We start from the raw sequence: 111,094 nt of genomic DNA, 5'->3' as shown, positions 1-111,094 counted from the left end.
GGGTGCCTGGGCCAATTTATGACACCTACAAGGCGAGATTGCACTGTAGACACTTCAGAAGGCAAGTGGCTGAGTCATGGACCAGCTCCACAGTTTGGCTTCATTTTTTGATTGTTTTAAAAGGCAAAACATTGCTTTATTATTTAGCAATCATACTTATGTGGCCTTGTAATGTATTATTACTCTTCTGGGCCACTTTTGGTGACTTATAGCTCAGAGTTGTGCTACAAATATTTGTCAAGCATTTTTACACAATTTTAACAATCCATTATTTTCATATAATGTTATTATGTTCCCTGGCCAGTTTGCTTACTACAACTTGCTAGTACCAGGTTGGACCCATTTTGCCTCCTGAACTGCTTTAAATCTTTATGGCACTGATTCAACAAGGTGCTGGAAACATTCCTCAGAGATTCTGGTTCCTGTTGACGTGATAGCATCACACAGTTGCAGATTTCTTAGTTGTACATCCATGATGGGAATCTCCCAATTACACCACATCCCACAATTTCTCTGTTAAAGTGAAATCTCTTGACTGTGGAAGTCAGGTAAGTACAATACAACTCAGTGCCATGTTCAAGAAACCAGTTTGAGATGCTGTAAGAAGCCAACAGAATAATAATGGATTGCATTTATATAGCGCTTTTCAAGGCACCCAAAGCACTTTACAATTCATTCACATACTGGTGGAGGGAAGCTACAGTTGTAGCCTGGGGCAGACTGACAGAAGCGATATCGCGCCATCGGCCCCTCTGGCCAACACCAGTAGGCGGTAGGGTAAAGTGTCTTGCCCAAGGACCCAACGACCAGGACAGAGAGCCCAGGGATCGAACCGGCGACCTTCCGGTTACAGATGCGCTTCCCAACCCCCTGAGCCACAGTCGCCCGTGGGTAGATGGGTATGGAGATAGTTGGCAACAATACTGTTTAAACAATGCTCAGTTGGTACTGAGGGGCCCCAAGTGTGCCAAAAATGTCACCCACATCGTTACATCACCATGAGCCTGAACTGTTGATACAAGAAAGCACAAATCCACACTTGCATGCTGTTTGTGCCAAATTCTGACTGTGCTATCTGAGTTGCACTGGAAAAATCAAGACTCGGTTTATAACTTCATAATGTGTATTTATTAGCATGCTATTATACTTATTTGTTGTTTATGTCTAGCATGTTTGTGGTTACTGCTGGAATTTCTGAAATTCTCTCTGGGGATGAGTAAAGTATGGATCTATCTATCTGTTTCCTACTGTTAGCTGACAGGAGTGGCACCCAGTGTGGTCTTCTGCTGCTGTAGCCTTAAGGTTCAATGTACTGTGCATTCAGAGATACTCTTCTGCATACTTGGTTGTTATCTGAGTTACTGTTGGCTTCCTATCAGCTCGATGCAGTCCGACCATTTTCCTCTTACCTCTGACATCCACAAGGCATTTTCACCCTAAGGACTGCCACTCACTCGATATTTTCTCTTTTCTGGATCATTTTCTGTAAACGCTAGAGATTGTTATCCCAGCAGATAAGCCTGTCTGTCACCAACAGCCACGCCACATTCAAAGTCATTTGTATCACGTTTCTTACCCATTCTCATACTCAGTTTGAACTTCAGCAGATGGAAAATGAAGTAGCGAACATGTGATTGGCTGATTAGATATTTGCATAATGAGCAGTTGAACAGGTGTAACTAGTGAACTGGCCAGCGGGTGTGTATGTTAGCTATTGTCAATTGATATTTTATATTTATTGTACATGGATCAAATATATACACAAACACATAAACACAGGTGGTTTATGCATTATTAGTTTTACAGTCCAGTTCATTACTGCCTACAGTGGGCCATTCAGATCACTTTTATAAATAAGAGCACAGTATGTGTTGAATTGAAATTGAAAGTTCCACAAAAAAAGGGTGCTGGTCTAGCTTGCTGGGTTGAGCAGGTGATTCATATGCTGCAAGGCTATTGCAGAGGCCTGGGTTTGAATCCGCCCTGAAGCCATTTACTTTGTGTCTTCCCCCTGCTGTCTCCAAGGTTTCCTGTCATCTCCAAAACAAAAACATGTTAAGAATTAGTAACATTAACTGTATATCACTTTGCTGCTGCCAGGTACATAATACATTACATGTCTGTGGCGCTTATTTGACTGTCTGCCACTGTAATTACCAGCAACTCCACTCGAAACTGAAAATGCTAGTCACGTATTAGTAAGCAATAGACATTTACCAGTTCGTGCAATGATACAGGCCATTAACCTTAGCTGCATTTATGACCTCTAGATATATGAAGTTGAGCTTAATCACAAACACACACAAAAAAATATGACTCAATCGATTCTGATGACATGTGCAGTTTAATGTAACATATATGAGGATAGGTTTGCATTTAAGCCTAATGCAATAGTATCTCAGTCTACACTGATTCTGATTATTCCTGTAAGTCAATTAAATTTAGCCCAATGAGAAATTTCAAACTGTCATTAAATAATCTAAAAATAATGCTGCTTTACTATTATTATTAGTAAATCCTGAAATGTATTAATTGCAGTGACTCTTCAAAGGTATAGGCAGTAATCAGAAGCACCCCTCCAGTCTGACTGAACAAAAGCAGTGAAATTAAGACCAGACCAGGCTGTGGACAAGGCTTAATCCACAGCAGACTCTCCCCTCAGCTTGAATAAAGCTTTGCAGCACAGCTCTCCACTATGTCTGCTTGCTCTGGTAACAAGCCTCTTCTGTGACTGGGGAAGAAAAAAAAACATAAGTAAGGGAAAGGTAGGGATAACCTCGCTCCCTTCCTCTTCAAATAGAGGCATGCTGAGCTTCATTGGAAACGGTGGTGGTAGAGGGGCACTGGGGAGCATTCGAGCCCCTCTCCCCTTCAATCCTTAGTTTTTAACCAGCCTGTTCTACGAGTCAGTGTGCACGCAAGGCAAGCCAAAATAGGTAATGAGGAATGTCAGCCTAGAAACAGAAAATCACCTCTACCAAGACCAAACTGTTCCAGAGGACTGGCTTGCATTCCACAGCAACTCTGAGTGATTTATTGCATCTCACCCCTCCCCAAAAAAAGTCTCCCAAAAAGACATCTAGCTACACAGCTGGTTAATGCCAACTGGTTGTGACTTGTGATGAGTAATGACATCCCTTTGAGTCAGTAGCTTTGTTCTGCCGTGTCTGGATGATGGATCATTCTTTTAAACTTGTTCTCAAGATGTGCAGATTATCCGTTTCATAACAATCATTTTTTCTAAAGAGAGGCGAGAACTATAAGAAGTAATTTCTCCCTCCGTTAGGTCCGTGGTGTTATCACGTTTCTGCGAAGCACGAGTCGAAGCAGTAGTTGTCCACTTTTCACTGTGCTCATCAACAGTAGATCCAGGGTCCATACAAACCCAATTAAGAATCAATTTGAGCCAGTGTCAGACAGTCTGGCGCCTGGAGAGGGGTAAATGCTTTTAATATGAACATTTTATCGTTGTCTCACAGTTCTTCCATCGTCTAACAGTCTGGCATGTGTAAAGTATCTGTCATGAAGCCTTATGCTTGAATCCTACCACAGTAGTACGTCCACAGAACTCAACACATGGCATGCACATGAAAGGAAAGGTAGAAAAACTGATATGTGAAACAATCCTGTTTGAAAGGCATAAATCATAGAATTTGCCAGAAGCCGTGATTGGCGTATTTATTCTGCCTGCTGTTCAGACTCAATTTACTTTCAAGACGAATGCCATGGCGTGAAATGCATTCTTGAATTATGTCAAACATGTTTGACTTGGGTCCAGATTGATACGGTCGCCATGACATCCTAGCTGCTCTTATCTGGCAAAAAACCCCTAAGTAAATCCCTCCTCTGCTTCCTCCCACTTCACATCTATCACAGCTCAACCATCAGTGAGACTAATAGAGTTGATTATTTATAGAAAATGCATATTTTAGCTCTTTGCTCTGTTGGAACCTTTAATGTAATTATGATGATAGTAGAATCAGGACAAGCTGCAGAAAAATACAGCAAGGTGCTGCCGAACAACCGTATTCGGTACTCAATGTGTTAAAGCCGACTGGTGCCATTTATAGAGGAGCTACGAAATTAGTTTATGCCAGGCAGCACACCATACATGTAGTTTCAATCTTTTTGTAGCACTTCAGATAACAACAAGAGCAGGCAATGAGAACAAGATGCCTGAAACCTGTACCACAACAGTCTCTTTAGGGCATCTCACTCCGTGCTGACCTGTGGCTGTGAAATGCTGTGATTATCACTTTAGTCAGTGCTGCACAGAAAGGAGCTGTGCAGAGATGATGGCCTCTAAGAGATGAGTGGTAGTCAAAGAAGCATGTTGTTTTCTTGTATTCACTTGAGCATGAAGGTAATTTTCACACGAAGCTTCCCAAAGGCAGGGTTGGTTTTCATGCAGTTATTGATTGACCAATTAGGATCGCTTATTGACTAGATCCATACAATTTGGTACAAAAGCTAATGAGATATTTTACCCACTGTGATACATTTCTATTTCTAATATGGTGTTTACTGACATATTTTTGATGAATCTGTCTTGATAAGTATCTACTGAAAACATGCTTTTGATACCCAATGGTCAAGATAACTAGTTCTCCAGTTGTTGGTAGACTTTAACTAAAACACTAAACATTGTGGTTTTGGGGTCCATATTCAAAACTAAGTAGAAAGAATTACTGCAGTGTGAGGAAGAACCATTTATAGGAATGTAAAAGCATGAAAGCAAAAATGTAAGCCATCTCACTAAACACACACTTGGGAGAGCCCTTCGATCATCAAGTAAAGGTCTCTACACTAGACCGAAAATAAATTGTAAATCAAATTATGGTGCATTCAGTTGTTATTGTCCCACTCTCAGAAATTCTCTTCCAAATGATGTAAGCTTTTCTACAACATCATTTTCTTTTAAAAGTAGAGTAAAAACTTACTTTTGTGTGGGCATTCAACAACTTTAAATTTATATCTTTTCCACAGCAGTCTTTTTGTTGCATTCATGCTGTATCATTTAAATGGTTATTGTGTGCAGCTGAGTGGGTAGAACCGCTCGTATAATCTTGTTTTTAGTTATCCGGATGGTCAGACATATTGTAAATTTATGACACAGATGATATCTCCCAGATGGTGAGGGGATATGTACACATGCCAACCAACTGGATGGGTGCAAAAGTTCTAACAGTTTTGATTCTTCCTATAAAACTTAATTTATTACAGAATTTAAGACTGAGTTTATGAAGTCTGTTAAAAAAAGCCTAGATCAATCAACATTCATTTATTAACAATAAGTTAGATATGTTTTAGATATTTCTGCTATATCTGTCCTGGTGCAGATATAGTCCTTTTAAAAGTACAAAATAATCTTTGGACATATTAAAATATCAGTTATATTTCTGTCTTGGTACTGTTTGATGTGAACTCTGGTTTTAGTTAAAGTTAATCACCAAATTCTTTTAAATAGAACAAAGGATTATGCTGGTTTGCATTTTTTTTTCCTTTGGCAGTTAATAGTCACCCCTCCCCCCTTAAAAAATAATGATAATTTATGGTGTTCCCCAAGGAACAGTTGTAGGGCCTTTACTTTTTTTATTTTATGTATTTTATCCCCAGATAGTGCTATCAGGGGGTTTCTTTTCACAGCTATACGGGTCCAGCTGATGCTTCTTTTAGATGTAGTTTAGAGATCTGTGGCTGTACCCCCATAAAACCTTTTACAAGTCTACCAGGATTTCTCTAAGTGACACAGAGAGACTAACGTATGCTTTTATTTCTCGAAGGCGAGCATTTTGTAAAGCTATCCTATCTGGTCTACCCCCAAAATGCTATAAATCAGTTGCAATAGATTTAGAACTGTGCCGCACAGGTGCTGACAGGGATCACAAGGAGAGAACATACTGCACCGGTTTTAAAGTCTTTACATTAGTTGCCTGTCAGTTTCCGTATTGATTTTAAAGTTGTGTTACTTTAAAGAACTTTCAGGTTTCACATCAGCCTACATGTCTGACATACCATGGACCAGGATGGTCTCTCAGGGCTTCTAGAAGCAGTGTTTTAGTTGTTCCAAAGCTCAGGACAGAAACTTTTGTTTTAGTTTTTATGCTGTGAGCTGGTGGGACAGACAGACTAATATATTATGAAGATTTTTTAAAATATTGTTTTATACCAAATTTATTCATTTTTATTCATATTGTAGCACCTCTCACTGATATTATTGTGTTTATTTTATAAGTTTTATTACTTTATTACCTGCAAAGCACTCTGAGATGTACTAACCAGTATAACAAATACTTTACTAATAAAGCCACTGATTTAAATCCACTAATGCAATCTACTGAGTTAATTATAAAACTAGGTCTACACTGTTTGTTTGTGTCTGTTTTCATTTGGCAATGAACTGCTCCAAATATATAACACAACACAACACAACACAACACAACACTTGCTAATTTAGGCTATTTATCTGCTGTCAGTTCAAGGTTAGCACTAGAGCTAATCACAGAGATATAATGTGTGAACAGCATAAAGACAAAATAGAGTGAGGTATCCTTTAGCATCGTGTATGCTATACTACAAAACACCTCCCATTTAATGCTGCTGAAGTCTAGTGGTGAACACACATAAACTATTCATATATTATCAGAGATGGGATGTAATTTAGCACAAATGCATTGTTGCTGTACTTAAGTAGAATTTTCAGGTATCTACTTGGAGTATTTATTTTTCTTACAACGATTTACTTTTCCTGCCTACTCTTGACATTTTCAAAACCTGTTTGTTACTTTATGTTGAAGACATTTGAGGAACGTTTTAACTTCCACTGCAAGCCTTCAAATATCAAAGCTATTTGGTCCTAAATGGAGGGAACAATAACAGAAGAGACAATCCTGTTGGTGTATCCATCACCTAAGATTAAAGAGGCAAAACATATAGTTTATGCATCATCTTTACTCAGGGGTTAGATTGGGCCAGAACGATCTAGAGTTGCATTTTTGGTGCAGATGTTTGTGGTTGCAGTACTTCAACATCTAGCTAATGCCACAGAAGGAGCTAAAGGGAGTAAAGTGTTTTTTTACGTGTCGGGTAATTTTAAATGCAACATTTCTATCAGCTCAACAAATATCAGCAAGCCCACAAAATGTTTGTGTGCAGTTTGATGCACAGTGTGTCTGCTAGCTTAAGGTACAGCCTCTGTATTTCCCAGGGCGAGAAAAGAGTGAGCGATAACTTCACTCAGAGATGGAGAAAGATGTAAGAAAAACAGGACAGGAGAGGAAGAAGAGAGGTTAGATTTAAAGCTAAGGACTGCTCGGTGACATTTGATAAACTGGAATTTTAAACCTTGTAATGGCTTCATTTTTAAAATCTTACACCGGATCTGTATATGATGTGAAGTTATGTTTTTCCATGTCGTGAAACATCCTGCAAACCAAACTAATGTTTCTGCTATCATCCTGTTATTGCAGTACTGGTGTTCATGGCCAGTTAGGTCACATCAAGTGTAGCAGAGATCAATTTGAATTTAAGCTAATGATGGTTAAATTCATTCACTGAAATCAATCTTACATACTGTGTAGTATAAAGACAGAATAAGCAGTATACTGTCAGTGTTGGGGATGGAAATCAGCCAAGATGACATCAGCTTAAATCTTCCCACTTTACCCCTGACTATACTTTATGTTTAGGTGTGGAGGCAAAGTAGTTTTATTCCCATGTCTTTATATTATTTTATTATGATATTAACAAAAGGTTCAGTCATCTTTGCGGAAAAAAAGCTGGTGGAAATGTCAACGTGGAAAACAAACTGAGATATACTGACTGTGTTATTCAAAGGCTGCATGAAAATGCTCAGCAGTTTAGTGCAGGATAAACAGTTTAGATTGCTGTATTGTGTTGAATTTACAGTAAAGCACTGCAATGGACTGGTGCACAGCGGTTGTGGTGTTTATCATCAGAACTACTTTTACTCTTGTATTTTGGGTACATTTCAGAGTCTGTACTTTTTCAGTTTACTGACTTATTTGAGTAAAGAAGTCAAATCATTGCTTTTTTAACACAGGTGTCAGTGCTTCTACTTAAGCAAAGCACGTCTGTACCTTTGCCACCTCTGTGTATTATTGCCCTTCTTGTGCAGAATTAACCAACAATCCAATATTTGTAGCCACGTGCATTCATTTTGTTGGACAAAAGGCTAATTTGAAGTTGTGTTTATACTAAGAAAAATTCAGAAGTTGTTATTTTTGCCGTCTTTGGACCTGCAAGAAAGCCTAGCAGGAGAGTCAGAGTTAGTACACGGTCGTATGAGGATCAGCCAAGTTTAATCAGCCAAGTGAAAACACCTGTGTAGGGCTTATTAAAATGACATGGTGTTCAGATTTATTCCATGCTGCAGCTTTTCAGAAAGGCTTATAAAAGCTTCACATTTTTTGAGAAATAAATTGCGGATGCTAATTGAACCGAAGCTAGCATGGAAAGAGGTGGATGTTGCCTCAAAGTCCCACCTCACTTCAAGGCTAGCTGTGTTCCTCCCGCTTCTATTCCACTTTGCATTTTTGCATAATGGGTTTATTGCAACCAATTTTCCCTGTGAGCTGCTTTGCAAATTATTGACTTCCAACAAGCCGTGAGTGGATAATATCTTCCTGTTTGGTGGATTTATTATTTATTGCGTCTCTGTTTGTGTCAGGGTAACCGTATGGCATGTGTCTGTGCTTCAGGTACCAAAAATAGAGGCAGTCCCAGAACAGCAGCTTGAGTGACAGGATTCCTTTCAGTGGCACGCAAAGATGTCCCATTTCCCTATTCCCTAAAAAGTCAGCAAAGATATCTCAAAAATGTGTTACTGTATTGCTATTTAAATGATACAACAGCAGAATAAACTGCCTCTATTTGGGGCTAGTTATTTGAAATATATTTTTAGTGCTACGTAGTTTCCTCAGCAGCTCAAATGTGTGAAAAAAGTAACTCATCTTAAATCTGCTACTGTTGTATGGAATCATTAGATTCTATAAATCTTTTCTTTTTCTCTTCCTGTCCTTTTTCCCCCCCTCCTCTCTGCCTTTTCACGCTGGAACAATGAGCATCTGTTTCCATTTTTCAGCGTTTTAGTCTCTATGTGAAAGAACTCGCTGCACAACAGAGCAACAACACATACAGCTACACATAAGATAAACATTCACCATTGGAAACTAAATTAAAACAAATGTTCCCGAGTACTTTACCAAGTGCTTAAAAATGCTTGACTATAGATTGAGATGCCTTTTTCAGATAACCTTGTTTTTTGGGCTGGGACACAGTGATATTTTTGGAGCAAATCGCCCAGTTGGAAGGCAGTGACTCCGGTGCATTACGTTTATTTGTTCGGGGTTTTTCCCCATATAAGAGCATTTTTACAGGCTTCCTAAGGACAGAGGAAAGGCAAAGTGTTACGAGCCAAAAAGATCTAGAGAGGAGACAAGTCTGGATCCATGTTGCTTGTCAGATTTTATCTATTGTAGAGAGCTGAATCTGCTTTCTATGCTTGATCTAACTTCTGTCAGTGGAGTCTGCAGCTGACACAAGTCTCACGGGAAACAACTGAGGACTATATAGTTTCACTGTGGTTCTACCAAGAATACAACATGGTTCTGAAACTCAGAGCTTCCTGTAAAGCACCTTTGAAGTATATATCTAAATGAAGGAATCAATGAGTGAGTGTCGCTCTATTTTATGATTCACAATATGCAGCTGCCTGTGTGCTTTTTACTAATTGTTTTAGTTGACGTTTTTATGCGAGCTGAGTTGTTTGCACATTTCCTTTGTCAAGTTCAAGCCTAGTTGTTACTAAAAAATATAAGCTGTACCCAATAAATAGTAATTTCACTAGCATATCAATACTTATTAAAACTATTTTTGTTTAATTTAAACATTTTTGCTTACTAAATAGTCAGAAAGTGCACACATTTCTGTCAAATAAGGTAACACAGCCTCTACTGTGTGTGAATCAAACATACTTACTGTTGTAAATCCCCGCAGGTGCATTCAGCCAGTAAAGGGCAGGTATACAAGTAGGTCATTAAACTATTAATTTACTTCCTAATTTATGTTTAGTTAAAATTTTTACTAAACATAAATTAGGAAGGCTTCCTCCCCCAAACCAAGAACATGCATGATAGCCTATGCAACCTGTCTAAAGTCGGGCTTTTACCCAAAGTATATGAAGTATATGTATATTTTTATTTTAGTCAGAAGAGCTATGCTCATAAGGGGAAGTCACCAGAAAGTCATGAGGTCTGCAGATTTGGTTGAATATGATGGAAACTACCACAAAGAAAATGAAGCAGCAGTATATTCTGAGAAATTGCTGCAGTAATTTTTCATTCTCACACAGGGAGAGAAATATGGTGGTGAAGTGACACAGTATATGTAGGTCATGAAACCTGCTAAAATTGTTAGATGTTGCCAATCTATGGTTACATCCAAACTGAAACCCTCAAACTGCTGAAATAACAGTGAAATAAAAGTGAATAGAGGGATATATACGTATATATATGAGACCTAAAGAACAGAGTTCACCTTCCTTTTATCCGTATCGCATTTACTTAGAAATAAAGTTTGGCCTGTGCAACAATCCAAAACATGCTCAGTTTATTATAATGTTATTTTTAAGTTTGATTTAAAAGTTTCACACTACTTAGTACATTTAGTTTTACATGTTTTTCACCACCCAGTTATAAAGTAATATCCCTCTCAATTACAGATGCACCTTTAGAATATAAGCTCTCCCACAACATGTCTTTGTCCTGTCTTCCTCCCCTCACCAGATGGCTGCTCCTCCCTGAGGCTGTTTCTTCCTGTTAAAAGGGAGTTTTTCCTTCCCACTGTCACCAAAGAGCTTGCTCATATTGGGGGGCTCAGCTGATTTTTGGGTGTTTCTCAATGTAAAGTGTCATGACTTGGCGCTGTATAAATAAAATTGAATCAAACTGAAATGAATTGGTATCACCCTTACTCTGCCATCTCATTCAAATATCCAAAACTTTGAGCCGGAAAACAGTGGTATGTGAGTTTTTTTGTTTACAGTCGAGGGTGGGTTTCTAGTTACTCTAAATTGAATCATTACCCCATAACAACTTAAAAACGCGTGCTGTAATTCTCCATGGAGGCAAAGGTTTATCACCTTACTTGTCCTTAATTTTGGAAATTACATATTTGCGGTGAATGCTTTCGTTTGGATGCTCTTAAAAATGTTTCCTTGGAATCAGGTGACATAGTTTTCAGATATTTGAAACTAGCTGCTTGGAATCAAAGTAAACTGGATGCACAATCTAAATAATGGATTTAGGAATACACTGTGCAAACTGCAGTCCTGGTCCTCAGTGTGAATTAAGACATTGTCTTGTCATGAATGTAGTAGAGTTCAGTTGTGGTTGAGCTCCTTCCATCACGAAACTGCCATTATAAGGATCGTGATAATTCCCATCGTTTTTCATGCTGCCCTGTGATTACAGAACTATAGAAAGCTGGTTTGTCCAATAAGCTCGGAAATTAATGCTGAAAAGAATTTCTCCTTGATGCGGAAGAACAGAGAGTGTTTATGTCTGCGTGGAACAAGAGCTTTTAACAAATCCTGAAGAAAATCCTCCAAAAGTCAGTTAAGATCCTTTGATTTTTCCTCTTTTTTTCAATAAATAGCTTTTCCCTTTTCAAGGTTTGAGATCGCCTTTGAATTTGTGGCTTTTGATCTTAATGAGTAAAACCATCTAATAATGACTCGAGACATATTTACCACAGCCTTCGCCACAGCATTCCCAGCTACTCTCTTATTTACCGCATGAATGTTTGCTGAAACACCCCACATTATTGCATGAGGTTTTTCACCATAATGTGAATGGCACTTTTGGAGAGGGAACACACAGAATGCATGAGAGGACGAAATCAAAGAAAAGATGTCGAGGTGGAAGGACTTGAATTCTTAAAATGTGCCTCTCTGTGAGGTCGCTGTGGTTGAAAAGCCACAGAAAAGTCTACCACTGGAAGGGAAAAAAAGTGTAATTATCACTCTTATAATCTAAAATAACATCTAAAAATTGAATTCACCGGAAATGGATTTGAAGTTGTTTTATAATGCGTGCGAGACGTTGTTTCCTTTAATTTTAAAGTAAAGAAATCAGCAATGCAGGTACAGTTTTAAAGCTGATTAGTTGCAGCTAAACAACAAATAAAATGCATACACACAACATAACCACAAAGCTGAAGTACGGTATGTGTACTGATCAAAGTAAACCATGCCTGTGCTTGTTTGTTGATTAAGCTGTATTGAAGAGGGAAGCAGTAACCTAGCAATCATGAGCGATCCTGTAATGTGCACAGAGTATGCCTGGATGGTAGTAATTCTCTCCTTTGCTAATTAACAGCAAATGAGCAAGCAAGAGCTATAGTGAAAAGTAGCTAAGCTATGGTAAAAAGTCAGCAGCCTATACAGGAAAGAAAAAAAAGAGTACATTGTTTTTGCTTTAATTTTAGCCTGGCTTAAACCGAACATTCATAAAGACCTGTAATTTACAGCATGGACACTGCTCTGATCTCTCACTGTGAAATGTATTTACACCCTTTAGATGAGTCAGCAGCAAAACTGAGACTTGCTTCTTTTTTTTTTACTCCTTTTGTTTTATAACTTAGGGCTTTGATTGCACATTGAATACGGGCAAGAATGACAGGCTCCAGCGAAAAAGCAAAGCCAAGCGTTTTCTGACAACTTCATCAGTCCTCGAAGACAAAAAAAAAACGTGGGGAGGAAAAAAAACAGAGACCAGGGCCGGCTGTGTGTATTTACATATATACTGCGTTGACCACAATGAATAAAACACCAGCGAGCCAAGCTCTCCTGGGTCAGTTCAGATGAAATAGAGAGTTTACACTTGCAGTAGTAGGCCATACATAAACATTGTTTCTCTAAATAAAAATATGGGCCAGTAGATCAGCATCATTACATCTGCTTTCCTTTACTCTGCTTTTCTTTATTATGTAAAACTATGCCTCGGAAAACATGCGATCTCTGCACTAATCCTCTCGCTTTACACCTGGTGAATTTGACCCAAATTCACATTTCCCCTGTGCGACCAGGGGACTGTTTTTTTCTTTTTTTTATTGAAGCCACGTGTAACAGAGACCACTGACCCGGCTATGTACTTTGGCTCAAGAGAAGACGAGATGAGAAGAGATATTTCGGATATTAATGCATCCAAACTTGGCAATCAAGCGTTTGGTATATATTCTCATGCAAAAAAAAAAAAGTCCCCCGGTTGATTCTGCAGCACTGAGGTAGCTCTTTTATTACAATTCTGCAAAGTAAGTCTCTAAAAATAGGAGGAGTGGTGGGGAAGAATGAAAGCTCCTACGAGCGGTATAACATCATGTTCAAAAGAAAGCCGCATGTGGCTGAACTTTAGAAACCTGAGGAAAATGTTACCATAAACCTGCCTCCAGCTGGGCAGATCATTTTCTTCCAGTGCATCGATTGTTGAGAAATGACAACAACACAAGCTTCGCATGATATTTAGAGGGGAAAATGACAGAGCTCAGACAGCATATCAAAAAAATTGCATGTTGTCTAAGCAGAAGGATTGCTGTTCAGAGGCACCTCTGCTCGTATCGAGGACACAGCTGGTAGTACAGCACAGGTAGATATTACACGTCTCGTGAACCATTAGTGCACCGCGTTGCTTTGGCTTATCATGGGTGTAATGCTTCGTAATGATAGCCTTAGTGCGATGACTGAATAAATCAGAACATTATGAAATCCATTTATATCTCCTTTTTTTGGTAGTTCCTGACAAAAATATGTAGCCTGCAGCAGGCATATCCAGAGCAGTCAACAAATCATGACTTCATAATTGGGGATCTGCTGTGCACAAACTCGCTGTTGTCCAGTTTGTCATTAAGATTATATCATATTTGTCGGCAAATGGCAATTTAATGCTAATGTTTTGCAGCTTACAGTAAAATCCTAATGGGCTTTCAGCTTTGAAGTGTAATTTCATCGACAAAGCCGAATCATTTCCAGTCAACTCAGTTATAGTTTCATGTTTTTTGGGGGTTGCCAAGTCAGTTACAATTCGAGTCCCCGCTCGCGACCGTAAAATCAGGATTCAATTTGCCCCCTTCTCCATTGTGACCAAGAGAGAAAGTATAGTGTGCTTTAAAAATGAAGGCAGAATCAATGCAGTAGAAAATGTCTGCGTCGTACATCATTCTTAGCCAAGTCTCAGTGGAACAGTGACAATACATTACACATTATATATTCATCTTCCTCGAGACAGTGCCTATTAACTCCATGCCTTCTTTCTGGAGGACTTGAGCGAGGGCTTTCACTGCACTTGCATGACAAGATCTTAGCACCCTGATGTTTTTCTCTCCTGTTGCAATAGAGTATTACAACAGGGATAGCATGTAGTAATGTGTTTTAGAAGCCTCATGTGAAAACTGGAATTTAGAGCACATGTGCTTTTTGAACAAACAAACGATTTAAATCTATTTTTTTTATGATTGCATCATTAGTGCAATTACTCTCAGTCTACAAGGACCGTAACCATATATAGCCTACTTTCAGCTTCATTCAAGCCAACCAGTTTGTAAGCCATACTATTGTATTCTTGAAATCTGAGTCTATTCATTTGATTCGCTCTTGGCAGCATTGTTTTCCATTCAGTTGTGTATACAGCATAAAAAAATAAGTAAACAAACTCTCGACTCTTTCTTGGGTTTTTGTAATGTCTTACACTCTAAACCAAATTTGTGGTTGTTGCTGTTACTGTCAAGGGGCAGTCGTTATTTGATTATGTGCTGTACAGAGATGAATGGAAATCAAACAAAAATCAAACAAACATCCACGTTCTTTTCCAATTTCGGGTTGTGGGTGGCAGGAGCCTTAACCCCGCTGCCATAGGCTGAGAGGTGAGGTACACGCTGGGCAGGTTGCCAAGGTATCACAGTACAAGATAATGTGCAGTTAACACTGTTTTCAAAAGTGTGAAATAAACATGATTTGTATTTGTGGAAAACAACACACCAGTATGGACTTTTGCATTTCTACTTTTGAAGCTAGTGTAAAGTCAAAGTGGAGAAAAGTTTTCAGAGGAATTTCTGCAGCCCTGTGAAAAACTAAGGAGCGTCCATGATTTGGTAGCTTGTAGAACCACCTTTAACAGCAATAACTTGAACTAATCGCTGGAATATTTTGCCATAAAGAGGAGGAGTTCATGGTTGACTCGGTGACTGCCAGGTGCCCAGGTACTATGGCTGCAAAACGAGTCAAAATCATCACGCCTCCTCCACCGTGCTTCACAGCTGGTATGAGGTGTTCGTGCTGATATGCTGCGTTTGGGTTTCGCCAAACGCAGTGCTGTGTATTATGATCTCATCTCATCTGTCCAAAGTACATTGTTCCAGAGGTCTTGCGGTTTGTTCAGATACAACTTTTCAAACTAAGCCATGCCACAATGTTCTTTTTAGAGACAAGAGGCTTTCTGTTGGCAACCCTTTCAAACAAGTCATGCTTTTTCAGTCGTTTTCTGACTGTACTGTCATGAACTTTAACATTTAACATGCTGAGTTGTAGCTCTTGTTTTTCTTTTTGCAGTTTCTCTGATCGCACATTCTGACCCAGAGGTGAATTTGCTGGGACATCCACTCCTGGGAAGACTGTGGCATTGTGTTAACACACTAGTCCTGCAGATTCCCAAAACTTCTGTTTTTATAGATGTGCGCACACTTACTGATGATCTGTTCATCAACTGAATTTGATTAGCAGTACCCAAATGCTACTAACCCTCTTAATTCCCAGTCAAGCAGTAAGGGCAAACTTAGGACTTCATAGAGTCCTTTCTTTTTCTCATGACTGTTTACACACAGATCAGCCACAACATTAAAGCGGGGAAGGAGATTCAATTAAAACGGTAATGTAATAACTCTGATCATTTCATTACAAAGCAATGTTCTGCTAGGTTCTTGCATTTATGTGCCTGTTACTTTTACGTGCACTTAACATTCATGCAGCCAGTGGCAGTCCCAGAAGGCTGCAGCCTCATCTAAACTGTGATTTAGACTCGCAGGAAATCTACATCGTAACTTATGACGTAACTGGAAACCTCTTTTAACCCCACGCCGTAACCTTCCACTCCATTCAGTCGTTGTGGGCTGTGTCAACCTGACGTGTCGTTACATTTCCCTGGAGGTGCACGTCAGGTTACGTGGAAGGTTACGGCGTAGATTTAAAAGGGGTTTCTGGTTACGTCGTAAGTTACGACATAGATTTCCAAATCAGACCTGAGATTACGTTATGCCCATCCACACCATAAAAACCCGCTTAGGACATGACAAAGAGCTTCACCCCGATCTCAACTGGATTTTGCATCTGTGAGATGCAACAGAACACACCCAATCCATAGTGACCCCACCCTACAAACCACAACATGCAAGGACCCAGGTGCCCCACGCCACAGGACACCAGCGATCTTACATCAATACTCTAAAGATTATTGACGTAAGACCTCTGGTGTTTTGGCCCAGCAGAGGGCCTGCTGTGTATGAGCATATGCCTAAATGCTCCATATGATACGTATTAAAGATACGCATATATTACATTTGAAGTGTGAAACTTGGGAAACCTTTGTCACATAAAACAAGCTGCATGAGTTCAGAGCAGAATTTACCATGTGACATTTCGTAATGGACTCTAAATGAAATTAAATGTATTTGAATATGTCCCTGAAGATGTTATCATTAGCAGCATTACTCTATTATCTGAGGTTTCAAATGAGCATCTTATTTCTGTGTCGACAAGATTAAAGGGAGGAACTGTACGCTGCAGTTTCTTTCCACGAACATATGGATGGATATTGAATGTTTGTGCAACATCTGCTCTGAGGTAGTGACTGAACATCACTGTATACACTGGTATTTTTTGCTGGATTTTTTTCTTCTTCCATGATGCAAACTGGTCATATTTGAGCACATTGTGCTTATTTAGTAGATGCACTCTGTCCCTGCTTAATTAGATATCATGGTTAAATGAGTTAGCTCCAGAAACTGGTTTGTGGTAGTTTACTAGTCTACACTTGAGTATGATAGCTAAAAGAGGAGTGAAGAAGTACAGAAACTGATTTTTACCCTTCAACTGTGAAAGCATTAACTCGAGAACAAGGGGACATAGGTTTCTCAAATTGATACCACAGGTGTAGCTACTAAAAATCTTGGCCAAGTTCAAATATCAGTGAACTTGAGCTCAAGGTAGAGTAAGTTTTCTGAAAATCTTGGGAATGCGGTGACTTGAGAACAAGGCGACCTAGGATTTTGAAATCAATACCATAGGTGTGTCTGCTAGGAGACTGAGGGGTAACATTGGTGGTAAGTGGCCAGTATTTTTCTCTTTTTGACTGCTTCTATTTAAAGGTTTCTTATTCTGCATTTTTTTTTTTCAGTCTTTGGCCTCATTCAGTTAGAACAATTCTTGCTCCGGCCTCATTATCCTGTGTTGTTGTGCTGTTTTTATTAATACTAATGATCCAGGTGAAAACTATTGCCCACAATACTGAAATTCTAATAGGATTAAAAATAGTATCGTATTTATATGCCTGGAATAAGGTGGATTTTGGTAATGAATGGTCTTGCACTTTTCTTTTCCTTTTTTGCTTCCTTTCTCCTGATTACACCGGGGAATGCTGATTAAAATATTGCGCTTCGTGGATTGTTAAAAAGTCCACCTTCACAAGCCGGAGCGAAAACAGCAGAACACGCTCGCGCTTTAACGCATGCATAAAATCTGAACACCCGGGAGATAAATGTTTAATATTAGCCTTAATGCGCGCGGTCATAATTGGCATTAGGATCCTAATCCGCGCGCTCCCTGGCGATCCGCTCCAGGTTTTGCGTGCTGTCCTCAACAGCCAGCTGCTGCAGAGCAGGGGACCGGTGCGCCGTTTCTCCTCGCCTTGTTTGCCTCCAGTCCGGCTGTAGCTCTGACTGTCTGCACGGCGTGTGGATGAGGCGCAGAGGGAACAACCGAGGGAACGCACTGAAAACCAGCCTGAAGAAGTCCTATTAGCCCCCTCCGTGCTTTATCTGCGAACCCGACCGCTGGAGACTTTAAGAAAGACTTATCAGTGCGGGAGCAGAGCTCGGAGTTTGATTTTTTTAAACGAGACTGGGGCGCATCTCCGTCTCCTTGAAGTGATCCCTTTTTTATGCAGTCTATCCGTAGCGCTCCCGTCGGAAGGAGCCTGGGTGCATGCACAAGAGGAGGAGGAGGAGGAGGCGGGGGAGTAACGATCATTACTTTTGAACAGACCCTTCGCCATGGAGCTATTCGTCCGGTCCCGGGCGCGTTGGCTGGAAGAAGAATAGATACCTGGCACGGGAAACCCCACCTTTCTCTTCCACTGTGAGGAAAGTGGAGCATGCAGCCGAACCCCAGCCGTCTTTGTGCGACCCGCTGTTTAGTTTCTGGGGGCCTCTTCTGAAAAAGAAAAGAAGGGAGAGACGGAGAAGAAGAAGAAGAAGAAGAAGGGGGCTCCTGGTGTTGATCTGAGATTCACACTCCGCGCCGGGATCCGTATTTTGGCACGGCGTATACCCTCTGTAAGTAGCCTTTAAAAGCGGATGTTTTGAGTCTTTCAGGGGAAATGCTGGGTTATGTCTCGCTGAATCAATACCATTTATTTACACTCCCAGGATAGGATAAGGCAAATGTCAGAAAACGGGCCCACGGGCTCCTCCGGCAGTTTAAAACTGTGGTGATGGGATCAATATAAAGCCCAGAGTATAGGCGACGTTATTTTTAAGTGGCTTTCGCATCCAGACTTTTAATTAATGTGAAGTTGCTTAGTTACTGAGATATAGATATATTTCCATGTAATTTACCTTAAATGCCCACTGAGAGGTGCTTTTTAAAAAAACGATTATTCTATGACAGTTCTTGTGTTTTCACATTACAAATTGGATTTTTTTTTAATTAAGATGCACACATGACAAGAAAATCTCTTAGCATGAAGCTGAAGCCTGTTTTTTTTTTGTAAGGAAAAACAAACAGAAATTGATTTATATTTATAGGATATTTAGGAGTGATAATCAAAAAAAAGAGAGCTCACACAAACATCTCCACCCAGTCCAGGACACCAGGAGCTAAGTAGTTGGATGTCAGTTACTGTCTCCATTTACTTCTCCATTTTGCGGCTATAAAATAAGATCATTTCACAGGGCATGTATAATTCACAGACCAGAGTCAGCCATGTGTGATGATGGGACACACTCACAAACACACTCACACTCTCTGTCTCTCACGTACACACACACGCGCGCACACACACACACACACAGTTTTTACAGGCAGAAGGCACCATATCCCAACCTCACGTGAAGCTTTTAGAGATAGGGAGGAACAGACTAAAGCAAGAAGCCAGAGGAGAGCATGACTGTGCTGGGCAGACGTGGGAAGGTTAAATAACGTTTACACATAATCCATACTGTCTATACCAGATCAGGATGGTGGTGCAACATTATATAAGCTAAGTTGGGGAAACTGAAAGCTTCCCTTTCATATGCTTATATAACAGCTTCATGCAGAAAAGTATGGATGAGCTGGCCTTAAAAGAAACCTGACAAAATTCACAATTCAGTCGCGAACTAAAAAGGGGGGAAAAAAAGGCAAAAACTGCAGCATTATATAAGCTATATGCACAGTGTGACTAATTGTCTCGCCACCAGACAAATCCAGGCATATTTTGGGGCTGTGGCGGATAAGTTTTTTTGTGTCGTGTCGGTCAAAGACAAAAAAAAAAGTCTCCCCCGGCTGGGATGATGCTCAGAGCGTCTGGTTAATACTGACGTACCCATCAGTGATTGCTGAAGATGAAAAGGTCACTTCCTCCCCTGCCGATAGGAGGCTTTACTGTTGAATATAGATGTTGCGCTTTAAAAAAAAATGCCTGTATTTCAATTCGGGGGGGTGGGGGGTAGGTCTGTGTCTTGAAACAAGTGCTTGGACAGTGAATGGTAGGAATTCAAGGAGAAGGAGGGGAAGGGAGGAGGAGGAGGGGGACAAATGGTCTGTTGCCTCCCTCTACCCTGTTTCTACCTCCACTCCATCTCTCGCCCACCCCAGACATGCTGGTTTAGTCCATTTGTCTTGTGTTTTCTTGGGAGGAAGTGCCATCTCATCTCACATTGCGCAAATGGTTTCAGTGCATGCTAGTGTGAATTCTAGCGGGTTTTTGTAACTGCCAATTTCCATATCAAAGTGTCTGCATTTCAATAGGGAGAACTTGAGCTACCAGCCCCCTTCCTCTAAGCAGTTTTGTTCTGATAGAGAATTGCTGCTGCTGCTGTTGCTGGTGGAAGCTACTGACAGGATTGCTGGACACTGCAGTTGGTCATGGTTTATGTGTGTGTGCGGGAGGCAAGTGTTTGTCTTGGAAACAGATTTAGTGTGGATTGGGAGAATTTGCTGGCCGTAAGCTTAACACCAAAAGCCGCGTATTTAGCGGAAATTCTGGACGCCGTTCAGAGACGTGGTCATGTTAAAAAAGATTTTGCCTGTTAAAACATTTTCGCTCAGTATTTCTCGGGGCGAGCGTAGACCAGTAACAAAGATCTGTGTTTCAATCTCTTTAGGAGAATGGGACACCATCAGAGCAATCATGGCGATTGGGGGAAAAAAGAAAAGAACTGAAGTTGCTGAAAATATGTTTACTCGCTTTTAACTGGCGTTTTGGTCACCGCGGCCTGCATCTAAAAAGGCTCCAAAATCAATTTGCTTTCAGTCGCTTTCTGACAAAATAAATGGTTTAATTCCAAAACCGAGCGAGCGTAGATGTAATGACACGGAGCATTCAAGCTTTGTGTACGACTCTCGAGAACCTAGCGGTGTTGTTTTTCTTGTCACAGAGATAATATTTATTTCCAATTCTGTGCAGCTGTTGTTTGTCAGAGAAGGAATGCGGCAAGACGCTGTTTATTTTGATGGATTCGTCTTTTTTTCTCCCCCCCTTTCCCTTCTCCTCCCTTTGTGTGGGGATACGTGGCCTAATGTTCACAGCAATTTTAGGCAGGTTAAGTAGATGAAAATAAACACTCGCACGTTTGCACTGCGTACAAGGAGAGACACGCAAAAAAAGCCATTTCTTTGCTTTGTGCGTGCCCTTACTTTGAAAATAGGATCAGCATAGGTTAATAGTGAAAGAAAGTGCAGCGTGTGAGATGTTATTACACAGAGACAGGGAATGGAAATGCCATTGGAAGCGCGGTAGGGGTCGGTGGCCCCTTCGTGGTCATCCTGCTCCTGGGTAATAACATGAGCCAACCGCTTCCCAACCTTCAAGAGGAGAGACCTCGCTGCTTCCTCTCCCTCCTATGTTTGGACAAAATATGATCACAAAACTTGTGAAAGAGGCGAGAGTAGGAGGCCGCTGTTCCGTGTTGAACCAAAGAGCAGGATAGAGAAGGCTGAGGAGGTGGGGGGGCGGAGGTGGATAAAGCAGGACTTCACCTGCCATCTTCACTCACGACGGGCGGGTTTGACAGCTGTCTTGTTCAGTTCCTCTGACTGGCTCGCTGCGAAAAAGTTGGACAAACAAATGGACAGGAAGAAGGTCTGAGAGGGGCGGCAGGTGGGATTATATTCATCTTAGTAGAGAAGCACACTTTAGATGCTTTTCTCATGAATGGTTGAATTCTCCTTCCCTGTTAAGACTGACTTACTCCTGTGTTGTCTACAATGGCTTCTGACAAAGCTCAGAGAGCAGGGCTGCCTTCATTGTGTATGTGTAGGAGGACAGGGCAGCAGCAACCGTGGTGAGTTTGGTGAGTCAGGAAAGAAACAAGAGTGGGGAAGAAACCATGCTGCGGTGTGCTGAGCCGAGCCCGGTTCTTCAAATTATTAAAAAGCTGCTGAAGAGGAGAAGTACATGCATTCTGCTCTGTTGATGTTGCTATCAGTGGAGGGATTTGGCATCAGTGCTCCTTCTAAGATGGATTTTGTCCTGGCTGAGTGTTGCTGCAAAATGGTCTCAGGTCTGGAGAGTAGTGTCTGAATCTTAGGGGCTGACACCAAACCTGATATTTACCGGTGATGCTCACATCGAAGCGGCACTCTTGCCTGTTAGCCAGAAGGAGGGAGGAAAATGCACAACAGAGGAGTGTGGGCTTAAAAAGAAGAAAGCAAAGGGCATTTTGTTTATTTAACAAAGTGCTCCGGGGTGAGTTTCTCGCTCGCTGCAGAATCCTATCATAGGCATTTTGTGGCTCGCCTCAAAAATAAAGAGACAGATGACTGGAACGAATGATTATGTGTTAGGGTAGTTAACCCGATGGATAGATATATGGTCTCGCTCCTTTTCGCCGAGATCTGAGGGAGAAAAATTCTCTCCCATACTACCACCTCCTGCGTTTAAAATGACAGTTAACTTTCCCCCACTGGTTTAAAAATGGATGTTTAATGATCAACAGAGGCTTGGCGCTTAGGTCTAGTAGTCACGCTGGCTCTAGATGCGCTCACCGCGGAGAAAGCTACCTCCTCTGCGTTGTTAGGGGACTCTGCTCAAACAGAGACCGGTTCTTGAGTGATGGATCGTCAGAGGTCTCTTTGGGGTGTGTGTTAACCCTTTGGAGTGTGCAGATCTGGCCCAGTCGGGGAGCCGTCAGCGGCATGTGATGGATGTGTCCCAGGTCTTTAAGCTCCATATATCAGAAGATTAGCACTGACCTGTGAGCTGTCTGGGCCGCCCTCAGAGCTTCTTCTCCAACACTGGCTGGCATTAGCATATTAGGACACTGCTCTGTCTCAGGGGGATACGAAGATAGGGTTCTTTATTTGGTTCTGCCACAGTATAGGTCACAGGAAGTGTGCAGATTAAAGGCTGAAGGCTTTGTGTTGGTATTAGGTGTATCTGACAGGTCATCTGTCTTGAGCCGAGGAAGCGCTTCTCTCTTCTTCAAATTCCTAAATAGTATCATATAATTATCCCAGAAATTGAAGCTGAGGCCATGCTTCACTGCAGAAAGATCTCCTTGTTCATCCTTCATGGTATTCATGAATCACATAAAAATGGAAATGAGTCGGCTGATGTGGGGTAACATCGTTATTTCTCAAAGAGATCGGACCAGGTATACACCCACACCCATGTTTTATTTTCCAAATGAGTAATCGTCATGGCCTCCGCGCGTGATGGACAGCACGAATTCTGCTATTAAGTGCTTTCGCACAAACATCACAGAAGCATTTGCTTCCCGAGAAGCTACTTAGTGAATTACAAGGCTAAATTGAACATAATATTGGGGTTCTTTCACTTCCTTCAATTTTGCTGCACATTCTTTCAAATGATCATAAAAACGCTTCCACAGTTAGTGCTCTCATGCAGTGCATTTTCTGTCCAACGCTTAAATGTCACCTCCCACGGTATTGCTGGCATTTGTTCTTGTTGTGTCTTTATGTACAGAAAGAATACTTTAAATGCCAATTTTTCAAGGAGCTGTTTTGCTACATTGGGGGACAAAAAGAAAAGAAAAATAAGACGAGAGAGGCACGGGATCACCTGTAGTGTGCCGGCTCTTTGTCTGCCATGTCTAATGGCTATTTGATGCCTACTTGGTGTCACTCGGTGTCTTGTGATGAAGCCAATGTATTTTCAAGGTGAGGAGATATTGTCAAAGCCCTTGAACGTTCCTCGGGCTTTGATTGGCAGGCGTTGTCACAGAAGATGAGGAGTGGTGGGAGTCGCACAGCAAAGAGAATCTATTACCTAGGATTGCGAGGCGTGCTTTCACAATGTGTCAGTGCAGTCAGCCATCTTGCTCTCTCCGTGTCAGGAACAGTCCCCTCATCGGCGCAATGAGGGAGCAGCTTTCAAGTTTAATTTTACTGGTTACCATAAGTGATGTTATTGATGTTTTTCTTCTTACTCGGGTTTCATAGCATGATGAATTAGCTTGTGAAACCAAAAACATTTAGGCGTTCATCATCGTCAGTGTGTAATCTATTTTGTGATTGCTGGCAGTCAATATTAAAAAAGAGAAAGAAAGAACGAAGGAAAAAGAAATGCAACTGGCATTCTGGCAAAAAAAGAGAGAAGAAGAGCAATATAAAACTCAAAATTCAGCTGAGCCCTTTCTTGCTGATTTCCGACATTTCAAAAGCCTCCTTAATACACACTGAGAGGGGCTGCAGGCTCTCAGAGTTGCAGTGAGAGAAGGAAGCCTGTTGTTGATCAGCCAAGCAAATCAGATCTTGATATTTGAAGAGTGGAGTTGTGATTGCTAATCACTCCACTGCTGAGTTTTAATTAGGAGACTCATAAGCATTCTGTCATTTCTCAGCAGAGCATAGTCAAGCATCAGATGTACTTAAGAGAACAAATAATTAGTTGTCTTAGTAGTTAGGGCTACCAAACAAGCACGTGCACGGGTTTTGTTTTAGTTTTTAATTTTATTTTTTTTGGGGGGGTGGTATGGATTAATTAGTATTTTATACTATGTACTTGCATTGATTAAAAATATTACTGCTAACTGTGCTTAATGCGAGCCCGTGTGCTTTTCACATCTTAAATCATATCTTGATCTCATTAAAGGATAAACTGGGGTTGTTTTGAGCCGAGCAGCAGCCGTGCGTGGACACTGTGCATGTGCTTATCACCAAAGGAAGCTTTAAACTATTTTCTTGGGGTTATTGCTATAGATTGGACTGAGCTTATTTTGAATGGGTAGGTTTCTGTCCTGTGCTCCTAAGACCTTTGTTAGGACATTTTAATTACAGCAGAGCTGGATGTAATTGATCTAGGCTTAGAGGGATTTCACTGTCAATGAGAATGAGCCTGGGCGTTAATACAGCCGAGCAAACGCTTCCACCTCTGTGCCACACTAACACACTCACACACACACACACACACACACACGGTGGAGACAAGAGGAGATATGCGGTGGCTGTCCTTTATTTCAGAGAGACCTCTGTGTTTTCCGTGTAACGGTTAAATCAACCTTGCGGGACTGGCTTACATGATAGTGCAGACGAGTGTACCTCTGCCTTTACTTGAACATATCTGTTGCCCACATTGTTGGCACCTGGAGTGCTCTCTTACGGAGCACTTTCTTCACTGGTTCCATGTTGTCACCCACAACCTTGAAATTTTTATAAGGCTGTTAGATAATGCTTCCCGATGAGGGTGAATTATTGATGGTCTTGTTCGTATGAGTGGGACGGGGCAGGCTTTTAACTCTCTGAGCTGCTGGGTCTCTTATCCGGTAACTAAGGGACACCGCACAAACACCCAAAGGAATGATGTACTGGAGGAGGGAGAAAAAAGAAAAGAAAAACGGAGGCAGGGGGCTGAAAATAAAATAAAAGAAGCATGCATCCTTTACGCTACTGTTGGGCTAAGCCACAGCACAAGGGAAACTTGGCAGCAGAGAAAAGCGTTGCATCGACTGAAGCCTTTTCTTTGTTTTTTTTGAAGCATTGAAAAGTGGTGTGGTGGCCGTGTATTGTGCTTATATTTGTTGATTTTTTTTTTCTTTGCAAGGATACACAGAAGTCTGCCTCTTGCGTTTTTTTTTTCTTTTTTGCAGAAACACATGCTTCAAGTTTAGTACATGTGTCAACACAGGATGTGATGTCAGGAGAGAAAAATGGTTCGGATTGCGATCGGACAAATAAAGTTTGTAACCCGGGTAAAGCTGCAGAAACGAGTTGATTAATTGATTAGGCGGTCAAATAAAAAGTGATAACTGATTGATTGTCCCAGAGAAGTAAAAACACAAAGCATTCTTTGGTTTCTGGCTGGATGTTTTTGGCTTTTCTCTCGCTTGTAATCAGAGATAATTTGATGTGTTTTGGGCTTTGGACTTTTGATTGGACAAATCAGGCAATAAGATGTCACACAGATGGATAAATGAATAACATAGATGGGATAATATATAAAATGAAGATAATGATCAGTTCTTTAACGGATCTGGGGTGGTTTTAGCAGGCTCTTACCAAATGTGAAGTCCTTGTGTCCTCTCACAGTTTCAAATTTGATAAATGTGGCTATAAACGCTCAAGGTTTCGGTACATATCTGCTCCAAGGCAGTGTAAACAGTATTTATGAATGCTCTTGGAGGCAGAAACCACACAGCCTTGAGTCTTAATTTGTTTTTTGGTGAAAGTGAGGTCTGAGCTGTTCATTTGACCCTGAATGGCAAACTGTGTAACCTGCTGCACACACAGAGCTCTTCTCTGTGTCTGTCTCTATTGAAAACGTAGCTGCATTCTAGTAAAATCAGTCCTCAGCCATTAATTGTACACCCGCACAACCTGACAGCTGTCCTGATTCTTATAGCTCGCACTTTCATCATTGTCCCAATTCATTCTCTCTCCTCTCGTCTGGGCCTCGTGTTTGCATTACAATGGGGCGAGCAGGACGAACTGGTGGAAATACCGGTAAAGCGTATAATTTCGCAAGCAGAAATCAGCAGCGTTGTGCTTGAAGCTACATTTTGGATTTTATTCTAGCGTCTGCATTTTTCAGCCACAAAAAAATCTTACGTTCGGCCTTTAAAAGCAGCCTGTCTTTTGTCAAATTGTCGCAGGTTTGGTGCATTTAAGGCAAGAAATCTGCCTGATGTCATATTCTGAGTTTAGAGACGCACCCAGCTGTTTAGAGGCTCTGCGTTAGTCTATTTCGATGTGTTGGAGGTCATGTTGCATTCATTCGTCAACCTGCAGTGGTCCATCTCCACAATGAAAATTTAAAGTAGTTTACAGCTCAATCAGCGATAGTCGCTCTTGAATAATAACCCCGAGACTGTCTCAGCGAAGACAGGAACAGCACAAGAAAGCAATTATGTACAAAGAAAACGAGAAAAACAAGTCCAACCAGCTTCCATTTCCCACTGGAAATGCTGTAGATTGATGCCTGTGAGTTGGTTTCCAAAGGAACAGACAGAGGGGGTGGACAAATTAATAGAAACCAATACTGAGAAAATAAAAAAAAAAAGGATTTGTGAAGAAAACAAGCACAAAAACCATCCAGGCCTGCACGTATGTGCATATTAAGTCCATGGCTCATTTCCAGCTCAATACAGCCAAGTTGTGAATGTGGGCAATATGGCTAAAAGATATTAGCTTGAGCATGGGTGAAATACTGAATCTCTGCAGAAGGATTTCTCTAATCGGTGCTTTAATTCAGAGGAATCAGTCTTCAATAAATGATGGTAGATTTGAACAGACAAAGTCGGGATTACTAGGAGTTTGAAATTATCATTATTATTATTTCTTTTAAACAAAATTGATTAAAATTCAGATCTTGAGTCAGAAGAATATTCGGCTCCAAAACTGTCCCTTTGGGACATGCCGGGTGTCTGTGAACTTAATCATATTTTCTGGCTTCTCTCAAACACTGCCACAACTAACATGCCATCAATCATACCCAATTTTCTCTTTTGCTCTTTTTTCAATTAAAGTCTAACTAAATTTCAGTTGCTTCTCTGATGAATGGCGCTTAGCTGAATATACAGTAATGAGTCAGCTTCAAAAGAGACTAAGCACCACATTTGAACATGAAAGTAGCAGGTCTGAGCAGTCATTACTTGAATTAGCAGGTACTGGGCACAGAAAAGAAAATTAATGGAAAATCCTCACGGTCCAAGTTCAACACTGTGCCAGGTATTGTTCATAACTGTTATGGTTGTGTAGCGACAATGCATCGTTTTCAACGTCTTTCCCGATTTTTGAAAAAAGACAACTAAAAACGATTAAAAAAAATAAGAAGCCAAACCATGGTGAAGCAATTTAAACGCAAGAAACATGGGTCAAAGCAATCCAATAATCAAAAATTTCATATCACAGCGGCTCAAACGACTGCATGAAAAACAAAAGTGGGCTCTTGTGCTCAGAAATCCCTTCAATTTGCCGAGCGTTGAGCATCTTTTAGATTATAGTGTTGGTTTCACAGCCTGCAACTTCACTGTTTTGGTCCACTCTCCGTGCTCTCATAGTGTCATTTACGGCAGCAGCAGGCAGTTGTTTTTCACCAAAAAAAGCTTTAGAAACCCTACGCACACTACCTGCCCATCAACAAACCACAGACAGACAAATTTAGCAACTAGCCAATAATGGAGCATTTAGCAGCTTAAGAGCCAGATATTTCCCTCGGGAGTTTTGGAGACCACGGCAGAGCTAAAAGAGAGGGGTGTATTGGCCAGAAATGCGACTCCAAATGAATGATAATGCCGGGCTCTAACTGCTGGATGTGTAATTAGGCAGTTGTTTGCTAACAGATTGAATAAAAACACTTGGTCATCATATGTCAGTGTTTTGTTTACAGCTCCGTCTGCGGGCCCTAATCCTCAAGTCGGACTAAAAAAAAGAGATAGCAAACTTTTAATAAAAAGTGCCGTGGATGGAAAAAAAATAATATTGTGTGGTACTGAGGTTAAACAGGCTCCTATCAGATGTGAACGAAAGCACAAAAATAGAGATATTTACTAGTAAACACCTTAAAAGTCTAAACCGTAAGTTCGCATGTCGCACACCATGATTCGAACAGGCAAACATTCACAAATCGCTTTCATCCAGCGCTCAGCCATAAACCTGCACTTAGCTACTTGGCACCGAAACGCAGACAAAATAAAACTGTGTTAAATGTTTTTCTTGAAATCTAATGAGTTTACCTGCAGAGAAAACCCGTATGTGTCTGCTGTCGACTGTTAAACATGGCGGTGGGTCCGTAATAGCATTGGCAGCCGTCTCGTGGGACTCATTAGGTCTGACGATTACTCCGCACAGTGGTGTAATGGCCAAGGTGTATGAGGCAATTTTACAGGACTACTGTTGCTGCTCCCCGTGTTGCGGCGGTTTTATGAATTAAATCAAATTCCTGGTATGGTTTCCCCTGTCACCGGATATAAACTTCCTTTAACATCATGGAAAACCCTGTAGAGAAGAGTGTGGAGTCAGTTTCCACCTGCCTCCATTCTCACCCAGTCAGAGGCTTTACTCCTATAATTATACACGTTCACGCTATAGTCTTAATATTTTCTCATATCAGCACATTTTTTATGTCTCCAGTCACTGATCTTCAGTTATATAAGAGACGTCCTTAAGGGTTATTTACTATTCCATGTGGTGCTTGATTTGCATTATGTGAGTGCGCACTGGAAAGTAGGTCAGTATATCAGTAATATTAAATATCAGCGCAATTGTTTGACAGTTTTGGGTTGTTCGCATTCATTATTGCAAGCTGGTTCTAATTGAAATAACAAAATGAGCTTTTATGTGTAAAGAGTTTTGCCTGATATAGTTCAGAATACCTAAAGTTTTTCTCTTTTTTTTAATCAATCAGATTATTTTAGGGTTTAATTAGTACATTAGTAGCGTCCGTTAATTTAATATAATTTTCTTACTACATTATTGTTTCTTTAAATGTTTCAGGTGTGTTGTTTTGCTGGATCTCGGGTATAAAAAAGCACAATTAAGTGATTATAAAACACCTGCTGTTAATGCTCTGCCAGCTGACTCATTGCCTTAGATTATTATTTTTATATTTATTTCTTGTCATAGTGTGATATACACTGAGTTGCCATTTTTTGTATTTTTACCTAAAATGGATGCAGCTAAAAGCACGTTTCTGTTATAACCCCCCTCCACCCACTTCATAAAGGTTGTAATACTTTTTGTGGAAAAGGGGTTTAGTGAGTGTGTAATAGTATCAGAAAAAATATATATGTATGTTTATTGGACTTTGTTTCCAGAAATTTCAGAAAACAGCAATTGTGTAGGTGTTTGTTGGAATAGGAGTAGGAAGGCTTCACAATATCTGCGAATGAAATGGCAATTTTATTCACACAGTACACTTCAATATGTTACGCTTAACATAAAAGATAAAAAAATAAAAACCTGTGTGGCTCTACTGTGCCTTAAGGTAATAAAAAACAGCAAAAAAGACTTTACAAAGAAATAAAATACAAGTTACCATACTCACACACACACAAAGTTATTAAGTGCAAGCCTTTGAGAATAAAAAAGGTTTTGAGTCTGTTTTTGAATGTAGACATAGTTGTAGAGTTCAAAGGTCACTTTTAAAACTGTAAACAATAACCAAAAGGAGCAAAATACTTCTTGTTTCTTAGAAAAGTTTAACTCTCTTCACACAAATGCAGACTTTTACTTTGGCGTTTTATATAATAACTTCTTGAAGAAATATATATATATATATATATATATAATGTCCCAGCTCAGTTATTACATTGAATAAGGCGCTTTAGAGAATTTGCTTCTGGAGTGAATCACAGAAAGTTGATATTTTTTCTGTCCTGACAATGAAACCGATTATTATTTCATTTTTTATTTTGCATTTTAACTCAAGCATTATAGAAAAGAAAAAGAAGCGGTTTTCAAACACAAGTAGCGAAAACACCACCAGCTTTTTGTGACTGTGACATATGCATTTCCTGATTTTAAACTTAACTTACCTTGATTTGTGATTAAAAATCTGCCTATCATGAATTTATATACGCAAACAAAAACTCAAAGATGATCTCAAAAAATCAATGCGTATGCGTGAATGTCACTGACTTCTAGGACCCTGATCTAATAGAGACCTCACAGACGTCCCACAGCAGGGAAACACACCATGTGCTGAACAAACACAGATTATGCAAAACAGACTGAATTTTTCACAAAAAAAGCCCTTTAAATGCACTTTAAATTGGACAAACATGGATCGCGATGAGGCCGCAAGGATAGATACATCACAGTATGTGTAGTGAGCCATGAAGATCTCGTTGTGGCAAAGCAGGAACTGCATTAAATTGTTCCCAGTCGAGAGAATCCATATAACTTTAAATAGCTTCTAAAATCTGTAGGAAAATGCAGCGAGCATGAAGTGTAAACCAAGATGTCAGGAGAGACATAACAGCCTGTTTGAGTGATGTACAGTGTCATGTCCTTGTGTTAAAAATAAGATCCGGCTCTGTGAGGAACATTAATGTAGCAGCTCTGTGGGTGAAACACAGCGAGGGAGGGACTGCACCACTGGCAGATTAGAGGAAACTTTAATCAATGTTAAATGAGGTTTAATCCAAAGTTAACTTTTTATTCGGTAATAATTAAACTAAGTAATGAACTAATGCGACTTTGCCAGATGACAAAGTAGACATATAATCAATAATCATGATTCCTTTCATTAAAAAAAAAAGAAAAGGCGAAACCGTTTCCCTTTTGTAGTCTTTCCTTTGATTTAATTGCAAAAATGATTCCTTTGCTTTTGACAGTCCAGCTGAGAAAACCCGAGTGAGATGAAGAGAATACCTTTGCCCTGACTTTTACTTGTCAGGCTACACCCCTGCTCTCTGATTGGTAGTCCTGGCAGGACAGGATGTACTAGTAGAGGCTAGAAAAAAAAATATTGTGAACTCTGCTCTTTTATTTTACTCTAAATAGTCTCTTAAAAAGGTGCCAAAACTGATCGGCATCAAAAACCAGAAGGAAGCATACGTTTGGTCAATAGCAACTTACTATTATTAAAAATGTTTAATAATATATATAAAAATTAATATAGAAATGCTTATATCTATATCTATATAATCTTTACTTGGCCAAACAAGTAGTGCTGGCGTTTCCATATAACCAGTAATTTGCAATAAAGGAACATGTTACTCATTAGATGTATTTAAATATCTAAATGAACCTAAATGTGTCATCTCACTTAATAAAAAAAGCATATCAGTGCCAGAGAATTTGTTTTAAAGCTTCTTTTACTGTGTATCTACTACTGGGGTGTCAAATATAAGGTTCAGGGGCCAGAATCATCCTGGGAAAGATTCAAATCTGGCCCACTGGAAAGCTTTGGAAAATGTGAGGAGTGCATAGATTTTGAACTGTTTTCATAGGTTTTGCAGATTTTCCTGTTGATAAAGACTCCACAGTATTCCCGTTCATATTGTGCCAAAGTAGTAATAAACAATGAAATGACAGAAAAAAATCTTGTTTTTCTAGTTTTACTTTAGTGGATTCACAGTTAAAATATTACACATAAATGCTGGGCACTAAGCTGCCCTCCATTTATAACAGCAAAAGGCTACCAGAACTTTTTCTGTCTCTTTACATATTTATCATGTAAAAACACTGAGACATACTGTTAAAATTGCAGCTTCTTTTTCTTATATTAAAATATCTCACGGATTAAATGTTCACTTAAATGTCTTTACCCTGACAGAAAGGGCAGATTCACTGGTCCGGCCCACTTAAGATCAAAGTGGGCTGTATGTTGCACATGGTATAAAATGGGTTTCACATCTCTGATCTACTACGTGCCTCCCTCTGCATGAATTGTGGAAAAGTGCCATTTAAAACGGAGCATGTCTGTATATTTCAGCCCCATCTGAATCTTGCCGTGTCGGTAGCTTGTGTGGCTTTTAGTGGTTTGACCTAAAAGTGGCGAGTAGAAATAAACTCTTGATAGCACCTTAAGCCGGTCCTATATCCGAAATGACAACCCTCAGATAGGTTGCAAAATAGCGTGCCTCTCCCCTCGGGCTGTTCTGGCCCAGACCCCAAAGCTGAGATCACTCTGGGCCACATGTAGGATTTCTTCTCCTTTCTCGTTGTTTAAACAAGTTGTTGTCAGCGGTGGAAATTAATGCTGGATTATTTCGATTTGATGGCAACACATGAATGAAGTTTTGCAAAGCTGGAGGCTGATTGCGCCGTCTCTCCTCGCCTGCATGTTGTTCATTAACGTCACAGATGTTGTGTGTTAGCGGTTAACATCCTACTAAAACCTAATGCAGTCTGAATGGAGCTACAGTGTGTAAAAATTTAACATCGAGTCGGCGCGCAACCCCCCCTTCGAAAAGGTGTGAACATCAACATATCACCCAGTGGAAACGTGCTGAAAGTGAATGAATCTGTTGTGAATGCGCTGCTCGTGCATAGTAAGGTTAGGTTGAAGGGTGGAGGGGTGGGGGGATGATATTGCCAGGCCAATCGCGTTTTCCCTCATAAAAAATGCAGCTTTAATGTTGTATGAGGTGTGTGGGTGTGTTTGTGTGTGGATAAAGAGCGAACGGGTTGGGGGGGCGGAGTGCTAGCATTATGCGTGGAGGAGGTGAGAAGTGAGGCCTTCAGTAAATTTATGAAGAGACTGATTGAAAGGAGAAACCGCTCTTTTCCATGTCAGTGTCAAGCTGCTCTCTGCTCCTCTCCGGTGACCCTACTGCTCAACCAACTGCTCTGAGGTCAGCTTATTCATTTCAGTGCCAAGCAGGAACAGCTACGGCGCTCAGTAGTAGCCTGTAGCCAGATATGAGTGAATAAAACTGACACCTCGGTCATTTTCTCCCTTTGTTTTTCTTTGATCTCTTCAAATACGTGTGGTATAATGTAGCTTTTACAGATCCGGGGTCAACTGGGGGAATCGGGGAGCGTCACAGCAGTGATGTGTGCCGACTTTAGAGTAAAGTGCTGAAGTGATGGCTCATTAAAGCCGTTTTCTTGGCAGAAAATGAATCTCCCAACAATTTTGATAATATATTAGTTGTTTAAATCGGTTATCAAGCAGAATGCTGAATATGCACTGCCGTAGCTTCTCAAACATGAAGATTAATTAAGAAGAAAGAAGCAAGAGAAGCGCTCGCTGTCTCAAATGAATCTTTCAAAGCCATATTTTCCTAAAAAATTACATTGTGGAAACACACAGTCCCCCCGAAGACCCAAACAAACCATGCAATATACATGCAGACTGGAGCAAAACATCATTTTCTGTTACTCCTGCAACTCGCAGCCTTTTTTTTCTTTTGATACTCCAAACAAATTCATCAAAAACCGGTGAAATTGTTTGATCGAGATATTGTTTCTTCATTCTAGAAACACAGAACTAATCTTAAATCTACTCAGGACATTTGGAAGTCCTCACTCTTCTTTGTGTGTACAGCTTCACATCACTCACTGCCTTTTTTTGTGCTTGTTTCAATATCGTCACCGTTAGACTCAACTGGAAGCTTTTTTTTTTTTATCGGTGACATTTCATAAGCTGTGGTAAAAATAATTGTTAGGTGTTAATTTGATCGTTGACAGACAAAGCAGACCGGGGATGGTAATTATTTTAGGCAGCTGTCATTATTTGTTGACAGGTGATTTCAACTACCGGCGTCAACAGAAGATTCCACTTTTTCCCCTTTATCCAAGTGTCTGCTCCCCCGCACGGCTCTTTTTGAAAGCTACACACCATCCTCTCTTCATTTTGCTTGACACTAACCTGGTTGTTCAGCCCGGGTCTTCTTTGTTCTCTTCACTTTGCTAAGCTTCTTTGCTCACCCCTCTCTGTTTCACCATGTCCATTTGCCCGCTGGCACTCTATCTTATCTACTGGCTCGATCATTTGGCCAAGAGCCGCTGAACACACCAACTGTTGTGCTCTCTCAATAAAATAGTAAAGCTTTGCACCTTTCAGGTTTTCTTTTTGTGTGTTTGTGTATATGTGTGTGTTTGCGCTTTTTGAGCTGCACCGAAGACCATTTCTACTTAAAAGCATGCTATCCACAAAGGTCTCTTTTTAATCTGGAGCCATTTATCCCAAAAGGAAAACAAGACAGAAAGTGGAGCTGCCTTCAATTGCAGCTTTGCATATTTACATGTTACAGGAACTCGTTTTTGACCTCGTCATCTGCAAACCATCTTTAAAAAAAAAAAAAATTACCTGTTGACATATGAATTATTTATGGGCACTGAGCCTGTTGTAATTATGAGGGAATAAGTAGCACGTGCAGCCTAATGGGAACTCATGCAAAGACATATTTTCACAAAAAATTAGCGTGTGAAAACACACTCATTTGCCAAAACATTCAAGCAAACTTCCCAACATCCGTGCGTCACGAAGCAAAGCAACCTGCCCCTCTATCGTTTCCTTTTCTCCGCTTTTAGGGATAAAAAAATTAACTCCAAAAATTTGCTGTTACGTCTGGGCGAATCGTCAAAAATCTTATCTGTTTAGCCAAAACAAGATGACGAAAACCCGCAAACGTCAACATTTGAGCCACATCTGGAACCAGCGCTTTAACGATTAAGAGATCATCCGAATATTTTGCTACTATTTACTGCTGCGGCTCCATGTTTACTAATATACGGAAGCATATTTAAGTAATTAAACTGCTCTTACGCTTTTCTACGTCCGACTCCCCGAACAGCATTCACCGAAAACACTTAAAAGAACAAACATTTGTAAAGCTGGAAACTGTAAGTTCTTGTTGTGCTTACAGAACGGCTTCTTTTTTGAAGACAAAAAAAAGGAAGATTCGGCTCTATTTGAGATATCTGTCTTTAATTGTTTCCCCGTGTGAGGCTGTAAACCCCCCTGTTTACTGCCTGTTAATCCTAACAGTGCTTTATCTTATCAGCAGTGTTGATAAAGCACGCTCTGCAGACTGCGCCCGGTGTCACCGCGTCTCTATTTCTGGCAGTTGACGGCAACTTCCCTACATCACTGGTGGAGCCAAGGAAATGACATCATGTCCCTGCAGGGGTTGAAAGCGCAGCACTGACAGGACTGTCATGACAAAAGAGTTCCTTGGGAACATCAGGGCGCACCGAGGACAGAAAAAAAAACGAGTGTCTGGAGGCTCTGTTTTCTTAGTTCCTGTAGTTCGCATCTCCCACTTCTAGCTCATCAACAATTTTCTGATGTTTCAAATTCTCCTCTCACATGTCTTTTTCTTTTTTTTCCTTTTCTCTTTTTTGTCCTGAATGTAGGGCAAAGGGGCGGGCCAGAAAGTTCTTCAAATTAGTAGTTATTCAAAGAGTGGAAGACGGATCATTGTGTTGGCAAGATCCAGCTCTACAGGGCCGCGGCTCTATTTCACTTGTAGGTTTTGAGCTTACACTTGGAGTTGCGCATTAGTTTTGTTCCGCTCGTACTTGATATGTATGTATGCGCTCTTTATCTCTCTCTTCTCGGCGCTGACAATTGAAAATAAATTAACATTCCTGGGCTTTATTTTTGTCTTCGCTAAGCCTGTGGAGAAAACTTGGAGGCAAACCCAGGAGGTCAGGCCATACTCACAGCCTGTCAATCCTCCTCGGTGACCCCACCGCCCCTTTCTTTCTCCCCCTTCCATTCTTCTCCTCCTCTCCTCTTCCCTCTCCCATCTATTTAGTCCCTCCTGGCTTAGAAACTCCCAAACTCCCCCTCTTCTCCCACTCTCTTTCACTGGACGCCTCTCCAGCTTGAGTGAAGCAGATACAAGCTTTGTCAAAGGAGCCTCACATTCATTCAGCTGGCTGTTACACACAGCCTAGTATTTCATGTGAAGACATGTGGGCTGTCTCCTTCCATCCATTTATTTTAATTATGTTTTAATTGCTTGCCATCCTTTTTTAAATGCTTGCTTATTATTTCTATCAGGCTGATGTGAAAAATTTGCTGTGGACTGTGATTTTCTCCATTATCCTAACTGATGATAGATTTCTCTCCCTGGGTCTCCACACTGTGTGTGTGTAAGAGACAAAAGAAAAACAGATGTCGTGAATGTTTGCATAGCATTTTTCATTTCATTGGTGAAGTTTTTTGTCTCGTTTCCAGAAAGATATACTGTTAATAGAGGACGGGGAGGGAGAGAGGGGGGGGGAAAAAACCTCAGGGAATAGATTTCCTTGTATTTTTGTAGGAAGAAGAGCTTAAAAACGCAGATGAAAATTAATAACTTTTGTGTCATTTGTCTCCTGGTGTATATTATAGATTTGAGCTCATTAGATTTAGTGTAGGTGGTGACAGTTAGTCATAACTGTGTTCCCTTTTTTTTTTTTTTTTTTTTTTTAACATATCGGCCTCTGTGGAGCATGATTATCATTATGCAGAAATCACTGGCCGAGTAACAAGTAACCTCAATTCCCCGGCTTCGAGGTGGGGGGTGGGTGTACATAATTCCTCGGCACGATCTCCGAGGGGTTAACGATGCCTCACTTACCTCTTAAAATCATTTTCTGCTCGAGATCATCTTAGCCCCCCACCCTCCCCCTTAGACAAACGTCAACCTCCTCCCCCCCGCATCCCCTGATGTGAAATTATGATACGTCTGTCAGCGCTTGTGTAAAGCATCTCAGTGTTAATCGCCTAATCCCTTTATCTCAAGTCCGGACCGATTCAGTGCAGAAATCCCACCAAACAAAACTGTGTTTTTAGGAAGATGAGCATGGCTGTGTCCTGCATCAGTTTAAGGGAGAAAGGAGACATGTTACTCAGCAGGGCGACGGCTGATCGGGAGAAAGAACCCCAGGGTGTTGAGGGCGAGCGCTCATCCGCGAGGCCTGGCGGGCTCTCGCCCCCTGGTGTCTGGAGGGGCTGAGTGGCTCAGCAGGCCCAGCGGGCCAGAGGGGCAGGGGGGTGCCCCTCCTTTCCACCCCCAACAGTTTGCAATCTCCTCCTGTCAACCACCATTATGGTTACCCCGTGGCCCCCAGAACTCATATTTGTGGATGATAAATTGCTGTGGAAGACGTCACGTGCTCTGCCCGGTATTGGAGCTGGTGGAAGATCCGAGATTATGAGAAGCCTGAGTAGACGTGGTGTGAGCTCTCCCATGCAGGAGAGCGAGTCCCCTCCACTTTGCCCTTATCTGATCTGGTTTGGCTCCATTGGCAGGTAAACAACTGGAAGACAAATAAAACCACAATCCCACGAAGCCACCCAACTTTAACTGATAAATTATAAGCTAGCCGAGTGAGTGTGTGTGCGAGTTTCCTTGGCGCACACTGTGCAGCACAACTGCTCGGCCAGGGTGACCTCAAATTAAAATAAATACGCTCCGGCTCCAACAGGCTAGGTGGAGGCTTTTTTGTTAAACTGTTATCCCTCCACCAGGCTTTGGACACGTATAGAACGAATCTAATAGTGGCTTAAATTATTGCTCAGTATGCTAATGTGAAAGCTTTCCATGTTTTGTGGGTTTTCGTGTTGCCAAAAATATCCAGGCGCATTAGTGAGGCCCAGAGAGCGATCAGAGCTGACTGCTCTGCTGCTCAAATTTAGGTTCATTATAAAATAATCAGGGCGGTTGACGGGTGGCTCTGAAGGAGCGGCGTTGAGAAGCAGGAAGCATTCGCTCTCCTTTGCATAGCGACGGCTGCGAAGTTTGTGTGGATATGTGTGCATGTAGTGGGGAGATGCTTAGATGGCAACCGCCAAGAAATAAACAAGATCTTCCTGCATGCTTGTGTAGGTGTGTGGAAGTTTCTGTGTGTGCGTGTCCACGTCCTTTGCTGTACGTTTGTTAGAGTCGTGCATGAATGAGTCCATATGAGTTTCTGTGTGTGTATGTGCGTAATTTCACATATGACACAACACACCCCTCCTCGGTGTTTGACTTTGGTAAGCAGCTTATCTGTCTGCCGTGTTAGTCTGTCTCAGGCTCTAACCTTTCGCTGCTTTTGCAGACAAAGGCCCGTTTTTGCCACCCCTCGATAAGGAAGGAGACAAAAGTAGCTCTTAAAGCAGCTGTGTCTCTAATGGCGTCCTGCGCGAGCGTGTTGCCGGAGTGACAAGCTTTCTCCCGCAGGGATCCTGGGAGTAAATGGGGAAGGTGGAACGGGGACGAGTGGGAGAATGAGGCAGTGTAAACATTTAGTCGTAACATGCCGCCGCGTGCTAAATAAGCGCAGAGCATCAGGCGCGCTATCCGCTTTCATGCCGCTGCTCTCGAAACCGTTTTGAGAACAAAGTTTGAATATTTCTGTGAAACTTGAAATCAGAGAAATGCTCTGTTTGCTCAATCAAACAGCAGTCAGGATCTTCTCTTTTTTTCCTCCTGTGGTGTTTAGATATTTGCTTGACTGCGTTTAACAAGCAACTCACACATGAACTGTTGTAGGATGCAGATTGTAGAAATTACTCCAATTAAACCAGCGAAGCGCCAATGATCTCATAGATCTCACAAATTTCCTCCATTTTTATGCAATCTTCCTCTCTTTTTTCTCCCCTTTTTTTTTCCAGATGAAAAAAATGATTGGCGAGGCTTCTCCAAGAACTACTGATCGTTGACGTTGCTTCAGCCTTCAGCTCTCCCTCCGCACCTCGCCGAACCGGCACTATTAGCCATCAGGCTCCTGGATCGTTTGCATACAGCAACACAATGGCTTCTGCACTGCGGAGGTGTCCGGTGTTTCACTGCCTCCTGCTCCTTCTCTTTTGCTTTCACTGTTCACAAGGTGAGTTACCATGGAGTTGCACGGCAGAAAGTAGCGTTAATGTGCTGCTAGTCAACCTTTCAAGAAGCCACTTATTATTCAGCTTATGAATGTGTTGAATTTATTAGCACACATTGTTGTTGCCACACTAGAGAAGTGGAGAGCTGTTATGTAGCAAGGTTGCCGAGTTCTTCTTCAGTGGTTTTACCCTTGAAGTTTGAAAAAGGTGTTTCAAACACCTCGTATGGAACTCACTGAATATTCTTGGCAGCGCACGGACACTTTGACTGACACATTTCTTCACTTCCACAGTAACTCAAATGGTGTGTCCTTCCCCCAAAGCCTCATAACTACACCTTTTCTGCCGGATGAGCTGTGTAACAGATTATTTGAGTGTACTTTGAGGCACTGCAGCCGCAGAGAATTGATGCATTTTTTATTTGCACCTTAATCAGATTGTTCTGAGCAGCCGGTGTACGTGGAACCATCAAAAGCGGGGCACTCGATTCTGTGCCAGAGCGAGGAACTGGGAAGGAATGTGTCAGTGTTTTTAATTGTCTGCAGTGACATGTTTTTTGGTTACTTCCCTCACTTTTGATTAGTACATTTGGCTGTAATTACAAGTATTGTCACAAAACACTCCCATCAGTTCCATGCCCATCAAAACCACTGATGTTGGTATGTCTGCTTAATGATGATCATTATATTTTTTTTTCCCCCCGTTTCAGTCCCATTGTAACGGGAAACAAAGTAAGCCAAAATCGCATGCTTGTGTGCCAAGCATTGATTACACATAGATGCTGAAGCACATTATTTTGGGGGTTCCTTTTGAATTTGGATCTTGCATTTTTCTCCCCCTCTCTCTTGCTGTTTTGTTCTGTGATAGATGCACCCTACACTTTTATGTTATTCCTGGTTGTGGTGTACAGTTTTTTTAACAAAGGTAGCAGTGCAGTGTAGTATAGAGCAGGCTACCTCTGCAGTCTTTTTTTCTTTTTCTCTTTGTAGATTAGCAATTTTAGATAATATGGAAGAGAGTCTTACTGAGGTACTTGAAGAATAGCCCTCTGATTTGGCCTGGCTTAGAAACTGAGCTGAATAGTCCTGTTGAATTTCTTAAAGAGGAATACTGCTTTGGTATGCAGAAAGTGCGGGTTTTGGGTTTCAGTTGATGTGAGGGCTCTCAGGCCTAAGAATGCATATTTGCCCATCCGTCAATAAAGGAATGTGTGCGTGCGTGCGTGTGTGTGTAGGTTCATCTGAAAACAATATCTGATTCTATCCACATGCCAGTCACCTTCAGCCAGTGCAGCCCGGAGGGTTTTGCATCCCAGGGCTTATGATCTGCGTTTCCCTGAGAGTTCCTGCAAGCAAAACTCCACTTGATAATTACCTCCTGTCCCTCGCCAGGAGAGGGTATAATCAGGTTATGATTTTCACCCAAAACATTCCCCTTGCTTTGAAACGCTCGATGACATACCTGAGAAGAGAGTGATTTTTTTCACTCTACTGGTATTGACTTTCTCAGCCAGCGGGGAAGAAAGAACACCAGTTGAGCTCGTGTTCGGGCAGACTCGTGCAGAATCAAATGGAATTGACAGCATTTTTTTTTAAAGTGGCATTCACTTAGAGTTATATACGGCATATTTCTTTATTATAGTAATGTATAAAATGACAGTGTGGGGGGGGGGGGACTAGGGAGTTGTTTCCTGAATCTGCAGCTCTGCACAGCTTTATAAAGTTTTATTGCATGTTTCAGCTTATTTGTTTAGCTGCCTGTAATTTAACCCTGTAAAAAGCCTATGAACTATGAAATAATTACCAGAAAATGCTATTTTTTAAAAAACCGGACTGTTTATTGAACCTGCTGACATATCAGTTTGCATATATGAGTTTTCATTTGCATCATTTTTGCTACACCTGCCTTTTTGTGCTATTTAGTGCTCGCATTGTGTTTATCTTAAACAAAACCAGATGAGGGCATTAGGGTTAAAAAAGACACAGATGATGGTGATTTGGGTTATAGGGTTAAATGTTAACTGCTCTAATAAAAGAGGCCAAAAAGAATGCTGATAAAAAGCAATAGGAACCACTTATTCACCACCCAGACAGCAAACACACAGAGTTACCAGAACCAAAAAACTAAAACAAGGCTAAATATTGGATCTTACCTCCCATAGACGATGAGGTGAAGAGGCAGACGGGAAGGTGCTGGCTTTTATCCACACGTCACTTCCTGTGAATCTCTTATGTGTTTGTGTGTGTGTGAAGGCAGTTGTTTACTCCAACACTAATGAGAAAAACTTCTCTAAGCTGTGGCCGAACTAGTCTTAATGTTTCAAACTCCACACGTTGCCTAACTCACCCTGCATTTCTTCCACGATTATAAAACAGATCTATAAAATGACGCGTCCGCCGGAGTAAACTGGGGCACGCAGGTATCACGTTTGTTTCAGATGTTTCAGACCGCCTAGATTGCAGATATGAAAGAAGACGCCCAGATTCAAAGTGAGCAGCCACGAAGGTGGGGCGAGTGCACAGGTACATACCTGCTGTGCCTGAATGAGAGCAGTTATCTAAGTCTTTAAAGTAAAGAGAGACAGATGTAAGGAGGGATTATGTCATGTAGTCAGTGTCAACACTTTCCGTTGGCTGTTGTGTTTGAATACCAAAGGAGAGCAGACAGCGCAGCCTTCGTATCAAAATATTGCACAAAAGAGGAATGTAAAAAGATTAAGTAGTTTATGTTTGATAACTGTGCCGTATCTGCAGAGACGGAGGATCAGAGCAAAGAGGCAGTGTTTGTTTAGGTCCTAGAAATTGTTCCAGCATGACGAATGTGCGAACGAGAGGCATTAATATGCGGCGTGTTGAATAATCAAGTCGGCGGACTCGAGAGTCGTTTGTAAGGAAACTGCTAAATGGTGCAGTGGATTCGCCCTCCCCGCCAAAAAAAAAAGTTTTTTGCAACGTTATGCTTTTTGGTTTTCAGCCCCCGCTGCTCAGGATCACTCGCTGTTTGCTTCTCACTAAGGGAGATTTTTTTTTTCAAAAGTGTAAAATATTACTTAGTCGAACACACCAGCATGCCTGCGTTTCTCCCCCGAAAAGGTTGTAAAGGTTAATGTTACGTCTCAGCACAACATTTGTCTCAAGCAGCGCCATACATTGTGCTGATGGAAGACCCTCCTTCGTGCCACACTGGTATTTCCAGTCCTGGGGTTGACTGAAAGGGGGAAGCTATTGTGCTGCAACTCCTCTCTGGCCCGGGGCCATACACATCCAGTCTGTCATCCATTGATATGCTTGGCTTGCCATTTTATAATTCATATTGAATGCTGCGGGTCCATGGTAGGGCGATCATGAATTATCAGCTAAACCATGGGAGATTCACAGATGACTGGTCAATCTGTGTGGTGAGAACAAGCACAGAGGAAGGGAAAAAAAATCTGATATATCAGGCTTGCATGGAAATTTTTGGCCAGCTGGAAGCATTTCAAAAAATAAGGCAGGGGTTCATCATTTGAATTGAATGGACTTTGCTTCGTATTGAGAGGCACGCTGACACAAATAAATCGTCCCATTTCTCAGTCGCTCCCTCTCATTTGCTAATACAATTCTTTCCGCATTTTTGCCACAATCTCTGGTGCACGCAGCGTTTCGCTTTTCTGCGGAGCGCCGCGGACATATTTCTGCACGACACCGCATTACAATATACTGTTTTAATAATAACCGAGTACCTGGAAAGTTTTAAATCATAGGAGAACGCGAAATTGAAATAAGCCAGAGTCGCATGAATCTTCGGGATCAGGATTTCGCTCAGAGGAAATGAAATACAATATCGCCCTCGATGGGGTCATCCTAGATTTATTGCAACAGCGATTTCCTGAGTGCATTTTTTTTTTTTTTTTGTTACAGCGAGAAAGCAAGAGATGTTTCCACTTGAGAGCGAGAGCCTCCTTTCCTCCAGGAGAGCGGCTCGTGCTTCACTGTGTGTTTAGACGTGATTGTAAAAGTCAGGCCGATGAACAAACACCTACTTTATGGGGCCGAGAGCTGCACTTTTATGACAGTTTAATTTCAAATGTTAAGCGGGCCTTAAATTTCAATAGCATCTCAGAGCTGTTCACTTCACACCCCTTATGGTAACAAGTTGTATAAACAGCAGACCAGATGCCCACCTCACGTTGTCCTTTCTTAAGTGCCGTCTTCACGTGTATTTTTTCTTCTTTCCTTTTTCGTTTTCTAATTCAAATAATAGATGAGCCCGACTTACAACCACAAAGTACTTTTCCTCTGATTCTAAACTTTTGGATTTGCTCAGTGTAAGTCGCTGCTTCACAGGAGGGTTCAGCTGTCATAACAAAGTAATGCATTTAATCTTGAAAGGAAGCAGAAGGGTTTCAAATAAAATCAAGTCTACACTATAGGAAAGCAGCCGAGTCTCCCCCCCCCCCCTTTCTTTCTTTGTGTGTGAGAAGGTGTTTGCCAACAATATAAATCAGGTTTGGATCTGAGACAAAATTATTTACGGAGACAACAAGAACCTGTCGGATTTTAGTGTTCCCAACACTTCTGAATAGCTGGGAGGCACGTCAGGACTAATTTATTTGAACAAAAAGCTAAACAAACATGCAAAAACAAAAGCGGCTATATAACATTAAACACCAAAGGGAGACTGTGCAAAAGCAACAAAAGCAGGTTGCTGCTATGAATCCCTGCAACTTTTAGTTCTTTTTACACTCCAGCTGTTTTTTTCCCTTTTATTACAGCATACATTTTGGGCACTAATTTGTTAAGGACAGCTTGATGATGGTGACGCGCGGTGCGTGTGGAGAACACGAAGGCCATTTGAACAAAAACCTGGTTGTTGTTAGAGAGCGACAAAGGGAGGGAGGCTACAATTATAATTACCCTGTGTGAAAATTGTTCAAAAATGATGCATTTGCCTCTACCTGTCTTTGTCGCTCCTTATCAGAAATGTCACAACAGCTCAGGTCTCACAGTTTTGTTACTGCCGCTTTACACAGTAAATGGTGGTGTTAAAACTAATGTTGACAGCGGGGAAAGGATGGCAATCAATAAAAGAAATTACAAAGGATTCGGTAAGAACGAGCTTTTCGTGGTTCAGTTGTGCGTTTCGCTGCCTTTGCCGACTTTCAGAAGTGTCCTCTGAATTCGGAGCGATATTTAAATATGACCTGGAAGTGGGTCCGCTGCCACTGGTCTTATTTAATAAATTTTGCATCACTAATGGTCATATATGATGTGAATCAATGTGTTTGATGTGTGTTGGGGTCTCTGTCTCTCGGCGCCTGCAGGCTTACTCTCACTACAGGCCATGAATGCTTCTCTGTTGCATTCACTGTATTAGTAATCTCCTCAGGCTGAGGGTCTGTGCCATAGAGCATGACCGCACATTTTTTTTTGTCTAGGAATTAAATGTCACCTCAGGGTGGGTCACCTGCAAACAAAAGGCCACCAGGCGATTTGCAGGTATAAACAGTCTAAGATAAGGAAGCCCTCTCCTGCCGTGCAGGAAATTGAATAAGTACACTGGAAAAAAAAGGGGAAAAAAAGTCAGAGAAACAGCTAAGCACAAAGAACATTTTTGTTTGCCTTGCTCTATCAGTATTGACCTCCTCCTTGTAGTGTATATCCCTATTGAGTGTGCAAGGCACAATGCCCTCATCGAAGATGAGGTGCAGGAAACTGTCTGTCATCAAGCCTCCCGCCGCACACCCCCCCACAGCAATCTGTGCATCTCTTATCAGTGCTCCTGTTTTCCACTTGCATTCAGCGGTATGCCGGTGGAAGGGAATGGGCAAGGTCATCACGCTCAAGTCAATCAAAGTGGTCAGTGTTGCAGTGATAGCAGGGGGCTATTGCTAAGGAATGTGTTCTTTTTTCATTGACTTTCCTGGTAAATCTGAAAGGCTTCAAAGGCCACAAAGGCTTTCTCTGTTGCCCAGTACAGTATGTATATATAGATCCACGACCCCCAGAATTCTTTTATCAGGAGAAATGGCTGACGATAAAGAGGTTACTGCTCAAAGGCACTGAAGAAAATACTCAGAAAACATCATTTTCTTTCTTGTGTCGAAGTAACAATTTTTTGATAGAACTCAATAAAGCAAAAAGACCTCTAGCCAGAGCGTTATACAACCAAATACCCTAATAGATGCAGAGCCAGCACTTCACATGCCAGCAGATAAGCTAGCTTAAAAATTGCTAGCTTTGCCGCTTTCGTCCAGTGACCCTTGCAGATGGTGATCAATATTATGTCAAAACTGACGTGAAAACAAGAAATACTAAGCCTTTACTAACAAGGAAGGCATCGTTGCCCATAAAATGCTAGCGTTCTGCTATTGCATGCTTGGCGGGTTAAGAATTTTAATGTGGGAGACACACTCCCCTCGGTGGGACACATTTCTGAACAGAAACTTCAAAAGAGTTTAGGAGCGTGCTGATCCCAAATCAGTAGAAAACAAAAGAAGCTGCTTGTGTCTGGTAGCTTGAAATTCTTTGCTATTGCCTCGTTTGATGTGCAGTATCCACATGATGAATGCTGTGGAGTAGCTGCAGAAGCTCAGTGATGCTTACAATAAAAAGAAAGTGGACATTTGCCTTCAGTGTCACATTTTTTGGCATATAGGTCGTAGTATCGCCCGCTTTATTCTGGACCACCCCGCGAGTGGGAGTTCTCCCATGTTCAGAAATTTTCTGGTACTGGTCTGTCAAGGGTATTCATATTACCAGTTTTATTTTGCAAGCACACATGGGTGTGACCAACACATTTTTTGAATTATGATGACTGGATGTGCCAATCCAGCCCTCGTGCAAAATATCCAGTAAGGAATAGGAGCTCTAGCAAGATGAACACTGTTCACTGGAGCTCAGGATGCATGCTGAAGACATTACTGATTTAAAAAGAAATCCCCCATTAATCTAATCCAGCACAGACTGAGCTTTAATTGCATTAAAAATTGTATGTCCGTGTGCACTGACTCTGCACTAAATGAAAAACGCATGTCAAAATAAAAGATGCATGAAAGGGTTTTTCAAAAAAATATATTTTTCTCATGCACCAACAAAAGCCTCAAAAGAATATTGTGCTGGGATGAAACAGAGAAACACAATTTCATGCCAAAACGAGTACTAAAATTGCTCTGCACCACCTCATCTGCATAAACGCAGCCTGAGTTACCACTCCATCCACTTCGCCACAAGTGGGTTTTTTCAGACACACGAAAATACCAAAATGGACTTGTTACAAACAGAAGTGATAGAAGTGCGAATGTGTTAAAGACTACTGCAGGCTGGGAGTCTGCGTGAAGAGTAATTCCGCGTCTCTTATCAGAATTGTCGCTTCATTATCGTCTCAAGGCCCTGATCTCTGTTCCTTGTCATTGTTGTACTCTCTGACTCATTATTCATGTCATCCGTGTTCCAGTTGCAGCTTTTTCTGACACCGTGTCAATGTGACGTCCAGAGTAAGCCTCCTGGGCTGTGCTCGGTACAGGCAGGAGTGAGTGAAGGAAGTAGGGGTTGATTAGGAGGGAGAAATGGGGAGATTCTGCCACAGCAAACAAAAACAGAGACACAAGCATGAGATGGAGACAATCCCACATCCTCCTTCATTTTCTCTTCCCCTGCTTCCCCCCCTCGATCCCCACCCTCAGGGGGGCACCTGACTTACTCCGAGACATTTTCTTGAGTGGAAAATCCAGCTGGGGTTTAAGTGCAGGGGTAAAATATGGGCTTTAAGGGGGAGTTAAGCATCACTCAGGGCAGATCAAACCTGTGAAACTATTCCCTCGCTGCACCAGGGAGACTTGCTTTAACTCACCTCTCTTTCTTTGCGTTTCATCAACTCCCCTGAAGAGATGCAACAATATGTTAGATATTGAACAAGCAATGAACTAATTCTGTCAAAGTGGCACTCTCCCAGGAGCATATAGGATTTTTTTTTCTATCTTCCAAGTCGAGCATCTTTTTCTAAAATGTTTAGCCTTCGTGACAGTTATTTGTATTTCTAAGAAAAGCCTTGTTTTCTCAGTAGACAATACAAGGTGTCGAATTATGCTTTCCTTTAATCTGACTGATGCATCCATGGACCAAATAAAAGAAGACATTCCATTTAGTACCATCTCTCCAGCTGAAAATTCCCTGTCATGACTTGCATTACACGCTGACCTTCTTTGCATTTAGCGGATTATTAGTAATGTAATGATGCCCCCCTCTTCCCGAGCTGCTTGTCTTTGATGTGTGCCCACGGGGTCAGGGTTCATCCTACCAATCGACTGAGGAGCGAACCCTGATTTGCTGAGGCAAATTAAGACAGAGTCATTATAGCCTCCACTTTCTGATTTTTTTTTTTTTTTTTTCCTTCAGTTCTTGCCCCATGAGGGAAATTCTTCATCTGCACTCTTCTGCAGCTGAGCCGGCTGTTCTGAAGAGGCAAAATAATCCACCATGTCGACTCGCATCACTTGTGGCAAAACTGAAACATTTTCTGAGAGTTTTGTAATCCCAGAGAGTGATTTCTGCAACATCAAAATAAAGTAGGCTGTGCATTTCAAGTATTTTGTTTTTGCCAGAAGTTACGTCCTTAAAGGTACAGTCAGTTATTTTTTTCTCTTGAGGTTATTTAACAGAAAAAAAGGATACCGTACCTAAAAATATAAGTATTAATTACAAACTTGTAATTAATGTATTAAAAATACATGGGAGCAAGCGTTGGTCTGTGGAAGGTGCCATGTTTACCCACCATATTTGAATACAGTGGCAAGGAAGGACGTCTCCCTTCTGACTGATCACGTTTTACTCATGTGTCTTAAGACCAACCACATACGCAGCAGGCCAAAGGCGGAGGAGAAAAGAAGTCGTAGGTGTTTGTGTGCCGTAGAGGGACATTTAAACTTATGCCTGCAGTTTCAGACACAATTTAGGATCATACTTATGTTTTACCAAGGGAGAAGGACTTCCCTTCACCAAAGAAGTAAAAATCCTCCTCATCCTCATCACCTCAAGCCTCACCTCCTGGAGTCAGGGCTCCAACGTGCATAAACAGGCTTATTTATTCCTGATATTGTCACTATTTCTTATTGTCAGCAGATTAGACATGCAACCCTCCCACCCATCTCTGCTGACAATGAGCCAGCTAAACCACAACAACAGCCGGCTATAAGCTAACAATCTAGCTAGGGATGTTCTTTCCCCCTGATAAACAGTTTGATTATATTCTTATGTCACATAACAGTTTATTCACTAAACGTCAGAGTCCAATGTTAGATCCACTTCAAGACAGTTTCACTAATGCTGGCTAACAGCAGCTAACAGAGGCTAACAGCAACTAAGAGAGGCTAACAGCAGCAAAAAATGCCAGTGCTTATAAACAGAGAAGTTTTGCATCAATTCAAATCAGTCATTGTGAACTCTGCTGTTGCTCCCTTTTCCTGTTTCAGGGCCAGTTGCATGCTGTTGGATTTATGGAGGACTGCACACAAGCATGTTTGCATGGGTTACGTACCCTTCTGTGCAGACAAATACCAATGCAAACTAACACAAATGCAGTGCCATAAAATAGACTTCATCCAGGGGTTTTCCCACATAGAGAAGTTTAGTAGTGCATTATGTGTCTCTGTTTCTGCTTTGTTTTGCATATAAAGTAATGGTTAACTTGAGAGTGTGTATAAATTGTTCTTACCAAAGCCTGCAGATGTGTACACCGTTGGTCAGTTGGACCAGTTTTGTGTTTAGATTCCTCAAATTCACAGAGGGGGAAGAGGCTTTGAGCCAGATGACTGTTTGGTTGTCTGCAGCTCTCTATTCAATTCAAATGATTTTGACAGACCAGGACAGGCAACTGGTTAAGATGATGGGGTGACCATGTTAGTCTCTACATGTTACAGTCAGTTTTTACAAGCAGGATGATATCAGAAAAAAAGCAAATGGAGAATTATAATATTATTTTATACAATATGTAGCAAATACAGCTTTCTGGCATTGATAAACATCAATAACTGTCTTTGAAAGTCACAACGTGTCATTTCCACATGTTATATATGGATTTAAAAATAGGACTGGTTTATTCGGTGGTCCTTGGTGAGCATGTTGACAGATTTTGTTAGTTTTGAAAAGAGCAAGAAAAATCTATTTATTTAATTTTGTTCAAGTTTAAGTTGGTAAAGATGGGAAGCAAAGATATTAAGGAAGTCTTCTGGTGTGTATGGACCTACATTGCATTGTTTAGACTTCATCGTCTGCATGAGACTGTAAGTGTTTTCTCCATGAAGAAGAAGCTTTGAGGTTTTCTGTTTTATTTGCTGTGGGATCTTGTTTGGCCAAAAGCCACAAAAGCCAGATCCTGACAGCAAGTGTCTCTCCCACACACTCACACACACAAAAGGGTGAGAGGTTGGGTACCCTGGGAAAATCTTGAAAAGTTCTTGCGCAGCTAAATTTAATATACATTTTGTTTTGTGGCTGCCTTCCCTGGTTTGTGCCAGGTCATTTTTAAACATAAGCGGGGTCTTGCTCCGTGTTAAAAGTTCGATGGTGTCATCACCTTTACACGGATCTGCATCTGCATTTCACGATTTTTCGTTATTTCTTTTTAATGAGAATTAAGACCGAGGCGAGAAAAAAACTACTTTTTTCTATTTAAGGTTTTGCTGCTCCAGTTACAGAGGAAATATTACATGGCTGCATCAGGTGTGATATGGATCTAGCGCACTCTAAATGGATCCACCTGAGGAGTTAAGAGGCAGCAGCGGTGTCTGTCACGCTTAGCCTCAGCAAAATGACAAATCCTTCTCCTTAAACCCCCTCAACGAGACATGCACCAACATGGAGCACGTGGTTTTTTTTTCCTCCACCTCCTCCTCCTGATCTTTTTTTCGCCTCAATATAAGAAATAAATTTAAGAGATGAATCAGAGAAAAGACAATGAGCAAGAATGCAAAAAAGAAAAAAAAAAAAGTGGGGATTTTTGAAGGGGGAGCGCTGAATGCGTGTACCACCAAAGAGAAAAGGGATATGACTCAGAGCGCTTCATCTAACCACAAATGGACTCGGTCCTATATTGCCAGTTTCTATTTTAAAATTCTTATATCGGAATCAAGAGTGTCTGATAGCAGTTGTCTGGGAAAGGCGGGCGTGGTTTGTGGTCTTGTCTGACACTGTCTTTAGAAACACTTCCCAGCAAAGGTGGACCAGAGCTGGGACTTAAGTGTCACGGGAAATGGTGCCATATGTCCACGTTGATTTCCCGGTGTTTCGACGCGTTTTGACAGTTGAAATGAAATATGATCTGCCGGTGGCGCAGCGAAGAGTTCTCGGGGTGTTGTCTGTATTTGAAAAGCAGGTGTTACTTTGTAAATCCCAAATCTCCTTTCTCATCTCCCACCTCGCTCCCGGCTTGTCTCTCACATCTGATGGGTGGTCATGTTCTGCATTTGGGAACATTTTAGGCAGCATCGCCGGATGCCTCACAAATTGAGGGATGTGGAAATAAAAAAGACTTTGCGTGCTGCCTTTGGACCGTGCAAGCTCAATTAGACCCAACTTTTGAGTTTGTTAGTTGAGAGGCATGTGCATAGACAGCGAAGGGTACTTGTGTTTTAATTAATACATGAAAGAATTACCGCAGTGGTCTCTTGATTTTTTTATTTTATTTTATAAGCTATTTTTTTTCCCCTCTCCTTGGCCAGCAATCAGAAAGTTCCCCTGAGCAGATTAGAAATACTTCAGTAAAGAACAAAGAAGCTGGGGGAGAAAAAAGAGGCAAAATATTGATGAAGCTTTGTTCCTTAATATTAAGAATTCAAATGAGACTTTAGTATTTTCTCCCCCCCTCCCAGTGAATATCTTTACTCCACTAGAGCAAAACCTGCTCTGCGACCACTCGGATATTGGATTATGGATGCATCTCCCACCGTTGGAGCAAAAGCTTGACTCCGAGATTTGCTCTTTCTTCCAGAGATGTCGCCTACCAGTAGTATGGGGAATGAAACAATATGAAAAGACAAACAATCCTGAAGTACTCCTGCTGTGACCTCTGTGGGGGCACTCTTATTTGACTAAAGGCTACACCCTCCTTTATGCTGTGGAGAAAGCGTCCCTGTCAAACCGAAGCCCAGAACAATGGGGGCCAGCCTCGGGGAAACGGGACCATTTGCATGCAGCTGTTTGCCGTTTCCCGGACCACAAAGGCCAATCAAAGGATCCTTAATGGAGGATGACAAGCGTCAGCCAACGCCTTTGCTCTCTGTCTGTGCCAGCCCTCGCCGCTCTGTCTACCCTCCCAAAGTGGCCCACTTTTTTTTTTTTTTTTCCGGTCAGGCATTCCTTAACTTTTTTTTCTCTCTCTCTGTCCTGATGCTGTGGCCTTTGAAGGGTTAAAGGTTGGTCACGACTGCACTCTTGAGAGGGAACGCTCACAGCAGCAAAGATCACCCCGAACATGTGTGTTACGGTCTGCCGCGTGCAGTTGCCAAATGGCGATACCTCGACACCAAACCTCCATTATCTTTTCGCTTCATCTCCAGGGTTTTAAGAGCCACAGAGTGTAACTCTGTGGATGGTTTTAGATGCACCCATCTGAGCCACAGTGCCACTTCCAATTTCAAGGGTGTTGATAGAAAACAAAATATGTATTATGAGGGGGATTGTCACCAGTGAATTATAGGCTGTCAACTGGAGAAGCCGAAGAAGAAGAAGAAGGAGAAGAAAAAAAAACACCCAGAATGCAACAGATTGAGAAGCAGTCCCAGCCCCTGCTTTGCTCTCTTGAGCTCAGTAGACGGCTTAGCAGGCAGGTCAGGAGGAGGAATCTGAAAAGCTACTTTCCTCTCGCAGTCACTCACTGACCAGAATGCATGATAAGACTTCATGTCAACAAGGCCAGGAATAGAGATCACAGCCAATTATAGCCAAGTCAAAGTGGTTACCATGGCTAAACATAATTCAGCTCTCTCAATAATTTTGCCATTTCAAGTTAATCTGAGGTACGGATACATTTGGAGCAGTCTGTTCTCTGCAGTGTTTGTGTTATGGATTTTTCCTGCAGTTTTCTCGACACCGTTTTTCTTTTTCTTTTTTCTTTTTCCTGCAGCTGGTGCCCTTCTGTCGCAATCTTCAACTGCTGCAAAGTTGAACAGTCAAACAAAGCACAGAACGCGAGATGAAAAGCTTTTCATGCCTCCCTAAGACATTGACATTTGTGCACACAAACAGTCTTCCCCCTCCTCTCCAGAATCTCGCAAAACTTGTTTAAACCGAGAAAATCAACACGAAAGGATACCGACACCCAGAAACCTCTTATTGCCACAAGGTTTTTCCTTCATAGCCGTGTTTAAATCCTAAGATCTTAAGCGAAACCCAATTAAGTCGACCGAAAATATTTTACTTTGAATTCGGCTCTGTTCTTCCTCCTACAGTACAGTAAAAAAAAAAAAAAAATCATTATATGTATTTTAACTTTTTTAGACAGATTTGTCATTACTTGCCCAATTACAAGTTGACAAGACGGTCATTAATGAGGCCGAGACTATCTACAGTTTGGAAAAGAAGCAATTTGTTCTTTAGGCCGCCAGTACGGTCTAGATACTCCCCCTAATTGATGTACTGTTAGCCTATAACCAGAGAAATCTATACAAGCGAGGGAGGAGGATGCCGCCGAGGCACAGGCCTAATCAATCGTTAGGCTTCTGTTGACAACAGCATGCTATCATGCCATAGCGGTCTGATAGATGGGCAGAGTAGTCAGTGGACAACCAGAGAAAGGAGGTTACAAAAGGCAGATGGCGTGTGCGTGCGTGTGTGTGTGTGTGTCCACGAGGGTGTTTCAGCCGAAAGACTCGTCTCCCTGCTTAGAATTTTAAAACCCCATGAAATGCATTCTTTCTGTCTGTCCTCTCTAGCTGCCGTGATAAACCCGTCACTCCTTCCATGAGGAATGGCAGGCGGGCCGATCATTAGTCTTTGCAGCAAAGCCGACGACTTCTCTCTGTGTTTTATCATCCGCCATTCTGGACAGGTTTTCTGAAAGGTTTGGGTAATTGTAGTAGTTATTGGGAAAGATGGAGTGACCCCGCAGCCCTCCACTTATGGCTCGGCTACAATGACGTCTCCTAATGAGGTGATAAACAGTCCAGCTAAGCAGAATCTACTGGCCATTAGATAGATCATGGTATTATAATGAAATGTCTAGTGGCCGAATGCCAGAGAATTTATACCATTAGTTTCATATTTTGCTCTCCTGCTACCGCTTCTAGTGTGTGCAGGAGTTTTTCCTAATGCACAATGACTTTAACATTATATTCTCAACAGTGTGCGTTTCACAGATGTTATTTTTTTGTGTGTGTTTGCTGGTGTGACATGTACAGACTGACATAGAATATCATTATAACCGGGGCCAGGCACAGCGGGCTGGAATGGCTAGCAGACGTGTGTGTTGGGGTTTAAGGGTAGGAATTTCAAGCCCGAATCACTTCAGCTTTGAGCGGTTCAGACAATGCTAATTGCATCAGACCCTGACTGTCAAAAGTGTGAGGATAATTAGAGTGAGGGGGCAATGTGAACCCGGGGTGGTAAGTGTTAGTACATGACAATGCTCAGAAGCCAATGGGAGCATGGAAAAGGTAACAGGCTGAAAGGAGGGCTAATTAGGAGAGAGCAGTGCAGAAAATACAAATGGTAGCTGCCCCCTCAGGGGCCCACCATTGCTGCAAACAACGGCGATTATTGACAGTTCATGCAGCGCTCTGCTTGCACTTCTTAAATGGAACACATTTCCATGTTCTGCTTAGATTTTACCTAATTGTTTTCTCAAAATTGCAGACAGTTACATTTTTTTCTTCCTTTCTCTTCCTTTCTCTTTTTTTGTAGTTCGGATCATTTTAACCCCACATAATGAATCTTTTGCTTTTGCTTTCTCCAGTTTTGTTCCCTCTCTCTTTGTTCATCATCATATCTGTGGCTCCACTCTATTCGTGACACGGCATTTTATTACTTAGGGGAAGAAAAAAAAGTTAGAAAATGAAATGCAGAGAAATAACCTGTCCCAGTGTAATTTGCTGAAAGGAGGCAGAGATTTGAATGAAATAGTTAATATTCCCCTTAAAGCAGAGCTATTTGGCTGTGCTCCATCTATAGATTTTTCCTCCTGTGTGGACTCCAGTCTGTCCCCTGTTCGATCGCCGGCACTGTAAAATGGATTATATTACACTCCTTTCTGCTGGGATTTTGCCCTTTTTTCCCCTTCTTCTTCTTCTTCTTCTTCTTCTTCTTTTCTTTACAGAGCTAGAAAAGCAAAAGAAACAAATGCTGGGGTGGGGGTCTCTAACGACCGTAAAACAAACTATTCTCTGTCCAGTTCAGTTTGGCTCTGCGGTGGATGTTCTCCATAGGTGGAGACCTTCCGGATGCACTGTGGCCTTTGTATTTGCTCAAGAATTTATGAGGTTACCATTGGTCTCCAGTGATTCAAAATTTGATGTCTTAGCCAAAAGGCTTAGACCACAAAGCGATGGAGACATGAATTGTTTCGTCTTTCCCCGGTCCTATATCGCGTGTAATGGCCCTTCTGTTTAAAACTGTGGTAAACATTGGACTGCTGTTGCCTATTTATTTTGCGCCAGCGGATTTTTACTGCATGATGTGTGGTCTTATTGTATCAAGAGCAGTGATCCTTTTAACTCTTTCTTTTTTCCCCCCTGATTTAATGTGCTTCTTCTGTCTCCGTGCGTCTCACCCCTCTGTCAGGGTTCAGCCGAGCGGCCTTGCCTTTTGGGCTGGTCCGGAGGGAACTCTCATGTGAAGGATATGCAATTGATCTCCGCTGCCCGGGGAGTGATGTCATTATGATCGAGACGGCCAACTACGGCCGGACTGACGACAAGATCTGCGATGCTGACCCGTTCCAGATGGAGAACGTCCAATGCTACCTCCCCGACGCCTACAAGATTATATCACAAAGGTAAAAAAACAACAAAAAAAAACTCTGTCATGAAAGGGCGGATCTTATTTCACAAACACAACCAGGAGCTGAGGACTAAAAGTAAGGCTCTCGTTTTTTGGTTTTTTTCCGTTCCCCCCTCTCTCCGCGCCAGACGTTCCCTTGCACAAAAGAACTGTTAAAATTATCGCCCCACTCGTGCAGCCACCTCCATACCGGACAATTAATCGACATCTCACACCTTCTTAAATGTAATTTATTCGTCCATTGACGAGATTATGTAGGTGGCATTTGAAATTTTCGAAAACTGGGGCGCACATTAATTCTTGACAGGCAGGAATTGACATCCGTGCTGCAGAGCTCTTCACACCAGCTGCGCGTTGTTGCCTCTGTTTGAGTCATAATCAGCGTAGCTCAGAGAGACTGCGAGTCACATGAACACCCTCTTAATTCCCTATCTGGAACATTGGGCTTGCTTTGTTCAAACACTTGTAGTGCATTGAAGTGGCTTTGCCTCAGGTAGTGAGCAATGCCCATCATCATGCCTTTTATCCTGGTTACCCTCTCACAGGATGCTGCCTCTCTGTCAAATGACATCACAGCAACACTTTAGCTCCACTGCTGCTTACCCCTAGAGGAGTGTGTATTTTTAAAGGGCACTGGATGAACTATTCATAAATAGTAACCAGCACAGTTCATCTTCTAATGCACTGCTCTGTCTTTAACCTGCCCCCTCCGTGCGCTAGCTTCTGAGCACCATCGCCCACCATCTCAGACCTCTGGGATTTTTCCCTGCTTCGCTCTCTTCTGTATTTACTCCCATGAGGTCCGGCACTGCACAATAGTTTCAGGGATAGATCAAATCCAGCTATCTTATTCTGTCTTTCTAAATTTACAGCACCGCCTCAGTAGGCTCACAGAGTAACATGCGGCTGACGGTGCCCATGCCCCTCGGTTTGACTGCAACCTGCCACACTGTGCGCCACATCTGTTGACAAGTCAGAGTCTCACTCGCCGAAGCTGCACTTCAAACTTATCTCAATTGAAGATTCCCTGGAGGCAGTGTGCGAGCGAAGGCTTTGAGAAGAGTCTGCACCACAAGCCCTTAACCAGAATTATTCTAATGATTCAGATCAGAGGAAATGGGCTCCTGACCGTAATTAAAGTTGATGTGATAACCGGGGATGTTAAAGCAGTCACAAAGCTTTGGCAGACACTGATCAGCCCTCCTTCAGTCTGCAGGAAACCAGAACAAGAACAACTAAGACAACATTGACACAGACTGCCCTGCCAGAATCATCAAGATTAACAAAAGGCAATAGCTCCACAGACATAAACAAACATATTAAACAAGATTGGGGAGACAGAAACAGTGGGGAGCCTGCTGCACAGAGTGGCAGTTTTTGCCGGTTTGGAAATTGCGATAGAAAGTATTCATCAACCGCCTGTTTTTCCACAACAACAACAACAAAAAAACCAACTAACAGGAATCAAATGGCTTGATTTTCAGCATCTACATCAAAGTGTTTTGTCAAGTGAAATGTTTTGTTGTTCACGCAAAGAAAAAAAAAAGTGTCTGGATGAAAGATGCATGAAGGAACTGATGGAACCTCAGGTTTGTAGGTCACTTTAATAGTCAGGTGATCATCCCCTCAGAGATGTACTGTAAATGGACGGTATGTCTGACCTTTCTCTGTGTCTGCTCTTCTCCCTCCACCTCTCAGTTTTCCACCAGCACAAGTGCAAAAAGATCATCTAAATACGCCCGTTTTGCTGACTTCCATTACCTTATTTCAGCGGCCGCCCATTCCGTGACCTGTTACAAAATGCCCGAATAAAACTTTTACCAGATCAAAGGTGCAGCGTTTTCATAGAAAGCAAGCAAGACTTCAAGGACTTCACTTTCATTAGATTGTGCTCGGTGCAATAAAGATTGCATGCAGTGATTTCAGCTGCAGTTTAAAACAGAGGAAGACTGTCAGGATGCTTAGCAACAACACATCTGCTGTTCTCCAGAGCACGAGGACTAAAACTTAAAGCTGAGTAAATGCCACAGTGGGTTCATTAGTATTTATATCCTTTACTTGAAGGTGCACCGATCGATATTTTGTAGTTACAATGACTCAAGCGATAATGTGCAATGTGAAGGGTTTTCTCTTGTAACGATGAACCCTTCAGAGCATCGGCCCCCAACTCTCCGGTTATCCCTCGGTTCATCTTTTAACTCCTGGCTTTGGTTTCCTGGACTGCATCAGACTGACTGCACGTCTCTGTCTGTAACCACAGGCTGTATATAAATGATGGAAGTAGCCACCATGATAGTGAAGTCCCATTATGAGGCTTTGAAATGAGCACCTTGGCCATCTTGATGTTCTTAGACCGGATCTGGATCTGACAGAGAAATCGACCATCCATTTATCTATTCATCCATTTTCTTGACCACTTATCCAATTCAGGGTCACGGCAGAGCTGCAGCCTATCCCAGCTACAGGGTACACCCTGGACAGTCCATCATGGCCTCATTAAGAGAGTGTTTTTACTGCGGTCATAAATCAAGCGAGCAGCGGGGTCATTTCAGTACAGTTTGACCTCTTTTTGCAACCAGGAATCACCCAGTACTGACCAGCCATTATTCAAAATGCAAGTTTAAGACATTTACACGACAGCTACACTTTAGAAAGTACTAAGGCGCTTCCATTTTTTATATACAGTCTGCATCTCCAACAAACGGCTCAGTGAAACACACAAGTCCTCAGCTGGAGACCCATATAATTATAGCTGCAGGTAACAGAGACCAAAACAGCGCTTAAAGGACACCAAATGATCTCTAATGTTTCAGCGCTTTGTGTAGATAGGCAGGCGTTTCTGTATTTTTCTACCCTTATTTGACCAAAAAGGGGGAAAAAAACAAAAGGTTTGACTTCAAGTGGCACCCACGCTACTGCTTTTAAGAGGGGATCGCTTTTCATTTTGAAACTCCTGCTTGTGTTTGGGTAATAAGTAGGTAGATTTTCTTACTTACTGACCCAGAAATAATGTCCACTGATTGCTGCTTTTGAGCTCTCTTAAGACCAGGAGTGCTCACCAAAAAGTGAATGCCAGCCCAAGGTTTACTCGTCTTTTACTGTTTTGCTTTGTTTTCTTAAAATCACTTTGCATTCTCTGCCTCCTCTGACAGCTGCACTCCTGTTTCCTTTGCCAGGTAGGGTTTCCAGCATCCGCTAATTCAGCTACCTGGGGAAAGTTCCTGATATTTGTGGAAAAACAAAAAGTGCTGTCCTCTTTCTGTTTTGGTTGTGCAGTCGAGCCTTTATTTCCTCTGGAAGATTTTGTACCACGTGGCAGACAGGACTCATCAAAGTGACTGTGCACGTAATGATAAGTTGTAATGATAAGCCCAACGCATGCAAGCATTGAAAATAAATGACTCACTGAAAAATGCTGACTTTCAAGGAATATGTTACTCTGCTGTGAATGTTTTTAGTGAATTGATATTGGTTACTCATCTATAGGCAACACTTAAATACACTAGTTTTATCTCTTTCATATACTCTTGTAAATCCCTGACAACACAATGTGCATTTTTTATGTATAAATGTTAATATGCACAGTATAGCAGCTACAGTATAACTGTCAGCTGACCAAGTGCCAGAGCGTTTTCCTCTGAAAATAAGTACAAGCACAAAATGAATTACACAAGCAATTTACAAATACCTGCAAACATAATTACTTGATTAAATATACCCTCTATCACCCGGGCTGTCGTCGGTCCGACTCATAAACTCATAACGTAGAAGTAAATCAAATATGTTGGGGTGCATTTTAATCAAGTGTGTTGTTCTTATCTGCCGTCAGTCAGTTCACATTTTGATGCAGTGACCCTTCTCCTTTGCAGCAGCTCTCTTGAGCATTCACTGCAGTGAAGCCACAAAAGCACCTCTCCTAAGTGCAGCTGGCAGCGTTAGTGTCAGTGATGTTCAAACCGTGGCTGATGATGCCGATGCTATTTGTTAACTCCTTAATGGGAGCCCCCACCCCCACACCGTATAACGCTTACAATCCATTAGTTTGAAGAAAATGGCTCTTTTTGTTAAGATGCATGCTCTGTCTCTTAATGCACACACATTTACCTTTACGTTCATTAATTCGACGAGAGCCAAAAAGTGCACTGTCATGGTTTCGTGTGGTTGCCGTGCAGCACGACTCCCATTTGCAGTGACAGGAAGCTTCTCGAATGACTAATGGTTCTTTGTCCGGTCTTCAAATGTACGTCCAACTTGAATTTGTGCTTCAGACCTTCTGAAAAATTTATCTGAGGCTTGCAAATTGCTTAATGTCCTATTTTGGTGCCATTTTCTTTCTTTCTTTCTTGCTGTCTTTCTTTTTTCTGGCTCGCCTCTGTCACTGGTGACATTCTCAATCCCTCCATCTCAACAGAGCTTGATTGAAGTGGAGCCAATTTCAGCCTATGCAGTATTTAAACAAACTCAGTCCACTGCTGTTCTTTTCCTTCCCCACCTCCCCTCCTGTTCTTCTGATTTACTCGAACTTTTTCAGCACCCAGAAACATCTGCTAACATGCACGCATGCCGTCTCTGCAATCCGCACGTCAGACTCTGACTTAGGGACACCATTTCACACTGCAAGGCCTCTCATCGAAATGACACTCTCGTGCCATGCAGAGGAGCTGCTGTTGCACTAGAGGCCCAGCCATTCATGTCCACTGCATGTCACCGCCACCTGTCGCGTGTGTCTTAATGAATGTCTTCTCTTTCAATAGCAGTACGAAGACTAATTCCTAACATGCCTTTAGCAGCTCTTTCGCTCTGTCGTTCATCACATCATGCTCATTTACTCTTCCTTAATGTTTTCATTCCTCTCTCTCTCTCTGTTTGCAAAGGCTTAAACTTGAGTGCATTTGTGACAGCTCCGGCTGGGATTTGATCAATTACAGTGTAGCTGTAACGATGAACTTTCTCCCCCCTCCCCCCCCGGCCTCATCTTTGTTATTAATGTTGTCTTTGAGGAGTGCTCTTGCTGTGGGTAGTCATGATGAAATCTCTGGTCAATCTTTTTTTCTTCTTTAGGTGCAACAACCGTACGCAGTGTGTGGTTGTCACTGGCTCTGATGTCTTTCCCGATCCATGCCCTGGCACCTACAAGTACTTAGAGGTCCAGTATGAGTGTGTTCCATATAGTAAGTACCGCTATCCAAATCTCATACTGAAATCTTACTGTGTGCAATTGAAAATGGTGTGATGTAACCGCTGTGTCTCATCATTTGCAAGTATTTTGCAGTTTGCCCTTACGGACGGTGCTCCTGCTGATGTATTTGAAACGGGATTGTAGCATTAATGACGCTAAGTTATGCTGAAATATGAAGTGTTTTAGTCATTTAAAGGTCCAGTTCACCCCAATAATGAAAAAAAATCGAAATTACATTTAATGGAATCCACCCATGCAGGTCGTTTTAGAAGTTTAAATCGCCTTATTTGACATCCGTTTGACCCTAATTCTGGCTCTGGTTCCAAATAACTGGATTAATTAAAGGCTTCTTTTTTTTTTTAACTGACCATCCTGCCTTGGTTTTATTTGGGAAACATTCAAGAAGCTTTATTCCTGTTTTCACTTGACCCTGCCTGATAAAATAGCAACTATCACTGCTGGCAGTTTGGTTAATGTTAAGTTTGCAAGAGCAAAAACGTCTTTTAAGAGGTTGAGGTCCGCCACGCGTTCTCTGACAGGGTCAAACAAAATGTTACGCGCAACGCACAAAAAGCTGATTTGAGTCTGGATTCGGATCCATATATAAAGCCCCATCCCTGTCTGCAGCGGTGATGTATTTGTGCAGCACGCGGGACTGAAAAGTCGTAATTAAAGTATTTCAATAGCAAAATCTCTTTCAGGAGCGGTATTGCTGCTTGTCTGGATAAACCGCAGCGCTTACTGTCAAGAGTTATCACTGGAACTACTTTCCACTGAACAAACAGCCCTAGTAAAAGGTTTTTTTCCCCCCTTTTGTAAAACTGTCTCTTTTGTATTTGGCTTCTAGCAGAAATTTCAGCAGTTTTCATGAGCAAAACAAAACACACACAAAATTTTTTTTAGAAAAACCCCCCCAAACTATCTGCATGAGGCGATACCATTAGGAGTGTGGAAAAAAAATATGTTTACTCGTAATTTCGTTGAGCTGACCTTCCACCGGCCTTAACTTCAGATTTATTGTCTTTCGCTGAGATGTTACAAATAATTGGGTACACTGGGTTTTTTTTTTTGGGTTTTTTTGCATTCATACAGTGTGTTCAGTCATTTAATTTGAGAACACGTTGAATAAGAGGCAGATTAAAAAGTAAAATGAATGTGCATCTGCTCTCAGATTAAACCAGAACTCATGTATTCAGCTGTGAAGTGTCTCTAGTATTCCATTATGAAAGTGGCTTAATTAAATCGCTTGAGAGTTGGTTGGTTTGTTTCTGGTGTCTAGTTTGACTAAATCTACCTTAAAAGAGTGTTATAGACTAGTTTATAAAAAGTTAGTCCAGGCTTCATCCCTGCCTGAGAAAGTCCTTCGTATTTAAATTGATGAAATGTAAACATATTCAGAAATATTCACTCGTTTTTTTCTTCTTCTTTCAAACAGACCTCCCTTTCACCTCCTGTCTAATCCCCCTGACTAACCTCTTTGCTCTCGATTTTTTTCTCTCCTTCCTTTCAACGTTCGATCTCTCACATATTGTCTCCAGCCTCTCCCCCCCCACCCCCCCCACCCCATTCCTCTGCCCCAGTATATGCAGCTTCGACAGCCCACTAAAGAAACTCCATATTAGGCCGAATATCCATCAGTCATCTCATGTACTGTTGCTCTCTGGCTCATTTGAGAGTTTGGTCTGTAACATTAGCACCGTGTCATGTTTTACGTGTGTGGGCGAGCAAGTTTGGAAGCGAGTTTTGATTTGTGTTTATAAAGTTTGAACAAATTCCACCCGCAGTCAATACAAGCCAAAAATAATTACTGTGCTGTTTCTCTAAGAATGTTATCCATCTAAATATGAGCAGAACTTTGAGATTTCTATTCTCCTGCCACTTAGGGGGAAGCATTTTTAGAGGGATTCGCTCTGCTTTTGCAGTGGCCAGTGCATTATTTTGTTGGCAGACAAAGACGGCGAAAGCGAAACGTTTAATGCGCTGGAAAAAACTGCACGTAGCTTGTCTCTGGTCATATAACTTGTCTGTTTTTATATCCTAGGGACGAGAGGCCGTTTTCACTAACAAACATCCTTGTTTTCTTTCCCTTCTCCAGCTCTTCCTCCCTAAGCAGCCCTGCAGTTCATCTCATGGTCATTCCCTCAGACTAATTCTTCTCTTTGTACCTGGTAGTTGACTCATGATAACCTTTCTCTCCCTTTTTTGCACTCTTTTTTTGCTTTCTTTTCCAATGCCTGAAATAGAAGTGGAGCAAAAAGGTAAATGAGTGGTCTGGTCCTTCCCTCCCCCTCTTTTGGCTCCTTGTTCTGTGGTGTTGAGTACAGCTCCCCCCTTCACGTCTTCCCCCCCTCCTCTCCTGATTGCCTCTCCTGTCAAATGCTAAACCCATAGGAGGATTGTTTGCACCCACGGAGTCCAAATGGACAAAATTTCAAATGACATCCGCGGTCATTAAACGTAGTTTTTCCTGACAGTGTGACAGAAATCACCAACTGTCCGGTGTTGATTTGTTCCAGAGACATTTGCGTAGCGCTCTGTTAACCCCTGAAGAATCACTAGTTGTGTGTATATATTCTTATTTGGCTCAGTCGTAGTTTGCTTGGCCCAACTTCTGCTGCACCCATAGCACGTGATGTGAAATAGCAGTGATGGCTGAGTGAGATTGGCACAGACTGAACAAAAAGTTTGAAAAAACGGCAATCCACTGTGTTCCCTTTGTTTTTTGCTTTTTTAAAATCCAGAACCAATTAATTTAAAAGCATCTAAACGGGAACCTTGCCATGGCCTCCCTCACCCATCAGTGGTTACTCTGTCTTTTTGCCACAGAAGTAGTGAAAATCCTTTACCACTGTTGCCTCCCCCTCCCCTCCAACCTCCACTTTCATTTTTTACCTTCTGCTTTGCTGCCGCCACCACCACCATTAACAACCTGTTGTTCACTCCTATCGAAAGACGTGAAGCCCGTTACCCCTTATCATTTCGGTTTATGACCTCAGTCATGTGAGTATGCATGTGCAGTGTGTCCATATACCCAGCTGTTCGTGTGCCATTTGACATCACAACAGACTGGTATATTTCGAAACAAAGTTCCAATCGAAACACTGTGAACCCTACTTCCTATTTCCATTTCCCACGTCTTTCGTTTGCAGGATTTTTCCTTTTTCTTTGTGTTCTCATTTTCGTTTTGTTTTGTCCCCGTTAGGATGTAGCAGCAGACCCCTGAGATGCAAGTTCTCTCAACCACACGTTTCTCATTGTGAACAATCACTGTTGATACATGCATTTCTTTTCTTTTCTTTTTTTCCCTGCTCATTAGCGGTAGTACAAAAGCACTAGTTTAAAGATTCCTCCAAATTCACAGTCCCTGATCTTTTTTGTCCTGCACTCGAGTCACACAGCAGCGAGAATGATGCCTGTCAAATAATACTGTTTTTTTTTTTCAACAGTTTATAAATTCTTGCCTTATTTTGTTTCACTCTCTTCTCTGTCACTAGTTTTCATTTGTCCCGGGACTCTGAAGAGTATCGGCGCCGCCACCTTCCTGTTTGAAGGCGAGCAGCAGGCCGGCTCGTGGTGCAAAGACCCGCTGCAGGCCGGAGACAAAATTTTCTTCATGCCTTGGACGCCATACCGCACTGATACCCTCATCGAATACGCCTCGCTGGAGGATTTAAAAAATGGTCGCCAGACGACCACCTATAAACTGCCGCATCGTGTCGACGGGACGGGCTTCGTCGCTTATGACGGTGCCATCTTCTTTAACAAGGAGCGCACGCGCAACATCGTCAAGTTTGACCTGCGCACGCGCATCAAAAGCGGCGAGGCCATCGTTAACAATGCCAACTACCACGACACCTCTCCCTACCGCTGGGGTGGCAAGACCGACATTGACCTCGCAGTAGACGAGCGGGGCTTATGGGTAATCTACGCCACAGAGCAGAACAATGGCCGCATAGTGGTGAGCCAGCTCAACCCGTACACGCTCCGCTTCGAAGCCACCTGGGAGACAGCTTACGACAAACGCTCTGCCTCCAACGCCTTCATGGTATGCGGCGTGCTGCACGTAGTACGCTCCACCTATGAGGAGAACGAGAGCGAGGCGAGCCGGAGCCAAATCGATTACATCTACAACACCAAGCTGAGCCAGGGCGAGTACACAGACATCCTGTTCCCCAACCAGTACCAGTACATCACCGCTGTGGATTACAACCCCAGGGACAACCAGCTGTACGTGTGGAATAACTTTTACATCCTGCGCTACGACCTGGATTTCGGGCCGCCGGATCCCGCTGAAGGTGAGAGCTGCTCCATTGTTGTTTAGTCTTTGTCTAATTCTTCTATTGTTTGGCTGCAGCGTGGGATGTCACAGATGGCTGCCTTTTAATTTTGGATGCAAGTCAGGTGTGATATATAAAAAATAAAAAAGAGAGTGTTGCGTTAGTCTTGGGGAAAGGGCTCATTTGCAGACAGAAATTACACATTCACCTTGGAATGAGGGATAGCTCCCAGTGGGGGTTGCATCGCAACCAAAAAAAAAACCCCCAGCTCCTTTATTACCATGAGGCAAGCCGAGGCACTCCTTCCAGCTGAAGTTTGGACCCTATCAAATTCTTTAATCTCAGGCCTTATCCAGAACCATTATGAACACGGCCCTCCTGAACTCGCCTCTAATGCTGGGAATATGCTCGAGAGGTATTGTGCACAGTACGACACAGGTTATCCTCTCCCCCTTTACCTCGGGTATTCAAGTTGTTGCCATGGTTACCTCATCAACTTCACAGAGGCCATTTTTGCAACAGATCAGAAGATAATCGCTACCCTATTGTGGGATAATATTTTTAAAATCGCCAGACTGAGGTGTGCGAGACTTATGTACCACTCGGTGGATCACGAGCAGGAGAGTGGCTGGAAAGCGATTACGCCGAACAATCTCGTCTTGGGGGCTGTGGGGTGGGGAGGTGGGGGGGCTTAAATTAATCTGTGAAGTGCTGAGAGGCGACATACGTGTCACCACACAGCGGCCTTACATCAAGCTGATAATGGGTTTAATTACCTGACTGCTGCCATCTTATCCCATAAAGCTCGGCTTCTCTAAGTCTTCTGTATGAAGTGTGGAAAACAAGAATCTTGACCTGACTCGACGATACGTTAGAGGCTCAGGTTGCCCTCAGGCAGCGGTCCGGATTAGGTTATGATTTTTTAACTTCTGGATATTCGGGAGGGGCTACGCGCAGCGGTGGGGGAAATCTGATTCTTGACCTGAGCTGCTGAAAAGTGGCGAGGGGGGTAGGGTGGGGGCGGTTTGCCGCTGACGTCTCAATGGAGGCTGTGTGCTCCTGAACTCTGGCCTCTTGTCAACACGTCTGTTTGTTTTCCCGCTGTTCCCTGGAATCTCCCCCGGCATGATAACTCGACACCCAAGGGAGGCTCCGGGTTTGTGTCTGAGCCGCGGAACAACCAAAGCCTCAATTAAGAGTATGTTCGAGAAGATATGAAAAATACTCCCAACTTTAATGAGTTCGTCATGCATGCAAACTGCCTGCTCAACTCCTCACATCCTGATGTATGTAAATGTAATTAACAACTGAATTATCATAATTACCCTCCTTGTCTCAAAAGGAGTCTTGGGGAGAGGAGGAAAGTGGCCATCACAGAGCATTTTCAATGAAGGGCCTAATGTGCTCCCTCAGCTACTGCAATGGCTCGGTAAACATAAATGCCACTGAAGCCTGGTGTTGCCACTTGCTGCAGCAACAGTGCATTTAATCAAGAAACCCCAAAGAACATAGCTGTTGATTTCACTCATTATTCGAAGTGCGGGCTTCCTGCCACTGTTCCGTTATTGGGATCCAATCAGAAATGTGTCTTTGCAGCAGAACTTGTCACTGTGGTTCATTAAGTGCGCCTTATGAGAACATTATGAAATGTTGCGAGCTCGAGTAGGAGAGAGGAGGCATCTGTAGATGCCAAGGCCAGCAGCAGCAACAGCAGCAGCATGCCAGATCCCGTGAATGGCACTTGAAAATAATTGGTTCTTGTTTATTAGGTTTTTTTCAGATTTACACCTTTAACTTCTTTACTGTGTAGCTATTAGGATTTATTGCTGCCCATGATATGCCGTTGAATTAAACAACCTATTCTGCAGGGTAATCTAATGGTGCTGAAATAATGTCTCTCTCTCTCTGAAACTGAGGGGCACTTGAGGCGTAAAGGAAATTAATTGTGCCCATTAAGATTCATCGACCACAGAGTGAAGTTACCTCGAACACCAAACCCAATGTATCTCTCTCCTTTTTAGAGCTCGTGTAATACAATGAACGTCGGTGTCCTTTTCTGTCAGAAGCATCAACCTTGGCCGTAGTGCTCATCCTACAGAGGCGCTGAAACGCTAGCAGGATTAGGGGTTTATATTAAGGTTTTTTGGGGTTTTTTTTTAGCAAAGTGATCAAAGCAGAAAATAATTGACCTTAGCAACTTGTCTATATTTTCTTTACCTTGTGTAGTGTTGGTAACAGTGCAGGTTTCTTAATTCGGGCCCCGGGTTGAGGTGATTAGCTCGGATCATTCCCCAAATCGATCGCTCTCGCCTATTGCTCTAAATAATTTGCGCAAGTTTAGAGGAAACCTCTATGCTCTGCTAATGCGTTGAGAACACAAAAAGCTCTGGTCAATATTTGGAGAGTCTACCTTCTCAGAGGTCGACCTCTTAAAAAACGAACAAACCAAAAAGAAGGCGTTTGCCAATAAAACAATAAAAAGCCCATCTAAGTGCCCGTAGTTACAGAACCAAGAGGGACAGTGGTAATGTATTCTCTGTGATGTGCAGAGACATTAGCTGATTTCAGTCCGAGCAGCTCAGAAGCCAATCAAAAGGACCAGTAATTGCAGAAAGCTTTTCAGGCTAACAAGGAGAGAAAACAGAAAATTAATTTGTCTTTTAGGTAGCATCGATTTGAGGTCTTAAAGACAAGAGGCATAAAATTATTGGCTTTATCCGAAACACTTAGCTCCTTGGAATAGCATGGTAGCAGTGAGCAATAAGTGGGCTCTCTGCTAAATTACAAAACAATTATTATCATATCCTGCATGCGGCGCATATCTGTCGGCTAAATCCAGCTGTGCGCCATGCTGCACTTTGGTTTGCTTTCATATCTCAGAACGACGCCTCCAGGTGTGCCTTCAAGACGGAGGACATTTATAGATGTGTCATGCACTAAGCCTGTGTTCCACCCTCTGATGCATGATGTTTGGCAACAGAAATAGGGGCTCCAGAGAATGAGTCGGGGATTTGGAACAGCTCTAATTGTTCTGCTTGGTGGATTATGGCAGGAAAACTTTTTTCAGTGGACCTTATAGGCCTATATGACAGAGGGTTTTGGGGTGTTTTGCTCAGAGTGTATTTCTGTCTGCACATATATCTTCCTGTCTGCATGCATGTGTCTTTATTGTGAGCCGCACTGCCATCCTTCTGACTCAGACTGTCAGGTTGTGACTGTGCTATGTCGGCTGCTCCACGGTATTCAGTTTCAGGCCTCATAAATTACCCCACACAGACATAGGATATGTCGGGCAGAGCCTTTTTCTGTCTGCTGCTCTTTAAAGAATAAGTGTCAATAAAGCAGTCAGCCCTGCAACAATTTCATAATAACTCGAGTTTTTGTACTTTTAGGAGGAATAATGACATGTACTTTGGCATCGGATCAGAAAGTACACATGGATTGTTTTGCGGTTTTTTGTACCCTGCATGCCAAGCTCAAGTCACGTAAGCTTGAATCAGGCAGAACAGCATTAGTGCATATAAACAGCCTAATGTAAAATTCATGACTTCTGGGATTTGTTTCTGTCATTAATTACCAGCAGTGGCTTTAGGTAAAGAGGCAAAAAACCAACTGTAGCTTCTGCGTGGCTCTTTTCCTCTCCCTCGCTGTCGAGTCAGGCCAATCAAACCACACATGGATACACGAGGACCCCCACATGGAGTCACGGTGGGCTAAGCTACCCAGCTGCTGGTTGCAGTCTTATTTTTACCCATCAGACTGTACATTATTTACCGTGCACCCTTCTTCCATTTATTACAAATCTATCAACTCGTATAGCTCCAAAAAGGAATCCTGGTAATGCAAGGATGATTTCTAACCGATGGCAATGATTTCCTTTCAGCTGTGAGGGTCTGTTTGTTCGTCTACTGTGAGGATTAGCCTTGTAAGTGATTCAGCTTCAAAACTGAAAGCAATTAAAACAGCTTGATTTGACTGCAGCTGTCATTGCTTTTCCCTTAATAGCAAGTATTAGGCAGCTTATGATGCATTTATTCTGGTGTCTATCTGGACAGGTACATAGTTTTTACTGCTCTCGCTCGATGTGTGTAATTTGATATGGAAAAAAAACACCCCACGCTGTTTTAGTACAGCCGTGTCAGCTATAAAAGCAAGGACAAACAGAGTGTCTAGACCTCTGATCGTCTGATTATGGTTTAATATTTTTTGTCATCTTCCTCTCGGATACGTAAATGACTCTGGGGGGCTATAAAGTGATAAAACTAATTCTGTTCCATCTCCAGTGTCTTGATGGATGATCTTGCATAATGGTTTTCCTTCCTTTTAGCTCTGTTTTAATTTACACACTCTGTTTTGACACTGGTGACAGTCATTTTTCAAGCATTCAATCTCAAACTCTTCCATTATTTACAAGAGGTATTATTCACCATATGTCAACAGTATGCCTTTGGTGTCAGATTGCCCATAAAGAGTGACTTCGCTGCCTCTCGAGAGAAATGCTAGCTAATTGGTGCAGCCCTCTCTTGGTTGAGTGCTATCAGAGGACACAGGGCTCTTACTGGAGGGGAATTTGCTCTTTGCAATCAAAGGAAAATTGTAGCGCGCATGGTGCACAGACATCAAAATAACCCCTCAGATGCATCGACATCTGATAAGCACATTACTGGATGTACTACTGAATAGATATTTGATGTTCTTGGTGTTATTCTAAGTCACATTGTGATATGAAACCCAAGACATGATGACTATAAGCATCTACAAAGATGGTATCATGTCTTTGATTAGAATAAAAATCGCTCTTGACATCTGAGTACCACTCCTAATTACAGTGTTGCGAGTCCATGATTCTCCCTGACAGTCTCTTACAAGAGACAATGACCATCTAATAGTAAATGATGTATATGATCTAATAGTATGAAACATATTTAGGGATGCCGGCTGCTATAGAGCTGTCAAAATTTGCACCTTTTGCCTGGATAATCATTTGAAAATGCACATGAACATAAAAGAATATGGCGACCCACAAACTCTGCATCCTTTTTTATGATTTCTCAACTCTAAAGATGTGCTGGTCGTCTCTTTTTTTAATAATCTTGGGTATTTTTCTTTTATATTAGGGAAGTTATAAGCAATTTAATTACTAATGAAAACAATCAAGTTACAGCTCTGTGTTGGAATACTGAACTTTATTGGTATGCGAGGGTTTTGACTCATATATTTGAAATGGCATTGTGTGATGAGTCATATAATCAATTAAGTGATTAACAGAAATAAGTCTGAAGCAATTACTATTAAATATTCATGATTAAATAACTATTTTTATTGAATTTTTACACATTTAAATCTCAGCTTGTCTGCTTCAGACTGTGTTGGAGCTAATTGATTGTGTTTGATTTGTTACAAATTCTGATTGGCATTCATTTTAAAAAAGTTATGCTAAAATATGCTAAAAATGCTCAAATAAAATAGTATTAAATAAATAATTGGCCTGTTTTGGTTCACAATGTGAATACGTAAAAGGATTGGAGCCATCAGTTTGAATACATAACATTTAATCACATCTTAAAGCTTCACCATTGCTTAAAATAATCGTTGACAGATTAATTCAGAACCTATTTTTTTCTCCTAACCTCATCATAGTTTTTCTTTTCTTTTTTTTTTTGCTGCAGATCTTAATTGATTAAATCATACAATTGAAAACAAACAACGTTTATGAAGATGGAAAACAAACAGAATATAAATACCGAAAAGCAAACTAAATAGTTCTCAGTACAGGGTAATAAGTTTGGTGTTTTGGTCTCTTGAGTTGGAGAAACAGCGTCTCAGGAGCAGGTTAATCAGGTGAAGCAAGCATGCTGTTACAGCCAGATGCATATTAGAGCTTATATCAGCCTGTGGAAAAGCACAAGTTTGCTCAGGTATGGAGAGGTTTAATATTCTGAAACCTAATTACACTTGCCCTTGTATTGCATTATATGCGTATATTGAATCAACCAAGTCAGCCTATGAATCATTTCACTTCTCCTGAGTCAATAAAAAAATCCTCATCTGCAATATATAATATATTTGAAACACCATTTTTTTGTTTTTTTGTTTTTTTAACTGTAGCGTTGTTTTTTATTATTATCTGATAGCCTCAAAGTTATTTATCTGTAAAGGAATAAATAAAAGTTTTTATTTATTTACGTAAACAAAGTCTTTTTAATGCATCTTCCCAAAAGGTAGAAAAGGGGGGGGGGGGATTTCGATTGCTTTGGTATGGTTTGGCTGTCATTTTTTAACTTATTCTGCACATTGTCCTGTCTTTGGGTGATAACTGAAGGCTTAATCATTAACTGGAAATGATAACTGCACCTTAGCTGATGACTGTGCATGTGCAGGTGTCAAACACACAAGGACCAAATGAGTGTAAGGTAATTACCCAGGGCTGCTGTCTGGAGGAAAGGTCATTGAGAGAATTGTCACAATTCAGGCACAAATGAGTAACACCCCACTCCACCCGCCGTCACACTAATGCTTCTCTCCACTCCCTGCATCACCACATATAACTTATTTAATGTATTTAAATATTTTTTTTGTCCAGTGAAAACGTACATATTCACCTGACTGGCTGATTAAAGTGGAACCAGTCACCATTCTCAGGAAATGGAGAAATGTGTCTGATGATGGACTGTCAGACAGGATGATATTGCATTTTCCCATCAGCTCCCAGGGAAACTGAAGACAACCCTATGGTGCCTTTCACAGCGGCAGACCTCATTTTGGGAATCTGCTTTTATCTCAAAATACAATCAAGTGGTTGTGGGCAGAAATGTATGATCATTCATGCAGGAGACAAGTAGCCCAGTATATACACGTAGACTTGTGCACATACACACAATGTGTTTTCCTTTTATTCTTATTGGCTATTCATACTGTATAAAATTTATAGATTTCCCATTTCTGCTCCCATTTCCCAGTTATCTCCAGGCTCTGTGCAGCAGATATCCATCTGTGTGCACACAGTGGTTTTAAGCAGAGACACACCTGACTAATCGAGCAAACACAAGCACACTTGCACACGTGCACGTGCACATTCACGCAAAGATTTGCTTCGCAGGGTAGGCGTGGACTGAATACAGTGGAATCGCATTATTGCTGATGTATGGTTTTTGCCCAGAGCAGTGCAATTCTCCTTCCGCACACCAGCTTTATCTGAGTGAAAGAGAGATGAACAAGGCAGAAAAAAGGTAAAATGCAGACAGGCTTTGTCTTCATTGTTGACATTTAATCAGCCCAAGGTACTGACTCTGCTGGGAAGAAATAACTGCTATGTCAAAGGATGCCTGACCGCCATTGCCTTTTTGTTGTTGTTATTTATGGGCTTAAGTAAAGTATAAAATAGTAAGTGATACTGTTATGTTTGCATGTTTATCTTGATTTCTTTTAGTAAATGAGCTGGGGGGGGGGGGAGTGGAAATAAAGAGTGAAACCCGCACAATGCTCTTATTTCCAGGAAATATGGGAAGCAGTAACTCTAGTAATACCAACAAACCATGAGGCTCAAAACAGATGCAGTCCCCCCCCACTGCGAGAAACAGCAGGGGTTCAAGGCGAGGATGTTTATGTCTCGAGCTCTAACAGCGTCACTGCTCTCTCCCTCCCTCTCTCTGTCTGTAGTGCCAACCACCGAAGACGCCTCTGTCTCGTCTGCCATGCCTAAGACCACAACAATTACCACCACCACTGCCGTGTCCACTGTGAAGGGGCGCGGTGACACCACAGTGGCAGGAGCAGATCCAAGAGATGGCAGAGATCCGTTTGAGGACAGCCGAGGCTTGAGTACGGCTGAGCCCACTATCCCAGAGCTGCCTCCAACACCCAGACGCTTCTGCGAGGTGACTAGGAGGAGAGCCATTGACTGGCCCCAGACCCACACTGGGACCACTGTGGAGAGGCCCTGCCCCAAGGGGACCAGAGGTATTTCCACCACTTTTCTTGAAACATGAAAATTGAACATTTTGTCTACTGTGTGCCTGCTAGAGGTAGACGTTCTTTCTTTTTTTGTCTGTAAAAGTATTCCACTGAAACTTTTAGCAGCCCTGTGACCATAGGGTTTTAACAGAGGAACAGTCTGACATTTAAAGAAATACTTATTCACCCTCTGAAATGTGGACAAGAAAACTATTACCACTCGTGTGTGTGTGTGTGTGTGTGTGTGTGTGTGTGTGTGTGTGTGTGTGTGTGTGTGTGTGTGTGTTTATATACAGTCCTCATAGGCATGAATGTTGCTGTAATTCTGGGCTTTTAGTTATTTCTTTATACTGTTGTTTTTCCAGGGTGCAGTGACTATACAGCATACATTTTTAACAAGTTTAAAAAACAAAACAAGAAAAGACGGTCCAAAAAGTTTGAATTTATTTTGGATTTTTCTAATCCACACAGGGTCAAATATATACATGCATTTACATTTTTATTTTAATAATTGATGCTTAAAGTTCTACAATATATTTAACTTGACAAAGCCAAGGTCTATTAAGTTCTCGTAAGTGATCATAATTGATTACAACTTCTAGTTTCTCTTTGCCAGCATCAAAAGGATTTGTTTGGCAGCACTAATTGGATTGATCAATATCAGAACACTGGGAAAGAGTTTTAGATTTATATAAGTTTGGAAGGTGTCTTGGAACCAGCTACAGGGAGGCCACAAGCCAGTGTACTGCTGGTTCCAGCTCCAGGCCTGGATAACTGGGGAGAGCCGTGTCAGGAAGGGTACCTGGCGTAAAGTCTTGGCCAACTCAAATATGCAGGACAACTGCAGATTAGAAAACTGCAGGTTCCAAGATCATATGTTCAAACTGTTGTACACAACTATGAGTTATTAGGATGTTTCACCACCTTTGCAAGAGGAAATTGGTTAGGATGTTCAAAAACAAACCAATAACCACAAAGGCTCAAGCCTGCCATGAACTGGAAACTGATGGAACACCGGCGTCACTGTCCACAGTGATGAGTTTTAAATTGCTATGGACCAACCAAGAAAGAAGCCCCAGCTCCAGAATTAACACCTTCAAGCTTGACTAAAATTTGCAGCTGCCCTCACGGACAAGCCAAATGCCTTCTGGAGGGAGGGTGGTGAAGCAAAGCTTGATGGGTGAAACTTGGACACTATTGCGTGTTCGTGCAAAGCAATGATCCCAAACGCACATCAAAGTTGGTTTTGGAATGGATAAAGCGAGCTAACATCAGCTTCTAGAATGACCTTTCGAAAGCCCTGACCTCGGCCCTATTCTGGACTAGACTTTAAGCTGGGTCAGTGCCAGGAAATTAACCAATTTAAATCAACTCTGCCAAGAAGAGTGGTCAAATATTCAACCAGAATTATGCCAGAAACCTGTTAATTGGTTGCATTTTGTTAATGTGCAGCTAGCTAAGGGACAGTTGACCAAATACTAGTGGGGGTATACAGTATGTATATATTTGAGCTTGTGTGCATGATTGTAATCTTGTATGGATTAAAGAAAATCCAAATTAAATGCAACTATCATCTCTTATCTTATCTGAAGAGCTAAGTATAGAGCAAGAGCTAGATGCTTATTAGCCTAGCTTAAACTGGAAACAGTGCTAAGTTTACTAGCCTAAAGATGTCTCGTATTGCCTCTAAAGTTTAATAATCAACATTTTATATTTTGTTTTATTTAAGCCATATACTATTGGTGTTGTGAAAAATGTGTGTTTTCTTCTGTTATGACTTCTTACAAAAATCATTAGGTAATTTTAAGCTAGCTTTTTTTCTGCCTGTCAATTTGTCCAAGTTTAAGCTAAGCTAAGGTAATTGTTTCTAGGCTTTAGGTCTATTTTTACGACATGTCTAAAGATATGGACAGGGTATTAACAATTACATTTTAAAATTAACCATGTCTAACATTCACCATAAAGACAAAAAGATATTTGAACACAAATGGGAAAATATTCACTAAATGGTTAATTAAAACAATGGCACAGCAACAACACACAATATTTTCATATATTAAAATATACATTTCTCTGACAGTTTACAAAAGTTTACAGCTTACAAAAATACTGTTTCTATTGAAACACTAATTCATAAATGTCTATTTTGTGTCTTATTCCAACTGCTTTGAATTGCCTTAATTAGTCCTTACTCTCTAGGAGGTGCCAAATAATTAGTGTCATTAACAATCAGGTATAAACCAAACCTCAGAATGATCACAAATCACAGTTTTAAAAAAACAACGCTCCCAATTAAACATGTTAAAATTGCAGTTACTTATTTAGGTGTTGCTTCCAGCTTGGTTTACTTGTCTTTTTTTTGTTTTGTTCTTTTTGTAAAACTTCACAAAATGGACGTGTCAGTCTAAAAATGTATTATAGCATGATTTGAGCCTTTTTGGCAAAAATAAGATTTCGAAATGTACCTATTTACTGTAATTTTGAAGCCCTTTTCTCCGTGAAAGAAAATCACACAGAAGAAAAAAACAATCTGTACCAGAGCAAAAGTAAATCTAATAAAGACGTTGGACTACTTCCATTAGTTAGCCAGATTAAAAATCCTTCTAGAAATGAAGAAACTTGGCCATTAATTTTGCAGGTGATCATCTGCTGTAATTTCACAAAATCCACCTAAACATCCCGTTGCAAAGATTGGCCACTGAAAAGACTCAAAAGAAAGTGGGAAAGGAGACTTAGAGTCTTAGATTTAGCTTTTACTAGTCAAGCTGCATGTAATCTGGAAGAATCATGTTTTATTTGTACATGCATAGCAATAGGTCTCTAAAATATTTGTTTACGATCAATGACAAACCACTGCGTCCACCTTTTCTTTTTTTCTGTGCATTTTCCCCCAAGCTTTGAAGAACTCTAATAGTCTTTTAGTGTCCTTTCTGCACTTTTTTGTCATACAGACAGTCTACAAAGCTTTTAGGTTTTCAATCATTTAGAAATCTTTGTTCCGGGTGAAGAGTCTGCATGAATGAAGGATAAGCAGGAGAAACTGTATCTGAGCAAAATTCTGGCTCCCCTCCAACTGTTGTTTTTATTCTGTGGTACTGCAGGCATCGCCTCTTTCCTCTGCACCATGGCAGGGACATGGTGCTCCAAAGGGCCAGACCTCAGCAACTGCACCTCCCACTGGGTGACTCAAGTGGCACAAAAGGTAAAAGGAGAATTTGTCGATCACAAAAATATAGCAGCAAACAACCACGTAACATGGCTGCGATCCAACATACGGCGGTAATTTCTGACCTCGTTCCCTAGCTTGGTTTATTTTTCCAGCGCACAACTTTTCAAGTGTACACGAAACTTTCAAGGGTAACTAAAATGCTGTTTGGCAGCAGAAAGAAATGAGCTAAAGCATCAGGAGTAAATGCCAAGAACTGCAGTCTGTTAGTGAGAATCAAAGAGCCACGGTTTCTTTCTGCGGTGACATTTATGCTTTGATGTCATGCAGGTAGAAATGTAATGTAGATGTGCAGATAACAGTTGCTTAGATGCACAGGAATGTAAAACATAGCAAACCCTGAAGAAGAGATTATTGTTTCTCTTGAAAAAAAAAAAACACCTACAGAATGCTGCAGGCTCAGGCAGGGTTTCAGCCTATTGTTGAAAGACATCTTGGCTAATGAACAGCTGTGTGTTTAAAAAAACAAAAACAAAGAAACAGTAGTAAGTGAAAAAGTGTTGGATACGCTCTGTTTTTACGCTAGAAACACAAAAAAATGAAGTGTAATAGAGAAAGTATGCACACTGCATTAAAACTGGGGTATGCGATATGTTTTCAGCATCACTGGACAAAAATCCATAATTACCTTTCAGCATACTCCAGTTTTGAGAGGGAGCTAGACTCATGTTCCTCATCTGTGTGGAGTCTTTGGAGACCTCATCGGGTGAGGAATACTAAGCAGTTACAAATAGAAGTCAGATGCATTGGTGTAATAGGCTTTAAAAAGAAAGAAAAGAGGAAAGTGAAGTCCGAATCCCGTGTTTGGACAAAAGTTAGCAACACTTACAGTTTCTGCTTCTTCCAGAATTTTCGTCATTCAAGTTTTAATGCAACATGTTTTTGCATATTTTTAGAAGCATTCAGTTAACAGTATTTTCCCTCAAAGTAACGCACAGAGATAGAAAAAAACTCCAACAACACATTTTGCATCTTACGCACTGTTGTCAAGTCGAAAACTCACACAACTCCATTACTCTCAGGCGATTATACACACTCCTAGCCTTGCTATGACATATAAAAAGCAGGAGCTTTAGTTATCTGTTCTAAGCTTTGCATATTTGCTCATTAAAAAGTGAAACTAATATGAACAGCGTTTAATTGGCTGAATTGGCTGTATAAGTCCTGATGTTAGATTTTATTAAGATATAATTGCCAGCGATGGTGGGCCTTACAGCTGCAGTGCTTCTGGTCTGTTGACACCGCTGTAGTACTTTTTAGTAAGTGGGGAGATGTTGTAATGTAGCTACAAGATACTTCTGATAGCCCTGAATTATATTTTGGAGGCTGAACGGCTCAAGGATTAATGGTATGTTGGTTTTGCATTAGCTTCCTCTTTGTGAAGTTTAATTGGCGGCGGCACTTCAAAGTCACATTTTGATTGATGTCGTCGTTGCCGCATTTTTGTGCAAAAAATTGATTCGTTTGTGGCAAAAGACACCTGGAAGACTGGTATAGCAGTTTTAAGATACACTTTATATAAAATATGTACACAGTATTGCAGTGGTTCTCTGTTTGGAGAGAGCACTGCTGTGCATTTAATAAGACATAGTTATGTTATAATTTCCCGGGTTAATCATACAGTCACCATGAGTGCATTCCGTCTGCACACAAAGACAAATTCCTTCTAGACTTGCTGTGAATTTTCAGATGTGTGTGAGAAATATTAGTCCAGGTTCATATTGCATGACTCTGATCTGAGCGCTGCATCACTGACACTTCACTGACACCCCCGTGTTTCTCCCCGTGGCTGTTTTTTTTTTTTAGATCCGAAGCGGCGAAAATGCTGCAAATTTAGCCAATGAGCTGGCACGTCACACACAGGGCCCGGTGTTTGCCGGCGACGTCAGCTCCTCGGTGCGCCTGATGGAGCAGCTCGTGGACATCCTCGATGCTCAGCTGCAGGAGCTCAAGCCCAACGAGAAGGACTCAGCTGGACGCAGCTTCAACAAGGTGCTGTGAAAATCCTCCCTGGCCTTTTCCTTTTCTGCCCTCTCGTTAAACGTTGTCCCTGTTTTGCCCCGGTTCTGTGTCAGCATGACTCAGGACATTCATTAGCAAAACACACACACAGATGCACACAAGCCGCTCGGCGCTTTTCTTACATGCACGCATGCATCATCCAAACACACGCGCAGTCTGAGGTGAGGGGGCTAGGGAGGCAGGTCTAACCCTGCGGGGGAAGCTCATTCCTCTAGAGTTCCTTGGTAATTACCAGCGTTGGAAAACACAGGCTCACCTGGCAGCTCCACCTTTAAGGAGCTAATGGCCATGAGCCCCCAACCAGCACAAAGAATAACTCTTCATTGCTGACAAGTGTGGAGGTGCCCCCTCCTGGAGCTCATGCAGGTGCTCAGTGGAAAGAAAGCAGGCCTGAGACAAAACTACATCTCGTAGCTGCTGGCAGTCCCGTGGCGATTTGAGTGACAGTTTTGAAAAATTACATTGTTATTCAGACTTTGGAGCAGTTGCTGTGTAAACAAAGTGATTTTGAACAAAAAAGAAAACAACCAAAAATGACGCCCATTGTTTGCGCCCATGTGTTCAGACAGCTGCACTGCTATTATTTGAAGATAAGAGCTAACAGGTTTCTTACTGCAATGCCAATATTGTTGCGGTGATTGGAACAATTCAAAGGCAACAACAACAACAACATTCAACTTAAAACTACTTGAAAATTGTGACATCCTGTGACAGAGCTGTTGTTTGTACCTGCAGCTCTGCAGCTGCAATGAAACACACTTTCACTCTCGAGCACACCAGGGGTGAATCTGACAGAGAAATACTACCGTGCCTGATTTTAAAGTCACTCTTTAAACAGCCTGCTTGGAATTGTGAATATAATAATTTAGTTATCCTTCCTTTGATCTCGTTGCGCTTCTCCGCCAACAGTCTTCCCCCCCATCTGAGCACTTCCGCCATGTACACATGTATTTGCAAGACCAAGAAATCTCAAAATCAAGATCTTTTTTTTTTTTTTAATTCCTTGCCCTGATTTATAGAATCTGGCTTTCTTATGATTAAAGAAATCAGGTTACTGCAGAAGGCAGACTGAAACCTGTCTGCCAAATGATTTCCATGCCATACTGGAATAAATAGACACCAATGGGTGCCAGTAAAAGAAGAAAAAAAAAAAAGAAGCCTGAACATCTGAGCCTACACACATGGGTTTGAAAGTGTTTAGAAGAAATGTATTGCATACATGATTTGCATTCAGGAAAGCTGAACTGAGAACACCCCCCAACAAAAACAGAACGCGGTGCTTTCAGCTTCACGCAGCTCTTTCCTCCAAATAAACAAGTAAATGGCGGCGTCCACGGGTGCAATCTGGACCACGTTGAAGAAACATTTCTGGTTCCCTGTGTGTGCTTTTTTTTTTTTTTTTTTTTTTAAAGTATGGTTGTAATTTGGACACAAGGAACATTTTTATCTCTTTGTTTCCCAATTCTGATGCAACGATATGTGAGTTTCTCTGGTTTGACTCAATTAGGAAGAGACGGCAACTTATTTAAAGCCAAGAGCCTAACAAAGGGTTTTTAAAGAGAGCTAACGCTGTATTATTTTCTCCATGACAAGAAATACAAATGACCTCATCCCACATTGTTTGTCTTCCGAATGTATTTTAAAGCATCACTAATGGGGAAGCTTCAGAATCTGGTCTCAGCATTTTTTCCTCACTGCTGCTTTGCGTTTCTCGTCTCTCTCCCCTCACTTTGACTTGATCCAAATTTATACTTAGTATTCAAACACAGCTCCCCTGAAAAGCACTTATTACTCTTTGGGTTATAGTTAATAGACCTGTGCCTTTTCTTCTTTTCATTAACTCTGTAATCAGAGATGGGCAGTAACGCGTTACTTGTAACCCGTTACTGTAATCTGATTACTTTTTTCAAGTAACGAGTAATGTAAGGGATTACTATTGCAAAAATGGTAATTAGATTACCGTTACTTTCCCGTAGGAACGCTGCGTTACTGCGTTACTAAAACCGTGATTTTTTGCGAGAATGTCTCATGACAGTGATGTAAGCGAGTGCGACGTTCGTGACAACAGCTGTCTGCAGATCAATAATGGATAATATATCGAGTGCGGGAGAGAGTATGAGCGTGCAGCGTTTAAAGCGTGGAAGTACTGACCTTATTTTGAGTTTGATTCCATAAAAAGTGACAAAAACATTAGTGTCCACTGTTCACTGCGTGGGAAGAAAACTTCTTTTTAAACCCCTAAACTTCCAAGCAAGCACCGAGTGCGCTACGACGTAATGTGAAATTCACAGAGAAACTCGCGGATTCTTCCACTGACCGCTGCGGCACACCTGCACCAGGGTAAACCTTCGCCTAACCCACTCCTGCTTTATAGGTGAAAATAGAGCAACAGGACCGCTAGTCTTTGACTTTATTTATTTTCTGCTGTGTTTTACTTGCATCTATTTGAAAGAGTGAGTGTAAACATCAAATAAAAAATATTTTATTTTATGTGCTGGAATGTGCAGAAAATAGGTTTAAATGTTAAACAAATTTCTTCCAGTCAGAGAATGTTGCATATAATTTAATTTTTGCTTGATGCATAAAGTTAAAAGATTAAAACTAATAAAACAAGTTTTAAAAAGAGACTTTTCCATTTGATTACATTTTGTATGATGGATTATGCAGAAAAAGTAGAATTGGGAAGTAAGAATTAAAAAGTAACTAAGTAAGTAATTAATTACTTTTGAAAATAAGTAATCAGTAAAGTAACGGGATTACTTTTGGGGGGAAGTAATCAGTAATTAGTTACTGATTACTTTTTTCAAGTAACTTGACCAACACTGTCTGTAATTGATGGTAAGTGGCATGACTTAATGCTTCCTGTTTTTTTACCTCCTCTTTCTTCAATCCGTTTCATGCACTTGATCATCTGGTTGTGCGGAAAAGCTTCAAAAAAGGGAGAAGACATGCAGAGCGTACATGAAGGTATAACTGCCAGGCTTTCTGCATTCCTTTTTCACCCCGATCCCTAACGCCTGGCTTGCAGCATGCCGCACTGTCTGTCTTTATGTCTTTGATTGTTTTGTTACAGCGTGTGCCTGCTGATGTGTTTGTACAAAATGCGGCCACTTCCTCAGATTCTGCTGTCTGCTGTCCTGTCATTCTGTCCATCTGAGGATGCCGCCATCCATATTCTTCTTCACTCGTAAATCTTCCCTTCGTTTTTTTTTTTACTTTCTCCTCCTCCTCTGCCTCCGCCACTCTTTTTTTTTTTGCCTCCCTCCATCTCTTCTCTTGTCGGCTCTTTACACGTCGTGTGAATAATTGCCTTCCCACGGTTGTAATTGCACCTCCCTGTCAGGCAGAAGTGTGATCAAAGTGGCAGTGTGCTCAATTTTCACTTGCTTATATTGTACAAATTCTACTGTCGCCATTGCAAATAATAATAATAAAATAAAAAAAACTCTTGGCCCCTTTTTGATTTATCTGTGGGATTAATTTCCAACCCCATCAAATATGTTTGTGTTCCAGTCTGATCTTTGCAGGCTGTCCACCAGACATTTTACTTAGTGGAGTGCAGTACTGTTTATTTTCTCGGGCTTGGGTCTGCTGAAAGACAAGGCCGTGATGTAGACACATGGGAGAAGATGCACGCACTGCATGGTGTTTAGATTTTGTGTTTCTCGGTGGCTCATGGATGGAGGGGAGGGGTACCTTGATACATTTGAGTTGTTGAGTGTTGCATTACCTACAGCAGATTTTAAAAATTCATTTATTCATTCATTTATTTATTTTAAGTTGTGGTAGGGACATAATTGAAGGCAGCATGGCAGTGTCAGTCTGTCAGTGGTGGATTGACACAAATATTCATGGTGCCCAGCGGCCTTATCCCAGACTCTAGCTTTGCCGAAAGTACAATGGTTTGTAAAGATGGGCCTCTCCTTATGCACTTCATCCCATACACCTCCTCCTGCCTGTATTTAGTTTACATTTAGCACTGCAGCTTGAAAGTATGCATTATTATGGTCCGTTCTCCCCATATACTCGGATATCCTGCTTGGAAAGTTAAAGCAGCCACAGCTTCCCAGAGTTAACAATCCAAAATGGCGACAGTGAACATAAACAGTAGTAAAACTTTTAATCAGCACTGCCACTGCTGTGTATTTATGACTTACGGAACAAGCCAGTTGCAGACCAGGCTCTGTCCATGAATCTGCTGCAGCGGTGATTTTAAGCATGAAAAAAGTGTTATATTGTGTTGCTCGTGTTACTTGAATTGCCTGGTTTTTTTTGTTTGTTTTTTCACTTTTTCTGGAATGCGCTAAGTCGTCCCAATTCCTGAAATCTGAGTTCAGAGGTACCTGGAATAGGTTAGCAGAAGATCCTGTGACTGAAACACTGAAGATTGCTGCTGAAGAAAGCTTTTGAATACAAGGAGGATCATTTTTTTTCCTCAGCAGATGTATTTTGCAGGTATAGAGAACAGAGTTATTGAGAAATCATCAAGTCTGTACCTTAGAAAATGTATAGAGATTAGACTTGGGATAAGGCAGGGCTGTAGCTCTGAAGGTAGAGAAGACCATCTACTAAACCAGGGGTGGGCAATCTCAGTCCACGAGGGCCGGTGTCCCTGCAGGTTTTAGATGTGTCCTTGAACCAACACAGCTGATTTAAATGGCTAAATTAGCTCCTCAACATGTCCTGAAGTTCTCCAGAGGCCTGGTAACGAACTAATCATGTGATTCAGGTGTGTTGACCCAAGGTGAGATCTAAAACCTGCAGGGACACCGGCCCTCGTGGACTGAGATTGCCCACCCCTGTACTAAACAGAAACTTTGTGGTTCTGGCTGCTCCAATCTCCTGTCTGCATGCCAAAGTATCCTTGGGCAAGATACTGAACCTCAAGTCGATGCGTTCATTGAAGTATAAATATGTGAGAAAGTTAGATAGAAAGCACCTGAGTGTAGAAAACAGTGCTTGTGTTAATGGGTGAATGAGGCATTGTGTATAAAGCAGTTTGAGGGCTCAAGGAGAGTAGAAAAGCCTTTTATACAATAATTTACTATTTACTTGAGCAACATGCTGTATAAATGCTGGATTTCGAAGCATTTTGCTTATTTCCATTATTGTGTCCCAGACACTTCTGACCATGTTTGGCCCCGTGCAGATTTTTCTTTGGGCCCTTACCACCATGTCGTCTCCTGGGCTGTGCCGATAAACTACTCTGTAAGACACTTTCTGCCGAACAAATTGTTTCACAGTTGACGTCAAGAGGTTTGCAAGCATTTTCCACAAATGACAAGAGGAAGGCCAGGAAATAAAAGCAATATATTGCAGCATCTGTCCAGCTTTATCTAAACACAGTGAATATGTGCATGCTGTGTAATGCCGGGGGGGACTACTTGATAGTGATGTTGACTGGTCCCCTCTACCTTCTGGGCCCTGGGGCATCGAACCAGCTGCACTGTTATAAGTTATGTCTCTGCTTTTTCATTAAATATCTTAAAACCAAATTCTGAGCTCTGTGCACAAGAGTCATGCTAATCAAAGATGAGGAACCTGCAACTAACTCCTAAATATCTAGAACCTAACATTGCCATATTGAGCACATTGGCATCATGGCATTAGCAATTAGCTTAAAGCTAATGTGGCTGTTATTTTATTTTTCAGTGTCACTGATAGTCGTCCATTGCTGTTTAAGTCAGAGCAGCTGAATATTCTGCAGATATGGGCAGCCACAGGGGCTCCCCTGGTGGTTGCACTCTTGTGATTTGTAAATTGACCACCACCCAGGCATGAATTAAATCAGAAGACAGATTCTTTCTGTGCTACACAAATTGGAGACAGACTCCCCCCCCCCCCCCTCTTTTGGATTTCATGGGTCCTTTGAGGATGGCTTACCAGGGGGCGGGAGAAGACCATTTAGTGTCTGTCTGGTTGTAATGGCTCCAACCCCATAATCGCCACTTCTCTCTCTCTCTCGCTCTCTCTCTCTCTCTCTCTCTCACACTCACACACTCACACACACTTAACTCCTGTCATAGTCACAGTTGCCTGCAAGGTTAGGGCCACAGAGATTGATTTTTTGTGCTTGGACCCAAGATATAAAGACATGCTGAGCACTCTGTGTCTGGATACAGCCATCACTGCTGCGGTTAACATCAGCTCAGTGGTTAAAACGTTGCGGTTAATCATATATTGGTGCAGACTTTGGTTGATTCCCTTTCTTGTTATTCCAAGCAAATGGATAATCCTGTCCTTGGTCAATTAGTGTTTTGGATAATCACAGCTGTGACTAATTGGTACAGTGAGCAAGGGCTTGTTTTGGTTAATTACCGTTATTGTGGTGGGTCTTGCTGTGGGTAATGGCACCTATGGTTAAATTGTCACTCTGATTTATCACACCCAGGGCTCCTCTAGATCTGTGTACAAATGTCTGTGTGTTTTTTTCGAGGGGGGTTAAGAAAGTTAATGATGTTGTTTCTTAATTGTACCAGCCAGGAGTCATGAACTTACCCGGCCAGGGTCAAAGGAAACTCTTGTTTTATCAACATATGATACTTGTGTAAGTTTTGTGGAATGTTTTGCTCGCATACTGCTTATCAGAAAGCAGGAAATGAAAGGATTGCCATTTAAAACAAGCAGAAATCCCACCACCCTCCCCTCCCCTCTCTCTGCTGTTTTGACTTGCACTACTATGCCGAACACGGATTTCACGATAATGCCCTCTTTCCTCGAGGAAAATTGTATCCAAGTCATTATGGTCAGATCCTGTTATGGAAATAAGAGTATTGTCCATGGATACGATTGCTTTTTTTTTTTTGGTTTGTTTTTTGAAAAATAGCTGCTTAAAGCAGGAAGTGCAAATGTAGCATTCAATGAAGGGGGAACAAAACCCCAAAACATTTGGTTTGTATTTCTTTTTACCCTCAAGGATGTTTGCATTATCATTCAATAAAGACGCTGGCCCACGAGAGACTTTCCCAGATTCGCTTTATTCTTTTTAAACAGAATATTAAATAATACACACTAAATATTCCATCGTCATTATTATTTTAGCTACCCATGGCTTTCTCTGACCTTCATGTCTTCAGTTGGAATGATTTTGCTTTTGTGATCTTTTTTTAATTATTATTATTATTTGTTTTCCAGTCCCTGCTCTTTGTCATTAAACTCAAGTTATGATTTGGGGTTGGACGGACTGCAAGCTGACAAATTTGTCTTGTCTCCATGGATACAGGCGATTGTGGACACTGTTGACAACCTCTTGAGGCCGGAAGCTCTAAAATCCTGGAAAGACATGAATTCCACGGAACAAACGCACGCCGCCACGATGCTGCTGGATACCCTGGAGGAAGGGGCGTTTGTCCTCGCGGAAAACCTGATTGAGCCCGCCATCGTGAAAGTTCCCGCAGAGAATATCCGTAAGTTCCTCTCCAGTAACTGAGAAAACCACATGTGCACATCCATCATTCACAGTCTGTGATGTTGATGGCTTTTCTTTTCTTTCATTTTTTTCAGTCTCAGGGAGATTGTTTTAAACACAGTGGTAAAAATTGTCTCACATTCGGGCAGCTATTCTTTAAGAAGAGCGTCATTTTGAAAATCGCCACATCTCATCTTGTTTCACTGACGTCATAAGAAAAGATTGGAGTCAAAAAAAAAGAGGAAAAAAGCTAATTTGCCCTCAAAGGCAGACACTTTATTATCAACATGATCTCATTCATATAAGTCAGCTTTGTGCAGTGAACTGTCATATTTCTACTCGTATCTCTTTGTTTCTATGGTTATGGTCCTCCACTTACCCTTTTTGTCTTATACCTCATTGATTTTTAATCTTTTTCCTGCATTGTAAAGTCACCTCATTGAATGGGTGCTGCCAGATGAACTGTCCAGACCTCTTGGGGGGGAAACAAAGAAACCAATTGAATGGCACTGCTCCATTCACATGACACTCTATCTGTTCCCTCTAAGCCTTTCCCATTAATAAGTAGTTAGCCAAACTGATAAGGACTAGTTGCTCTGTCTTTACCAAAAGCATTGATTAACACATTGTGTAATATGTTTCACATTAGCCATTTAATCACCGCATTCAGACAGTTTTTATGAGCTTGTCAAGTGCTTGCTTATCTGCACAATATAGATAATGCTCCAGTGAAGAAACATAACTAAATATGAAGAAACCTCAGAGAACCGCCTACCTGACCTCTCTTAAAAGAGTTGAAAAAAGCTGAAAATGATTGTTGATTCTAATTAGCAGTTTCCTCGAAGCTCAAATGGCATCTCCGGGCGAGTATCAAGGGCAGGGCGAGGGAAAAAAGGGAGAAAGGGAGCTAAAAGGTAGATGGCGGGTGGTAGTGGTGGTGGGGGGAGCAGCTAGAGAACAATTCCTCATCTCCGTCTGTCAGAAGCCATCTATCTGAGGAAGTGAGGCCGTTTCTGATGGGAGGGAGTGTGCTGATACGTGTGTCCTCCTGACCCTTTAATAATTTCACACATCAAAGGGAGCACCACCCGGCAGCTGGCATACCAGAGAGAGGGGCTGCAGGAATTTGGAGGATTTTCAGAGATTTGCTCGTCGAGGCCCAGAGTTATCTGAACCCACAGGGGAAAGAAAAAGTAAAGTAAAAGCTCAATGATATTTTTGATCCTATGAATATTTGACATTCATGCTGCAGTAGGCTGCGTGCTTGAATTTGCTCATCTTCTATCGTTGCCCTTGTTGTTATTTTTTCTTCCGCTCCTGCCTCCAAGGCTTTCACAATGCCAGCCAACAGCTTAGTGACATGGTTTTTTAAGTAAATGACACTCGACGGGGTTTTGCCAATAAGACTGGATTCTGTTACTGGTACAATGAACCTCGAGTCTTTACACATACCCCACTGGGCCTGAGCGATAGAGTTCTATTAAACACCATGTAATGCTTCTCAAATGTTGCCTATGAGTAATACATCTCCCCCTCTCTCAATCTCTCTGTCGCTTTCCCTTTTACCTCGGCCATCTCTCAGTGTTGGAGGTGTGTGTGCTAAGCACCGACGGGCAGGTGCAAGACTTCAGATTTCCACAGACGAGCAAGAGCGGAATGACTCTTCAGCTGTCTTCCAACACGGTGAAAGTCAACAGCAAAAACGGTGAGACAACGTCACCGCAGCAGAAACACCTAGCTGATCAGATGGTTCGATGGTAGTTCATAACCATGTCCTAATTCACATAGTTGTTTTCATTTGGGTAATTAAGTTGGGATAATGCCTTAAAGTGATTTTACGTGCTAAGGCATTCTGAATCGGATTAGTAAGACATTTGTGAAATATGCTCATTGATTTATTTATTTTTTGCCGGGAGTTACAATATGAGTCTCATGCACTGCACTGTATGGGGTAATATAATCAGGAGGTTATTAGCTTAGCTTAGCATAAATCCTGGAACGAATTAGCGATGCTAAAAGGCAATGCTCCTTGGATATGGGTCAACAAAAACAACAGTTGTTTAGGTTTTATGTGTTTGTGCATGTCTATGCTGAAGTATTGCTTGACCTGTTTGTATTGAAAGTTTGTTTTTGTTTTTTTTTAATTATATGTGTTATCTAGGACTGCTGGTTTAGCTTACTGGGCTCATGCAGAGGCCTGGGTTCAAATCTGCCCCAAAGGTTATTTACTGTGTGTCTTTCTGCCAGTTTCTCTGTCTTACTTCTGCTGTCCAATCACAATAAATGCTAAAAGCCAGTGGCCATTTTAGCTATTTGCTATTCATGGATAATTCAGTTTTTGTGGACATAAATGAAATGTTATTGTCCTGAAATTAAAACTGTCGGATGCTTTCATAAGGTGTTAAAGGTGCATAAAGGCTTAAAAACAAAACCTGTTACTCGGTGGTTGCTAGGAAGCATGATAACATCATAATATCTGATATAGATAAAAACCAATGACTACGTAAAAGACTTACGCGGGCCTAAGATGTTCCTGATGATCTTAGGAGGAGTTTGTGAACAAACAAACACACACACAGATCTGAGATTAGTGATCTAATCTCAAGATTTTGATATTGCGGGGAAGGGGGGAAAAAAGTGTAACGATCACTTTTGCAGAAAACAGAACTTTTGCTAAAAATGTTTAAGAAGTTTCTGGTGAGGTGGAATACTAAAGAGGACTTTCACCCAGGAGATTGGGACTCTTGTTCTATGCATAACCATAACTTACTGCCTCATTATTTTTAGTCTTTGTTTGATTTTTGCATTAATGTTGAGGTTTTCAGTTGGAGTATTGTTAGGCTGAAGCAACCAAACTACCTGGTCTAGATAAAGATCATGGTTTTGGTTAAAAAGCCCCAAAGGCAAATGTCTCCCATGTGCACCTGGCTTTTAATCTCTTATCTTTTCCCAGTGACATGGTCGGTTAGTGGCAACAATGGACATTAATTATGATGTTGCTGGAGCAACGCAGCGAAAGCACATCATTTTGCAATGAAGAGTCTTAAGGTTGCCATTAAAAATAGTTTTAAAAACATGTAAAACATGAAGAAAGTGGATCAGATGTTTCATATTTTAAAATTCATCTTAATTATCACTGTAATGAGTAAAGCATAGTGCGCTTTGCAGCAGTTAGACAGATGAGTTGTACACCTCATCTGTCTAACTGGCTCGACATCCTGTGTGTTCATTGGCAGAGGCACCGGTTTTAACAATCTATATATTTTATATAAAATGCAGTGAGCCGTGTTATTTTTCGGGAGTGAATTATTACTGTATGGTAGATAACTGTTAATGCTAATGCTGTACTTCTTATTGTTTGCCATAGGTGTAGCCAAGCTGGTATTTGTACTCTACAAGCACCTGGGTCAGTTCCTCAGCACAGAAAATGCCACATTGCGGGGAATGGGAGACCTGAACAAACACAACCTCTCTCTCACTGTCAACTCCCACATCCTGTCAGCCTCTATTACAAAGGAGTCGAGCCGTGTGTTTGTGGCAGACCCCGTGATCTTCACACTGGAGCACCTGGATGTAAGCCTCCCTCTGAGATTTACCCTGACCACACTATAGAGCCAGGCTGTCAAAAAACAGGATAGACCGCGATACCTTTTACAGTAAAGGAGAAACCGTGTGCCGTTAGTGATGATTAGCAACATTTTGAGCTTTCTCCTTCACAAATAATTGATTACATTTTTTTTTTAAATCGAAAAAAAGGAGAAATAAACACGACTGACGTGCTTCAACAGCGCATATTCATAAATGTTTCATTTTTTTCCCTCTCTGCTTTCGTGTTTTGCAGAAAGAACATTATTACAATCCCAACTGTTCCTTCTGGAATTACTCAGAGAGGAGCATGATGGGATACTGGTCCACTCAGGGTTGTAAACTGCTGGAAACCAATAAGAGCCACACCACTTGCTCGTGCAGTCACTTGACCAACTTTGCCATCCTCATGGCTCATCGGGGAAATGTGGTAAGTGGCCCTCGCCTTGTGGCTCGCTCGAGCTATTTTTCTGTCTCAATTACTCGTTCTTCCGTCTCACTTAAAGATTTGTGCACACGCGGCAAGAACAAGAATGGCATTTCAGTGGAGATAATTAGATTATAGCTGGAGGAGAAGGTAAGGGCAGGGAAGAAAGGGAGAAGTGGAGAAAAGGCAGCAGGGCTGTCACTTTAAAAGTGCGAGTTTGTGTCAGGAAGTGCCATACCATTATCAGAAGTAATTATGTTCTACCTGTGATCCGTGTCTAATATTCCTCTGTGCATATGTCTCAGAGAATCATGGGAAACAACATAACTTCAGCTTTAACTTGTGTCTCCACCCCTCTTGAAGTGGTGTTGGACCCATTTGGTCGCGAAATGCAATTACAATCCAATTACATGATAAATAGCATGTGCAGCGAGGACCTAGCCAGTAATAAATGTAGAGGATAAGTTTGTGGTTTGTCTAATAATACGTCCCAACTCATGAACTCTATGCCTGTCATCTGTCTTAACCTCAACCTTAACCACAGCTTGAAACCAGAGCCCTGAGGCTAGGCTTAGCCCCACCAATTCCCTACACATCACCTCAACTGTAACTCCTGCCCTCAATAAAATTACAAATATCACAGGAGGAATTGGCTCACTTTGAGGCCACCATGTCCTTGAGTGATATTTTTTTATGGTCGTGTCTGCTATTTTCACTTTTGCCAGGTGGCCGTCTTGAAATGCGCTCAGTTTTGGACCTCCTGAAACGCAGCGTGATTCAACCGCAAAGCGAGAACGCGGATGCCACATGTTCACAGCTCTTTTTGTGGCATTTTTCTGTTGATGTCACTTTCTGCAACACTTTCTAGTGAAACTTCATGAGCTCTAATGAGATTAAAGGATAGTTGCGTCGTTTTAATCAGTCAAGTTGTCATATGAATACCAAAACATGTTGTGGTGGCTCTAATCATTAATATCAGCAAGGTGATGCGACTTTCCCAGTAATAAGCGAGGATTAAACACTCCAGAGATTTCGATTCAGTGACAACATACAGCGTGCATGTGTGTCCCCATTAGGCCGGCACAGCTTCACTCATTACGTGCTCAAATGCTGCCCATTATAATGAGAGGTGCAAAGTTTAAAGTCAGTCCGTGCTTTCTCTATTTCTCTGCAGAGGGACGGGAGCGTGCACGAGGTTCTCCTTACTGTCATCACCAGGATGGGCATTGCTGTGTCTCTGGTCTGCCTGGCCATCAGCCTCTTCACCTTCTGCTTCTTCAGAGGTCTGCAGAGTGACCGCAACACCATTCACAAAAACCTGTGCCTCAACCTGTTCATCGGCGAGCTTCTCTTTCTTGTGGGCATCAACATGACAGAACCAAAGGTACTGTGGAATTGACTCTGCAGAAGGTTTTAATTTCACACTACTGATTAATAGTCTCATCTGCTGTAATTAACCTTTTGTACGCCTGAATTTTCCCTTCAGTTTTCCTTTGAAGTGGCAAACCAAAAAAAAAAAAATCCACATTAGATTAAAATATCATATTTCTATTAGGAGTCTGCCAGTGGTAGAATTTAATGCAGATATTAAAAGCAGGAGTGCGCCTTTTATGGCAGCAACATATTTATTTGTAATCAAATATTCTTCCTGTAATTTAATCACAGATGTCTGAAATTATTTATGTTTTTATTGAGGTTTTGCAAACATGTGACTGCTAACAATGGGATGTTAACTTTTGCAACACTTTGGACGTGTGACAATCATGGTGACAGTGTCCCCCAGTTTCACTGGCCTAGAGGACAATCCGGGGCCATCTGGCAAACACCGAGTGTGAGGCAAAAATGTGTATTAGCAACTTATTGGCGAGTGGTTAATGGACGCTGCTGACAGTCACTGGGAAAGTCGGTTGCTAAAGATCCAGTTACACAGGGCTGGAGGCTGGTTAATGACCCGCCCCCGGCTGTGAGGAAACTGGTTGTTGAAACTTTGCCTTCCTTTGCGTCGAGAGCAAAACTAACACAAGAGGTTAAAGGGTTTAAACCAAAAAATTTAAATATAAAAGCTTTTGGGTAAATAAAAGGCTTTGTTTAGGAATTATTTAACCATTTTATTATTTTAAGGTTTAGGTTTTGGAACATAACTCTTCATATCATTTTAAGAGGATGTAAAAATTTAGTCTGCTGTAAGATTTCTCTAGAAAATTCAATTTAAACCAAGTTTGCAGCTGAAAAATCTGCTTTCATGAGTGAGGAGCGGTTTTTAATAGAGCAGTTTGACTTGGCTAACTGCAGTTGGCCTGCAGATTTACACTGAATCAGGTCCACAGTCAGATACAGCTTAATCTGTCTCTCTCACACTCACCTATCTCAGAAGTATTTAGATTTATTTAACTTTTTTTTTTCCTGTTTCGTTTACTGGCTCAATAGGGGAAAAATAAGAAACTGGTTGCTTGAGAAAAAAGGTTATTTCTCTCCTGGTCGGTGATTGCTCTGGTCTCACATTGCTGCGGTTGCCTGTAGTTTTCATGGGAGATGCCATCTTGTCTGCAAACACTCATTAACTAAAAGCTGAACGGCGGTGAGACTTGGAAGAAGCTCGACACAAACTTGAAATGGAGAACGTTTGCCTTCAAAGCAAAAGTTATGCCTCAGCTAACACAAGGAGATTTTTGGTGCAGCATCCTCTTTGTGATCGATTTCACCTGACAGCCAGCAACCACACATTTTTCACAACCGCTCTTGAGCAATGTGCACGTGACATCATGCGAGAAACCTCAAGGGATACTTAGAGATCTGTGGAATCTGTTACATTTATAGGAGGAAGATGCAGATTTTTAAATTCTAATAAAGTGTGAAAAATGAGCATTTGAACTATTTGATCGATAGAAAAATGAAAGTACCTCCAAACATCTGATTCTGATATTTATGAAGCTGATTTGTTGCTAGATATTTCTTTTATATAAAAAGACTAAAAGACATCTTTACTCGCTGAATATGTAGCTTCTTAATTTCAAACTTTGACAGAAATGTGTATCTCAAAACATGTTAAAAAGCTTAATCTTTGCATCAATTAACATCCATCTAAAAGATAAAGGTAATAATTATCAATCATTGCTATGCTTTTAGCTCTGGTTTGGTCTCCACTGACTCCCAGTGAAAGTGTTATTACGCTGCTAAAAGCGTCACTTCATCATTTATTATTAGTGTGCAGCATGTATTTGGCCTTACTAAGGCACATTTCTGATCCCACAAATCACAACAATAAAGCTGTGGACTAAAAAACAAACATTTTCAGCTAAAAGATGCAGAAATCTGCTAGCATACATCTGCAATCATCTAGTCCTGTCTTAATAAAAATAAATAACTAGACTGAATTCAAACCATTCTTCTAAACCTTAAGCACAAACATACAGATTTGTGTTAAATACTATAGACAAGTCACTGTTGGTAATAATGAAAAAGGGAAAAAAAATTTTTATTTATTTATTTATCTATTATTTTCAGTACAGCAAAAGGGTGTGTGGAAAGTGCTGGCAAAAGCACAAGGTAAGGTCACCATCAGGAGCTTCCGCAGGTTTAGCAGGGTAAGGTCGACCAGGTCAGCAGTGTTGTTTTGTAGTATTAAATTACACATTTATTATGGTTGCTTTGATTGGTATTATGACACTCTGAATTCCTCTCAGACCCGACAGCAGAAAGCTGACCGCATGAATAAACCTTTCCAAAGCAGCAGGGAGGGGAGTGTGTTCATCCAAGGCGCAGGGTTTAGTAAAATTAGCTCTTTCACTGTCCTTTTACCTCTGCATGTAACGTCTGCTTGTATTTTCTCATCAGCTGGTCTGCTCCATCATCGCTGGAGTTCTCCACTTCTGCTTCCTGGCCGCGTTCGTGTGGATGTGTTTGGAGGGCGTGCAGCTGTACCTCATGCTGGTCGAGGTGTTTGAGAGCGAGTTTTCACGCAGGAAGTATTACTACATGTCTGGGTACCTCATCCCAGCCGTGGTGGTGGGCATCTCAGCGGCCATTGACTACAGAAGCTACGGCACTCAGCGGGCGTAAGTGTGGGATCTTTGCAGAGGCTTTCTTCCCGGGATAAATATCACAAGCTTTAGTCCTCCCTTCTCCCCACTGCGACACACCCACACAGCATGTACTGTATGTGCTAATGATAGTAATATCACAAAGAGTAGTCCACCTCTGGCCCCCTGGCAAATTTACAGCCTGTCATTGCTAAAAGAAGAGGCTGTGAGCAAAGCAGCTGCATTAATGAATGTGCTGGCTAGCTGCACTCGCTCGCTGGGTTTTTAGTCTTGTGGATGTGGATAATTGCCGCCCATGTCAGTTAAAAGTTTATGCACTCCTCTGCTGGTCTTCATCCAAGCAGCAAGCTTTATGATTTGTAAGACGGCGAGTCCTCTCTAATTTATGGAATTTAAGTAAACCGCCTTTTTCAAACTCTATTTTCCATTCTGTTTCCCGGTGATAAACGCGGGCCGAGGTGCAATTCATTCTTAAACTGTCTACATTACAATGTTTACTGTTCTTACATACACACAGACATCCCACATTTGTAGACATTTGCAGACTGTGAAGTCATGAGTCCAGTAACCACTGGCTTTTACACTGCAGCTTCTCATGGCACGAGGCCAGCACTCCCTTAAGGTCGGGTTTTCTTCCTTGCGGTCAAAGGAGTTTCTATTCTGTTGCTGCGGCCTATCATGCAGCCGGCTCTGCTGGGCTCCGATCAATGAGAAGCAACTTTGTTTTCACAAAGAGACGATTTAATGAACTGAACACCACCTTTTGCACCCTATAGATGCTGGTTAAGAGTCGACAACCATTTCATCTGGAGCTTCATCGGACCTGTAACCTTCATAATTGTGGTAAGTTGTAAATTTGTGCACGCCTGTGATAACTTTTTGTTCTTTGAAAGAAAAGCTCGGAGAATAGTTTATAGATTTCTCTCTCTCCGTCTGTGCTGGCAGCCTCTTAGCTCTGCTTTCTCAGATCAATTTGCATGAAAGGAAAGTGGTCCCATTATAGCTGACACGAGGACATCAGTGTCCACTCAGCTATGAAATCCTCTGAAATCAGAATTGGTGAGCGGCAACAACTTGAAGCTGTTTGGTCCTTGCTGTACATCTAGAGAATACTCCCCTGCTGCAATCAGGAGGAGAAATCGTTTCAGGCATGAAGGTCATTTGCTCAGTGGGAAAACAAGGGTGATGGTGGCGGGGGGTGGGGATGGGGTGGTGAACATGGAAGTAATGAGTGGGTGGGCCAGACAACTATTACCACAGCTCATAGCCCTGCTGAGGATTATGACACATCCCCAGCCAATCCTAGAGCGCGGACATCTCCATCTTCACCTTTTAATATTTCATGCACGGCGCTGGGTGTTCGCCATGCGCATAGACACATGAACAAAGTGTGCGCATGCACGCATTCAGCATGACCTAAGCAGACCCAGCATGCTTATCCATATAGGCGCATATAGTAACACACATGTAAATCTGTCCATAGGCTGTAAATGCACGCCAGACCTCGTGTAGGCAGCCCCTGTTATATGCACTTTATTTGGCAGGGAAGTACAAATTTTAGATGGCACATGCAGTTCGCCTCATCTTTCTGCAGAGTGCCCCCTTTACTCCATTCCTCGCTGTCTGTCCGTCTGACTGTCTCATCGTATCTGTGTCACCACTTACAGCTGTGTTAAATGCATCTCCAGCCTCTCGACTCAAGCAGACGTAAATCGGCCCCTGTGGCTGGGAGACAAAACGCGGCATTACTCTAAGCTGTGATCTAAAAGCCTCTTTCTGTCTTTTTAGCCACTCCTTTTTCTTCCATGTTTCTCCCCGCCGCTGTTGTTGGTTTCCATCTGCGTTCCACTCACAGCCTCTTTGTTTCCATTTAGGACCCTGCTTTTGTTGCCGTCTGTGTCTCGGGATGCGTTCACGCGGGATAATGACGGGGAACTTGCCGCTGATTTGTGAATGAGAATTGAAACTGAAATATTTGATAGACTGGAGAGCACTACATCTCGATCATTAGGGGTCCGTTTTATGCCAACTCGTGCCTTTTATTACCCGCCGTGCACGCTCGATTGGGTGCACTTGAAAAATGCACGCCCGGAGCAGGTTTTTGAGGGTAGAAGTTTTTCATGTGATAAGACTCCGGATCCATTTTTTCTTTTTTGTTTTTCGTTGAATATTAACAGAAGTACATTTCAAAGGTTGAATGTGGTATCGTGCCAAATTGAAGTGCATCTCCTCCCTTTCCCTTTGTGGCTACAGGGCCTGCAGTGCTTAGAGAGAGAGAGATAGAGACATCCTGAAAGCATCGAAACCTTTCTGGATGTATGGCTTGAATCACTTAAATGTTTTTTTCCTGGCCTCGGTGAAGCTTGTTTTTAAAACATGACATTCAAACTCTATACTTTCCCCTCTAGATATAACTTTTTTTCTCTCTCCCGGCACTCTTGCCCGCACTATATTAGATCTGTTTCATCAGATATACGTCCCTTATATTGTGGATTTGTACTCTGTGTTTGGAATCAGCTGTAATGACAAACATGAGGGAGAAATTTCGAATGTGGCCGATGTTGAATATCGGAGCTGTGTGAAGCAGACCAAGCTGATAACCTCTCACAGTTGTTTTTCCTCTTTGAAAGTCAATGTACTTTGTGATCTGCACAGAGGCATTAAATTTTCATATTCCTCTCGGTAAAGGTGTGTTTGTGTTGACACACGCCACGGAGCCAGCAAGAGAATAGCTTCAAAAAATATTCTGTTTGAAAACGTAAAACGTTAAGGGGGCTGTTTTCTGCACTGACTATTTTTTAATTTCAATATTTCTATTTGCATATATAAAATAAAAGAAATCAAACACAAGGGCAGCGTGCCAGTAAAGGATCGGAGTACTTGCTGCATTCGTAGGTGGTAACAGCAGGAATCACATGACTACCTAAATGCGTTCTGTTAACCCTTATGTGACGTCTGTTTTGACAGGTCAATGTCATCTTCCTGGTGGTGACCATGTACAAGATGGTGAAGCATTCCACCTCCATGAAACCTGACTCGTCCAGGCTCGGGGGTATAAGGTGAGGGGGGCGGGGGGGGGTGTCACTCTAGTCGATAAGGAGGCTGAGCTGTGGCTGCTTGCTGTGAGAGTGTGTGTGTGTTTGCTGAGCGGGGGGAGTGGGAAGAAAAATAATATGCACCATTACTGCTTTTGCCTACCTCCTGAAATTTCAAAAGCAGCTTCTGACCTACACGTTTATTTGATTTTCTCCTCTCTTAAACCCGACCAGACCAGTAATTTTCCCTTTAGATTTTATTTCAGTCCGTAGGTGGTGCCTTTTTAGTTCATTTTATGATTTCTGTGTTTGCGCTACGCTGGGGTATATTGCCTTTTTTTTTTTTATTTCTTCATAACTGCAATTCTGACCTTTGTATCTTTGTGCTCCTGTGCTGGCATAGTTTACAGGCTTCTTTGAAAGGCGGATTCAACCGCAATCTTTGCAGATTTGAAGTTTTAAAACAAGAAAAGGGGGGCCTCCGTGTTTTCGTTTCCTGTCTGCTGCATTTGGTTGTGAAAAGACGAAAGCCTCTGACCGTTTCTGTGCCTGGATTCTTGCTCAACAATATGTTTGAGGGCAGGCCAACATATGTTACGTGGGTGTCTGATTCAAAGACATTCGCTCTGATTTTGGTCCAAACCCAAGAAAAGGCATTGAACTGGACTGGTTTTTGGATTTTTTTGCACAGAGAAAGCTCACATTTATGGATGCTGGATTTCTCACATTATAATAAGTACTCAGTAGTCATTAACTGTTATCGTCCAACTTGAATCTGCTATGAATTTGGTCTCTGACTCAAATTTAGGAACTTGTTAAACAATGAAATAATATCTTCGCTGCAGTAGACAGCAAGCAGAATTAGGCATCATTTTCAACATTGTTCACTGTGATTCTTCTCCCACCGACATGCCGTTGTCCCATTTATTTCCAGGCTCATGGTATCTCTCTGGGGATGCCTTCCTTTTCTCTTGTGTGTCAGTAACGACCAGGCATCGTCACTGAAACTGACTGTCGAGTTATCTTATATTCTGGAAACCACCAAGGAAAATCCTGCTGTGTTTGCAGTCTTGTTAGACAACAATTCAGAGGAAGACCAAGGAAATTTCCTAACTGTCAGACAGTGAACGTGCGCTGTCTGCAAAATTTGTATCAGCATTTTTACACTTTGCCACCACTAGTGCAACTTGTCTACATGCAAAGAAAAAGGTGTTTCAAAAAGGTATTGTCCAGGAGTGGAGAAGCAGTGAATTTGTGATTTTTGCTGTTTTAATGTTGCTCTTTCCTGTCTTTTGCAGGTCATGGGTGTTAGGAGCATTTGCTCTACTTTGTCTGTTGGGGCTGACGTGGTCCTTTGGCTTGTTCTTTCTCAATGAGTCCTCTATAGTGATGGCTTACCTCTTTACCATCTTCAACACTCTGCAAGGGATGTTCATCTTCATCTTCCACTGCCTGCTGCAGAAAAAAGTAAGATTTGTCCTTCTGTCTCTCAGATATGCTGTAAAATAGATTAACAGTAAGGTGAAAAAGTGTTTGCCTTTTCTTAGTTTTTTTGCAAAGACAACCCGAGTTAATACAAAATGCAGTTAAATGATGATTTCATTTATTAAGGGGAAAAAAGCTATCCAAACCTAGCTAGCCCTATGTAAAAAAAAGTAATTGCCCCTCATTAAATCATGAATTAACTCTGATTAACCACAATTTTTTGGAAAGCAGAGTTTCACTAGAATTTCACTAGCCTCACACCGGCCTGATTACTGCCAGACCTGTTGAATCAAGAAATCGCTTAAATAGAACCTGCCTGACAAAGTGAAGTAAGCTAAAAGATCTCAGAAAGCAAAACATTACGGCCAGATATAAAGAAACAACAGACAAGCAAAGGCACTGACATCTATCAGTCTGGCAAGGGTTACAAAGCCACTTCTAAGGCTTTGGGACACCAGTGAACCACAGTGAGAGCCATTATTATCCACAAATGGAGAAAACTCGGAACAGCAGCCTACCAAAATTACTCCAAGAGTGCATCGACGGCTCATCCAGGAGGTCACAAAAGACCCCAGAACAACATCTAAAGAACTTCAGGCCTCAATTGTCTCAGTAAAGGTCAGAGTTCATGATTTAACAGTTGGAGTGTTCCAAGAAGAAAATCACCGCTGACCAAAAAGAGCTCAAAGGCTCGTCTCACATTCGTCAAAAAATGTCTTCATGATCCCCAAGACCAAGGGAAGATATTCTGTGGACCCCCGAAAAATACTTTTTTACAGAAGGCTAGGAAGGTTTGGATAGCTTTTTGTTCTTTAATAAATAAAATCACAATTTCTATTTACTTTGGTTATCTTTGTCTAATTTCTTTGATGATCTGAAACATGAACATGTGACAAATATGCAATATTTATGCGGGAATTTGCTTAGTCACGATAATTGCACTCCCGGCATCTGTGTGGGGATGTAGCTCAGTGGTAGAGTGTATGAGGCCCTGGGTTCAGTCTCTGGCATCTCCACATTTTGTGGCTTCGGCGTGTTGTGGTTTACTCATTTCCAACCACAGAGACAAATGGCCTTTGCGGTTGAGTCGGAAAGGGCATCCAGTGTAAAACTGCCAAATCAAACATGTTGAGTTACCTGCTGTGGTTACCCATGGTGAATAAGGGAGCAGCTGAAAGTAGCTTTTAATTATCCAACATTGTGACAGCTATGATTTGGGTTGTCTTCTCTCATTTTGTAAACTAAAGGAAGAGAATTACTTAAATAAGTCTATTAATAAGTTTTATTAATAATTAATCACTCTAAGTGATTAGTTGATTGGCAGGAAATTAGTGAGGAGATATTAACTAATTAAGTAATTACACAGTTGGTTTATAGTTACTTTTTTAGGACAAATATGAACAGCTTGTTGCAGGTTTTCAAATGTCAGGATATTTTTTTGCCTTTCTTTGTCCTCTATGGCAATAAATTAATTTGATTTTAGACTGCTGGAGAGACGGAACAATACGTGTGTTAATTGTGATGTATAATTGTCCTTTTTTTAAATAGAGGAAAAATTCAGTAATTTTTTCCCCTGCTTTTATAAAACTTTTAAGCTAAGATTTGCCTGCTTGTCACTGAATCTAAAGTAGATTTCAGGTGTGGCTATTTGTATTTCTTTATAGCAGCATTTCCATGTTTTTTTTACTGGTATTTCATATATTTATACGTAGCAACACTCATGTCAAAGTGCTTTCTTGCTACAATATTGCAATATGCTGCTGTTTGTTATTCCTGCCCTTACACATATGACATTTAAACTGCTGTCAGCTGGATGGCATTTGATAAAGATTTGGGATTTGCATCTCTCATGAGAGGGTGGGTGTAGACGGGGGCTGCTGTCTGTGTCTGTATGCTGAGTCTGTCCTGATCTTTTATTCCTCTGCAGGTACGCAAAGAGTACAGCAAATGTTTCCGTCAGTCCCAGTGCTGCGGGGCGCTGCCGTCTGAGGGTTCCCACAGCTCAGCCAAGACAGCCACATCTCGATCCACGGCCCGCTATTCATCCGCTACTCAGGTACACGCCAGAGAATCTGGCATATTGAGGTTTGGGATTTAGAGAACTGTACCTTAAAATGGACTGCACCACAGAGATTGAGTAATTCATTAATTACTGAACGTTTTACGGGCTTTTCATAAAGTATTTTTCTCTACCTTTTCGTGCTTTTGAAGGCCAAAATAAAACAAAGTATTTAGCCCTGTTTTCTTAAACATATATAGACTCCTAAGCCATTTTTAAGACTGAGCTACAAATGGCCTTCAGGCTGAGTGCTTCCATGAGTACAGAGAAGGCGTGAAGTTTGAGGGACAAAGTAAAACACTCTTATCTTTTGATTGAAAATATAAAAGTGGTGAAAAGGATTCTTAAACGCTAAATTCACACTTTCTTCTGTAAAGCCGAGCTTCTCTACAGAGGTTGGACATTGAAATAGAAATGTCACAGAGTGCAGTACTTTATGTCACATTTCAGCTTTCACATTGTAGCTTAAGTGTAGCTTTCAGATTGTTGGGCTGTGTAATGTTAAATGTTAGTGATCAAAGGATGGACTTGAAGTTTTCTTGTCGCTTGTGTTAAGAAATCTTTCCTTTTTAAAATCCCGGAAAGACATTTACACACAGTGCTTCTTTCATATGTGTGTTATCGTGGCCATAGGTAGACCCTAGTTGAAAATTGTAAAAAACAAAACAAAAACCCAGATACATGCATGTGGTAATATCTTCCTTCTTGTCTTTGTGAGAGCTATCTTAAGAGCACCTCTGGGAATTTGGCGGATGCTCCTGCTCTTAGCATCTGAAGAAAAAAGAAAAAAAAAAAAAGCTGCTCAGGGCCGATCTCTCAAATTACAAACCGTAAGACTCTCAGCGTATCCATTTTTGGTTGGATCAATAGCACGTGAAGGGCTTTGTTGTACCCGAACACAAACATGTCATCAAGCGGTGAATGAGCTGGATTTTTTTTTTGTGTACAAGTGCAGGTTTGAAGCACAAACTCGCATAGCCACTCAACCCTTTGGGGCAAAAAAGCCTTCAATAAAAGTCGCGCCGTGTTGAGTCCTGATCAGTGGCTGCCTTTTTTCTCAACCCAGAGCCGCATCAGGCGGATGTGGAACGACACTGTGAGGAAGCAGTCAGAGTCCTCCTTCATCTCAGGAGACATAAACAGCACCTCCACACTCAACCAGGGTAAGCAGCCATCTCTCCTTCGCCACCGCCAGACGAGACACATACGCCATTCTCTTTGTGATGGAGCTCTGAATTCACAATAAACACTTCAATGGATGCGGCCCACGTGGCTATGTGGCAGCTCAGAAAGGAGTAAGATAAGACCCGATTTAATGCCGTCGTTCTCTTAGCGCCAGGCAATCAAAAAATAGCATTAAATGTTACTTGTGTATCTTAAGTTCAAGAGCTTTTTCTGCTACGCTCCTGCTCGCCGGGATCCTCTGAAAGTAGGGGAAAAAATAGTGACAGAAAGGAGGTGTGATATTTAGTCTGGCATAAAAAGTTATAGACGAGGACTTGAGTTCAAATAACGACCCTGAGCGGAGAGACTGACTGCGCAGCAGCCCTCTAAATCATCTTCATCCTGGGGTGATTGTCAGCATGAAAGCAGGGGAGGGAGACGAGCAAAGTCAGGCTGAGGTCAGAGCAGGGTTTGGACTGATCCCAGCATCATGAAGCTCAGGCTGCAGACAGTGCCAGCACAGATTTGGCTCTAATTCTCAATTAGTTTGGATTTATTTTTATTTTTATTTATTTATTTTTTTAGGGGATGGTTATTGCATTCCTAAAGATATACACAAGCATGCTGAGGATGATGGGGATGCTGTGACATGGTCACAGCGCGCCACTTAGACGTGTTTCGTTTTCTGTCTCAACCGAACGAGTTTGTTTAGATGAATTAGTTCCATATAAACACAGCAGCTGATTGTGGAGCTGTGCTTTTTTGGTTGACACTTGTCGCAGTAATACTGTTTGTCAGTTAGATCAGATGACTGTTTGGATAATGGTTTGCTTTGACCGGCGTTTCTATGGCTGCCTTGTCCATAATAGAAGGCAGACGGATCGCAGGCTGTAAATCTTTTGCAGTGTGAGATTCTGGACAGTGAACGTCAGCTCCGTTGTTTATGTGGACAACTAACCACAGACCATGAGATACAATGACTCAGGCTCTCTTCTTCAGCTGCTTTTTCCACCCCTCCTAATTTTTCTCCCTCTCTGTCTCTCTCTTCCTGTTATTTCAGGGATGACTGGCAACTACCTCCTAACTAACCCTCTCCTTCGAACCCACGACACTAACCCTTATAACAACCTTCTGGCAGAAACCGTGGTGTGCAACACCCCCTCTCCACCGGCTTTTCACTCCCCAGGTGCACATCCGCCCTCCACCTTTATTCTTATGCAATTTATCTGCTTTTTTGTATTGTTTTTGCTTTTCCTTTTATTTTCAAAGCAACATTATGTTTCATTCAGTTGCTCATTTTTAGATGAATGACAAACAACTTGCAACTTGCAGCTAGAAAGCCTGCTAATTTTAATGTTTTATCTCTTATAAGTGGAAAACCAAAAGGTTAGCTTAGCTTAGCGTGAAGAGCAGGAGGAAAAAAAGCTTACACTCTAGCATAAAAAACTACCCTTCATAACTACTGTACAAGATTAATTTTATTTACACTGTGGGTACGACTGCTATGGCTGATGGGTGGATGTCGACACACGAGTTTGGTTTAACCATAAATGTAGAATCTATACTTATAGAGCCTATGGCGGCGCTGTCCCAGCTAAGTTAGCGTTAGCTATAACTTATCCCCATATGATCACTTTTTGCTCCAAAATAAGGCAGCAGCCTCCATAGGGCTTGTTTTACAGTACCATGTTTGTGTCTTTTTGTGCTACGCAAAAGGATCTGTAACCAGAGCAAACATACTCGTGTCCTCCCAACATCACATAGTTCGACATGGATGACGCTAGGCGTAGGTTGAATGCTAATTTGTTGAAAAGTGGGGCGGAGGATTGAAGGGAGCGACAGCAGCTTTAATCAAAAGTGGGAGAAGTGCAAAAAATGAATTTGGATACATGAGTATATATTTCATTGGTATATATTTCATGAGTATATATTTCATTGGTATCATATTTGCTACATCTGGCATTTTCTTTGATATTTGCACATTATTAGTCAATGAAATTCAATCCACGGGACTTTGTACAGGACAGACTTGACAGGACAGGGTTTCCAGTTTTCAAACAGCCCTGAGGTTATATCCATCTTTTAACTACAGTCTGTGGTATAAACAGATGGAAATGGCTAGCTTAGCCCCGCAAAATGATAAGAAAATCCACCAACCAGCAAGTGCAAGACTTAGTAATTAACAGGTTTTATCCTGTCTGTTGAATTTGTGCAAAAGTGTAAGAACAACAGGTTTCAGTCTTTGTGGCAAAATAGTCAGCCCGAGTACCTTCAGTGACAAAATCAATCTATCAACACTTGGAAAGCACACTAATTAACGCTTTCTATCTCATTTGTTTAATCCATACAAGAACAACAATTTGCCACTTCGGGGCAGGTCATCTGCCGGCTCTTTCTTTGATCTGAGCGGTTCCCAGGCAACGAGCGGAGAAAGGAAGTTACCGGTTAAGAGAGAGTTAAGCAAAAGTTCTTGCATGTATAATAATAATTTCAGATAGCACATGTCTATCAGAGAGCTTTAGGGGTGCCTGTAGCCAGATTTTGTTTTCTTTTAACAGAGCTGTCTTAATTGTTTACCCCTGCTTCCCGTCTTTATGCTATTCTAAGCTTGCCCTCTCCCAACTGCAGCTTCATATTTGAGAGACAGATACCGAGAGTGGTACCAGTCATCTCATTTAAGCCTCTGCCAGAAACGATTTCTCAAAATGTCGAACTGTTCCATTAAGTCTGTTTACTAAATTCACCAAAAACATGGAAACTGTTGAGGTTGCGGTTGTGACACAGCATGAATGGAAATGTTGAGAATAATTACACAAGGTTTAGCTTTGTTCTTCTTCATTCACACCTTCTCTGTATTTTTGTTTGTTCTTATCGAGGCAATTTTCTCCTTTGTAAACACAGAGGGAGATAAACTCAGAAACGTCAATGCTATCTTATCTCATCCACTTAGCAGTCATAAGAGAATTGCCCTCTCGTGAATGCAAGGTTTTTGGTGACGATTCAGATCGTTTATACCATTTACGAGCGACGTACTTACACGAGATCTTTGCATTCTGTTTAGCTAACTTAAAGAAAAGCCCGAGCGTAAATCGTGTTAGTGTTTATGGTGACCTAGTTCCTCACTGGCAAAGCAAAGGAAACCTAATCAAAGGGGAGAAAGCAGAAGCACATGACGCAATGCGGGCAGAGTCACAGCTCTCAGATATTCACACGCATTTGATGATAAAAGAGAATATTTAAAAAAAATACAAGCTCTATGGCAAAAGTGTATAAGGAGCAAGATATGCAGTAACATATAGCTTTAACATGCTGCGGCTGCTGCTCTCGTTTTGTGCTGCAAACTGGCTTACAGCACAATGAGTGCACTTCACACTTAGAGATAATGAAGCAGGGTTGGGACCATAAAATGTCTGTTCAGGAACTCAAAGACATTTTTGTGATATATATTTTTCCCCTGCTCTCTGGAGCTCTGCAGCAGCGAAGCAGCTCAACACAAAACTGTGTGAGTGTGTCTGTGTGTGTGTGCAGAGAGCATTTGCTTTATTGGCCTAAAATGTTTACCTGCTTAATCGTTGTTGGATAATTGCAGGTTAACACCAGAACAGAGCAGGCAGATAAAAATGGCAATATTTAATTAGCAGATCATTTTGAGTCCAAGCTTAAATCTCCACTTTACCTGTAGAAACAGTTTATATCCCACTGCAGAGGACCGCTTTGCTGAGTTGTGTTTAAACACGAGAACAGCAGAAAGTAAAAAGACAAAAAAATAATAGTAAAAGGATGTAAGGATCTACATATGGAAACTAGTTTGTGGAGAGAAGACAGCACTGCGACACACAAATGTCAAATCCCGGTGTGAAGATCACCATCCAAGGATGAAATAAGTGCCGAGAGAATGTCAAGTTTAACTCGAGCTTATTCTAAATTTCGCCTGCTAGAGTCATTACACTTAGCTCCTGCGAAAAAGATGAGCATGTCTTTTACTATAAAGTGTATTAATACTCAGTAATACTCCACAGATGCTCATCCGGTGCAGTAAAATTGGTAAGGAGAACATCTTGGATGAATCTCTGCTGGAAAGCTTCCCAGAGTGCAGCTGTCTCTGTGTCCAGTTGAATTCTGTTCACATCATTTCCCTCCCTCACCCACTCTCCCGGTAGACAATACCTGTCTGCAACGAAATCGCCCAGCTGAGCATAAACAAATGCAAATCTGGAAGTCGGGCCTTTTGAGAGAACTGTCTAATAATCCCTCCACCATTACCACCACCGCCTTTTTTGTGCCCTTTTGCACCCTGCACTCTTTTTGCTGTTTTTTTTTTAAGGAAATCTCTTTGATGTTGTTTTCAGAGCTTTTTTTTTTTTCAGTTACCATCATCATGTTCTGACAAGTTTGAAAGAGTGCAGTTTCCCCCTTTTCCCCTTTTTATGTGTGCTCGTGACGACACAGCCGTCAGCCTACGAAATATCACTCGCAGTCTACCCAGTAAATAAAATCCTCATCAAATCAAACCAGCCCCCTCCTCCCTCCCTCTGTTTTTTCCACATCCATCCTGCTACTTGAGCTTAGTCACAGGGCTGCACAGAATAGGAGTAATCTGTTGTGTGTACGTCTGTGTGCGTGTTTCGCTCATGTAAAATTGATAGATGTACACTTCAAAAAGGCGAAAAAAATCTTGTGTTTCTCAGAAAGAAATAGTTTCATCAGGAAATATTTTCTTTGACTTCTTCTTTTTCTTTTTTTTTCTGTCAACTTTCTTTCTTTTTTCTTTTTTTAAAGACTGCTTGCTGCTGAACCCTTTCACCTGCTGAGTCCAGGATTCAGTTGTCCTTGATTTGTCCTTTAGCTCGCTCAAATTGGTAAACAAAATAATTTCTCCTTCTACGTCCAGTGATTTAAGCAAAGCCTCTGCACTAAACTCGAGTTAAGCGCAAGGACACAATCCCAGCTGGGTCAACTGAATCCGGGCTGGATGTTACGAGCTTCCACTTTTTTCCTATTTGAGTGATTTTATTGTTTCTGCTGCAATTGAAAAAAAGCATCTGTTTTGCTTTCTTTGCAAATCAGCTGTTCTTAGGCCAGGTAGCCTGAGCAGACACACTTGATGTGAGTGGTGGCAAAGTGAGTCATTGCACCCTGCCTGTGTGTTGTGGTGTTTGGGGCTTGTTGCTGTGCTTGTGGGGCCCCAGTGCAGAGAGGTGATTGGCCATCTGTGTTTGACATTACTCTTTTGTTATGCCCTCGTTTCTTTATTTTTTTTTAGTTTTTCTGGAATGTTTTACTCATTGTTAACGTCACAGCACTTCCTCATCAGCTTGTACTTCTTTCTTTCTTTTATTCCAGTTTTCTTCTGTTTTCCTGCTGCTTTGTTTGTTACCTGGTCATGAGCTACCTAATTACATGTTGCTGTACTATATTTTTAATTTCTAAGCCATCTTTTGTTCTCATTTCTTCAATATTGTTCAGGATAATCTCTTAGATTGGCTTTAATGATATTCAGCAGTAATGAGCGTGGACATGGTGGGAAGCTAATTGGGTTCTCCTTTGAATTTTAAAAGTTTTCTTTTCTCTTTTTTTTTTGGCATTTGTTTAAAATTAAAATGAATCGAGAGATCAAAGAGTACAAGAGTAAAGTGTCCTGAGCAGTATCAAGCACATGTGGATGATGTAGTGGAGACCGTCTTGTTCTGTGAAAAGCTGAAACTTTGCGTCTCACCTGCTCATTTCCGCCTTTCTTTGCAGGACAGCAGTCTCTGAGCAACAGCAGGGACATCAGTGCCATGGACACCCTCCCCCTCAACGGCAATTTCAACAACAGCTACTCCCTGCGAGACGACGACTATGAGGCCGTGGGCGTTCGAGCCCCGGGTGACCTGGGGGGCCTCAACCTGGACGATGCCACTTTTGAGAAGTTGATCATATCCGAGATTGTCCACAACAACCTCAGGCCCCGCGGGGCTCCCAAAGGTCGCGATGCTCCACGGGAGAGGGACAGAGTCTTGCCTCCGCAGACCAGGGTGACGGTGGACCGGGGCGGGGGTGGGAGCGGGAGCGAGGATGACGCCATCGTGGCAGATCACGCCGATGCCTCATCCCCGCAGAGAGGGAGCGGAAGAGGAGGCCATGCAACCCTGGAGCTGCTCCTGCACCCCCACCACAAGGAGGTGCTGGAAGCCCCTCTCCTGCCCCAGAGGACTCACTCCTTGCTGTACAGCTCCCAGAAGGCCCCCAGGTGCCTGGAGGGCCAGAGCAGCCATGGCTCTGAGACTGTTACCGCAGAGGAGGACATGGGCTCCCATTCACCCAGCAACAATAGAGACTCCCTTTATACCAGCATGCCAAACTTGAGAGACTCCCCCTCGCCTTCAGCTTCGCCATACCCTCCAGAAGAAGAGGAGGAGGAGGAGGAGGAGCTCTCCCCCTCACCTCAAAGCGAGAGCGAGGACGCGTATCACAAAAGCATGCCTGAGCTCGGCGACGCGCCGCAGCCGCTGTCCTACTACCACATAAACCGGGGCACCAGCGACGGGTGCATCATCCCACCCAACAACGAAGACTGTGCGCACGACGGAGAGGCGCCCGCCGACGGACAAATGCAGCTCATCACCAGCCTCTGAGCGGGCGACGCTTTGTTTGCACAGGTTTTAGCAGGACGGGTGCATCGGAGAGAGCCGGCGAGCCTGGCTCCGCGCTTCACACGCTCTTTCTGTTCTTTGTGTCAGGACAGGAAGTGAAAAGTTGTTGGGTGGGAAAAGGAATGAATGAATACATGACTTTTGCACACAGATCTCATTAACACACAAAACACATCCCATCTGAGGCCAGACAAATGTGGACTGTGAAGGCTCTGCTGTTGGACTAAAGAGGAGCAGAGAATGACACGTAGGCCGAGATAAATCTGGCATTTCTGTTGTACTGCGAGAAAAATCGAAGAATAAGAGTAAAAAAAAAAAGAGAAAAAAAGGGGGAAAAAGTACTCTAAGAACTATGAAACTCCTGACGTATTCCTGGGGGGGCTTTGAAGAACCGGGGTCTTTTTAGTCAAGAAGTGCAGAACTAGAACTAGTGTGGCTCCACTACACAGTCAGGACTGTAAAGTTAAGAAACCACTAATTCAGACTCAGGCCTTATATTTTCTCTATTGCACATTTAACTGTTGTCAAAGTAACAGCTGAAAAAAATATATTTTGCTGTACCACTAGTGTAAAAAGTGAAATTAAAAAAGGAAAAAAAAAAGAAGAAGAAAGGCAACCATTCAGTAGTTCTTGCCCTTTCAATGTTAATAAGATTCTTCAGACAAGGCTAATCAAAAATGGTGGAAATGTGCTTTTCCTCTCACACTTGACTTGTTGTAGTATGTTTGAATATGAGAAAATCATAAAAAAAAAAAATTTTGGGAGATACAAAATCCATATGAAATCATCATGCTCACGTCTCTGCTTGTGAAGTGCTTTTTGCTTTCATGAATGATGAGTTTTCGCCAGTAGTTAATATTTGTTAACACCGGGCCATGCACAGATTTGGAGTAAAATTGGATCCTCGTGTAATTTATTTTACTTGAAAGAAAGAAATTGTCGGGTTTCTGAGACTTTTTTTTTTTTTTTTTTGATGCGACGTCGATGCGATATTGCAGTTTTTGAGGACATTTCATCCTTTGACACGAATTAATTTATTAATTATTCCAAGAAAAGTGTTAAAAAACAAAAAAAGAACATGGTTGGGAAGTGTGAAAAGTTGTTGCAGCACTGATTAGGTTCATTTTATTTCTTTTTGTAAGAGCCCATCATCAGCTGGTATTTAATTCAACTCCTGTTTGATATCAAATAAATGTGAAATTTTTTCTTGTTCGCAGATGTTTGGTTGCTTATTCGCATTGAAGGTAAAACCCACAAAAAAGACCAAATCTACAGACTCGTTGGTCAAAAAACAAAGCATTTTTATCTTTATCAATTTTCTTCTTCGCGTAAATGGGAATAAATTGTGGATTTGTGTGGAACTATTATCTTGGGTGGATTAATGCACACGTGATTTGCTAGTGACGCAAAAGCAGAAATGACTAAACCGTGAGCTTGTAACTCGCGTGTCTCAGAAAACTTCATATTGTGTGTCAAATATAAATAAATTCATGGGTCACTTTATCATTCATGGCATATAAAAAACAAAAATCCCCCTTTTCCATCCACACAGGCATTTTCGCAGCTGCTTAACCAATTCAGGGTTGCAGGGGAGGGGCTCAAATCTGTCCCAGCTGCCACGGAGTGAAACCCATTTGAACAGGTTGCCAAGCTATCACACTGTCCCCCTTTTTCACTGCATAAAGAATCAAATACTCTGTATGTTAACTGCATTAATTATCTCTTTAATACACTTTGTGCTGGCATTTGTGTTGATGCTACTTTGACACGGCGCTCCCTGATGGCAGCATCCTCACACACAGCAGGATAGTGCCCTCAGTTGAACCCTAGACAACACTGGAACGTGAAACACTGCAAAGTGCCCACAGTCTTAACCCAGCCTCCAAAAAAATCCCCCAAATCCCAATCAGATCGAGCAGCCGTGGCCCGACCCCACCCTGCAAAACCCAAACACCCAAAGGATACGCTGCCAGACACCACAGGAGACACCCTGGAGCTCCCGCGTCCAACACAGACCTGCTCTGTTGGCAAGAAGGGGCATCGACACAATACTAGACAAATGTTTTGCATTTGATCAAAATCATTTGTAAATGTGCAAATAATGTGAGTGCAACATTCAATCAGCATCGTTCTAACAGTCTGATGGTTGTCTTTCTACCCAGAGACTGCATGTTGTCTGATTTTTAGCCTTTCAGTGCACACAAAAAAAAGAAAAACATCTCCTTTATGTGTGTCAGCCATGATGTTCTCACAGCAAGATGTTGTTGTCTCTGTCCTCATTCTGTCTCTTCTTGCATCTATGCTTGCATCTCGCAGCTTTGTACGGGACGTTTGTTGTCCCACCGTAATGCCTGTCTGCTCCGTGTCCAGCAGCAGCATCTTCGTAAGCAGAAGCTTCGTAAAAAGTCCCCCTGTGGTGTAAATCCGTTTTGGGGAAGAAGGAAAAAACCGAGCTAAAGAGTTGCAGGTGTAATCTAAAGTTGACAGCGTGTGATAAATTGCAGTCACAACTCAGAACTAATTGAGATCCATCTGTTATCGCTTCTTTTTATAGCAACACCAACTCGGTTAAACAAAATGAAACATTTGCGTATGGGAAGCTCCTGACAGTTGGCTCGAACGGGTTGGAGGTTATCCAGTGAGCTTGTTGACGTGGATACATCTGAGAGCGTCATTAGAGAAGAAGTTTAATCTGTCAGGACCACGGATCCTAAAGCAATACGTCACTAGATTATTTTCTTCTCTTTAAATTCCACTACTTAATGAGCTGTGCTGCAGGAATGAACTGCGGATTCACAAAGCTGCGCCCACTATCGCGGCCATTTAATGATTGCGCCAAAGCAGATGAGGCTCCGTGGCCTGTGTAGTTCTTTTTGTGGGCTTTATTGACCAGAAAGAAACAAAAAAATAAAAATCAGCTCGAGCTTCTGACTGCCACTGCAAGAATACGCTGTGACAGTAATTATGCAAGTTTAACAAGACGTGCCATAATCATTTTTGATCATCCTCTGTGTCTAAATCATTCCATGTGCCGAGCTGCTGCGCATCATCTGAAGAGAAGACAGAGTGGATGAGACTCCCATCATAGATTTAGCAAATGTGGCATGCAGTTTGTCTTTCATCCGTGGCTTTTCCAGCTTGAACTGACCACACACATACACGCACTCAGCAGACATACGGTCCGTGCAGTCGCAGCAGGATCTGGGTGGTGCACTTTATTAACTGGAGCTGGGTGCCAGTAGGCTGTCGGGAACTAACACGGAGGCCAAAGCAAAGCTCTGAGTCCACCGTGGCTTTCTGTCTTGTTGTTTGAACATCGGCCTCTCGGTTTACACGAGGCCATCCAAAAAGCCCCGCGGGAGACACCGAACCCATCTGCAAGTCATCCAGAAACTCTGCTTCCTTTCACTTAAGACTCAAATTAAATGCAA

The 111,094-nt window shown here is 41.8% G+C and overlaps 1 protein-coding gene across 12 annotated transcripts; it reads left to right on the top strand.

Moving 5' to 3' along the window:
- Nucleotides 1-17,928: 17,928 nt before the first annotated feature.
- adgrl2b.1 (adhesion G protein-coupled receptor L2b, tandem duplicate 1) lies at nucleotides 17,929-108,879 on the top strand. 12 transcript variants are annotated; one of them, XM_005476389.4, is made up of 24 exons: nucleotides 17,929-18,618; nucleotides 38,988-39,202; nucleotides 54,950-55,163; nucleotides 60,230-60,339; nucleotides 62,591-62,605; nucleotides 63,842-64,642; nucleotides 72,284-72,583; nucleotides 75,679-75,779; nucleotides 77,610-77,795; nucleotides 80,754-80,792; nucleotides 85,048-85,231; nucleotides 86,816-86,938; nucleotides 88,601-88,806; nucleotides 89,075-89,248; nucleotides 90,420-90,629; nucleotides 93,080-93,300; nucleotides 94,062-94,128; nucleotides 96,253-96,344; nucleotides 97,619-97,787; nucleotides 99,733-99,861; nucleotides 100,931-101,027; nucleotides 102,089-102,214; nucleotides 106,096-106,134; nucleotides 106,771-106,908. In XM_005476389.4, the coding sequence occupies exons 2-23, from the start codon at nucleotides 39,127-39,129 to the stop codon at nucleotides 106,131-106,133; spliced, it is 3,678 nt and encodes a 1,225-aa protein (XP_005476446.1). In that variant the 5' UTR covers nucleotides 17,929-18,618; nucleotides 38,988-39,126; the 3' UTR covers nucleotide 106,134; nucleotides 106,771-106,908. The 12 variants fall into 12 exon arrangements, with proteins under 12 accessions (XP_005476446.1, XP_005476445.1, XP_025756157.1 ...); XM_005476388.4 differs by having other exon boundaries at nucleotides 106,096-106,149; nucleotides 106,771-106,907; XM_025900372.1 differs by having other exon boundaries at nucleotides 106,776-106,904.
- The last annotated feature ends 2,215 nt before the right edge of the window (nucleotides 108,880-111,094 follow it).

Source organism: Oreochromis niloticus, linkage group LG18 (assembly GCF_001858045.2).
Source record: "Oreochromis niloticus isolate F11D_XX linkage group LG18, O_niloticus_UMD_NMBU, whole genome shotgun sequence".
NCBI classification, from domain to species: Eukaryota; Metazoa; Chordata; class Actinopteri; order Cichliformes; family Cichlidae; genus Oreochromis; species Oreochromis niloticus.
Note: the sequence above shows the minus strand (reverse complement) of the source record. Positions and strands in the feature narration are given on the sequence as shown.

Bases quoted from the DNA above. Each gene is read 5' to 3' on its own strand.
- adgrl2b.1 (XM_005476383.4), top strand. From the start codon at position 39,127: ATGGCTTCTGCACTGCGGAGGTGTCCGGTGTTTCACTGCCTCCTGCTC. The intron at 77,796-80,753 runs GTGCTGTGAAAA...TGTGCGGAAAAG, and splicing joins CTGGACGCAGCTTCAACAAG to CTTCAAAAAAGGGAGAAGAC. The intron at 85,232-86,815 runs GTAAGTTCCTCT...GCCATCTCTCAG, and splicing joins AGTTCCCGCAGAGAATATCC to TGTTGGAGGTGTGTGTGCTA.